Consider the following 144,179-nt stretch of genomic DNA (forward strand, 5'->3'; position numbering starts at 1 on the left):
TGCTGTTCTTAGGTGGATCCTTTGGCTTCAAACTGATCTCAGAATTTAGCATAAGTTCAACAAGCATGATGTTGACTTACAGAGCACCAAAAAACATTTCCCAGTTATATTCATCAGACTCTAGGGTTTTCAGTTGGACCAAAATGACCCAATTGTTACCCAGTTATTATAAAGCTGATCTTGGGGTAGTGAAGCCTAGCCATGGCTTCTGTTTGAGAAGAGGTATGTCATGTGATAGGTAGATATCCCCAAAATGAAGGTCCAGCAGAGGTGGTGAAGCCTCCCAACCTCACATCTATTTCTAAGACGGAGCTGATGTCAGGCCGTGTCACCCAATGGCTCAAACTGTGGTCTGGCTGGAGCTTCCTCCTAGGAATGACTGAGGAGAGTGAAACGAGAGAGGAAGTCTGCTTCTCCCAGCCAGACACATGGACACAGAGCAGACAGTTTCCCATGCAGTAACTTCCCAGACTCAACCATTCACAGGCATGTTGGCTATGACCCCTTACTGAAACTTTGCAAAACAATCTATGGGACCCCTTCACTCCTGGTGATTCTGAGAATCACTCTCTAAAGTGCCCATAAATTAATGGCTTAGTGGGGAATAGCTAGCAAGTTATGGAAGGCAAAGCAGGGATTCGGCGGAAAGGTTTAGGGCCAAGCACGAAAGGGCACAATGACAGCGGGGAGGTAAAGTGCCCTCAAACATTCACATCACTGGTTCAAAAGCAAGTCATCCAGCTGGTGCATATGCCATGAGTCTAGTGAAGGACAACAGGAAATACAGTTGCTATTTTTTAAAATTTTTATTTATTGACTTTTTTAGAGAGAGAGGGGAAGGTGGAAAGAGAGTTGTTGTTTCACTTATTCACTTATTTCTGCATTCATTGGTTACTTCTTAAATGTGCCCTGACCAAAGATCAAGCCCAGAGGATGATGCTCTAACCGACTGAGCTACCCGTCCAGGGCTGCTTTTTGACGGAAAAATTTTAAAACTCATTAACTGATAAACACAAGTATCGGATGCTTGCATGACCTCCTCTCCCTCCAGCATGAGTGAGCGTGTGAGCACACACATGCACACGTGGCTTTCTCCGTGTCAGCCAAGTGTGCTCACTCTGCACCAATTACCAAGAAGATTGTTTTCTCTACAGAGGCCAAGTGTTATAACTATTTATGTATTTGTCTGGCTATCTACTTGTTTCTTGTCATGTTCCAGAAAATATGTTAAATGGCTTATTTGGACATGCAATGTGACAAGAATTTAAAGTAAAAGGAAGGTGGGAAAAAACACAAACCAAAGATGAAATGACAGGAGTCAGGAAAAGGATTCGAGAGTATAACATAATGATCTATCCACCTGTTCCCTGCGAGCCATAAATTTGCCCCCTAAGCTTTCCAGTGGCCAAGTTGCCAGTGAGGAGAAACCTAGTCAATTATATAATTCTCATTTCTAAGAGGAATTCCCAGACTTTTGTGTGCACTTGAACCACCTGAAGAGCTTATAAAACTAGCCTCACTCAGGCCCACCAACAGAATTTCAAATTCTGTAAGTTGGGGGTTAGATCCTGGAATTTAGAATTTTATCACATTCTCCTTGATTCCCTCAGATAAAAGAGAAACTAAGTTCTCAGAACAAGAACAGTTATTTTTGGTGTTAAGATCATATAGGACTTTCTTTCAGGGAGGAAGGAGAGGGAGGGGAATAGAAGGGAGTACATCCTTCTTATGGAAATTGATCTTTCTGAAGAAGGCCTGTTTTCAGTGGACGCAAGTTATCTTAAGTTGTTAATGTGGAGTTCTCAATACTTATGTGAACTGTGTGATCGTGTAAAGTTTCGTTCATTTCAATTCTGTAGCAAAAGAGACATAACTTTTATTATATTTTTCACATCTCACATCTTGTCACTTTGAAGCTGAAGTGAATCTCAAAGACTTTGAGGGTGCATCATTCATGTTTTATTTTTAAATAAATCAAGGACTAGATGAGATAGTCTTTTGTTTTCCTAGGAAAGGGATAATTTGGGCTGCTTTTAGACAATTTCTTATTTTCCGGTGTGCATAAACTGCTCTCAAACTGGGTAGAAAAAGGCATAAGAGGGTGGGGCAATTAGGTACTGAGACCTCCTTCACATGTCCATTAACTTTCTGTAGAGAGCTTGGTATTTGATGAGAATACAGGAATAGGCAGACTGCCTCTGTGGTATGTGCAAACAAGAGGTGATCTAATGTAATGTGGTAAGTAGGCTGAGTAAGGACATGCAGAACACTCAAGGGAGACAACAAAGCCATCCCTGGTGGCCAGGGAAGGCTTCTTGGAAGATGTTACATGTAAGCTAAGACCTAATATTTAGGTAGAAATTAAACATGAAGGCAGGTTAAACGTGGGTTGGAATGGGCTTCAAAATGGAAGTTGGGAGAGAATGTTACAAAATAAACATACAAATGAACAAAGAACCCACCCAGCCTGTTGTGAATATCCATTCCTGAGACAGAAGGAGGTATGTTGCTAAAGCTGAAAGAAATCCAGGCTGACCTCGCATGCTGTTGTGGGACAGGTGTGAAAATGGTGAGATGAGAAGAGGTGTTTGCATGTTTGTGATTGTAATCCTTGTTAAAGCTACAGATTAAGGACCCTTGTAATCTATATTAAGGAACTTAGACTAACCCATGAGAGCTGGGGAGCCCTTAAGCTAGAAATCATTTATTTGCATTTAGAAAGATTATTGGGACCCTTAATCTCTCCGATCATCTCTGATCATATCTTTCATCACAGGTAAGTTCAGATAAGGGACATGAATTATTTAGCACTTGAAAACCTAAGGGAGTGAAAGAATGAAGCCCATTGCTTCAGGGAGTAGCCCAAGCAGCTCCACAGATGAGCCCCGTCATGGCCACCCCAGGTATGACAGCTTGGAGGTACTGGACCAACTGCTGCCACCTGGAAATGAAGGTACTTTGCTGGTGGTACCCTAAATCAATGATCGCATTCATATATGTCTCTTATTTTTTCCCCCTCATATTTCTCACCACCATTCCTCCATTATCCCAGCAACTAGTTTCCAAGAAAAAGGAAAATCAGGCATATAATACTAACTACACACCCCTGCCTTGCAGGGCTGGAGATACAACCAGCTCCCTGAGAAAGGTAAACAGGACATCAGTAAATACTAAGAACGGGTCAATTATTTGGACAGGGACATGGAATCTGTTGGTAGAAAGGTGTTCTCAAGTATGTTTATGACAAATATTTTTGTCATAAAGATAAAATGTTTTATTTATGTTTATGATTAATAAACCCCTTTTTAAAGCTAAAGCTGGAAGATGACTTAACTCTAGGCCACAGTGTACAAAGGGTATCTATGGCTCTGCTAGAGGGAACATGAGTTGACTCACAATCCAGATTAATTCAATTTATGAGAAAACTACCCTGGTTTTAATACTAGAGCATTAAACTGGAGTACTGACTAATGAGGTTATTTGAAGGAAAAATAATGTTCTGAGATAAAACTCCTAAGATGATTCCCATGTGTAGTTTGCCATCTAGTGGTCATTTGTGGAAATAAAATAGGTTAGTACAGTAGTTTTCAAATGAGGCTCATTGGCAAACGGATGACTCAAAATCACATTTCAATTTTAAGACACCAAAATATATGGTGAAACCCTCTGAGGTCTGTGTTGGTGGGCAAAGGGGTGGATGGGTGAGTAGGGCATTTGTAAGAAATCAGGTGCTTCTGGGAAGCAGTACAGTGTAAGCGAATGGTTCTCAAACCTAGCTATCCACAAAATCACCTGGAACACCTTATAAAAGTACAGATGGCCAGGCCACACGGCAGACTGCATAAATTAGATTCCCTCAGGTGGGACACAGTAAATGGATGTTCAAAAGCCTCAGGTGAATCCCTTATGCAGCCAAGGTGAGGACCACTGTGTGGTGGGTTAAGACTGTGGATTCCAGCTGTCTCTCTTTCTATATGAGTTCCACCGCTATTTGTTACCTTAAGCAGGGAAAGTGGACTCATTAAATAACATCTATGTGCCTCATAAAATGAGGATGATAACCTCTCCTGTGGTTACTGTGGGGGTTAAACATGATCATGGGCATCAAGTGCTCAGTATAATGCCTGGTATTGTGCTCAACAACTGCTAAATGTTTAATGACACTTTTTATCAAAGGAAATGTTTTATAAGTTAATAAAAAGAATAAACAAAAAAGTAATTTAAACTATAAATCTTAATGAAAATTTCAATTATACTTTTTATTTAAAATGTGATTCAGGATTGTCTTAAGTAAAATATATTCGATTACAAAAACAACCGGTCTTAGAATACAGTATGAGATGCTTTAGTACACAGGACCAACAACACAAATGCATAGCTGTAATACTGAAATCTTAATATCATACACATTTAATGTATCAGAAGTACACAATAGAAAGATAACCCCTTCCTTAAAATCTTTATAGAAGCACTGAGACGTTTCCTCAAAGACAAGGTTCACGTAAGTCGATAACAAAACCTAACAGTCTGTTCACATGCCAAGGACAATAAATTAATCTTTAAAAGTATCTCTGAGCCAGAAAAATTCTCTTTTTGAGTTTGATACGTCAAAGACTAGTGAGGAACATTTAGAAGCTGAACAGAAACTGGTGACAAAGATGTGAAACAAGGAGTTTGAGAAGAAACAAACAGTTCAGTATTATCACTTTCATGTATCTGCCAAGTTCTAGGTTTCTTGGGCTCAACCAATCGCTGAACACAGTGACTGTAAAGGAATCCACATAAATACCAAAGCGCAGCGTCCTGGAGAATACACTCGCTGCAGAAATGCCCACAGTAATGAACGCCACCTGGTGGTAAGGTAATGAAATGGTATGGAATAAAATGTCAAATGGTAATGTGAAATATAAAAAGTATGTCTAGATAATGTTTACTTCAAAACCTGAAGTAAAAATACAGAATGGTGAGCTCTTTACTTTGTGTATCTGTTATAAACTTGGAATTGCTACCCTCAAAATACTCATGGTTTCAATGCCGACCATCTGACGGGTCCTGTGCTTGGCGCTCCCTGCACACTGATGCAAAAAACAAAGTTCTCTGAGAAGAAAGAAACCCAGGTCAAGGAAGTACTCATCATACTTTTTAAAAATTCAATGTTTTGTCTTCTGAATCTAAAGAGAATTTTTTCCAGAAAGATGATTTTTCTAATTAAGAATGTTTATGTACATAAACAGCAAGTCAGAATTTCAGAAGCTCACAGACTCAGAAACTCTAAATTATTCATTGACTATGTCAGTGGATGTGATGCCCGCATCTCATCACCTGCCGGTGTGTTTCTCCCAAAGTACATTCTTACACATGGAATTTTAAAACAGACATCAAAAACAATTTAAACCAATCAGATTATAGGACTGAAATGATGTCCTAAATTTTGTGACGCCATCGGTGTGGCAGTAAATTTGGGGAGAGGCAGCAACCATGGCTGAGCACGTGAGGGTGTTAGAATCAATCTTCATCGTCTCTTTGAAAAGGCACTACCTGAATTTCTCTGGCTATTCTCTCTGCTAAGGTTTTACTGCTTGCAGCAATTATTCTCCGTGACATCAGGTCAAACGGTCCACCTGAAATCAACCAAACATGGACAATAGTTACACTCTGTATTAAAACTATTCCTATAGAACTCAAACAGCCAATAGACACTATGGTCAATCATAACATGGTGGTTATCTTTTCAAAAAGCTACCCTTTCACATAACCATAATTTTTAAGCTTTGGCAACATTCTAGGCATCTTTTTTTAAAAACCAGTTAGGGGTGAGTCTCAATCATACCGGTCTGAAAAATGTCATTTTTCTGTTTTCCCTTTGTACACTTTTATTACTCTGATGACCTCCGTAATGTTTGGGAGTCTGTAAACAGGAAATACGGGCAGGGTGTTTTCATACTTCTCTCCTCCCATTTCCTGACTTCTTTGTCACTCTTCCCCAGACACTGGTGAATTTTTAACCCAGGTTCTCCTGACTTTTAAAAATGGCACCACCAGTTTGAAGCATTTAACCTCTGCAGGCCTGAGGCAGAAAGTGACCGAGCAGAGGTCAGTCATCAGCTATCACCCGGTCACCACTGGGAGTTGTTGGTACAATCTTCAGGTTCATTGACCTTCTAGACTTTTTCTACAGCCTGTCCAGAGCTCTTGCTACTCACAATTGAAGAGGCTTAGCCATTTGTCATTAGGAATCCCACATTACCCTTAGCATCTTATACTTGTCTGTACCCTAAAATGTTTATTTCGATTTTGGAGAAAACCACATCTTGTTTTGTCCTTAAGAGTATAACACATATCCAAACATTGAAAGACAAGAGCCACATGTGGAGGAAAGTCCAACAGAAGAGAGAAGAAATGCTTCACTACCACATCACGCTACCTGTCACATCCATCAGTACCCCACCGGCTTCGGTGACAATGATGCCAGCTCCGGCCATGTCCCAGCAGTGAATACCCATCTCGTAATACGCATCGGCAGCTCCACTGGCCACAAGGCACATATTGACAGCTGCCGTTCCGACACCTCGGATCCTAACAAATAGCATTTAAAAACAAGATTGGAAAAAAGAATTCTTTCAAATAAGTATTCCTCCTTAATGTCAGTTCATTTTAAGTGTTGACTGAGATCATCTGAACACATCTAGAGGATGCACATAAAAAAAGGTCATTTCTAACTTTAAAATGAAAATACATAAAATCTAATAATCATGGTGTACTATATGACAAAATTAATCCTCACAAAATGATTTCATAAGATAAACATTAAAATAATGATATTTTCAGGGGAGAAAAGCTGAAAAAAGACCTAAATTCTACTATCTTGGCATGCATGTATATATAATCATGTTTGTCAAAACAATGTAAAAAGGACTATCTTTCGTATTACAAAGATTTGAGTTTGCTCCCTGCTCAGCTGTTTAAAAGCTGTAATTTGGAAAAAACTTTATTCTTCAAATTGTAGCTTTTTGTCATCAAAATGGGGATATCACCTGCCTTGGTTCACTGTTGTAATGATTATAAATTATGTAAAGCACCTAGCAGAGTGCCTAATATAATATCTATTGGGTTGGCTGAAAAGCCTGAATGTTTTTGTCAGTAAAATAAAAGACACATATTTCATTTTCACCAATAAATTTATTGAACTGGATATTTTTAGTATGTTGGCTAGCTCCTGCGTGGTAGGACATTGATTATTCTCATTTAATGTCTCGATTTGATTGCTATCAACTTCAACTGGTCTACCCGACCGTGGAGCATTGTCCAGCTAGAAATCTCCAGCATGCAACTTCACAAACCACTTTTGACATGTTCTATCTATCACAGCACCTTCTCCACACACTGCACACATCCTTTTTGGCATTTCAGTTGTGTTTTTACTTTTCTTGAACTAATAAAGCACAGTGTGCTGAGAATGCTGTGCATCTTCTTCCATCTTCAATGTTAAAATGGCTGCACAAAAATTCACCAATTTTGATGTTTTATTTTTAAAATGAATGCTGATATGACAGCTGCCACAGTACAATCTTAACAAAATTGCTTTGAATGAAGTTCCAGACAACTAAGCACTACTAGAGCTATTGCATGGGAAAAAAACAAACAAACTTTTTGGCCAACCCAATAAAAGGCCCTCAGTAGAGAGGAAGCTATGGTTCTGGTGAAATTATTCCCTAAACCACGATACCAGAAAATATTACATAAGAAAACAGACACAGTGCATTTCACCTATGCCGAGTCCCCAGAACTTAAAAGGAAATGGACCCATAATGATCTACTTTGCCTCATAAATGTCCTTCCCTAACTTGGAAACTAATAGACTATTTCTACTTATTTTAAGGCATTCATTCAAAAATCATAACTCTCTTGATTTTTTTTTTGGTTATAATTAATGCTTCTCAGTTCACATTGAAAAACTAGAGAATCAGCTGAATGTGGAAGTTCATAGAAAGAAATCAGTACATCTGTACTTCTCCTTGGTAATACTTTCCCAGTTATACTTTTGAGAAAATCCCAGAAATAAAAGGTCACTGTTCCTGTTTTACTTCTGGCAATGGAACAATGAAAAGTTAAAGGTATGAAGCACTGGCAGCTCTTTCCTGCTCAGCATAAGCGTTCCACAGCCCACCGTTAAGTCCTGCTTCAGTTGGCGCCCTGGCTCAGGCTTCCGGAACCTCCCTCTGGACCTCCTTCTGGGAGGTTCCATAGCTACCTGACAGCCACCCTCTCACTTCCCTGCATACTGCGTAGATCACAGATTCACAGCCTAGAATCAGAGTCCGCACAGTGGCCATGCTATACACTGACTGTACGAACTCCTAAGAGAGAAACTTAATATTGGAAAAAGAGAAATGGCCCAGAAGCCAGGTCCTAGCCACATCTCCATCCGGCTGTGTGTTCCTGGGCAGTCACTTTACCTCCCTGAACCTTGGTCAACTCACCTACAAATAAGGCTGGATTATTAGAGGTTTTTTAATCAGATCAAAGAGTCTTACAACTCAGTGGTGATTTTTTCAGAAAAAACAGAATTGGTAGTAAATTAAAATCACAAAAATCTGTGGTTATTCAACAGCTTTATTATTATTATTATTTTTCAAGCAGACAACTACAGTAAATGTCAGAGAAATGATATTTAATGTAGCCATTAACTATATTAAAGTTAATGACCTGCAACCTCTAGTTTTCTTGAAAATTTAAGCATAAATGTATATAAGTGTTTACTATTGGTTTTTAATTTCTTTGCTTACAAAACTTTCAAGCAAACTTATAGAACAACTCTGAATCTGAAGAATAACAGTGTCATTATGATGTTAAAACCTTTACTACCTTCCCCCAAATAAAAATAAAATAAAACCCTGACCAGGTGGCTCAGTTGGTTGGAGCATCATCTGGTAAACTGAAAGGTCAATTCCCAATCAAGGCGCATGCCTAGGTTCTGTGTTTCTCCTGGGTAGGGGTGCATAAGAGAGGCAACCAACTGATGTTTCTCTCTCACATCGATGTTTCTCTCCCTCTCTATCTCCCTTCCTTCCCCTCTCTCTAAAATCAATAGGCATGTCCTTGGGTGAGGATGAAAAATTAAAATTAAAAAAAAAATCAACGAGGACAAATAAAACCCCTAAGACCCATTCCTTCAGTGAGTCTAGCAATCAGAAAACATGAATTCTCAAACCACTTCTGATAGAGGGAAAACAAGGAAGAGGACTCTAACATAGCACTGCCAGCCTGCAGGTACAGAAAGCTGGGGACAGCAGACGGGAGCAGCAGACGTAGGGGGAATGCACAAACCAGCCTATAAAAGAGAAAGTGGGACAGTGGACACAGACCAGTATCTCGTACTTCACAGCCCAGCTACAGCAACAAAGGGGCTGGGAAACACCCAGAGACTGACGTGGCAGCGCAGGGATGCTATGCTTCTCCAGGAGAGTCAGGTCGGACAGCAGAGGTTATTCCACCTATGTGTGTATATGGGAAACCAAAAAAACCACACCAAGCTCACAGAAACAGAGAATGGAGAGATGGTCGCCAGAGGCAGGAGTGGAGGGTAGGTGAAATGGTGAAGGAAGTCAAAGGTACAAATTTCCAGTTATAAAATAAATAAATCCTGGAGATGTGATGTACGGCACTGTGACTATAGTTAACAATACTATGCTGCATACTTGAAAGTTGAGTAAATCTTAAAAAGTTCTTATCACAAGAAAAATATTTTGTAAGTATGTGTAATGATGGATGTTAACTAGACTTATTGGGGTGATTATTTTGCAATATATACAAATATCAAATCATTACATGGTACACCTGAGACTGATATAATGCTATATGTCAATTATACCTCAGTAAAAGAGGTGGTACCTCTTGGAAACAAAGAAGTAAAGAAAAAGTAGGAACTAAGAAAGAGAAATTAAGAACCTTGCAGAAATGAAAAAGAAACAAGACATGCCAACAGCTCCCCCCAATAGATATTCATAAACGAAAATGCACAGCAGGGCAGAACGGACAGAATGAGGAAATCTGAAACCAGGAACCTGGTCCCATTATAAACAGAAATGTAAAACGGGAGGCCAAATCCACATAAAACTGCTACAAAACACTGGACATTGCTAATAAATGCTTTGGGCTTTTGCTGATAAAGTCTCCCCCAGAAAAATCAATAATAAAGTTGAAGAAAACTGAAGCTGAAATCAACCCAATCTGAATTAAATATCCCCAAACAAATAGGTGTGAATAAGGGTGGGGAGGGGGAAATGTTAAAATCAGAAATACAAGAACTAAACAGAGAGAGAGAGGGGAAAAAAATACAGGAAGAAATAAAATGAGATGAGATTGAACTCAGCAAAGAAAGTGGGGCACAAAGACAAAATGACATGAGGAATGAAGACTACATTTCATGACAGGCCCTAATAGCACTGGTACAAGTAAAAACCTAATAAAGGGCCATAAGGAAAAGAAAAAAAACAAGTCAAAAGAGTCAGAGAGAAAGTGGCTAAAATGGAAGACACAGAAGAGACTGAACTTGCCTCCTGGTGTCTCTGAAGAAGAAAATGAAAACAGGCTTGAACTAGTATTTAAAACTATAATTCAGGAAGACTTGAAAAAAAAAGACATGAATCTACATGTTCAAGGAGAAAACTATCTGAGAATGAGCAAATCCAAAATATATACTTGTAAAACAATGACATCAAAGATTAAAAGGAAAACCAATTCTCAGAGGTTCCATTAAATCATGAAATAATTTAAAAGCCAAGGACAAAATTTGATTGGCATCAGATTTCTCAAAAACAACATTCAAAGTGCCCCGACTGGTGTGGCTCAGTAGGTTAGGCATCGTCCCACAAACCAAACGGTCGCTAGTTCGAGTCTCAGTCAAGGGCACATGCCTGGGTTGCAGGCCAGGCTCCCCATTTGGGGTGTGCGAGAGGCAACTGATCAATGTTTTGCACATTGATGTTTTCTCCCTCTCTTTCTCCTTCCCTTCCCCTCTCTCTAAAAATAAATAAATAAAATCTTTTTAAAAAACTTACAAAGTAAAGGTGGCTAAAGAGATAGGATGGCTAAATGGCTGGAGCCTGGATCTTGCCTTGGAGGAAGGAAAACACTACGAAGGACGTTATTGAATCAATTGACCACAGTGAACTTGGATGGTAGATTAGAGAACAAGTTTATAAACTCAGTAGTGCACTGTGTGTGTGGAAGAGAATATCCCTGCTCTTAACAAGTAACAAACTGAAGTACTTAGGGATTAAGAACTATGGTGTAAGTAATTTACCTTAAGATAGTTCATGGAGGTAAAAGGTATGCATGGACACACGCACACACAGAGGGAAGAGTAAAAGTACAAACAAATGGGGTAAAATATTATTAATAGGTCAATCTGCGCAAAGGATATACTATTTTTTACATTATTTTTGAAAATTTTGTTCAATTTGAAATTATTTTCAAATTACATTAGAAAATTGGAATTACAGTACTGCTCCCATGTCAATTAATAAAAACTTTCACTTGTAAAAGAAAACTATTCCTTAATGTATTAAATTATCTGGAACTCTTGAGGGGAATGAATAGAGCTTACCCATGAATAGGGATGCAAAGAAGCTTTTCCATGTTAGAAAGAACTGTTCTTACAGTCTCTGGCGTTCTGCAAGAGCCCAACTCTGTGACCAGCAGTGACTTGGTAATATCTAAAAGAAAATGTTTCCAATAATCATTAGAGTTTAATGATAAGAATTCTGGTAAAAAAAAAAAAAAGAAATTGACACTTGTAATTCAGAATAAAACAGGACAATCTCATCTCACCGCTTCCTAGTTGTATCACATTTGTTTACTTCTAGGTCTTTAAATATTAAAATACTGATAAATTTATTATTTCTCAGTGGTCATTTTATAAGAGTCTAGCTTTTAAACCATCCCCAAAATATGCAGAATATAACTAATTTGCCTGCATACAGAATACCTTCAGTGAGAAATTAGCAAATACCTTAAATATTTAAAACACAGAATTTAGGAGTTAAATTCAATAAATAATTTATATATAGATTTGAAATTAAACAAGTTAGAAATGGAAGCTCTCTTATCTGCCCTGTTTACTAATTTCACAGATTGCCAAAGCTTGCCATTCCCTCTTTGAGACTGTCTGAATTCAGGACAACTCAACACCCGGTCACAGGCGAGCGGACCCCACACACCGTGCTCCAACAGCTGAGGAGTATGCTCATAGCTTGTTCTAAACATGTCTATCACAGCTGAATTTCTAATAATCATACAATTTTATTAAATATTATGGAAAGCAAAAGAATAATTATAAAAAGGGAAAGTTGTTTGTAGGACACAGTCCTTCAATTCTGAGATGCATATTTTTTCACATGTTAACATCTTGAAAATCAGGATGCATACTCCAATCTTTGGGGTCTTAGAGTTCCATGTAAAGAAAATGTGCCCTGACCAGTGCAGTGCAATGGATTGGGCGTCATCCTGCGAACTGAAAGGCCACTGGTTTGATTCCTAGTCAGAGCATGTGCCTGGGTTGTGGGCCAGGTCCCCAACGGCATGTGAGAGGCAACCCATCAATATTTCTCTTCCTCTCTTCCTCACTCCCTCTCCCTCTCTCTAAAAATGAATAAATAGAATCTTTTTTTAAAAAAGAAAATAAAAATATGTTCTCAGATTAAGTGTTTGAGGAGAAAAAAATATGATAGTATGGGAGGATTCTGAATTTAGATTATTTTGCAAGTATCTTTAAGTACCAGCTGCATTTAAAAGGATCTAATATACAAACTGGAAAACGTTGGACATGGTTTATGGAAGAAAGGTGATGACTCAAAAACTCAATCAGGTATCACACAGAAAGAAGACTTAAAATTTCCATCATCAAGCTCATACAAAAATGTATAGGCATCATTTTTAATTTTCCCAAATTTAACACATTTTTCCCTGATTTACTATCTAATAAGTAGTCTCGATGGCATCAGATCAGAGGGATTCTACAAAGAATTTTGGGATGCAGTGCCTGAAATAATAGGCAGGAACTCTCTGTCCCCCACCCTTGGCACCGATGCCCCAAGAGTGGTTCGCTCAACTCCACCAGCTTCCAGTCTAACACTACTACCTTCAAACTCCAGCTGGGGGAAAAAAAGCAAAGAGAAAATAAACACAATTTACGAATTACCTAACACTTGGAAAATCCCATAGGTTAACATTCAAAAACAACAAAATATGGGTACATAATATCAATCACACCCAAAATGAGAGGATAAACCTACCTTCCTGCTGTGAAACCTGCAGTTTCTGACCGTTGCAGAAGGCGCCTTTCCCCCTCCTGCCTGTGTACATCTTGTCCTCCACACAGCTGTAGACAACTCCAAATTCTATCTGCAGATGGAAAACCACTTTCCTTTACCAAACCTGGGTATTTTTCACTGTGAAATCAATACTTATTCTAAGAAAGTAACAAGAAAATCTGGTATACTGACAAACAATGTTTTCAAATGGCTACACAGTGGGATACTTAAAATACTAACTTCTAGATTAATCAGAGAAGTCATTAGACTTGAATTCCTGACTCTCATCCATTTATAAGCCTCGGAGCACCCACCTTGACCTCCTCCCTCTCACTCAGATGAGGACAGAACCTTCCTATTTTCTAGGGTGAATCCTTCCTCATGAGTACGATTCCTCCCCTCTCATACTTCTTGGAAAAGCTGCTTCCTACTGATATCTGGTCTCTGCAATATCGATTCTGACACCTTCTCAACAGACTCTCCCTCTCTTACAAAGTCTTCAAAATGTTATTTCTTTTCCCTTCACTGCCAAAGAGTAGTCCACACTTTGCATCTCCCTTTCTCCTTTAATCCACTACATTTTGGCTTCTGAAAGATTGCCAGTGATCACCAATGAACTCTTATGGGCCAAGTACCTTCTCTGAAGAACTGGAGACTGCCACCATCACCAAGGCTTCTTCCACATTTATTAATCCAGTAGCTCTGTGTCTCTGGCAGGACCCTCTGTCCCCCTACCTCACTCACTAACCTGTCTTGCTGTCAGTTGTTTTAGGACCTTCTTTTTCTGCTTAACCTTTAAAAGTTGTGCACCTTAGGATTTTTTATTTTTCCACTGCCCTTTAGCTCTCTATATGTAGTCCTCTAGGTTGGTTCTTTCCAGCCTACACATCAACTACCACCTGGAAGTGTGGGTCATCAACTCCATCATCACAGTGAAGAACCTCATCTCATAAAAACCTCAACCAAAGAGGTTATGCCTGGTCACGCCTAACTCCTTCCCCATTCTCCTCCTTCAAATTTTATCTTGAAAACACTTCCTGATTCTGGCATTTCCTCGGCGATTCTCACTGCAGCATCTCAGTTCAGAATCACCAGCCCCTCCAATATAATCACAACAAGGCTGGAAATACCTGTCACTGTGCACTTAAAAACCTCTACTGGTTTCCACTGCCTAAAAACAAAACTCAATGCTGTGGTGCAGACAGGCCACAATCTCACAACAGGACCACCACCAACTTCTCTCATTGCCCTGTTCCTGCCACTTGAGGGCCTCACTTGTGACAACCATCTCACCCCTTCCACACACCTCACGCTCTTCTCCAGGCTTTTCTTTGTGATTGAAATGTGTTCCTTTTCTTCTTTATTTGTGAAGCCCAAACCACACAATGGGGTTAATTCAACCCTTCTTTAGGAAAATCTCCCAAACTACTCATGGCGAACTGGTTCCACCCTCTTCTGCTCTCAGGGTTCGTTTTTCCTAGTCTACCACGTATGACTGTATCTGTTCACACATCTCACTTTTGCACTAACTGGGAGCTCAGTGGCAGGGACCACACACAGTGCCAGGCTGAGTATATGCTAAACGCTCACTTAGCTCCTTCGCACATTCTCACTGATGACCACAACCCACAGCTAATTTCATTTGCACTAATTTATGTTTCCATTTTCAGAGACTTCTTAACTCTCTTCTGTACACACTGATCAAATACATCACAAACTCCTTAAAGAAAAGTACATAAGATGATGGTAGACATCATTCATTGTTTGATCAATCAAATAGCCAAATAGCAAGGCAACGCAATAGCTACAAATTTTGTTCTACTGTGTTTACATACAGCAAGTATTTGGGCTCTTGAACACTCAGTATCTTCCACGTGTGCCCTGGCCCCTACCACTTCCTAGCCTTTCACTGACAACTGCTAAAGCATTCCTAGCTCAGATCTCACCTCTGCCATTAACCACCGTAGGTCATGTGCCAGCTCTTCATGCACCGGACTCTATCACATATATAACAGTGATTACATACAGACGTGTAGTTCAGTTCCTTCTGTGTATTTATTTCTTCCTTATAACTCTTGCTTCTCAAAAAAGCATTAACTTTTATTCAATGGAAAAGTATCATCATAATTTTAATACTCCTGTAGCTTATTTCAGAATAATGCAGCTGTATAAATTGAATATAGAGACAAATCTAAACTATTATGGAGATGTATTTACTTTTTCTCAGAAAATGACAGCAAGGCATTTTACCAACCATAAATTTAAACAGCATACCTTTTTATTGACAACAAAGCCGATTGAAACAGCAACAAAAGGAAATCTTAAAAAAAAAAAACACATACAAATTTACCAGGATAGGACTTATTTTCAATAAACGTGTTTTTTCCATGATATGATTGCTTATAAAATTTTTCATGTAAAGTCTCATCTCTTCTCCCCCAGAACAGTATGTACAGTATACAACCCTCTGTGTAAATGGCAGAGGTGGGGGAGTCGTACATGCGGGTCACACACAGGAAACTCACGTCTACAGGAAGCATCTCTGAGAGGTGTCACAAGAAACCTGAAACGCTTCTCACCTTCAGAGATGGGTCCTGAAAAATGGGACAGAAGTGGGAGGCCACTTCATACTGCACACCATTTTATATTTTTTGAGTGTCAAATACCACAAATATAGTAACAATGTAAAAAAAAATCTTTCTTCAAAAAATAAAACATTTTAAAAGAGATTTTTAATTGGTTAAAAAGTTTCTTTGCTTTGGTCATTTCTCCCCTAGCATGGACCTATAAACTTAGGCATGAATTATACAAAATAAATTGTTACTTTTCTTAACTCAAACACACAATGTGGAGCTTTGTATCTGAAAGGTAAACTGTTAGCCACAGGTATTGCCATGGCCGCATTACAGTTTGAAGACATAATTTCTGACTCAGAAGAGAATCAAGATAAAGAAAATAGACAAAATGGGTTCAATATAACTACTAAAAATAAAAATATTTAGAAATATTTAATAGTTTTCATTTTAACATACTATATGTATTGCATTGCAATCCTTTCTCTGTTACAAATGAGCATCCTTCCACGTTCTCATCCCTCACACAGAGTCTAGGCCCTCGCGTTAGAGACTCTGTCAATTCTGTGTCACTAAAGACATGCACAGCTACAGGGCAACTTCAAATACAACATCTGTGCAATCCCAGCAAACGAGGCTGGCGTTCGAACCCCCGCTGGCAATTCCAACAGGCTCTCTTCTATACACTTACCGTGCGCCAGCACTGTACTGTGTCCTTATGGAAACGCACTGCTCACTGAGTCCCCACAATGCTATTGGGCAGGTACCATGAATATGATCATTTTATAGATAACTAAAAAAAACAACTGAGGCTTAGAAAGATTAAGAAACTTGCCCCAGGTCGCAAAGCCTATAGACAAGCACCCAGATTCAGCCTAAGTCTTGCTATTAAAATTCAAGATCCTTTTAAGTTTTTTCTCCTGGAACGAACCTCCAGTATCAATCCCATGAACGCTATAACTGATCTCAAAGCAGCAATGGTGCTTGCTTATATTTTTGCCTGACTCCCACAGCGCGAAAAGAAAGATGGACAGGGCACTGCGTCTCATAAGCCGCAACAGCAATGTTCCATCACCACATCGGATGAAAATTCTCATCTTTTACTCTATAGAGCATCTTTTACTCTATAAATTACACATTTTTCTAAAGTATGTATGCTTGTGAACAGAGCACTCAAAAGATCCATTCAGTTCATATATACACAGTAATTACGACATAAAAATTTAAAAACGTACCTATGTACAAAGTTAGTTGTTCCATCAATAGGGTCAATGATCCACGTGGGGTTGTCAGTTAAGACACTTTTCTCCCCGGCGGCCACAGATTCCTCACCAATGAAACTAAAAGCAAGAGTGACTCCTTACACTGCTTTCAACGAGTTTCAAGCTCAACATTTCCTTAGCAGCAGTCTACTAGAAAACATAACGAAAGTCTACACACCACACTTTTCTGTCGTTGCTCTTTTTTCATTCATAATGATGAGTGTGGGAAGGCTATACCTTCCCCAGAGCAAAGTCATGGGAAAAGTAGAACTGAAAACCCTACAATGCGATGCACAGGCACAAGCGCACACACGCATGAACAGAGCGCTGGTGGTAGATGAGAACTTAGCAGGGAATGTGGTGGTTTTAAAAATATGCTCCTATTCCCAGCTAGTCCAGCTCAGTGGACTGAGTGCCAGCCTGGGAACCAAAAGGTCACAGGTTAGATTCCGGGTCAGGGCACTTGACTGCGTTGGGGGCGGGTGCCCAGTGGGGGTGTGCAAGAGGCAACCACACGTTGATGTTTCTCTCTCTCTCCCTCCCTTCCCCTCTTTCTGAAATAAATAAAATCTTTAAAATAAATGAATAAATAAAAATATGCCCCCAGTTCTCTCATCCTCTTCTCTTCCAGAGGTAGGGCTTAATGCTCCTGGCCTTGAGTGTGCACTTGAATATAGTGACTAATTTCTAAGCAACAGAACAAATCAGAAGTGTTGGTATGCAACCCTCAAGCCTCGTGCACAAACTCCTTCACAAACTGGCACCGTGGTTCATCTGCTCTCCTCTTTCCCCACTCCCTTTCCCATTCATGCCCTGGGGGAGACTGGCCACCCTGTTCTGAGCTGCTCTGAGGAGAGGCCCACATGGTGAGGAACTGAGGGAAGCTGCCAGCAGACCCCCCAGGAGCAGGTGGACGCACCAACCATCACCTAAGGGAACAGACCCTTCAGCCCCAGGGGAGACCTGAGATGGCTGCAGCCCAAACTGACAGTCTGCCTGTAACTTCACGAGACCTTGCGGCTCAGCTACTCTCATATTCCTGACCCTATAAAACACCGCGATAATAAATGTTTGTCTTCTAGAGCTGCTAAGGTTTAGGATAATTTGCTACGCAGCAACAGATAGAGAACATTAAAAAAGTGAACCAGAAGGCAAACAGCCCACCAAATTACTGTATCTACCTGTCTTCCTAAAACACACTATGTAATAAATGCTAGGTGAATTCTGGAAATGGTGTTTGATTTCAATGTTTTCTTTCCTTTCCTACTTTCATTTTTATATTTTTCCTTTTTTCAATAATGAACTGTCCTAACAATCATTATTATGATCTTTATCTCTTAGCCGTACACCTTTTTATTGAGAGGAAGTATATTTATTTAGCTAGAGCTTTCTTTTTTAATTTTATTTACTTTCAGAGAGGGGGAAGGAGGGAGAAACATCAATGTGTGATTGCCTCTCAAGTGCCCCTTACTGGGGACCTAGCCCACAACCTACGCATGTGCCCTGACTGGGAATTGAACCAGCGACTCTGTGGTTTGCAGTCTGGAGCTCAATCTACTGAGCCAGGGCTACTTAGCTAGAGCTTTAAAATGACCAGGAAGGGGTAGAGAATGACAATGCTGAAGCTTTAAAGTGATGCCAATACTTCTGCTCTACCTGTGCCTGTGAGAGAGCCCTGACTTCAGTGGTTTCTTTCAAATTCCCTAAAGTTACCATATAAAAAAGTTTGCAATACAGAGAATGAAGCTGAACTTCTAAATCATGCCTATGGCAGACATTTGTCACATCTGCTTCCCACCATCCAAACACTCTTCTTCATATGAGGGATGCTCAATATCCCCTCTTGGCTGCTCCCTGGCCGCTTGGGCAAAGGCAAATCACCCGAGTTCAGCAGGCGGTGTTCCTGGCCAGGATCTGTAATTGTGAGCTAACGAGGCATCACACTCAAGAGTGGGGTGACCAGTGGCGGTGCAGCCATGGCTCCTATACAGCGACTATGTCCAAGACCTTCCTCCCTGGTTCCTGCTCAACCTCCATTCTCAGGCTGCGGAGCCACCCCACCCCCTCCAAAGACATTCCTTTTCAGGTGAAGTCAACTCAAGTCAATTTCTTTATCTAGAATCAAAATTTTTATCTCATATATTGATTCTAACCAGGTTTCCTTTTTATCATTTGAAACTGAAACAAGAAATACCTGTGTGATGGGTACTTTTCCTTTATGAAAGAGAGAAGCATTTTTTCAACTTTTTGGTCAGTCACAGTTACCAAGTCAGCTGGAGAACTTTTAATCATAATGTTCACTTCATTTTTTAGAGCTTCACGAACCACCTAAAAAGAGGTTTTTTTGTAAAATAGAAAAAGCATAAGTAATTTGAAATCAAACTAAAAAGTGAGATACAGAAATGGTGTAAAACATTCAGTCTGTCTTAAACAATATTCTTACAAATCCCGTAGCACAAGTTTTATACAGTAAGCCTTCACTGGTTATGAAGCATAGAATCTTACACCCCATTTAGATTCACAACTGTCATAACAAAAAGTTAGTGACATAAAATTGGAGTATTCACTCCATTTACAGTGTTTAGTAAAATGAAAAGCAACAGGTATGTTTTATTTATCACAGCGGCCACCGGCTGCCCACAACTGCCGCAGTGGGTGACCAGATGGTAGTTCATACCTCTCCAGCTCGCCTTGCTAGAGTCACTGCATATTCCATGCATTCCTGCCAGGGATCAGCCATCTTTGAAACAGATTTAACACATATCAGAACACAGCAGTGACAAATCTCTAAAAGTCTTAATCACAGAAACATTAGTTCACAAAAACATCTCAATTAGCAAAATACTTTCATTTGGGATTCTCACCCCTTTCCTGAGTCTAGAGTTCAATTTTTTTTTTCAAGATTCACTGGTAGATCCAGTAAGAAACATTTCTACCTAAATTACTCCACTTTTACTGTAGAAACATTTTTCAGAACGAAAAAATACTCTACGAAAGTGTCTCCCAAAGTGCCCAAATCATATCACATTTAAAACAATGACATTGGCTTGGGGAATTGTAACAGGGTGCAGCCAAGAGGGGGGCCCCAAATAGGGATTTGTAATGGGGTCCAGAACTCAAGGTGTCCAGGAAATATTAGAAAAATATATATAGGATGTCCTCACCCCCACAAGTCTGAGCTGGGGGAAGGGACACATGGAGCAGAGCCACTGAGAGCTGTTTTGTACAGCAACAGCTTTGCAGCTAACCTCTGGCATGGTCCTTTAACATATATATTACCGTTAACTGGTTCATAGATATGTTAAGTAGCTGTAGCCAAGCTTTGAGCCAGGAAGATGGGAGTGACTTCCACCCAAGATGTAACAGGGAGGCAACTCCCCTGGTTACAGTGCCTGCGTGAGCTTGGAGATGATTGGCTCCACGCCATGGGGTCACAGCAGCCCAGACTTACTACAGCAGCCAGTAAACCTGGAAGAATATGGGAATGCTGGCAGGTGTAACTGATTATAGGAGTTGGAAATGGGGCTGCAGATGAAGATTGGCGCTGGGATTTAAACCCAGGCATGACTGCCATATGAGGGGAGGACCACGAGGCTTTGGCAGAGTAAGAGGGGATCCCCCGGCTTGGGGAGAGTCAGGACCACGTGGCTTTGAGTTGCTACTTTTGACTTTGAGTTGCTACTTTTTGCCCCGCAGCTTAGGAAGCAGAAGAGACTTTTCCGGGAAGGGGTGAAAGGACTCTTGCTGGTGGGCCATGAGAAGGTGCCACACGGCTTTGGATTAACTGGAGATGTGGCAGCAACACAGCTGATGGTGCCGGGAGCCTGAATCACGGACTTCTACTTCTTCTCCTGAGATAGGTACCTCAGACTAGGGCAGAGGGAGAGGGAAGGACTGTGTGCGTCTGTGGGTATTCTAAAGGACTTTAGTATTTTAATGAAGACATTAAGTCATTACTCTAAGTCTGTATAACTTTTAAATAAGTAACTCCTTCCCTTTTCACCAATCTCTGGAATCGAGAGACGTCTTTCCTCTGGCAGGGGGCAAAGTGGACCTAGTAGGTGGGGGGAACCCCCAGACAAAAAGGGGGGGTGTCCTTTTGGTAATAGTATATTGTTCACTCCCCCACCCTGGGTCTGTTCTGTAACGGAATGGCGAAGAAAGAACACAGAAATATTTTCAAGGTCAGGGACACCTAAAGTGGTTCCGAACAAGTCTCCCCTAAATGTGTCACTTTGGCATGTGGAGTATTTTGAGCCAAAGGCAATAAAGGCCCAGAAGACACATAAAAGGCAGAGCTTTTACTGCCCCCTCACCTGCCAGTTTTGTTTCTGTTTGAGAAGCAGCAGCACAGTTAAGCTCAGAAACTGATTTTTTCCTTTGGTACAGGTGTTGGGGGGGATTTCTCAAGCCAACTGCATACAGGATAATATCTCTTTACAAGCCAAGGAAAGAAATGACACTTCAAACAGATGACAGATTAACTTCTCTAGTGATCCTGGCCAGAGGAGATGAGAGGAATGAATTCCAAATTTTATCAGATGTGTATCTTTTTATACCAGAAGGAGGAGGCACTTGGCAGTTCTGGAAAGAAAATTTCAGGACTAAGAAAAAAAAATAATAATAAAGCAAAAATGAAATTTCTTTCCCTGAGTTTCAGAGAGGAAAAAAACCCAAAACATTTTGGTGTTCTGAGCTGTCCAGCTTTCCACTGACTGTTGAAGAGAAGACTAAAATAACTCCCCACTGGCGGGACCACATTCTAAAGCCTGTACCTAGGACAGTGAAGCTTCTGAAGTTGTCAGAGTCAGAAATGTGGCATCATTTATAAAGCTACCCAAATTATGACACCTTTATAACTGAAAATAGCTGGCAGAGCTTCACTTTGACTTGTCAGGAGGCCCCATCCCAGGTGCTCACAAGATAGGAAAAGGCAAATAGCAGACACACTGAGCTGCTTCTGCTAGCTGCTTTTTTCTTCCTGAAATAAATATTTTAAAACTTTACAAAGGAAGCCACTTTTTGAGTTACCTAAGTAACTCCTTAGGCCACTTCAAGAACTGCTTCCAAACTCTTTTGTCATTCTTATTTACTCCCATTCCTCTCCTGTAGGCTTAACAGAAGGAAAGCTTAACTCCAGCCACCACTCTCCCCACCTAACAGCACCAACAATGACCAGCATTCTTCCAGCCAGCTGCAAACCTGCCCTTTCTTCTGGGGATTCTCCCCCAGAAGTCAGCGTATTTTTCATCATGCAGAACTATTTGCTGAATATTGTATACTATGCACTACATCACAGTTGATACTGACTCTCTAGTGGGGACTCAGATATTGATCAAAACAATTGGACTACTTGCAAAATCACTGATGTGACAAAGGCTAAGGAGAAGTGCAATAAGTATGTAACAGGGAGCTCTGGCCAGCTCTAGGGTCTCAGATAAGGTTTCCCTGAGGATGCAAACAGACCAAGATCTGAAGGACAAATGAATAGGCATTAACTAACACAACTGCAGGACACCTGGAAGTGAAGGGGGACTGAGACCTCAGCAAGACAACTACGAAATCAAGGGAAACAGGAGGGAAAGGCTGGGGGAGAGCAGGGATCACCCTGCTGCAGCCTGGGAGGTAAGACTTGGTTGTGAGCTCCTGGAAGAATCTCTTCCTGGTGGGCACTGAGCATGGACTGGAGGGTGGAGGGGAGGTAGAGAGTGGGCAGATCAGTTCGAGGATTCAGGCTTACAACCCAGCAGTCCAAAGGACACCTGATAGTTGGCTTACACCTGTAGGGGCCGGGGTGGGGATGGAGTGCAGGAGGTATTTGCTTCAGGAGGTAAAGTTGGGAGCACTGGGTAACAGCCTGGATTGGGATTATGACGGGACCAGAAGAGCTTAATGATGCCCAGATTTCACATGTTGGCAGCTGAACATATAAAGGTGACATCTACCATAACAGGGAATGACAGAAAGCAGTTTACGATTTGGGTAGGAAGTGTGGTGAGCAAGTTTAATTAGTGGAGTACCAGGGGCCTTCGTGAAGCCAACCGGACATATCCATGAGGCAGCTCAACATGAGAGATCTTGAGCCTAGAGGAGGGGTGTGGCCTGCATATAGAATTTCAATCACCTGAGCAGGGGAACTGAGTTCTAAGTCTGAAGGATATTCCTTGATCAGAGACTCTGATACTCAGCGATACCCTCCTTACATTTCGGCCACGTATGTGCTTGCCTTGCCTTCCCACCCACATTTCTTGGTAGAAGGGGCCACATTTGATCCACCGTCCCTTTCCCAAAGGCCTGAAGCATTTCCAACTGATTCTGTCCTGGTCCCAGCCCTCCCGGCGGTGAGAGTCACGCACCTCCCTGTCACTTGTGTGTCCCCAAAGTGCGACTTCTCATCAAAGGGACCTACACGGTGCCTAGGTGACCCCAGACTGCGTCCAGTCCCTGAGTTCCCTCGGAATCTGTGAAATGAAAGCGGGGGCTCGTCCTACACAAGCTGCCACAAGGGTGCAGTGAGGTCGCTGGGGCAAAACAGCTACACAACATGGGTACTGATCCTGGGGTCACTCGTCGCAGTGACTCAGGACAACACAGGCCCCGGGTGCCGCCCCCTGCTCTGCTCCTCTCCTTGCCGCCTTCCCGCAGCACCGCCCACTACCCATCCCGCTGGGACCAACATGGGATCGCGGGATCGCGGGATCGCGGGATGGTAGGAACGCAGGTCTCACCTTAATCTACTGGGGGTCAGCCTCACAGGCTGCAGGAAGAACATGCAGCTCGCTCTTTCCAGAGACGTAGCGGGGACAGGAAGTCCCGCCCCACGCCCCGCCCACAGGGGTGTGGCTGCCACCACCCGAGCCGCAGGAGAGCCCCGCCCCGCCTCTAAATCCTAACTGGCGTGAGCCCTGCAATCTGCACGGGTCTTTTCTCATCCTTGGTTCTGTCTCAGGCCTGCACTTTCTTCTGTACAGTTTTTTTTTTAAATTCCTTTCCTCTTTATTCCGTGCATTCTTTCTTCCATGCCTTCCCATTTTCCCGTTTCTCTTTCTTTCTTCCTTTCTCTCATTTATTCCAGACTTCTCTCGACAAAAGACAAATTGCAAGTATACATCCGGTTTTACAACTTTTATTTGCTAAACCTATACTAGGTAGTAAATAAAAACATATAACAAATTATATATATAAACCATATACACTACATATATTTAATAGATAGGTAGCTTGATAAGTGATGCCCAGAATCAACTGTCCTGTCCCTATTCTCAATAATTCATTTGGTTACCATGTCTTGAGGACTTAACCATGCTTCAGACTACATTTTTATATGCATTATTCTACTTAAACCTTGACAATAGTTCTGTGACAATTTAGCTTCACCAAAGCGTTGAGGAAAATAAGTCCCAGAGAAGTTATTTGTCCTGAGGTCACATAGTATGGAACACCCTGAGTCTGAGTCCGTGCTCGGGGACTATATGGCACAGTGAGGCTACACTGTGTGAAATACAAGGACTAGTCTGTGATCCTTAGAGTTTTCTCATCTTGAAATAATAGCTCTGGCATCATGGGATATATAGTCTTACCATTACAATGCAAAAAGCATTGCACAGATCCAAGAGGTCCTAGACACGACAGGCCCAGGAAAGTGGGTTATTCGGCTCTTTGCTTGTGAAGAGACTGCTTCCCTTTATTTGACCAAAAGACAGGGTGTTGTCAGCAACACGTTGCAAATGAAGTAGTTCTCAGAGATGAATGAGAAATACTAGCTTTAACATATGCATTACTTACTAGGCTTATAACTGTTTACCTTAAACTAAAATTTTCCAACTCTTGAGTCCCCTATCACTTTAATAGTGTAGGAAAGGTTTTCAGGAACAGTGGTTGGTTTGGTTTTAAAAGCATGTTGACAAATTGTGTATTCAATTTTGTATGCAAATAAGATTTAAATTTTCTCTTTATAACATCTCAGAAACTGAGTCTCATTTAAGTAACTTGGTGGTCTTTGGTTATATTTCAGGTAGATTTTGTATTCTGGATTTACAGTTTTATTAAATACACAAAAATTTTGATGATAACTTTGCAAATATTTGTTAATCATTGAGTATGAGAATCTTTTTTAAAATAATACTTTACAGCCTAACTAAGTATAATGGAAATCACTATTTTAAGTCTAGGAAAGAGGGTAGCACATATATATACAAAAGATGAATAAGGTCTATCAAGTCGACAAGATTTTTGTTATTTTTCATTCATTGGAACTGTTTTGTATACTGTCTTAGTTCTGCTTGTTTTATTTTTGTGTTCTGCTTATGGTTTATTTTATATAAATTTTTATAATACTTTAAATTAAAACAAAGATTGATGATTTAAGTATCTGAATTGGATACCTTCATTTGTCTAGCAAAAAAAATGCTTTTGTGTTCTTGATGAAAAAAAAGAAGAAAAAAACTTCAGAAATTAGCTTTTTTGGTTTTCTGTTGTCAGTTATCTTAAACTCTTGACAACTACATAGTGACATGTTGATTCATAGGCAAATAAAATTTTCCAGGCATTTATAGAAATGTCATCAGAGTCCTCTTTACATCTTCTTAAATGAACATGGTCCTGTAACAGGGTGCAGCCAGGGCCCCCCTGCCCTCAAACGAAGGATTTGAAATGTGGTCCAGAACTCAGGATGTCCAGGAATTATAAAATATAGGGTATCCTCACCTCCACCAGTCTGAACTGTGGGGTGGGACACATGGAGCAGGACCATTGAGAGTTATTTTGCATACCAATAGTTGGTCAGCTTCATAGCTGATATCCAAAAACATCTTTTATTCAACATTTCTAAACAGCTGGGTAGTTTCATAAATATGTTAAGTAGCTGTGGCCATGCTTTGAGTCAGGGAGATGGGAGTGACTTCCACCCATGATATAACTGGGAGGAAACTCCCCCTGGTTACAACGCCTGTGTGAGAGCTTGGAGATGATTCACTCCATGCCACAGGACCATGCCTGCCCACACTAACTATGGTAGCCCAGAAAAACTGGAAAAATATGGAATGCTGGCAGGTGTGGCTGATTGTGGGCAGTCAGAAATAGGGATGCAGAGGAAGATTTGCGCCGGGGATTTAAACCCAGGCACGGCAGCCATGTGGTGTGGACCACGTGGTTGTGTGGCTCCCTTAACCACAGGGCTTAGGAAGCAGGAAAGCAAGAAGTAGGAGCCATGCAGCACTCTCTCTTAGCAGTTTGGAAGAACGCAGGAGAGACAATGTGGGAAGGAAAAGGGTGAAAGGACTTGCTGGTGGGCCATGAGAAGGTGCCACATGGTTTTGGATTAAGAACTGGAGATCATGGCAACACAGCTGATGGTGCTGGGGACTGCGGGAGACCTGCTATCCGAGCCATGCACCATTTTTCCTGAGATACGGTACCCAGGCTGGCCTGCCAGGGCAAAGGGGCAGGAAGGACTGTGTGTGTTTACGCAAGTGTTAAGGGACTTTGGTATTTTAATGAAGACGTTAAGTCATTACTCTAAGTCTATAACTTTTGAATAAATAGTTCCTTTACTTTTCACCAAACTCTGGCATTGAGAACCATAATTCTAATTCCTAAGGGTGATGGGCAAGGTGAACCTGGTGAAGAGAGACCCTGGGAGATAGGGGACCCATTCAGTAACAGCATCCTCCCCCCCCCCCCATGGGGCCATTCTGTAACAGTCCCACTCACAGATCAGGTATCTTATTCTCTCACATTAAAAACACTTAAAGATTCCTACCTCAAAAGAGCAGGAGGTCAAACATTTTTCTAGGGGCCTCAGCTGCTACCTCACATTGGTCTCAAGTAACTGAGTGTTTTCAGGCCAAAGAGGCCATTCTGCCCCCAAAACGCCCACTTAAACATGAAATGAAGAATCCTCTAATGCAGGGATCCCATTAGGAACATGGCTGCGGGCAAAGCTCACTTGAGTTCGGCCTCTTGTCCCTCCCCTTCGGCAGCTGGCCAGCGGAGGGTGCACACCTGACCACCTTACATGAAACTGGTCTCTGGTGCCAAAGAAGTTGGGGACTGCTGCCTAGCACACAGGATGGTCTACTGCTCAGCTCTGATTTGGTCTGCGTTGCAAACTGGTACCACCAAATCCAAATGATTTTTGTCTGTGAGTGATTCAGATGGCTGCAGCGCCCTCAGTACAGGTGCATTGCTCTTGGGTTCTCAATGGGGCATTTTTTAAAGCTACAGTAGCAGTCATTGTTCCCAATCACAAAGATCTACCAGGTCTAGGTGGCTGGGAGATAGGGAGGGGCCAGGTTCCAGCCTCAGCCACTCCTGGTGAAAACAAAACCTGCTCTTTGGTATGGGGAACAGGTCATAGTTCCCTTTTCACCAGCTGACTTCCATCCTGGAGAGAGGTTTTTATTATCCTAAACCTCAAAATGGAAGGGAGGGGAGATCTAAAGCCCCTGATATCTCCTAGACACCTGACTGTACTTGAAAGGGAGTTTCGGGAGTGATGGCCTTTATCAGGCTGTGGAGCACTTTTGTCAAGCTGTGCATATGGGGAATAGGTATTTGCATAATAAAGAGTGGGCACCTAGGTGATTCCTTTCACAGCAATCTTGGGTATCTCACTAACCCTACTTACTCCCCAGAGGTGACTGCTTGTAAATGGCAACTCCCTTTCACTAAAAAAAAAAAAAAAAAATTCAACTTCATATCACAAGATTTTCCTGTAGTGGACTTGGATTAAAAATAAAATTTACATGTGCAATATGCAAGTCCTCAGGTGGTGGAGCCTCCCAAATATCTAACAGGATTTTCATGTTTTAACATGAAATAGGTTGGAGCTGCAGATATTGGTTAAGCCACTGACATGCCCTGTAATGCCACCAGCTTTCTCAGATGATTGGAGGATCATCCTGTACACCAGAAGGTTGTGGGTTCGATTCCTGGTTAGGGCATATACCTAGGTTACGGGTGTATGTATGGGTGGCAACCAACTAATGTTTCTCACAGCGATGTCTCTTTCTCTCTCAGATCAATAAATAACCATAGAAATTGATGCTTGGACAATGTATCACAGAATCTAAACTCTTAAAAGTTAGAAACTTTTAAAAACTAGCCTAATACCTCTACCTCTAGATATTTTTCTAACCAATCACAGTTGTGTAAAATACTTGGTATGAACTCACCAACTGGATAGCATGTTTTATGCATCTCATTCTTAAAAAAAAAAAAAAAAAAAAAAAGAATAACTTAAGTAACTTTATCCCAATCCAAATTAGTCAAATTTTGTTATGTAAAAATCTGTTTTCCACAATACAACTGATAGATAAAATGTATTCCAAGACCCATCTATGCATTTTTAACTCCTTTTAACATGGAAGACCAATCAGATATGCAAAGAAACAGTAATGATGAGTTTACTGTGTGTTAGGCAGTGTTCTGAAAACCTTGCTCATATTAACTAATTTAATCCTCACAACAATAGCATGAGGTAGATAGGATCATTACCCACATTTTCCACATGAATTTAGGCAGACAGAGTAAGCAATTTGACCAATGTCATCCAGCTGGTAGATGACAGAGCTGAAATTGCAGACCCAGGCACAGTCTGGCTCTGCACCATATGATCTTGACCTTTATAGATATTGCTGATTAATTTATCCAATAAATGTTGAATGAGCATCTACTCTGTTTGAGACATTGTGCTAAACACTGTAGGGAATTCCAAGAATACGGGGCACCTGCACTCAAGAAGTTCATTGGGCCCCAGGCCATGTGGCTCAGTTGGTTGGAGCATAACTGAAAGGTTTGGGTTCAAATCCCAGTGAGGGCACATACCTAGGTTGTGGGTTTGATCCCCAATCTGGCATGTAAGATCCCTGGTCCTGGCACATATGGGAGGCAACCAATTCACACTTCTCTCTCTAAAAGCAATGATAAAATGTCCTCGGGTGAGGATAAAAAATTAAAAAAGAATTTTTTAAAAAATTTTGGTTGCTGCCCTAACTACAGCACTTGTGTGTGGTTACTCTCATCAGTCTGAACCTTCTTCACTTTGCCCCATCACCCTGCTCATGGTGCTAGGTCCTAGAATTTCATGCCAGAACCACAGACTTAAGAGTTGAGCAAGATCTTAAACCTCAGTTGAATTTCTTCATTTTACAGATGTAAAACTGAAGAACAGAGAAGTGTCTTGTTCAAGGTCACTAAGTTAATGAAAGGCAGATCTATCAGCTCCCAATCAGTAAAATATGTTCATGGAAATGCATATAAGTTAAATTTGTGCAAGCTTAATTATATTTTTGGTATCTAAGTGGACACTTCTGTGTAAAGGACTCAGTAGTAAAAGACTCCATGTAAACATTTATCACTTTATAAAGTGAATAATAACCAGCCACCACCATGCCGAAAAACATCTTTTATAAATCTTGGTATTCATATATTAAATTTTATGAAATTATAAAAAAAGAACTTTGGTTTTCTTATTGGCTGACAAACCAATTACCTAATATTATGAGAATTTACAACTTCTTCACGTAATATGCCTATTACGTGAACACTCCTTCCGTAAAAGGTTGGGATAGTCTCATAATCACTACAGGAGGTGTTTTTTAAATTGCTCTTTCCCGCATGCGAGACCATACTGAAGTACACATTCCAATCCAACTCTTAAAACATTTCCAACACAGCTACAAAGTGATCGCCTTCTTCTGAACTCCCATATGATAATGTACATATTCTGATAATGTATACTTCCCCGCCACTGTCAAGTTTGCACAGATCATAAGTGGGTTGAAAGCAGGCATTATTTTAGATATTCTTTGAATCTCCCATAGTACTTCATTCAGAGTAGGAATTGTCATGCTTTGATTGTTAGATGAGGGGAATTTTTTTCTTTTATATTCTATGATAAGGATACATCTTTTCTTCGCCTTGTAGAACAGGAGGATCAGTAACATTTCATATCCAGAACACATGGCCACTGTAACAGGAGCAACAGAAGCTAAGTCTGCCTTGGATTGGGAAAGAGAAAGCTTGATGACAGCCAGAGCTAAGGAGCTACTTAGCATCCCACTTTCAATAGCAACAGTTTTACATATAGGAAGGGGCAGCCTAGAGATTTTAGCAAAGGAGTACCCAAACAGAAAACCCAAAGCAGGAACTAAGATACCTAACAGAAGCACCTCTAAGTTAACTGTTATTAGAAACCTTAATCCCATTCTGAACATCAAATAAATTCCTACAGACACTAAAATAAAACTCAGAGGTCTAATGATTCTCTCTAGGACATTTGCTTTTTCAGGTATTCTACGCTTGATGACTATTCCAGCCGATATAGGAATAAGTATGAGGAGGAGTGGTGACATAATTATCAAAACAGGAATATGGAATGTACCAGATAACCCTAAAATCCTACTGCACAGGTAAGAATTGGCAGGTATCATTATAAGGGCCAAGACCACTGGCATGCACGTAATCAAAATAGCCAAAGTGGTACCTCTTTCTGGAAGCAGAGCAAAGAGATAACCCCACCCCTCCTGGGCATGTGCAGGTCATTACACATCTGAAAGCCTGTGCCTCAGGCAATGACAAAATCTGAGTCAAAAGAAATCCACAAAATGGCATAAGAAAAAACTGTGTAAATGTCCCCAAAATTATTGGCAAAGGTCTCTTCCATAGTGTTTGAAACACATGCAATCCAATCTTGCAACCAAATGCACATTTATTTAACAGTATCATTGGCAGAATATGTATTAGGATATTTCTATCTATGTGCACGGATGCCTGGAAAAGACTGTCTTGTCTTTGTTTGAGCACTTCGACTCTGACATTCTTTATTTCTTAATGAGTCTTTCTTGCCTACCTTCAGAATCTCCAGTTGAATGGCCAAATTTGTCTCCCCTTATTCCTCTGTCACTAGCTTTATGATAAAGTTTGTAGCATCCACGAAGGTCTTGGTCACGTTCACCACCTACAGCATTTTAGGATTTTCTAACTGCACAAAGAGGTCGCTGGAGTTGGGCCATTTATCTTTGTAACTTGATCGGACGACAACTGTTTCTTCTGTCTTTGGGAAGAATAGTATTTCAGTCTCCTCTATATTCAGAAAACTGAGAAATGATTTCCTTGGTTCTCCCAGAGTCACACATGACAAAAGCAATACAATAAAAAATTTTCTAATCATTTTGAAAGCTTAAATTAATCATATATGCAAAAGCATTAAAACCAACTAGAGAACATTCCTGATAAAGGTTGAGGCAAGAGTTGTTTTGCTGGATCAAAGTACGGAGGAAGAACTATGTACTTTCAAACAAATACCAAGATGCCTAGTAAGTGACACACCTGCCTAACCTGTAGTTATGAAAATGTACAAGCCACAGTATATTACAGCTTCAATTTATCACAGCAGAAACCTAATCTCTTCTTTCATTCCTTTTCTGCTAAAAAAAAAAAAAGAGGCTCCTATTCACCTGAATTTAAAAACTTAGGGTCATCATTTTTTGTTTTTCTTTCTCCCTAAGGAAAAGCTACACCGGAAACAGTCAGGATCTGAAATACTAAAATAGATATTGAGGAGGCCTGCAAGTGGGTGTTACTATTTTACTCACTCATGTCAAAATCAAGTTAAGTATTTACTGGTCCTGTTTGCTGGGGCCCTATGCCTAGAGCAGGTATCGCAGAGGAATCCAGCCCAATGCGTCTCCACATTCCAGCAGTTCTCCAGGGTAATCCCTTAGCTTGATGTAGAAAACCAGAGTCCATAAATCAGCCTTGCTATATCCTTAGGCAACTAATGATTTTCTACAAATCTAAAAAGTGTTTGCATCAATTAGGCAAAATCTGAAACTGTTTTGGGGATCCTTAAGTAGAACAACAATGTCCTAGTTACCAGAAAGGTTGGGAACCTGGGAAGCTGGTGGCCAGATCCATGGCCAAGGGATAGCCTGATTAAGGAACCGCTGCTGCCAGACACCACTGAGCCTGACAAATGGGGCAATGGAAGGTCACTGACACTAATTCTCTTTCTCCTCCCTTCACAGCTGAGGGCAAGGACATTCCACTGACCCAACTGAGGGTCATATGCCTGTGCCTTGGCTTCCAGGAAAAAGGAAAAGTATTGGGTTTTTTGGACTTCAACCCACATACTCCCATAATTATGTATTTCTCACACAAGAGAGGGAGTTCTGATACTACACAGAAAAAAGAAAACAATAAGAAAAAAATCAGCTCCAACCATCTTACTACTAAGCCTACAGATCTGGTAGTCTCTGAACAGATAACCACTTCAGCAGATCCTTCAGGGAGTCAAGACAGAATCTGTGTTAAATTGCCACAAGGACCGTTTGTAGTAAGTACTTTTAGATCATGATGTTTGCTCCTCAAAAATTGTTAAAGCAATTTTAGTGTACATTTTTTAAAGTTTTAAAAATTCTACTTATATAGGTTAATTTTTCAAAGGCAGTAGACTCTACACCTAAAATATTGAATGTCAACTGTAACTAAAAAATAAATGTTTTAAAAACTGCAACAGACCCTATAGTTCATAAATTGTATTTCCACATACCACATCAAGACATTGTCCCAATGCTGAAAATAGGGAATGTAACTGATGTTTCTATGATATCTCAGTTACATTTCTGGAGAACTTCCCTAAAGAAAAGACACTTCATAAAACCAAAGCCATCTTTATAGTATGTGACCAAATGTTTTAAATCACAATTTCTGTTGCCCAGCTAAAAAATGTAAGGAAGGTACATTTCATTTTGCTCAGATTCCTCTATCTGCAACCTAAACTCTATAGGGAATAAAACCTGACAAATCTGGAAAAAAATGAATAATTTATTTTTCACATGCCTTTACTGGCTGATTATATTTAAACTGAAGCTAATTTATATCATATTATTATTACAACTATTCATCTGAATTGAAAACTATTTGTGAGTTTTCTACTTATAATTCTAGTTGTCAGCAAGCACGTAGAAACATACTAAGGTGGCGCTGGGAACAGTCAAACTCTAAAATTTCACTGAGCATACTCAACCTAACAAAGTCTGAGAAAGCTGACTGATGTCAATAGTTTGGAAATGAGAAGCTGGGAGCTTTTCTCTTGCCTACAACCTGTCCTCTTTAGGAGACTGTTCATGCTGGGTCTGATCCCAGGAGGCTCTGAGGATACTGGTACTTGTGTCTTCTGGACAAGCTTGCCCCACTATCTGGCAATGAACCTAACCAAGGATGCCTATTGACACAGTCCTTTCCTCCATGACCCTGGTCTCCTTTCTGTCTAGTCATTGACAGGCCTGCTTCCACATTCTCCCACTGTAACTCAGTCTCTGCCAGCCTTATGTACCCTCTTCTCACTCTTCATTGGTACTTTCTCTGGTATATTTAGCTTTATATTCACGAGACATATGTTAACCCCTTACCATGTATAAATAATTATGACACATGCTGAGGTATTTGTTTTGTGTGTGGGGGGGGGAGCTCTGCCCGCAGAGCACCGCCCCCCCATCTGCCATGGATGAGAATAAGTCTACCAAGACATGATCTGCTTGGGGAGGAAAGGTGGCTGATCTCTCAAAGGAGAAGGGGGGCGGTGTTCCTCAGTAGGCTTTTATTGGATTTAGTTTGCATAGGAATACAGGGCGTGTGTGTGTGTGTGTGTGTGTGTGTGTGTGTACAGCTCATCAATCATTGTCAGCAGTGGTGATCAAACAGATAACATTCAAAGAACTCTGAGGGCTTATTCAAAGTCAGAGACAGATGGCTAAAGGGCCATAAAACTTTGGGGGAAACATACTCATTTCATGCTTGGACCCTTATCATTTAAATTGAGGGTATTAGCAAAACAGGTTTCACAGGATTTTATGCATTCTTTCTTAGGCCTGATCACCCCAGGGAACCCGCTCTCATTGGTACTTTCTCTGGTATATTTAGCTTTATATTCATGAGATGTATGTTAACCCTCTACCATGTACAAATAATTATGACACATGCTGAGGTATTTGTGTTAAAACTTCCTGGTATATTTAAGGATTATTTCTACTTCTGGTCATACAGTTTGTGATGAAAGAGATATTGGAACAGAGCTACGCTTATGATCCATCTGCTCATTTGGTACTTGCCACACACTAGAATCAAATCCTTAACTTAGTAGGTACCTGAATAACTATACTAATATAAATGAATGTATCATCAGCTAATGTAAGTCAGAAGCTATCTCCATTCTTTCCATTAAAATAGCACAAAGAAAAAAATTAAGAGAGAAAATGAACATTCCAAGTCTATTCCTTCAATTAAACCTAAAGCCACTGTACTTGTCCACGACAATTAAAAAAGGGACAAAGAAGAAATAAATCTTTTCTGCTCCTTCTATATAGCAGTCCTTTATTGAGTATGGAATACATCAGTCAGAGCATCAATTTGTCAGTAAAATGTGTCTACTTTTGGCATGTTTTTTCTTTGGTAGATATAGAGACTGCACTGCAAATGAGCTACCTCATTTTTCTTCTCATTTGTAATATCCTTCATCAGAGATATGCCCCAAAGCAATTAAATTACACCAAGAAAATCATTTCCCCTTCCTAGGCCAGAGATTTCTCATCCAAAACTTTGACAAGTGAATGAGACAGTCTCTCAGTTCCTCTGATTCATGTACCCACATGAATTTATACATCATGATGTAGCACAAGGTAAAGCTCTACTGCCTTGGCCATGGAACTTGCTTAAAGCAAAAGTGATACATGTACCCTCTAAGAGCCTCTTCTTTCCTCCTCTGCCAGAAGAATGGTAATGTCCCAAAAAGGACAGCTGAACGTCCAGTGAAGATGCAGAAGTCAACACCAACCCAGTGAGACATACAGCTTTGTTGTTGTTATTATAGCACATTCTACTAAAATCTAATGAAATACAACAATTTGCTAATAATTGAGTGTCAATTCATAAACTTTAAAACAATTTTAATTTATAGAAAACTGGTAACATTATAATATAATGGAAACAAATTTAAAGCAACTTTTAAAAATAAAAATATGAATAGTATTGATAGTAAAAAAATATGACTTCACATAGAGGTTAGCTCATTGAATCCTTAAATGACTATTCCAAGTAAGAATCAACATTTTTTAAAAAGTGTTCTTCCTCATTAAGATATTCCAAGATAATATTTCCACCATTATATAAAGGACAATCCTCCTTAGCAATCCACATTTCCAAAGTATGATCCAAGGGTAATGCTTCTCCTGAAGTCATGTGACATAACCTTAATTTCTGTTACAAGAGAAACAAAGCACACTGTAATAAACAAAGATGCCTGTGCAGCATATCCTAAAACTTCTAGGGAAAACTTATTATAACCAGTTGTTACCTTGGCTGTTAATCTGTTGTTGTTGTTTTTGAGACTGGCTAAAGAAGCTGCAAAGTCAATGACCTTCCCAATGCTCCATCGGCCGCAGAAGAACATTGGTTTGCTCTTCTCTTTGCTTTCCTTGGGTAAGAAAACCTGCAAGTAAATTCTTTCTGTCTGTAAAAATAAAAAAGTTAAAATACCGATTATGTACATGAACTAGTTATCCATTTTTGTCTGGTGACATGTCCTCCTCTCTTCTCCTGGTCAGAGGGATCACCCTCTAATGCGTAGCCCAGCATCCACCTGAATTCATGGGAACAGGACTCAAGACCCTGGCAGGGTGATTTGTGCAAAGACAGGTATGTGACCTAAGGCAGGCCAGTTAAGGCCTTTTCCTGGAATTTTACCTTCAAAAGCTGGGGGAGGGAAGGGAGAGCTCTTTTTCCCAAATTTTTTAGTCTTTGAATTAAACTTGGAATTGCCTGCAGCTATATCCCCCAGGAATCTCAGCTATTCCTGAAACAATGTGGAAAAAAAGTCTTCTGAAATGGGAAAGAATGAGTTCAATACAGACAGAGAAGTCAAGGGCACAATGGACTCATTCAACTGCATTTGATTCCTGGAATCCGGTCATCATTAGAGACTAGATCAAAGCCACTCCCCATCATATAAGGGAAAAAATTGTTTTGATTAAACTACTTGGTATCGAGTTTCTGTCACCTGCGATTGAAAGATCCCTGAAACATAAAACATGTCTTTTCATGTGAAAGACTTCACAACGTATTTAGAGACAACAGGGCTTTTGAGAATAAAGAAACTAAAGAAAGAAAAAAGAAGAGAACAGACAACTACTATATCAATAAAAGAGAAGGAATCATAGATTTGAATGGTTCCTCTAATATTCTATACCCTATATGCCTTCTTATGTTGTATTTTCTTGCTAAATTAATAAATTCAGGGAAAAAAAGGAATAAGAACAAAGGTGTTCCACCTTGGATCTTCCTTGATTCCTAAAAATAACTTTAAAAAGTGCTGGCTTTGTAAAGGGAGATCTGGCCAGATCACTGGGTACAGGTGAGGCACCCCAGAGAGGTGTCAGGAAGTGCTGAAGGTGGCAGGATTTAAGCCGCAGCCGCGTGTGACTTCATTTCCCTGGGTGAGGGTAAACAAACAAGTGTATGACACCCAGGCCCGGGCAGAGATGCTGTAACCCTGGGCGTATCTAGAAAATCTTTCCACCCACTTCTGGGGCATGGCAACTGGAGGAGGGGCAGAGATGCTGCACAGGCTGACATGTACCTGTCTAGCCCACAGGACTGGCTAGAAAAGTTGGATGCTCCTACAGCGAGTAGGATTTTGGGACATAAGATTTAACCAGAGGGCGCAGAGTCTTATTCCTTTTTGGGTTCCCCTAATAGGGGACTTAAGAGTTGGAAAATTTTAGTAGCTAATAAGCTTAGCAATCAATGCTTTTTACAAAAAGCATGTAAAAGCTTTTGTTCCAGGAACTGAAGGTATGACCCACCCTGACTCCAGGAGACCAGAAGCAGTTCCACCTTTGTCTGTCAGGAGGACTGCAAGCAGCTCAAGATGATATCTGAGCCACTGTACTCCAGGGTGAGATGACCACCGCCTGGGGCACAGCTTAAGACCACTGCCCAGAGCAAGAAAGTTTAAGTTGGTTTTTTTTAATCCAATTAACTTTTCCCTGAATTCCAAACCCCTTACCTACACTTTGTTCTCCTTATAAAAAGGGCCATTTTAAAATGGAATTTAAGATGGTCTATAGGGTATGAACCCGCCATCTTCTCAGATCACCAGCCATCTGAATAAAGCACCCATAAAGACTCAATCGCTGTCAGTGCTTATTGGGTTTGGTAGTGACAGGCAGCCCAAAATCTGGTGTCTTTTCCAGTTTTACCCTTGCTCACCCAGTCAGGGTGGGCCGGAGTGTTTGTGAGGCCCAGTGGATGTTGGACCTGCTTGTGGCTCTTGCCATGCCCTTCCACACCCAGTTGGGAGCAGGCCCACTGGGACACGTGCCTTGCTGGCAGCAGTCCTTGGGATGCTGCAGCTCCACATGACTTGGCACGGGTCCTGGACTGTACTCCCATTCTATTGCTCTGAGAGCACTGCACAGACACACAGGCTATGAACATTCACTGACCCCAGGGGTGCAAGTAGCCTTGGGGGCCGGGGCCCCACAGACAGAGCTGCTTACAAGACAGGCTACAAAGATCTCGCAGTGTGCCCCATCCTGGGACTGGGAGGAAGCTGCGGCAAGGCAATGGCGATGCTGGCCCCACAAGTGCACAAGTCGGAGAGAAAGAACCTGAAGCTGGAGAGCCAGAGGAGACCGGTTTACCCAACAGACTTAGGCTCCAGGAGGACAGATAAGAATGGAGTGGGTTGTCTGGACACTCACTTTGGTACTGGGGTGGCTGGCTTCTTCCTGTGTTTTGCAGAAGAGATTGGCTTGGAGCCAATACTTCCCCATATTGGGCAACCTTTTAATAAAAACCTTTTTGTTCCCCACCACTTTTGGTGTTATGCTTGTGTTCAGCGGCAGGCAGCTGAATCCTACTCTGTTCGGCAACAGTTTTACAGACCAATTATTGTCACAATAAAATTTTTGGCATAAGAGAAGCATCTATAAGTAGCAGAGGAAAGATTACAATTATTTTAAGAAATATCAGATTCAAGACAATGCCCATCCCAGCACTACAGAATATTGATTTGTTGAAGACCAGTGAAGTATATTATTACAGATAACAAATACTAAAAGAAAAAATAAGAAATCATTGGAAATTCAAGTTTTGGGGCTAACTCTATCACCTAGTAGTTCCTGCTCCAAAATCATACTAATAAGAGTATAAATATGAAAAGAGAACATTAAAAAGATATAGCCTCACCTAAAAAAAAAAGTCTGAAGACATAAAATGAAACAGAAAAGCAAAAGAGTAGGAACAGTGAGAGAGACATAGAAGAACCGATGTTCAACACAAACATGCACAATTTTTTAAACTGAAATTTCAAACCAAATCAAATATGAAAATAAGTAAACTTGAAAAAAGACATTTAAAAAAGTTATTTAGGGCCATGGCCGGGTAGCTCAGTTCACTGGAGCATCTTCTCAATATGCCAAAGTGGCACATTCAATCCCAGGTCAGGGCACATGCAAGACTAAACCAATGAATAACATAAATAAGTGGAACAACAAATCAATGTTTCTCTCTCAAAATTAATAAATAAAAAAATTGTTTAAGTTAGTTAGGATAGACAATGAGATATATTACAGGAATAATATCTGTGACAAAGGAACAAGAAGTTAAGAAACCAAAACAGGCAGAAGTGAAATAAGAAAGGCTATAAATATCTAATAAGAAATATAATCATTAATAAACAAAGTTTCTGAAATAAAAAACTCAAACAGGATAAATTTCTGTAATCTTCCATAAAAAGGCTTACTTGAGGAAGTTATCTAGGATACATAAAATACAGCACAAACTGGTATCAAGACAAATTTCAAATCCAAAAATACACCTATCTGAAATTAACAAGAATTTCAGAAGATAATAGATGATGGAGAAGTCCAGAAATGATGGTAAAGCAATAATCAAAGAAAAAAATGATTATAATTTTCCAAAAGCGAAGAGATAAGTCAAAATTTAAAACACCTCAAGGGCCAAGCTGGATGATTAAAATAAATCCATGCCTGAAACACTGCGCTGAAACTAGAAAATATCACAGGTAAACTCTTAAAAGCCACCAAAAGAAAACCACCCATAAGTAACAAGAATTGAGTGACAGTAAACATTTCCCCAACAGTAAAGAGGTGAGAGTCTATAATACACAATCCAGCTCAAGTGAAGGTAAAATTGGCTACTTTCAGACAAAAAAGCCTAAAAGAGTTTACCAACAAAGACTCTGAATGAATTACTAAAGGATGTACCTCAGCAAAATAAAGTCCTAAGGAAAGAAGAAACTCAAAAAATATAGTGATAAAAAATAATCTTCTGTGTGAACAAAGATAATGGGATAGGAGACATTCAAGTGAACAGGCATGCCAAGCTCCTTGTACTATTTGAGAGAATATAATAACAAGTGACTTTAGATTTTGAGAGAAAAAACAGTGTTTAAATATATATTATTAAAAATGTAAATATGGCTATTATCACCATTATTATAACACATTATATTGGAGATTCTAAAGACTGTAGTATAAGAAAATGAAATAACTAGTGTAATTATTAAAAAATAAAATTGCCATGCTGGTGTGGTTCAGTGCATTGAGAGCCGGCCTGTGAACCAAAGGATTGCCGGTTTGATTCCCAGTCTAGGGAACATGCCTGGGTTGTGGGCCAGGTCCCCAGCAGGGGGTGCATGAGAGGCAACCACACATTGATGTTTCTCTCCCCCTCTTCCCATCTCTAAAAATAAATAAATAAATAAAATCTTTTAAAAAAATGTCCTGCTTATGTTTTAAAAAATTAAATTAAAGCTACCCTTACTTGTGGTTGGGATGTGACTGTATATGTAGAAAATCAAAGGCACTAATGAGGAACAAACTTCTAAGATGAATAATAGAGTTTTAGGACATGGTTGAATCAGATGAATATACAAAAATCAAGACCTTTTTTCTCTACATTAGCAGTAAGTACCTAAAAATAGAGGTGAATGTAAATATTCTGTTCACGATAGAAATAAATCCAAAAGATAATTAGGAATGAAAATAAATATGGAATAGGATTAAAATGAAGAAATATATGTTACAGAAGGCAAGAAAACATGATCTGAATAATTGAAAATACACATAAGGTTCATAGACAGGAAGGTCATGTAATAAAAATGTCATTTCTCTCAAAACTGGTAAGTAACATATAATACAAATCCAATATGAATCCTTCAGGGTGTGTTTAATTTTTCTCTTTATACATTTTTTTAATAGTTACACTTTGTTAAAAGCATGTACTACTTTTGTGAATTTAAAAACATCAAAAAAATTTCAAAAAAAATACTAAGGGTAATCACTAAAAGAAGAAGACTACAATTAATGGTTTCTAAACCAGCAGGGTAAAAGAAAATGTAGAAAACTCAATCAATACAAAAGATGACATGAAAGAGAAATAAAGGAAAAGGATGATGAGCAAAAATCCTACGACAGAACAAATAATCCAAATGTACCAGTGATCACAATATATATAAATGGATTCAACTCACCTATAAAAGAGGGATACTATCAAACTGGATTAAAAAAACAAAGTCCAGCTATATGCTGCTTACAAGAGACATCCTAAAACAAGAGACATCCTAAAACAAAACAACACAGAAAAGTTGAATATAATGTGATGAAAAATGACATAATAGTTAAATATTAATCAAAAGAAAACTAGTAAAACAATGCTATTATAACTCAAAATAGCATTTAAGGTGCAATTCAGAAAGAAGATATAACCACGAAGAAATTTCACACACCTGGTAATAGACAACTCAGCAAAACCAGTAGAATTATAAGAAAAGAACCCGACAAAAACCACAGCTACATGAGATTTTTAAACATCTGTCTCAGAAACTGATAGATAAGCAGGCCAAAAATTAGTATGCACACACATACAAACACGGGCACAAATATGTAGACATACACACAGAGAGAGACTGCAAATGATAAAGCAAATAGAGCAAAATGTGAATGAGTGGTACATTTGGGTAAAGAATTATAGAAAAATTCTTTGCACTATTCTTGCAACTATTCTGTGTTTGAAACTGTACCAAATTCAAGTTACCTAAAAAACACTTTCAAACAATGTGTTAAAATTAGGTAAGTACATTATTGATTGCGAGAAGTTGAAAAAAGAACATCAGAGAAAATCTGAACAAGAAAAAGAAAAAAGAAAAAAAGGAAATCATAACATAAGAGTACAATTTAGAGAAAGAGAAACAAAGGAACAATACAGAGGTTAGTAAAACCAAAATATGGTTCTCTGAAAAGACTAACATATAAATTTAAAAAACCCACAAACTTTTAGGAAGAGTGTTCAAGGAGAAAACAAAGAAAAATACAAATGGAAAATGTTAAGAATGAAATGGAGTAACTAAAGACACAGAAGTGATTTTGGAATGTAAGAAAATAAATTGAATAACTGTAATAATAAATTGGAAAATCTACACTGGGAATTTTTAAGAAAAATATTATTTACCAAAACTTATTTCAGAAGCAATAGATTATCCAAATAAATTGAGAGCTATTTAATATTTGAAATAGTATTAAAAATTCTCCCCTCAAAAAGGAGGTAAATACAAAGGCTATACTAACTACTACCAAACCTTCTAGCACAAAGAATCCCCAACCTCTACAATTATTTCAAAGAATAGAAACGGGAAAGCTACTAACTGATTTTATAAGTATAATCTGGCTACTAATGTCACAAAATAACACTGAATAATGTATTAGAAAATAAAGTTAGCAGTTCATTTTAAAAGAATTATATATAGGAGTCAAGTGGTTTATCTTGGAGTATGTAAGTGATTCAACAACAGAAAAATTGATCAACATAATTTATCACAGTGGTAAGAAAAAAAAAACACCTCAACATGATCATCTTATTAGATGTAGGAAAAAAACTTATAGAAAAATTTAAGAGCTATTCATGATATAAATTCCTAGGAAACTAGGAACAGGAAAAAATATTGTTAACCTGATAAAGGCTACTATCAAAAACCTAGAGTAAAGATAATATTTAATGTTAAAACTTCAAAATCATTGGGATTAAAATAAAAAATGTGAAGATGCTATCACCCATACTATTCAATATTGTTCTGGAGAGCTCAACCAATGAATTAAAACAAATAATGATGAAAAGGAGGAGGAATAAGTGGAAATAAAATTTGAAAAAAAGAAAAAAAAACCCAAATACAAAACTCATTTGCAGAAAACATAACTGCACAGAAAACTTCCCAGAAAAATCTATAAACTATGGGAACAATTAGAGGTCTCTTTGCTGGAGAGAAGGACAATATTAAAAAAAACAGCAATAACCAACTAAGAAAACATTAATTTAAAAATTATTTACAGTGGCAGCAAAAATTATGAAGTACCTAAGAATATACCTAAGAAAAGATATTCATGGTAAGCACTACAGATATTGAAGACAGAAAAGAAGAACTAAAGAAAAATTGGAATGACAGACCATAAACATGGATGAGAAGAGTCAAAATTCTAGAGATAAACTTTTCTAATAAAAAATTCAGCACAATTCCTATCATGCACAATTTCACAGAACAGGATAAAGTGATACTAAAATTTTTACAAAAGAACAAATGGTCAAGAATAGACACAGCTGAAAGCAAAGAATAAAGTGTAGAGATTTGTCCTACTCATTATACAGCCATGATAATTAAGACAGGTTGATATTGATGCAAAGATAGAAAAAGAACTGAATTGAGAGTCCTACACCAGTCTCAAACGTAGGGAGCAAAATGGTGGGTGACAGACGTGTAATTACAAGGATGAACACTCAATACCTTATGTTATGACAATAGGTAATACATCCAGGTGTGTGTGTGTATTTCTATTTGTGGAAATCTTTACTTTTTAACAATTAATGTCTAAATGGAATAAAGAATTAAACAAAATAAAACTTTTAAAGGAAAATATAAGAAAATAAACAATTTATTTTGAAAAGTACAAATCTTAAGGAAATCACTAATAAATTTGAGTGTATTAAAATTTAAAATGTCTGGACTACTATAAGAGATCAAAAACAAAGTGAACACAAACCACAGACTAAGAGAAGCTATGTACAACACATTTAATCAAAAAGTTCAGAACATCTAAAGAATCTTATAAATATATTTTTTAAATGTACCAAACTAACCAACAGAAAAAGTGGGCAAAAGATATGAGCAAATAATTCACAGAAGTCAACGACCAATAAACTTATGCAATGTAGCTGAACCTCAGTTGTCAAAAGGGAAGTTTAACTTTAAACCTCAGTGAGATATGACTTCATATCTATCAGATTTGAAGCTACAATGAATAATACCCAGTGTTGGCAAGAAACACGGAAACTCTCAGACAAGGAGAAAAGTCAGTACAACCATTAACAGTACAAAGCTGACAATATCCAGGAAAGTGGAAGATGAGCAAATCCTGTGACCCAGATTTTCTATTTCTCGGTACATTTCCCAGAATAGCATTTTTCAATATGAGGGTTTCAATACTTCAGGGATTACAAAATCAATAATCTTTAAAATAAAATATGCCAGAGCATATAACATAGTTGTAAGGCTAAGTGAAATCATGTTAAGGTATGTATGTATGTATGCATGCATGCATGTGTATATGTACTGGGTTGTTGTATAAAATGTAATTGATATTATGAAATTTTGAAGGGACTGCCCTAGAGAAATGTTCCCATATACATACAAGGACATTCACTGTTGAACAACTTATAATAGCAAAAAAAAAAAAAAAAAACTTGGAAAAACTCTGAATATTGTTTATGAAGAGAATGAATAAACGTGGTAATTCATACCATGGGATATGCAGCTATCACAATGAACAAACTAGACTAAATGGCTCAACACAGATGAATGCTAAAATCATGACAAGTGGGAAAAAATGAATTGAAGAAGAATACATATGGTTACCTGCTATTTCTGTAAAGTAAAAAATCTCACAAAACTATGTATCATTTATTTATGTAGCAACACACCATGTAACACTAGGAATGATACACATCAGACTTAAGGTAGTAGTTACTAGGTCGGGGGGAGGAGTAGAGAGAGGCTTCAACTATATCTAAACATTTTTGTTTTTCAAAGTCTCTAAGACCAACCTGTGGCAATGACTTATCTCCTTCAGCATGCATCTTCAATTTCATCAACGCTACCTTTGCAGCTGTTGCACTATTTTTTGCACCCTTCCGTCGCTTAACTGCTGTCTCTCCTGTCTTGGAATCTAAGAAATAAGAATAAGCATATAAGCACATAAGAATGTTTACATTATTTTCCAGAGTTTTATTACTTATTACTTTATGGCTCTAAAATGTACACAAATTACACACAATGGAGATATAGAGAGACGACATTCATTGTGTCAATATTATATGTACATGCTCAATGGGAAAACACTGAGGTTGACCTAAGCAATCTCCACATCAAAAAACTCACTGTTATGTGCTTCTTTCCAGCTCAAGTCTATTTAATCTAATCAATAACACTTCTACAGAGAACTTTAAGATTTAGGTATAGAAAATTTTAATAAAAGTAGTATCCTTAACAGAGAATGAAAATTCTGCTGAATGAAAATACATTCTCTCCTGGTACCTCAAATTATCAGCAGCATTCCTAGGACAGGGGACTAGACTTAAAATTTAGTCTTGAGAGACTACAAACCACTACTTGAGCCTCATGAATACCATTTCTAGTCCTGACGGTTATCCATCTGATCTAAGTGGCCCAGCAAGAGAACATCCCGTAGGGAATTTCCACAGAATTTTCAAATTTTCTTTGGTCAGGCGGGCCTCATGTGAAATAGTGTTGCAAAAAATGTCATCGAAATCTGTTGCAAGTTGTAACACAGGGGCTCTTAACAACACCTTTCATACTGAAAAGCTGGCACGAGAAGAAGGAGCTTTGGAACTAATAAGAGTATATAGCAATAAGGGAAGCAATGAAGTAAGCTTTCTTGATACTTGCCAATAATGTCTTTAACGAGTTTCTGAGTGGTAGCCATCCGAGGCCTAGGGATTTCCAGGTTTTCACATTCGTGATCTGACTGATGACGGTGTCTGTGAATAACAGAAGAATGACACTAGTTATAGTATTTGCATACAAGTAAAACAGATACACAGAATTTTAATGATCTGAGCACCTCAGGCAAAAATTCTTCTCACAATAAGGACAGATAACTGGTACAAGCTCTTTTTCAACACACTCCTTGTATGAGCATGGATAAGATGCATGCGTATCTGACTTCAGTCTCTCCTTGATTACAGTTACCTGAAAATGTAGAAAAAAAGGGGGGGTGGTAATATTTCACATGGAAAGTAAATCAACAAATTTATTTTGGAAGGTTGCTTAAACTTATAAGAGCAACTTAGACACTCACACAAAACAGATTATAATAAATATTTGTGAGAAATGATTATTGTGTTGATTGTTCTACATTTTCATATTTTCCCTGCTGTGGTATACTTGTCTTCTAAGTCAAGTTAAAATGACTATTCAGTTACTCTTTATAATTTCAATCTTCTACTTTGTAACAGTCCAACACAAAGGTGCTTCCAATAATAATACACTCAGGTAATCACCTCATCATCCGCCCTCAAACAGCAAGTCATACCTACTTTCTACATCAACTTTAAGTAGTTAAATATATATGTGAATACGTAAGAATTATGTTTACCTATGATACAGAAGGTTAAAGACAATTTTCATAATGATATACTATATTCTTGATGGTTTAATATTGTATTGCCAGCAAATGTTACATCAGAGGAAGATAACAGTTTATAAGATCAGCCAGGCTATTTTGAGTACAGGTGACCCCCACTATTCAAAAGTAGCTCAGCATTCCTATGAAAACTTTCATAAGCCAAAATGGCTTAAAGCAAAGAAGCAATTGCCACTAATTTATATGGAAAATTTTTTGAGTGTTCCCAGACCACCAAATGGGTCTCCCAAATGCTCAGACTCAGTTCAAAGCTATGAGGGCTTAATGCTGAGATGCCAAGTGTGGTCCTTGGGGAAGGAGCTTGGTGGGACCACTCTCACGGCTTGGAGTGCGTGCTGCCTGTACAGTGAATGGCTCACTGCAAAACAAATGCTAAACACTACTTTCACTTTTTGTCTTTTATCATAAAAGTGCAAAAATCCTTTTTGGATTTCTTTCAGTTAGCAAAAACAGATACTAATGTGGTTTTTTCATAAAAGTGAATGAGCTTAAAGTGAACTTTCAAAAAATGGGGGGGTGGCAGGGGGAAACCTGTATTAAGTAACTGCTTCTAGAGTTTCATGAACTTAAGGAAATAACTGCTTGAAATATACAATCAAAGGACATCCTTCTATATCAATAATAGTTACATCTTGTTCAAACTGAATTAACTATTTTTCCAAATTTGTTCCAACAGTCTTAAGGTAAATGATTTTTTTTTTCACTAATTAAGGAGATCTAATTGAGAGACATTCTGTGAGACACATTCATAGGAAATCAAATAATACCCTAAGAAAAAGGAAAACGCAGCGCATTTACAAGCTATGTGAGAAACATCAGTATGTTTACTATAGGACTCTAAATGAGTATTCCCTTCCAATTAATCCCACGTAAGCCAGTATGTTCATTAACTTTTAGTTTCCTCAAATAAGTCACCTAAACTTCACAGGGCCAGATTTTGACTGACGCTCAGTTAAACTTCATTTTCTGTAATTGAGAGAACAGATGTAAAAACCCTCGGTAAAGTGCAAGGTAAATGGGGGCCAGGAATAAATGTCCGCTGCAAAGTGTGAGGCAAATGCTTCTTTCCAAACTGAGTGACGTCAGTTTTAACTTCCTGCCTCTCTCTGCCGCGAGGGAGCTAGGGCTGTCAAATTTGAGAAAACTACTTTAAGTGTGGTAGACTCAGCTTTCTCTTTTTTTGGTCTTTGAACTGAACTTATAAGTAAAGGAGGTGGCCTAAGCTGGCCCAGCACTGCTGTAACTGGGAGGCAATGGCTTTCCTTTGCAGATCTATTGGGCTCTCACTAAGCTTTCCCATTCACTTTATCTTTTATCAATAATAAGGATGATATTTTGGTTCCTATCTGCCAGACCTTTTGTTAATCTCTCCATTTGGTCAGAATTCGAATGGGATTTTATTGGACCATAGGTTTGTTCCTGGGTCTAAGGCTGACAGAGTTAGAACAATTTATTGCCACCAAATCCTAAAGACAGGCACCAGTAAAACTGAACACAAGAATAAAGAAAACTGGGAGGGATATATGATGAGGATGTTAATTCCATTTTAGATCTGTAAATATAGGGCCTAAAGCTGCAAGTAGGAAACCTCAACAGAAGTGTAGTATAAAGAAATAAAAATTATAAGAATAAAAATGTATAAATACCAAGTAGATCGACTTTTGTTTTAAACTGAGAAAAATAATATAAATGAAGCAAAAACCTCTTTCATAATGAGCTCAGTACGCCAAATTTTAGTCTGCTATACACTGATGGTTTGAAATCTCTTTAAAATCTGAGGAAAAGTACATAAATACAAACGTGTTATTAGAACTATTAACATACCTCAGGACAGTTGTGTGACTCTCTGCTTCTGTGTTCAAGGCTTAAATAATTTTAAAAAATAGCGTTTATTTAAATGCAATCAAATAATGTAAAGATAACTGCAATAATCTGAGATATTTCAATAGTTAGTATCCTTAAGATTAATTACACTTATACTACATTAAGAACTAACTCTACATATAAGGATAAACTGAGTACTAGATAAACATAGAGCAGCTACTGTCTCAAAAGTTTTAAAACACAACTATTCAACTTCCATGTGAATAAAAACAATTCATCACTTTAAATTTCCTTTACTCTGAGTGCTTTCAAGTGTGAAAAGACAATCTATTGATTCCTTTTATTTCTCAAAGGCCATCATTAATAAAAGGTCAAAGAAGAGCTTCTAGTTCTGATTTTAAAATATGCGTTACTTTACTTCTAATAAATCTTTCTGAATTATCTTTCTAAAAGAATTTATTCTTTCACTGCTTTGTTTAATAAATTAAATGCCTGATACATGAAAGTGTAGTTGCAAAGAAAATACATTTTCCAAAATCCTTGGTTAGTTCCCAGGTTTTTTACTTTGTATGTTATGTGTGGGCAAAGGCCATGTGATCCAATTTAAGACATGTACGGGTTGGGCTATTTTCATTTTATTAACTAAAATAAAGAGAAATAATCATAACTGGATTTTCCCTCCATATTCTTTATATTGTGGACATATTCTCTCCTGGTAATTAAAAGACACAAATACAAGTATTACATTTAAAAAAATCACACAGAAATAATGCCATCTGTGAAGTTAAAAGATTAGCCAACTATATGCACAAATAGTCAAGGCCTATGACTAGTCTGTTTTTTCCAAAGTGATTATCCTAATGAATATCAAATACCAATGGTTAAAGTAAGAACTGTTTGAAATCATTCTACTTTTCAGTAATAAACCTCATATTACCAGCACTAAAATTACTCTCAAGTCCCACATGAACAAGTAACTTACCAAAATATTCCTGAACAACCATCACATACAAATGGAAGAAAATCTAAAATAGAGGGAAAATGTTATATGTATTGGTCAGTGTTTGGTTTTGATTTAGTTTTCTTGAGCATACGGAATCTTCAACTCCAGAACTACCTCCATAGAAGAACTTTCAATTTTGACCAATATGCTAGTATAGCAAATAGTGGTTAAACAAAAGCCATCACAACCTCGATTACTTCTGGGAGAAAATAACCAGATTATCAGGAGATAAATGTTACTTGTAGTAGCATATTAAATCCAAAAAAAATTGTTTTTTGGTGTATTTGGTTTTGCTTCCTAGATTTAGTAGGTGTTGTTTTTGAGAGCTGAATACTGCAAAAATCCTGTAAGTGAAAAACCTGCATTTCAATTCTAATTTTGCTGCTTACTAATTTAGCAATGTTAGGCAAGTGACTTAATAGTACAGCTTTAGAGATTTTATATAGAAATATATTTTATAGTATAGTGTATTATGTATGTAAACACACACATATATATGCACAAAACCAAAGTTCTTATTAATTAGGTAATATAGGGATAAATATAGATATAAGTACACAGTGCCTGGGTATTTGTGTATGTATCTATGCTACATGCTGTATCTACTTCACAAAGTGATTAAGAAAACCAGATGATATACGTAAAAGGTATGAATAGGACAGTAACTATAATTTCAAAGATAATTACAACAATTAACATGCCTTGAATATATTCAATCAGAGAAAATATCCTGTGGTGACTTAGGAGATATTTTTAAAGAAATTCCAGAGATTCAATAGGTTGATCTGATACTGCAAAATTTAATCCTGAACTATGTTTTTCCTTGATGTTGGGGAACAACTAAGCTAGAACTGACTAACTAACTAACAACCAAGTAAGGAACAGAATTTTGGGAAAGTACAGGCAAGTATCCGTTCCCAGATGTGGCAACTGACTGCTAGTCACCAGACACAATCGGTTACTCTGAACTGTTTTCAATGTACTTCATATTATAGTTTACAGCCAAGTAAGGCGGGATATATACAATCACACCATTTTTACAAAGTGAAAACAAAAAAACACTGCACTGTAGAGAAAGCTGCGATTTTCCCCTCCAAAGACCTCATTCTACAGGTTATCTCGATAGGCAACAGAAAAAAGGGATCTTTTTATAACCGAAAGGGACCCCTGGGTAATTCTGTCTGTGGGACAAGAGGGCCCAAATACAGCTTCCTTCACCTAGGAACTGGGCTTAATGAACTGTTTCATTGTTGTTCTGACTACAGAATTCTGTGAGCATGTTTCATACCAAGAAAGTCTAGCAGGGATGCTGTCTTTTTGTCCACAGCCCATAGCAGGTATCTCTCATCAGTTGTGTCACTCCCACTAACCCCGGCTGAACCTCAGATTCCTTCTCAACAGAGAGACTCAGATACCTGCTGCCAATGACAGAAGAGGCCGCAAGGGGAGATGAAACCTATTTGCCACCCTCTTGCAGTGTGAGCCAAACGTGACAGTGCACGTAAGGACTGAAACCCAGGTACCAAGGACTGAGCTTGTTGTGTGCTTTATTTAGTTTTAGGAGCTTGCCTGCAGTAGACGTGTGAAATCCTTAAAGCCTGGGACACACTTCCCTGAACTGGCTATTGGATGGGCTCTGTGGATCCCGGGTCTCCCAGCTCAAGGGACAGAGATCACATTATTATTATTAATGCTCTAAAATGCAGCTTAACTACCAGCCTGAAAAAAGCCTTATGTAGTCCCAGCCCAAACTAGCTGCTCCGCAGATGTTTGCCGATTGGGTGACAATCAAAATGCAAGACTGCCAGAGCTGGGAGAGAGATAACCTGGCGGGATAGTCTGAGGATCAGCATCCCTTAGAGAATATGGTAAAAGCTAAGGGCCTTCGCACTATAAGCTTGTCTCTAGAGGCCCATAACCCAGGTTAAAACTGATCTCGCCTGCTGCCTCCACCAGACTATAAGTAACAGATTAAACAAGAAGTCTGGGGAAGAGAAGAGGCTTGCCCCAGCCCGCTGTGGCAGGGCCGGCGGAGCTCGAGCCTCCCCGCGTGAGACTTTTCGGTGAGCGCGCTCCACCACCCAGGTGCACGCCCAGGTGTGTTTCGAGGCGTCGCCGGGCTCCCTGCCGAGGAGACCTCGAGTCTCCCAGAAGCGCCAGCGAAGCTCGCTCCACACCCCGCAGGGCCCGCCGCCCAGGCCTCCCGTCTCCCGCCGCCACTGTCCGGGGGAGCAGAGCCGAAGCCGCCTCCGCTGTCACCTCGCTGCCTGCAGTGCTCCAACTGGCAGTGCAGCCCGACGTCCAAGTCCGCCATCTCCCAGCGCCACGAGGGGCGGGGCTGGAGGCAGGGGCGAGGCGTCCGAGCGCGCGGCGCTTGCTGGGAACCTGGAGAACCCGGGCGCCGACCCCGCGAGTGGGGCGGGGCCAGGGCCGGAAGCTGCAGAGCGCCGGGGAGTCTCTAGGAGAGCGGAGTGTTGGCGAGCGGGCGCCAAGTCCACCCAAAAGAAGGGCCTGACGTCCGTCTTTTTCCTACATGGGAAAAGTCCTCACGCCCAGCCCTTAAGGAAGTGCTCACCTCGCGTCCTGGAGGGTTGCTTGCTGCAACCAGAATCGCGGAAAGCCTCGCGAGGATCGTCTTTTGTTATTAGTATAACTCTAGGAACCAGCACAGTGCCCAGCACAGGTATTTATTTACAAGAGTCAAGTGAAGGAGAGCACTTGGATCGAGTGATTCGTGATTCGACTTACACTAGTGTTACTTGATTATATAGTTTAAAGTAAATACCCTTTGTGAGGAAGACGTTAGGCGTTTTTATGAATAAAGGTTTTAAACTTTTTTTCTTGCCTTTTAAATAATTTTTGGTAGAAAAAGTTCCCGCGTGCGTACTGAACCGCAGAGGGCTTGTTAGCCCAGACGCACACAACCACCTGAAGCAAGCTGACAGGGATTCCTTTGGGATGGAGGAGTTCCACATGCTTGATGAACCATTTCAAAGGAACTGAGGGAGGAGAGGCTCCTCTAGGGGAGGTACAAATGGATGCCATTCACCTGACGCGAGTCAGAGTGCTTAAGTGATAAAACTTATGACAGGAACTGGAAAAGTAGTCAGTACCTCCTGTATGCCCTTGGGTATTCCAGTGCCTGCTATATGACCTTTGGTTGTCCCAAGTCAATATTCACTGAAGAAGGGGGAAAGGTGGGCTTGGAAAACAGGTATCATTATTTAAGGTTTTGCACTTGAATAAATCTATGTAATAAATCCATCTCAGACTTGCTTGAATCTCTGAAGACATTAGATTTCAGAGCTGGAAGAAACCTAAGGTATTGTCTAGCTGTGTCAGCCTCCCTAGCTTCCCCCACCCCCCAACACACACACTTTGCTTTTAAAGAGAGGAAGGGGCTGGGGGAGAGACAGAGAGAGAGGGATAGAGAGAAACATCCATTGGTTGTCTTCTGTGCAGTCTGATGGGAATCGAACCCACAACCTGGGTGTGTGACCTGACTGGTAATCCAACCCGCAAATATTCAGTCTATAGGACATCTCTCCAATCCATTGAGCCACACCAGCCAGAGAAGCTTTTCTTTTTTAAGATGAGGAAGCAGGTTCATAGACATTAAATGACTTGTCCAAATTAGTGAAAGAGTCAGGACTAAAATCCAAGTGGCAAAGACTTCTGGCATTCTTGAATCCAAGAATTAGTGGCTTACCTAGATTTTGTATGTTTATTTTATCTGATTGTGTCAATCATTTTCAGGTTTTCTAGAATTGTACTGTTTTCTAGAATTCACTAAGTAAATTCTAATTTACTAGAATGGTCTAAGTAGGTGGCAAATATATATTTTATCAGTCCAATCATAATGGAAATACTTTTATTTTTTCAGTTCACTTAGACTGGGAATATAAGTATCAAATAATCAGAGTAGCCAAGACTGCAGTTGCTAGCTCTTTCATATTTACTTAGTTTCCTTTGCTGATTTCTCTCTAGGTGCTACTTGAACATGCCTATTTCCCCATAATTTTGTCTTTGGACCCTTTATCAGTTTACATCCTCATACAAGGGACATTCCTATGGTTCTGTGGTAGGCAGTTAGACATAAGCAAGGACAATATGCCAGGTACAGACGGTCACCAGGGTGGAAAGCCCTGGGTGCCGGTCATCGGCAAAAACGGGAAAACAAGGACTTCACTCCCAAGGTAACCTTTCCTCCCCTAGCATATCAGCTGGTCGTGCAGCTCAGACTCTCCCCGATATTTCCTCCCCTAGCATGTTGCTAGCATGTGAGTTAGACCCTCTTCAAGGGAGAATGAACAAGGGGGCCAGAGAGTAACCCTTAAGCATTAAGACTCCTGGACGATGAGGTTCTGACCCACATCCAAATATATCTACGCCTCAGTTGTGTTTCAGTTTCAAGGCCCCAAAAGGCAGCAAAACCAGACAACCGACACTGTGGCTGAAGTCAGGACCAGCTGCTCTGACTAATGACCCCCTGCCCTGGTGCAGACCAATCAGTGGAGACCACAACCCTGAAAGGACATACCTGCAAAAGCCAATGACTATTCTGTTGAGATCATCCTGTGGAACACTTCCCTAAAATCTCCGCCCTTAAAAGCTTTTAGGATGAAGGACCCAGAATGCTCGCCCTGCCAGGAGGAGCGTGCCCTGTCTTTTCCTACCCCTCTTCTTCCCACCAGGCACATTATCATAATCTTCCTCTCTCCTAAGATTCAAGGCCCTTCTTTTGTCCCTGAAACTTGTTTCCTGAGCCCATTTCTTCTACCACTCACTTCTTCTACCTCTGTGACTTTCTAAATAAACTTTCTTTTACAGTTTGAGTCTTGGCTCTGAATCTTTTCCTAGCCAGAACTCAAGTACCAAGTGTGCTGAACCAAGGTCCAGTCTGCCCCAACTGGTCTAATACCTGGTGCTGTTCTTGCAGCCGCCAACAGTTCCAGGGACCCCATACCCATATTCTCAGCCCAAAGAACTTTCTCCCAAGCTGGAGTTCTCTGTTTCCTTCTGTTGGTTAGACATAGTCACTTGATATCATTTGTCATGTAAAACTCCAGTCTAAAATGGAATGCTTTCCTACCATATCATCCTCCCCCTAAGGAAGTCAGTCTACCACCTTGCCTTTCTTACTTCTCCCAGAGAAGTAGCTATTAAACTATCAGTTGTGCCACAGAAATGTCTCTCAAACCTGTACTCTTCAAGTTTCCTATTTCCTCCCCCAAAACTCACTTCCTTCCGCCATTGGCCCTCCATTATTCACAAGATTCCCTAGCTTAGTGAAGAACAGCTTTATTGATAATGTTTTCGCAGTTTCGAGCATTGGACTTTCCATTCTCAACCATTTCCTGAATACACCTTCGGGCTCTCATTTGTCCATACTTTTGTGCATGCATTTTCTTTTCTCTGAGTGTTCTCTTTACCGGAGTTTCCTAAACTTTCTTGAAAATGAGAGTCAGGTAGAGTGCTAATTAATAAATACAGCTGCCTATACCCCACTCTGGGTCTAATTTAGAGGGTCTTGTATGGGTCCTGGCAAACTGTGTTTAAAAACTCAACTTTAAATTCATTCTTATCATCAGACCAGCTTAGAAAACAGATTTCTCTTTTATCCCTTTATAATGGGATTTCTCTCTTACCCTTTCGTAGTATGATTTTGTCATCCTTTCATCTGGAAAGTCCTGAATGCATCAGCAAAATTCAGTCCTTTAGGACATCATGCACCTACCTGGCAGCACTTCCTATGTACTTGTCTTACCGGCACTAACCAGATAGTATAATTTACCTGACCAAGTGGCTTATATTAGCTCTATAATAACATCTGCACTCAAACACGTCAGCAAGTGTTTTGGTCTTCTATCCCTTATCAGATACTATTCTAGGTTTGATACAGATTGAACAAGACCTGATCCCTGACCTCAAGGAGATTACGTAGTCTACAGCGCAATACCTCAGCCTGGCATTTAAATGCTTTCAGCTCTTGGCCCAACCTACCTGTCTCTCATTCACTGTCTCTCACATGCCTCTTCCTACTGTGTGCTCCCTATGGCCACGGGCCATTTACACCTGTTGTTTCTTCCACTTAGAGTGCCCTTCTCCCCATTTGCTCTAATTTGTTTCTACTTTCCTTTAGCTGTCGCCTCAAGTATCTTTCCTTAGGAAATTCTTTGTTCTCCATTATTAGGACACATCCTGCTCTTATTACATTCATTTCATATCTCCTTCAAAGCATTTATCCCAGACTTGACTTGGTATTTGTTTGTATGATTATTTAAGTTTGTCTCCCCCTCCAAGATGTAAGTTCCATGAGGACCGCGACCATGTCTGTTTTGGCTGTCTGTTGTAGTTTAATTGCCCCGAGTCTACTTTTAGATATAAAATAAATTTTTATTGGATAAATGAATGATTTTTCTTAATTCTTCTATGCATGAGCAAAATTGAATTATTACAGGTTTCTTGTGCATGCCCTTGGCTTCCTCACCTCTGGGTCTTGTGCTGCCTTCTCTGCCACAGAATGCCCTTTGTCCTATCTATACAAATCAAATTCCTACCCAGGCTTGAGGGCCAAATTCAAATTTCATCTCCTATCCAAGACTTTCCTTTATTCCTTCCACTGCAAAGGAGTCACTACTTCTTTTGGATTCTTATTATGTTCTATTAATACTTCTTTATTAAACATAGTTATTTCTAAATGTTATTATAATTGTTCTTATGTATATCTTCTCCCTTACAGGCTGTAACCTTACAGGCTATAACCACTTTGATGGCTGGCCTGATGTTTCATTTATCATCATAATTCTTTCAATCGGCTATGATGCCATTCTATCTGGTCCCAGAATGAAGACACATGGAATAGACCTCAACCCAGCCCACAACATGGAGCCAAGCTCAGTGAACCCACAGTGTGAAGAAGAGCTACCCAGACGATCCCTTCCTAGCCCAGCCAAATTTCAATAGACCTGAAGATCTGTGAGCTTCAGTACAAATGCTTATGGTTATAACTCCTGGAGTTTTAGTATGTTTTATAAAGCATCCTCATGGTAATATCTCACTAATATACAGAAAATAAATAAAACAAATAAAAGGCAAGATATTCCACAATTCACATAACAAATAATTTCTCCTCTCTGTTTTTCAGTTTATCTTGTACACCATGTTCTAAATCAAAGCTTCACCATGAATGAACAAAATGGGTGTACGAGTCAGCGTTCCAGGCAGAAGAGCAGTAAGAATGTACCTCGTGAATTTGAGCGAGGGTGGGCAGACCAGAGTGGGCAGACCAGACTGGCTGGAGCAGAGTGGACCAGTAGGAGAGGAGAGATTGGACAGGGGGACTGGTGCTGTGAGGGTAAGGGTTGGTAGCACTTCATGGAGGGTCTTGAAGACATTTGTGAAGACCTTAGCTTTAAGTCTGGAATGAAGTGGGAAGTCAATGGAGGGTTTGACTCTGGCTCACTCTGCAGGGAGTCAGCAAAAAGGTCAAGGTGATCCTAAGGGAGGTCAGTTGGAAATCCCCTGTGATACGTAGCAGACAGCCTAGAGTGGGTTGGAACAGGATGTTAGCAGTGGTGGTGGTGGTGAGGGGTCAGTTTTGTAGTAATGAGAGCACATAGGGCCTGCTGATGTTTTGGATGTGGGGTATGAGAGAAAGAGAAGGGACAAGGATGACTACAAGGTTTTTGTTTTGAGCAAAAGGAAAACTATCCTTATTAACTCAGAGATAATCTGTGTGTTCCTTGACTAGGTCCAATATCTCATGGGATTATATTCGGGTATAACAAAATTCTAGAGGGAAAAGAAGGTGTAAGAATCAACTTTGGGTGGGTTATGCAATACGGATAATACTGAGGTAGAGGGTTATGTCTCATTTTACATTCACTAAGTGGTTGGGGTAGAAAACATTTTACAGCCAAATCTAATAATCCTTTGATTCTGTCATTTTTTTTTTCTGGTCAGGGATAAACGGAGAAAAGAAAAAAAACATGAATGAAAAGCTATGCAGGCAAAACTCAGTCACAGGCACCATATATCTTCATTATGAATTAGGGCAATACAACTTTTATTTCTGAAATATTATTATTTTTCATAATGGCTACTTTTGTACTCATTATTGTGATACGATGAATATTTGGTTCTGAAACAGAATTGCTGATGAAAAGGATGTGTACATGCTGTTGAGCTGCTTAATAAATAACTATTTGATGATGATTCTGCTGTGTGTTTAAAGGGCAATTCTTCTTCTGTTGCTTCAGAGAGTTCATTTGGCATTCTAAAAATGGATGTGATTCTAAGGGGTGGCCAAAATGTATCAATTAGCCTGACATCTAGGTCTTTTTAACAGATCTATAAATTTCCAATTTCCTTCACCATCTTACCCATGGTAAATCATCCTGAACAAGACCATTCTTTTGAATAACAGCCTCCTTATTAGCTGAGACCAATTGAGATTAGAAAATGGAAAATACACAAGATGCCGAGAACTCTTCATGAAATCACATTTGTAGGATGAGTATTGAATGAAGATTAATGTGTTATTTTTCAGCTTCTACATCATTGATTTAAAAATTTATTCTCTATATTTTATTGCTAGATTAAGCACTAATATATATTTGGATTGTTTGCTTGCTTGCTTGCAAGTATTATCTTTTCTATTGAGAAAAGATAATACTTCTTATGTATTAATGGAAGGGAATGATTTTTAATTCAATTATTTCTTGCTTTGCATACCACATGTATTTCTGAAAGTACTACACATTAAGTTGGGTAAAACTAATTCCTTTTTCTGTTGAATTATAAATTAATGATTAATTTTTTTCTTCAAATTTCTGATTGACTTTAATTTTCTCTTCAGATAAAATGCAAGATCTTTCTTAGCACCTCCTGTGGACCCCAGACTCTATCTACCTTTACAATCTGACAGCACTCTCCTCTTGTTTCCAAGCCCCAGCTATTCTGGTCTTCCTTCAAATTCTAGGATTTCAGATTCAAGATTTTGGCACATGTTGTCTAAAATTTTAATTCTCTAACACTCTGTGCTTAATTTCCCCCCACATAGCACATATAAGACATTACTTTATTAATTCATTGTCTGCCGTCCCTCAACTAGAAAGTTGGGTCAAAAAATGCACGCATTTCAGGATTTTCTTGATGCTGAATCTCTAGCATCTAGAACGGTGTTGAGCTTATAGTATTATAGTATGCACCCAGGAAATGATGTTACTGCTATCACTGAAAGGTAAGCTTTTTTAGAGTAGACTACACTTGTATTCCCGACACCTTATAGACAGATACATTCGGTAAAGTTGGCTAAACTGACCAGCAATAAGAACTGGAGCAGAATACATGCTGTTTCTCAACTCTTGGGGGGCTTACAATCTAACCCAGAAAATATGTTCCAAAACAGATTCACAAAATATTCAGACAATAATAAAATATAGTACTTATTACAGTTTACAATACAGAGAAGATTAGAGCAAAATATGTGTTACAGATCTTAGGTGTTTTGGATGGCCAGGCAAGGAGATGACAAGAAGTGATTGGCTGTGATTCCTGGGAAATGATAAGTTCATATGTTTGTGTGTGTAACAGGTAAACCAATAAGAATCCTATGAAAATGTCCAATTCCTTTGGCAAAATTTGATGCTGGCTATTCCAGTGTTGGGTAAAATGGACCAACCTGCTGCTTCTCTGTTAGTATAATGACAGACAAATTAGGTTATTGATCTTGGGTATCAGGGTGTATTTGTCATAGTAATGTATGCTTTTTTCCTCCTTTAACTATCAGTGGTTAGCTAACGATCACAAATAAGTTCTGATGATGTTGGGTAATTGCTCAAATAGGGCTGAATTATGTGGGGTACATACAGCTCTTGAAAACCAGAACACAGACTCAAGTCCACATTCCACTTCTTGGTGGCATGCTCAGTGTCAGCTGTACTCATTACATATTGGTGTCCTTTAAGCTTACCAAACTCTGCAGGTGGGACTGAGATAGTGAGCCCGAACAAAAGAATGTTTCTTTTCTCTGGGACATTTGCTCCTTTTATTATTTAGGTGTCTGTAAAGGCATCTGATGTAGAGCCAAACAGTCCCCCATTAGAAGTGTTTGCTACACTAACCATCATGCGGAATGCTTCCGTTTCCTAATTACAGAATTGAATGGAACAACCAAACTCACCCAGAAGTCCTGACATTGGTGAAAGAGATGACCACCATCTTTCAGCCACTTCAGACTATGTAAGGATGATGTAGAAATGGCCCGTGCAGACAGCAACCAGGCACACAGGGACCTGCCCAGATTTCTCATCTGCAGACAAGTCCCACAGACCAGCTGCTCCTAGATGAGCCTCCTACCACACACCTGCATCGTAGTAGCAGAACCCTCCACACACTCATACCCACAGGACACACACCTACACTGTCATGTTCTTATTCACAAGGACAGAGACTGGTGTACAGAACACTGTGCACACACACTCACAAACAAAAACACACAGCACATGTGTGGAATAAAACACTTTATTTGGGTGTCACATCACACACACACACACACACACACACACACACACACACACACTAGCGCTCGCGCGCTTTCAGGCCCCGCACAAGACCCCTGGGACGTGGGTTTGCTCTCCTTCACCTTGGGGCGTCCCCAGCGTGGACAAAGCCACAACTGCTGCACAACTCCGCTGCAGTCCTGCCGGAGTTTTGCACTTTTTCCGAGCTGTCCCGGAGCTCCCCATTCCAGTGGCGCCGGCGGCCAAGTTGGACTACAAGAGCCCTCCCCTCCCGGCCCGGCAGAGGGCGGGGCGCTGGCGCCAGGAAATACCCAGGAGTGTGTGTCACCTGCCCCGAACCCTTGTTGATTCCCAGGAGCGCCGCCTTTGAGGTCGGAACCCGAGACGGACTACGATTTTTCCTGGGCCCTAGATCCCCAGACATGAGCAAGTTGGGCAAGTTCTTTAAAGGGGGAGGCTCTTCTAAGAGCCGAGCGGCTCCCAGCCCCCAGGAAGCCCTGGCCCGACTTCGGGAGACTGAGGAGATGCTGGGCAAGAAACAGGAGTACCTGGAAAACCGCATCCAGAGAGAACTCGTGCTGGCCAAGAAGCACGGCACGCACAATAAGCGAGGTAGGTTCAGGCTGCCCCAGGCGTGGGCTCCCACCCACCTAGTTCTGGCCCACAACACCTGCCCCCCTGGCGGCCAGGTGTGCTCCCTCAGCTTTTCTAGGAATTGACACTGACCCTCCAGGGCTGGGACTGCAGGGAGCTGAACCAGGCACGGTTCTGGAGGGCAAGGTGATCAAGAGGAATAATAGGCAATATTTTAAAAACTCAAAATGAATGCAAAAAATCCACGATGAACGAAATATCAAAATTTTAAATAAAGACAGGATCGGTATTATTGATTTTATTCCCTCTTGATTCTTACGTGTAGTGCACAACACTTATTTAAAATTCTTTTTTAAAAAATGTGCTGTTTTTTTCAACATGGATTTTGCCATTCATTTGTTTTAAATATATGGCATGAAAATATTATTTATCTTGATTACTGATTTTTTTTGGTGCTCCCTGAAACATTGTAACTGGCTGGTCTCACCGCAGTCCAGCCCTGCTGACCTCAACACTAAATATTAGGTTTTCTACTGTGTGTTTGCATGCTGAACCACACATTTCAATTTGCGTGGAAATCGCCAGTGAAGTACATTCTACTACATTCTGGTGCCTCAGCTGTTGAAAACTTCAGTTGGCTGAGTGAAGGTGAGTGAGACATTATAACAACAACAACAAAACAAAACAAAAAAGTCAGGGAATTAATTATTGAAGTTCCTATCACTGGTTTTTACCAACCACCCTCAAGGAACTTTGAGTCAGTAATGAAACTTAGTGTTCTATTGTACCTTGAACCCTTTATTCTTTGCCAGAGTTAATTGGTTTCTTCAGTGTACAGCTCTCTATAGAGAATAAAACAGCAGCAGGGGAACATACAAAATCCGGCAAGAAGTTGAAGGGATTTGCTCTTGTAACTGGAGGTCAATGGCAGACCCAGAAATAGAAGTGGCCATACAGGACTCTGCACTGCCAAATCTTGAATGCCTCCTTAAGTCATAATGACCCTTGGGAGACTGAGGTCCCTCCAAGTGATGCCATCATTGTTAAACACAGGAAAGGAATAATGGAGTTGACCTTGAAACCCTGTGGCTCTCATAAAAATGCTCCCGAAACATTTGTACCCACTTATTACCAGCAATAAGAAGGTCAAGTTTTATTTTTTTTCTGCCACTGTGTGTAACTTTTGACCATATTATAGTCTGTTTTCGAGTTAAATGCTGGTTTCTATTTTTGCTTTATGTCTGAAAATATTTTGGCAATTTCTACAGGGAAACTATGCTGCTGTGGCTTGCCAAAAAAAGCATCAGTCATTCTGTTCCTCCATCTCCCTCTCCGATGTGATATGCACTCTGACATTTGCTTAGTGTCTGTCAAGGGTTTTCTTTTCTTTTTTGTTTTGTCATCCATTTGGATCTGTTTAAAGCTCTCTCTACAGTGGTTGCTCAGTAAATAGTGGTTTAAAAAACCTGAAAAATTGAACATCTCCTTCTAGAAAGTGGTAAAAATATAGATTTACTTTCAGAAGACAAAAATGTAAAATAAATATAGAAATGTTCTAAAATCGGCAATGCACTAAAGTGTATACCAGTAAACTTTGTAAAGACACCAAAAAATACTAAAGACAAAACTAAGAACATCAACCTACTTTCCTTAAATCAGGGAAGTTACATACAAATGCCACTATCAAGTGCAATTTATCCATTGGTGTCAGAAAGCCATTTACTTTGTGTCATTTATCCTTGGGAACTTCATTGATGTTAGCCCAACCCTGGTTCTACAGTGGCTTTGGGATTAGAGAGGCTGGTTAGCAAGAGGTCATCTATAAGCTGAATTACGGAAAGAATTCAGTTAGACCATTCTTTGGAAACATTGTTAATAATCATTATCACCAAATAAACTAGGTAACTTCATATATACATAGGTACTGACTTCCATCAGCCACCAGGAAATATTTTCACCCACGTCATAAAGACCAATATACATGGTACTAAATGGACCTTGTGTTTCTCATTGTTGGTACAAGAATGGCCGTAATTTACGTGATGAGCAGAGTTACTTCTAGAGGTGGTTGGCCACCTAACATGTCAAGAATACTAGTTGAGTGGCCAGCTAGCATTGTGTCAGAAAGGACCATACACCTGGCCTGTACAAATTCTTTAGTGATCTATTTCTCTACAATAACAGGAGTCTTTTTTAAAAAATTATTTATTTATTTATTTATTTTTAGGGAGAGGGAAGGGAAGGAGAAAGAGAGGGAGAGAAAACATCGATTGGTTGCCTCTCGCACACCCCCAACTGGGGAGCTGGCCCAAAACCCAGGCATGTGCCATGGCCAGTAACCAGTGGCCAGTGGCCTTTAGGTTTGTGGGATGATGCCCAACCCACTGAGCCACACCAGTCAGGGCAACAACAACAGAAATCTTGACAGCATTCTGTATGTCAAAAATGGGTTTTATTGGTAAAATGAGTAATTCATATTAGTATAATAAATGTGAAATGGGGTCTCACTGGTGAAGTTGTGGGTATTCTAAACACATGGGCTGGCTAAAGTAGTTTAAAACCCTTCCCTGCTCCCTAAGTAAGAATGGATGGTAGAAATTTGCTGGGTGTATAATTAACTCAACATTAGGGTGGTACCTGAGTCTCAACTTCAACTCAGTGCCTTGTCCAGTCCTTGGTTCAGGCGGCTCTCTGACCGCATGCACCTCCCACAGGGCACAGCACTGTGCCAGGGAGTGTCACTGTGTCTCCAGTGAACTTTTCAGTCACGGTGTATTGAACCTAAAGAGACAGAGAGTTGGGACTTCACTGAGCTCGTGGAACAGGTTGGCAAACTGCTTTTTGCCTGCTTGGCCAATGTGTGTTTGTTTAATAAGTATATCTGCAAAACTTAGCGTGAGACCTGCCTTCACCATAACTCATAGCAAGTAGCAAGGTTGTGCAGTGGCAGCTAATTCTTCCTGCTTCGAACCTCCTTGGCAGTTACCATAGTCTACCAGAACGGCCCTCACTGTGCATCACCAAACTGGCTCTGCAACAGGCATGATATTTGAGGCCCTGCTGATCTAAAAGAGTAACATTTGGAGCAAGACATAATTTGGTTAAAAACTTTGGGAGGTCAGACGTCTTCAATGCAGTTTTTTTAGAGACTGTAGATTTCCTACACTATAATAATCTGCTTGTGGAAAAGCAAACTTTTTATATATCACTTAAATTTTTTCTCCTCCTGCTGACCACCATTATCTAGAACAGTTTTCAGTCCTTTCTGTATATTAAAGTCCCCTTGATGCCGGGGTCCCAGCCCTGTAGATTCTGGTATAATAGGCTGGGGTGTGGCTTGGGAACCAGATGATTCTTTCCAGTGTCTTAGGCTAAGGATTAGGACACTAAATCCATAGTAATGTTAATGAGGCAGAGATACAAGTCCTCTTAGTCTTCCATTGCTTCCTCCCCTTTTTCATATCATGGCTCCAGGGGCACTGATGATATTTGTATGCTTCACTGGCTGGTGGCCTCAGGAGCTGATGGAACACTGTGGTCCCTTCCTGCCACAATGGATTGATGGTATAGCTTAGGGGTCACTGTTCTAACCCCCTTATGAATGTGTATATATATATATATATGTGTATATATATATATATGTATATATATATATACTTATCTATATATATGACCAAGAAATGGTCATAGGGATCTCACTTAAATATAATATTCTGATCCAATTTTTTCACATTTGATAGAAAGTGATTTAGTGTTACAGTAGAGAGCCAGGGCGTCAAAGCAGACAGCCCTGAGGCCCAGCCAGGCCCTGCCATTTAGAAACTGGGTAACTTTAGACCACTTTCTTGGCCTAATTCTCAGTTTCCTTATCTGCATAATGGTGATGATAAGGTTGATTCCAGAGCTATGAGGATTAATGACTTTGTGTGTAGCCCTTAATTCAGTATTTTATAAATATCAGCTAATGTAGCGATAGCTCTTTTTTTTTTTTTAAGCTGAAACTGGCTTCCTATTAAGTTCCATTTATTGGCCCAAATTGTGTCTTTTGGAATAACAGGGAATAAATCTTCTCCATCTGTGTGACATAAAGAGGTTTTTTCTACATATTTAAGGACAGGAGTCACTTCTCTGAGTCTCAAACTCAACAAACCTCAGTGGCTTTCTCAGTTTCCCCTCCTAGACTGAACTTGCCTCACCAGGGCTGGGTCCAGGGCGAGGCCAGGGAGACCCCCTAAGACACACTTGTGTGACCTGTGGGTGAAAGCCCCTTAAATTCCCACCCTAGGTACCCTCTTTCTCCCTCACACTAAGCCTGGCTCTGTTGCTTACCTTGTCCCAGGAAAAGCAACAAATCCAAATGTTATTATGTGAAAAAGGATGTCCAGTCTGGAGGATTGTGGGCCTCAGGCTGTTGGTCTGTTAGAGAAGAAAGGCTGAGACAGACAGGAGGCAAATTGAGCCCAAATCCCTATCATTGCATGTAATTCCAGTGAGAACCTGGTGCTGAGGCTACTTCACCTCTTCATCAGGTGTCTGGTGAATGAGACCCCAAGGCAGAGTCTTGAGTAAGAAGCTACTTTGCAGCCTGAGCATTTTTTGACGAGGGTAAATTTGCTTTCAGAGTCATGGTTCAGATGTGGATGTCCTCAGAGCTGGTGTGTACACAGTCCTGCTGGCTTAGCTCAATGTTGGAACCTCTTTGGGCTCTTGAATTGCTTTTTATTATCATTGTCATGGAGCTGAATTCTGCAATTGCAGACACTGGGGACCAGAGGACTTCTGTGTGAAGAGAACCATGTCTGTGTCAGCTAGTTCGGTGCAGTGTTGCAGGGGCAGAAGCGTGGCGGAGGTGTAATAAGACAGACCAACTACAGGTCCCAGAGGACAGAAGTCCCCCTGGGAGAGATCCCTTACATGGTGACCTCCTTTCTTAAGAGTTTCTCAAAATGTGCTCCTTAGGTAACCTGCATTGGAAGTCCTGGAATGTGTCTGTTAAAACGTACAGTCACAAGTACCCCCTTAAACTTCTGATTTAATAGGTCGAGTGTAGGGTCCATAAACTGAATTTTGAACAAGTGACTCCGTGGTTCTGATGTGCACACACTACAGTGTGAGGACCTGACGTGTTTTCTTCCCTCATCACTCCTATTCCTCCCTCCTTCATCCTCACTGGGATACCTGGATGAAGAATATCTCTGCTGCCCCTCTGTTCATCAGTGAGGGACCATTTGCAGAGTTTCTGATGGGTCCTCCTTAGCTGCCTGAACCAGTTTCCTTTAGGGAGGTTCACGTGTACTGTGATCCCCAACCCTCATGAAGGGCCTCAGCATTCTCCAGGGTTCAAATGACAACCAAGCATCACAATCAAGTGTTCTGTGTGCCTCCGGTTACCCGATCACTTTGTACCATACTCTGTACTCTAGGGGCTGGGCGGAGAGTGAGTTGTATTCTTAGGGCAATAACAACAACCAGTGTCTGGGCATTCTCTCTTCTGGAAAACACAGATCAGTGGAAATAAGACCCTCCTTCAGTCCCCTTCCCCATTTTCTCCCCAACCTTAGAGCTCCCCAGGCTCCCACTCCGTGGTGGGGGGCCCCAACACACCTGAACCAGCCTCTGAGCCCTATCACTTTCACTGTAGTTTAAAATTTCTCACTTTCCTCCTAACTCCCTCTCCCCTGGGAGCCTTGGAGAGAATCCTAGCACTTACTGTCTCTCACACACTTAGGTACCCATCAGTCCAAGGGCCCTGCTATCTCTTCGTTCTGTTAAACAGCCTTGTTTGCCTGTGCTTTTTCAGATGCTATATCATGTCCTTCTCCATTGAATTTGGAAAGAGTTAAAACTCCCAGCCAGATTGACCTTCTCCCCTTTATTAAATCAATATATTAAACTGTCATTTGTGATTTTACATATATTTATATTAAATATCATTTTATTTTCAGTTGTCTTAAAATTACGATTTCTAAGAGCTGTTTCTTTTAGTTGAATCAGACACAAATTTAATCAGCAGCCTTTTTGTGGCTATCAAAATCCTTGCTACATATATTTAATAAGACAGAACTGAGGGTAGAGCCTCGTGACATGCCACTAGAGACCTCAGTCCCGGACAAGCTCTGAGTGATAGCAGTGGTGTTTAATATAAGATTCAGCAAGGGCATGATGACCAGTGTGACAAATCAACACTGAATGAGTTATTTATCTAGTGATGAATACAACTGACCTGCATTTGTAGCCCCATATCAGCTTAATTTTCCAAACTTTCCTCTTTTCTCTGACAATGCCGCAATATACCTTGTGAATTATTTTCCTAAAACCAGACTACATTCACACACTTCTGGTTCACAAATCCTGGTTTATGTGCTGACAGTGTGATCTTGTCATCCTATCACCTGGAGAGCTTTTTAAAATTTTGTTTCAAGAGATCTGGAATAAGATTCAGAATTGTGTTACTCACAGCTTTCTGAATGATTCTGATGTGAGCAGGTTAAAGGGACAGTGGTAGGCTTGGTTTTTCCTTAAGTCAGCTTCCAGGAACCTAAAGTAAAGACAGCAATGAGATTAGTTGGGTATTTGTTTTTTATTGTTGTGAACTCATACTGTCTTCTTCTTTTTTTTTTCCATCATAAACTAGAGGGTAGAGTATTTCTATTCTAGAAGCATTCTTTCAATTCTCTGTGGCACCAATTTTGACAGTTTGCCGACGTGTTCTAGCTATTTCTAGAACAGTAATTGGTACTGTTTCTTGTGTTATGTAACCTTACTTCTAGTTTGCTTTTTTCCTTCATGAATTTGAAGCAGTTATTATAAATATTGGAACATTCATTCTTCTTCTTCATGTAAATTCCACAAAGCTGGATAATAGAGCACCACATTTGGGGAAATACTTACATAAATCAAAGAATAGAAATTTCCTTGATTGATGCTATTTTGCTTATGGAAATATTTGGACTTAGTCCAGAGTTTATATGGTCCTGCTTTAAAGCAGTCAGAGCTCCTAAACCTGGACCAATGGCTGTTTCAGTTCACGGCTAAGCCCTTTACCCAGGTATTTCTCACTTGTGGGTGTTTGCAGGGAGGGAATGAGGGGTAGTCAGAAATGCCCTCACCCACCCACCCTGGGCCATCTCCATCAACCTTTCCTCAGTCTAGCAATCTAGTGACTCTAATACCAACACGGTCATTGCTGCCATCAAAGTAAAGCAAGCCCCTCAAAAGCAAGCAAACAAGAATGGTGTTTTTAAAATTACAGGAAAGGGAAAGCTGATTATTCTCTATTAAAAGTCAGAAAACCTTACATTAGAAGTTAAATTCTTTATTTAAAAATTAAAGTTTAATGTAAACCATCTAACTTAAATAAAACGATCTAACTTAAGTAAAATAAAGACTAAATTTTATATTTGGCTTACATATAAATGTAGAGGAACAAAATTATGCAACCAAATATTTGACAGGCACTTAGGGCATTTATTTTCTATTTTCACATGAATTTCTAGTGACTCTTTTGGTCTTTTCGCATTGGGTTGTGTGCTCCCCAGTCATAATGGGTGTGTCTTATTTGCTGCGGTAGGAACATTGTTCAACAGGCCTTTTTCAGTGAGCAGCGCTATTTACATGAGCAATGCTTTCCATATCTTTTATACCTATAAAATGAAAATAAATATAGCTTTGGAGCCTGAGCAGAGATAGCATTCTAACTCAAAATTTCTAAAAAACTGCAGCAAGAAAAATTATGATTATGTTAAATCAATATATGCATATTTTAAAGGTCACATGTACAAGACCCTATAATTTTGTGAGCAGTTTGAAAAACTTTATGTAAACTCTCTTGATTTACTAGATATTGTTCTCCTATTTATATTTGAGAATTTCAAGAATATTATAGTTCATCACCAAGTGCGAGGAAATCTCTTTTTAAAGAATTTCAAATAGTAATAGTCATCGTGAGGACAGAGCCTATGTATTTCTCAAGATTTGATGGTAATAGTATCGCAAAGGAGTAATCATACAGTTACAGACAGTGAGAGCCAAGAGGGGCCACAGGCTTATAGTTTGTTGGTTCTCAGGAGTCCCTGTAAGCCATAGGCACAGTGGTGGTGAATATTACTGCATCATAGAACAGGAAATACTTTTTTACAAGTAGAATATAAAAACATATTCTAGAACACACACACGTACAAACATACATACATATACACACACATATATAACATACACACAATATAAAATTACATCAATAGGTACATGCGTCTATTCTGTAGAATTAAGCAAAATCACTACTTCTGAATTTTTCTGTTTAATATTGCTGGGTTTAATATTGCTATTCATACTCTTTTCTCCTATATTCTAGGCAGTAGCAGGCCTACAGAGTTACCGATTTGTGAGCTTACAAAAATGTTAGTAGTGAGTAAAAAAACTCATTCAAGTAGTTATTTATTCTGCCTGATGTCCAACATTATTCTTTGTCCAACAAAGAATATCAAGTAGATTTTAATTAATACATTGGTATATTGTTCCAATAACAGATTAATTCTATTTGCTTGGCAATTGACCAAGGAAGCAATTGTTTATAAGAAATAAGAATTTCAGCATTTATTTCAAATGTCTTCTACGCAAGCATTTCTTCCTTTTATAATAACTCATGGTGGATAGCACTTGGAGGCCATGATCTTCCCCTCTGTGATCCACCTGCTGTGATCATCCGTGTGTGATGTCCTGGTGGTAAGAACTGCCTCCTCTCCAACGAGGACGAGAGCATTGTTTCTGTTGGAAAATAACCTTAGTTTCCTTTGTCCATTTGTGTCTTTCTGGAGATGGGAGAGGGCACTGATCACTCTCCTTCTAATCTTTTATATTTTATAATATTAGTAACCACCATTTTTTTCCATTTTTTCTCTTCACAGAATTCAGCTCCACATTACCGGCTTGCTTACATCAATAGTTGTATTCCAAATGCCCGTTCCTAACAATGCCCCTCATTCACTCTCTGCAATCTCATTCTGTCACCATTCTCCCGGGCATCTGCTCTGTCTCTGTCTAATCATACATCATTGCTATGTCTTTCTTTAGCTTGCAGTTTCCCTTTCTGTGACATTTACTATTGGTGAGACCTCTGACAATACAGAGCTGGCAAGCTGCAGGGATCAGCTCAGTTCTGATGTTTACAGTCTCTGATTCCTAGTGGATCTCAGCCAGGAACTTGGCATGGTTCAGTAGGGAGGGTGGGGAGAGGGTCGAGGCTGGAAGGAATCCTCTGTGCAATGCCTTTTGTCACACATGTTCCCTAGTGAGCAGTGCTTGGCTAAATGTGTGGGCAGGCACCTGCTTTGTCATGGCCCCCTCTACGGAGCCTCCCCTCACTCTCCAGAGTGAGCTTACACATTCCTCTGTGTATCCACTGAGACTGTTACGCTTCTCTGCCTCCTCTACTACTTGAGGTGAAGGATGTGACTTATGTATGTTAGGATCCCCGGGCACAGTTCCTGAATCATACTAGGTGCTTAGTAAATGCTCGCTGAATGATGAATGAGGCTGAATGCCCATTTCCTCTGAGACTGTAGCCTCTGTCTTTGTCCCTGCAGAGGCCCACATGGTGCATGGCACATGGGAGATCCTCAGTGTGTCCTTGTCCCATGACAAATGAATGGATAAGGAATAGTTTATAAAAGTGATGAAGGCCAGGGGATTCATAACGGGGTAGCACTGGCCAAATAAGGTCAGAATTTTCTAGTAGGCCCCCCACCCCACCCAGTTGTTTCATGACTTTGAACTGAAACATTTTGGGTTTTATTCCATTTGTGGGATGCTAGTGATAATGCTTATCAGATTGTGTTTTTTGAGAACTAAAATGAGCTGCCACAAACAGAAAGTATTGTTTAGTTAAGTGATTTGTTTGTAAGAACAGGACTTACATTAAAGTTTCTTACATAAAACAACATGATTGTGAGACTTCCCAGTAAGAACAAAAGACAATGTAACCAATTATGTGTGACGTCTGTATCTTAAGCACTTTCTGGGGTTCCTCTTCCAAGCTTTACCTCTTAGTCCTCCTGTAGAGAGCATCCCTTTCCAGGAGAGGGGAGAGCTGTTATAACACAGTCTCGTATTTCACAGCCAGAATTGTCTGCAGTCATGGAGATGATGTTTCCTAAAAGGTTCTTCTTTTTTGCTAACTAATAGATTAACAATGCACACATGTGTACACCCTGAATGTGTAAAGAGCAACAGGTTCACCTTCAAAACCCAGGTGCTGTACTCATTATATGAGCAATGAAACTGCCACTCTTTTCTGCTATTTTGTTATTTTTCATAGATGACTGAAGCCTTCCTCTGGCAGCAAAGTAAAGTTGCATAGGGTTGGATTTCATCAAAGGGGTAATTTTTAAGTTTCAGTCCCAGTTGAGGGGACTAGAGTGAGGGTTCTTCATGGCTCCCCCAGGAGCAGAACACAAGGGACATTGTTCTGTGACTCCATTGCTGAGGGGCTGTGTCACTGTTAGGCGAGGAGACAAAATTTCCACCCCTGGCTGTTTCTCTACCACAAAGGAACACAGTAAATTCCTCTGTTTTAGGAAGGATGTTATCCAGGTTTCAGCAGGTGCTTTAATGCACACGCAGGAGCTTGGAAGATTAAATTGCAGCTTCTCCACAGGTTAAGTGGTACGGCTCTAAACATGTCCTTTTTTGCCAAATCACAAGCAATGCTTGATTTGCAGAATTTGTTGCATGTCTTTGAAAAAGTAGGGCTGTTACTTTCCCCAATTGTTTATTAAGAAACAAAGTCAGAGCCTGTCCAACTCATGGTTGGCCTGTGGCATCATCATTTCATGTGAGAAGCAGCTCACAGGGAGACTGCTCCCGGACACCTCTTGGCTCTTTGGAACAAAAAACCTCTTGTCTTCATGTTTGTGAGAAAGCTTACTGTGCCTGGCAGATGTCGAAAGACGGGTCAGGTGTCCTGGGGCCAGATCCAGTCATGCAGGAATCATCAGTTTTGCTCACACAGGTTTTTTTGAAAATTGTAAGTCAGCTTTTAAATGTGGGGATTTTGCATGCAAATCCAGATTTCTTGCTTCTTTGACTGGTGGAAGCCATGATCTAGACCTGAGTGTTTTGCCTCCATGAGCTCAGGCTTTTTTATGTTCTGCAGTCACCAGACATCCATTTTTCCTGTGGAATCCCTGATACAGGGCCTGTGTCACTGCCATTTATTGTCACGTTGGCAGCATCTTCTATTGTTGTAGCAGAGAAATGCTCCTCTATCTCCTCCTCTTTCACAGGTGAGCAGACACAGATGGCCATTCCCCTAATCTCTCTCTAATTCCCTGACCCTCATTACCTGCCAGGCACCCTCTGAGTTGAGGACTTCGGGGCAGGCCAGTCTGTAGTTTGTGGTGTGGTAATTGTATTGTGGTGAGATCTCGACTCTGGGTGAATGTTCTAATTTCAGCAAAAACATTTTGAAGAGGAAAAACCATACATTAACATAGGCATTTATGTGTTCAACCAGATTTGATCATTATCAATAACAAACATTCGTAAATTTGGGCATTATACAGGGTGGCTCCCGCCGTAGAGCTCTGACAAACTTGTGAAGGAGATGAGGGTAATCACAGAGTCCCTGATATTTAGTAAATACTCACTATGTGCTGAGCACTGCACTGAATACTTTTCACGTTATTTCATTTAATCCCCTACAACTGAGTGACTTACATCTGCACTTTCCAATAAGTGACTCATAGAAGGCCACAGCACTACGGATAGATGGAGCCTGGATTTGAAAGTAGGCAACTTCTCTTCAGAGTACAGGGTTCTGTTGTAATTTTCTAGACATGATTGTTGCTTTGTTGTTGTTATCATTCATATGGGAGAACATCACTTAAGAAGAGTCATTCACCAAGGTTTTATGGATAGTTATTAATTGGTAGGGGCAGGATTGAAATGTGAATTTGGTGACACCAAAGCCTCATCTTTTATACCAAATTGTGTTTCTTGATTTTCAGGAAAGTAATCTAAAATTAGTTCTTATTAGGAAACATGGTGTACTTTTTAGTGGAGAACTTAACATTTTTCTAAAAAAAAAGAAGATGCTTTTGGGTCCAAATAAGTGTAGCCGCTAAACCAGCCTGGCAAGATTGGGAGGAGACCCACTTCGAACATTCTGCTTCCGGGTATGGTGGTGGGTGGAGATGCGTATTTGGGGTATAGCTTCTTAGGACACTTTGCTGAAGAGCATTATGTTTTGCACCTACTGAAATGTGGAACTGATTTGTAAAATTATATTCCTTTCAGGATGAGTTGTGGTGAAATAAATGGGTAAGTTATTGCTCAGTAGCCTCAGAAATGATACACAATTTCATTAATGAGTGTTATATAAATCACTATTATTAATACTAATATCTAGTTGCTAAGACTCTATCATGCACAGGGACTATATAAAGTATTTTCTGTAAATTATCATTAATTATTAAAAATCATCCAGCCTTATGGGGATTACATTCCCATTTCCAGAACAGCAAACTGAAGCCTAAAGAAGTGAAATGACCTAGCCAAGAACATACACCGACCAAGTCATGGGAGAAGGATCAACACTCGTCCCTCAAGGCCATAATTTTTCTATTAAACCATGTTGTCATTATACTATGTGCATGAAGTTACCAGATTTATCCATTTAATGTTCATGCATTTCATTCTCTGTAAAATGGGCCAATAATTACGTCTACTCCTGGAGTCTGTGAGGGTTGGTGACTGAAACCCCGTGAGGGTGATGCACATAAAGCACGTCAGCTTGGCATGCAGCCGAGACTCAGTCAGTGCTGGTTTTTGTTATGTTTCTTGTTGGCCGTGTGCTAGGGGCTGGGGGAATGGGGGAAAAGAATCTTGCATCCAAGGGTTTGTAGTTAGTGTAGGGGAGGAGGAGTGGAATAGATTTTACAAATAATTATAATACAGTTGGATAAATGCAGCAGTAGCTGCAGGCCCGTAGGCAGGGTGTTAGCATAGGGTGGCGGGAGGCCCATTGGCCATTCACCCTCACACAACTCTGGTCATTAATGTAATGAGCCTCTCTGCAGAGTGAGATTGTTGGAAGGCCTTTATGCCAGATAACTTTAAAAAGATTGTTTTTGTTCTTTCCTAAAGGACAGATTACTAAACAAATAGAACTGTTCTATAAATAAAGTGTAAGTGCTGTTCAGCAAGAACTTAATTGTGGTGTTGCATCTGGAGAGAGAAGCAGAACAGAGCCTCCATAGTCTACAGGGAAGGCAGGGATGTGGAAGAAAGTACCACTCAGAAGAGTATCCATCATCCAAATTAAAACCTTTCTTTGGCACTGTAGGACCCCCCAGCTTGTCTAATTCCCCACCCAGTACAGGCAGCCTGCCTCCTGGCATGCCGCACTCACTTCTTCAGAGCTGTGGGCAGCCTTCACTTTCAAGAGACAGGCCCCATGGGGAACACACTTAGGTAATTACAAGAGGCACATCTACTCACACTAACTATTCTAGTCTTTTATTTATACATATAAACCTGTAATACAAGATCAGAAGAATTTTGAGGAAAGGTAATTGCATGAAAGAGAAGCATCGAAATATGCAAGCAAAAGAGCTAATGTAAGAAATAAACAAATATTGAGAACATAACTTGTATTAGTATCTTCAGGGAGGTTGCAGAGGCTATTGCCTTGTAAGACAAGAATGGTTATCATATAAATGAACAGCTAGAAGAAAAAGTTCTTAGAAATTAAAAATATAGTTAAAAACAAATAGGGCAAAGAAAGAATAAATAGAGATGAAGACTAGTTAGTGATATGAAATATAAAGTTAAGGAATTCTCCGAGAACACAGAACAAAAAGACAGATACATTGATAGACTCAGGACAGACCCAAGGAATTCAACATTCATTGTGTAGGGATTTCAAAGAAGAGAAAAATAGATAGAATGGTTTGGGCAGGGTCACAGTATAGATAATAATATAAAAATGAGTAGGGATTTCAGAAGAAAGACAGAAATAATGGAGAGAAAAGAAGTAACAAAAAATTAAAGAATACAATTTCCTTAAGATGAAGGAAGATTTGACTCTTGAGAATAAAAATACGTGAATATTTTTACTTAAGAAAAAAAAGGCATGTGCCTAAACCTATACTCATAAAATGTCCTAATTCCAAAGTAAAAAAGATCTTAAACATTTTCAGAGATGAAACAAGCAACCATATTATCTACAAGGGGAAGAGAAGAGTATTATTATTATTATCAAACTTTTGAAGTATTGGCTACCCAATGACAATAGAATAGTGTCTTAAAATTCTAAAAATATTCTGAACCTAGAATTCTGTAAAAATTCCAATTATCATTCAACTTTGAAACAAAATAAAGACATTTTCAGACCTGTAGGAGTTCAGAGACTTTATATCTATGTTACTTTTCTGAAAAAAAAAATTCAAGATTTATTTCGGTAAAAAAAAATCCAAGAAAGGATGATTAGGTTACCAAAGCAATAGTAAGAAAATAAGCCAGCAAACACTATAGTTGAGTGCAAATAACTGTTGAGATCGTGTCTGTCAAGTTTAATGCAATTGCTAAGAAAAGTTTCCTTAAGAATTAAAAAGATAATTAAAAACAACTAGTAATCATCTGGAATTGATAATACAATTGCAGATTACTTTAGTCAAACATTAGAAGGTTTGGGGTAGGAAAGGAATCTTTTTGGGAACAATACATTACAGATACTAATTAATTTTCAACATGGATAGAAAGTTAAGTTTAATTATATGTGTATATTTAAATGCAAGGGTATTCATTAGGAGAATAAATTTAGTATAAGTAACTGTCCAACAAATTAAAGGGGGAAAATATACAAGGAATATTTGATCAATCTACATAAAGACAAAAGAAACTGTACATATGTATGTATATATACAAAAGAAAACAAAAGGATGACAGTAAAAAGATCACATTATATAACATCAGTTATCACAATAAAGAAGAATAAGTTAAAGTCTTACATTAAAAGATAGAAACTATCTGACTGGGTTAAAAACAATCACACAAATATCCAGCTGTATGCTGTCATAATAAGTTTACCAAAAAAGAGCAAATATAAGACACTCTTGAAGTACAGGCTCCCGTAAAGTTATTATAGGCAAATTGTAACAGAAAGAAAGCAAAAATGTTAATTTAAATATAAAACAAAATGGAATTTAAGGCAAAAAAAGATTAATGGGACAGAGAGTAAATATTTCATATTGATCACCAATAAAACTGAACAAGAAAGTATAATGATTATGAGTTTCTGTGCATCAAACAAAAAGCACTGGAATAAATAAACCAAACATGTTGAAATTACAAGAAAAAATTGACCAAAACTGAGTTAGAAAAGAACCTTCTCTCAGAAATCTGTTGCAATAACTTGCATGTTTCACTTTGAAACCATTAACCTATTTGAGTTGTTTTGCCAGTTCCATTTAATTATCTTCTTAGTAACTTTCTTCTGCTGCTCTTTCCCTGCACTCTCCCTAAAAGCCTTATCACAACTCACATTTTAGTGCCTGTTTTGGGGTTCCTTCCAAGGTGCCATAGTCAAAAGAACTCTGTTGGTTTTGTGATTTCTGAGAGAAGCTGATAAGCTTATTTTGTTAAAATGCTAATAGCTGGGAATTTAGATATCTTTCTCTGAAGGCAACACTCTTCTCTCACCAGCTAATCCTTGCATGTGACTCTAGCAGCTTGCTTTCCCGGCCACTCAGGGAAAGATGTACCGTGTTTTTTGGACTATAAGACGCACCCCCCAAATTTGGGAGGAAAATGGGGGGTGCATCTTATAGTCTGAATGTAACTTACATTTACATTGGTGAAATATTATGTTATTTATGTTATTAAATATTTTACCACATTTTTTGCTTCAAATTTTTTCCCCTATTTTCCTCCTCTAAAACCTAGGTGCATCTCATGGTCCAAAAAATACGGTAACTGGCCATCTCATAATCCTTTCAGATCAAGACTTGCAGCTGGCTTCCTGGGTTTCAGACAGCCACTCACTGTTTACCTTCTAGCAAGTCATGTAATTTCTCCAGGTCTTGATTAACTTGTCTTTGAAATGAGGAAGCAGGGGTAGAATAAACAGTCATTAAAGTTCTTTTTTCCTCTAAAGGTTTATTTTCTTGTTACATTTTTATTCATATTTTTATACCTATTGTTTTTTAAAATCCAATTTCTGTGGTATATTTTATGGAATGTGGAAATGTAGTTTTCATTTGACACTTGCCAGAACTTTGGAAGAAAAGAATGCCATTGAAAATGTTTGAGGGCGTAGCACTTGGTCCGGCTCTCACCCTGGAGTTCCTCTGCTCCATCTGGTCTCCTCTTTGTCTGTAGGTGCCAACAATGCCAACTGTCACCAGTTGGTGCTGAACGAATGTCTCTCGACATTCGTGATTGGGATCTCTCCTTATAAATGTGGCTTCTCCCTTATTTAGCTGCGTTGCAGGCACTGAAGAGAAAGAAGAGGTTTGAGAAGCAGCTCACTCAGATTGATGGCACACTGTCCACGATCGAGTTCCAGAGAGAAGCCCTAGAGAACTCACACACCAATGCTGAGGTGCTGAGGAACATGGGCTTGGCGGCCAAGGCAATGAGAGCAGTTCATGAAAACATGTGAGTGACCTTCCTTCCCTCTGTCGTAAGTGCCCTCTCAGTTGGAAGAGCCGTTTGATGATTTCAGCAGGAATGGGCTTATCCTGTTGAGGCTCTTTGATATGTCAGAATGGAATGGTCCCTCAGAGAAAGCTTAGAAGTGATAGTGGCAGAAAACAAAATAAAAAACATGCAAACATGAAGGACATTTATTTTGCCCTTGAGGTTTACCAGTAACCTGACAATTATCTGACACTCCATCTTTTTAAAAAGGCTTACATGTCAGCATCTGGAACGTGTATCACCAAATCACAGGTGGTTTATCAACATCATCTCATTGTGCTCCTTTTGAGAAAAATTCACCCCAGGCCCAAACTTTAACTTCACCTTTCCTATACCCCCTTTAAAAAATAAATTCCTTATATATTTGTTTTAAATATGAGAATTGGGGTGGTTAGAGAATGGTAAGAAGTGTTCTTTTTCATTACTACATGAAAATATGTCAAAGTACTCAGCTTTTTCCACATACAGAAACTTTCTATAAGACTTACTCCATTGAGAATCAAAATTTCTGTGTTTAAGTTGCCTAATAAAGGGAAAACTTGTCACTTTTCTGGTACCCAATCCCTCCAGCTCTGGCCTAGTTTCAGAGCTGGAGGGATGGTTCAGAGACAGGGTCCTAGAGACGCAGTCCAGATCCTGTCATTCAGACCCTGGCAGCTTAGGCTGTTGGTTAAGGGCCGCTCAGGTGCTAGAAACTGCCTTTGAAGAAGCTGTCCAGATTCCTTTGCTGACATTGCTGATTCTTCTGACGGCTTCCTAGGCCTAATCCTGCCCTCACCTGTCATCTCCAAGGACAGCAGCAGGCCTGGGGTGGTCCTCAGGGAGTGAGGACCTTAGAGCAACTAGGCATTCTGGAAAATTGTCCTCTTGCTCCAGAACTCAGCTTCTATGAAAGGCTGCTGTCAGGTGGCAGCTGTGGAAAGCTGTCCTGGCTTATCTTAGCCACTGTGGTCCTCAGGGTTCCACAGCACCATTTCCTGCAGAGTCCATACGTAGTAGCATATATTTAAATTTTCCAAATGCCCTGACAGACAGAATTTCAAAAGGAGCCTATAAATATTGTAAATTATAAGATAAGTTGCTCTTTAGTGACTCCCAAATGTAGCAGTTGTTTAATACTTAGTGTATAGATGCCTGTACAGGATCATTCTTTTTTTTAATGTAAATTATTTTTAAAGTTAATAAATGTTATCATCGGGAATTTTTGTTATCCTATGGAAATAACTAAGAGTTTATATTAAATTGACTCATTCTTTCATATGGGAGTATATCTAAATTCGTAATTTTAAAGTAAAATTCTAAAATATTTTAACAAAATGTTTCCCAGGGATCTGAACAAAATAGATGATTTGATGCAAGAGATCACAGAGCAACAGGATGTTGCCCAAGAAATCTCCGAAGCATTTTCTCAGCGGGTTGGATTTGGTGATGACTTTGATGAGGTGGGTAACGTGGTATGAAGAATGGAGTGTTACGGCTGCTAAAAAAGACAGCTTCCCACCATCTACAGCAGAGAAGGCGCCTCAGTATTTCCTAAAGTACCATAAAAGAATAAATGATACTTGCTAGAAACATACTTAAGAGGGAAATTAAGTGTCGGTAGCTCTGATTTAAAGGAAAGATTAATACGGTTTGGCAAACAGCCTCCTAATTAAGCTTCTAGCTATTAAGAAAAGCAGTCTGTGATTATATAAAGTTAGTGACTTTTAATGGTGGAACCCTAATCAGCCCATTACAAGGAGGAATCGCTGCTTGCACATCTGCACAGAACAAAACAGACTGTCACTCTGCGAGAAACAGACGTATCATGCTCTGTGGTTGTTAAATTAGAGGTTAGGCTGTCTCCGTTCATTACTCAGGCTATGGAACAAAATAAATGTGGATGGGCATTATTAACACACACATTCCATTTGGATTCATCAGTCCAATAAAACAGACTCTCTTTAGAATGGTATCTGGGCTGTGAATTTCAATTGTTCTGTTCAAAGCACCCATACTCATACAGATACTCAAAGCCCAGATGTTCGTAACATTTAGAAATGTTTCCAGTTCTTAGGGTAGCATGGTGAAGACTCTGACTTCCTACACCTACCTGGTATTAAAAACAAAGCTTCTAATGAGGAAGACCTGGTTCTACAGAACCCTAGAAGATGAGAATTGGGTGTCAAGAACTTTAAAAAATGGTGTAGCTCAGCATTCAGGCCACACCCTATGGCCTGTTTTTGTGTGACCTGTCGAGGATGCTTTTTACACATTTAAAGGGTTGTAGAAGACAACAACACCAGTAACAATTGCAATAGAGAAGACTGACAGAGACCATGTGTGGTGAAACCTAAATTAGCGCTGTGTGGCTTTTTGGAGACAGTTTGCCCACCCTGGTTAGACTACCAGGCATCATAGGGCTCCAGGCTTATGACATCTGGGTTCTGACATTTATTATTAAACTTTGTGTAAGTCCCTTTACTTTTCTGGCCCTTCATTTTTCTCATCTATAAAATGAGAATTACTGGCTCATTACCTTATCTCTAAAATTTCTTAAATTCTAAAATCCCTTTATCAGTGAATAAATAAGTGGTTGGTACCTAGAGTCTGAAAACGAGGGAGGAGAGGATTATTCTGTCATGCTATTTGCTAAAGAAAATATCAGTATTTTTTTGGTGGTGTTGATCACTACTGCACACTAGGGAACTCTGGGTGCACGCTCAGTGTAGCACAGTGTGTTCTGCTGTTACTACATTTGCTGCATTTGTTCCTGATTGTTTTGTGAGCAAAAATAAGACATCAGAGTATTGATTCTGAAGGCACTCCATTTAGATAGCCTGTGGACAACCACAGAGCACACAACTACACTGACCACACTATTTCACATGCATTTCGTGTTTTTTTCCCCTTTTCATGAGGTAGATAGAACAGTGGTCAATCATTTAGTTCGCTGCCTAATGCCCATTGACTTCATGAAATGTGGTTGGCTTAAATATCTCCTCTCTTGGTCCCTAGTATTATTACTCTCATTTTAATACAGGATAAATATTTGTTTATGTGCCTTTCTCCTACATTCAGTAATAAGCTCCTTCCAGGTAGGGACTGTTGGTTGAACTTTGCTTCCCTGGTTCAAGTTCTGTACCTGGCCAGGAGTGAGCTCTCAATCAGTTTGTTCAATCATGAATGAATAGATGAAGACTTTCCTTGAACAAATATAAGAGTGTCTTAGGTCATTTGTAATGGGGACAACCTCAAAATTCTAATGATGACAAATTTAGCTTAGACTCTGGGCCTCTCTCAGTGGTTGAACTCTACCTGAGGACACATGGAGCCAGGTAGATCTGGACTACCACAAGTCATCACCTACCTGTCATAAGGTGACTTACATTCTTAAAGTCCCCAACTAGTCTTGTGTGTCTAAGGTTCTCGGGATAGAGAGTAGCTTAGGATTAAACCAGACCCTCTGAGATTGTTGCTAAAAGAAAGGAATACAGTGTACCTACCTTGGGTTGAAATTTACATAACCCAAACACATATTGGCTTGGGTAATTTAACAAAGAAATCATAGTATCTTTGATTCTTTTTACTTTCTGTACATTATAAATTTTGCTATACCTGTTGCTTATTTTTAATAACATTAACCCAAATGAAAATATAACCTCCAGTTAAGGTTTCACAGCTTCTTAATTTTTAACAGTAGAAAAGAAAAGATGCATTGGAAAAGGGATGGGCAAGCTGTAGATTTCCTGGGAACTGTGGAAGTTTTCTATTCAGTTAGCACAAATTATTTGAATAACTATTTACTGAAGTATTTATAAGATTAGCTATGACAAATTTGCACAACCCCAAATATTCATTTTTTAATCATTGCTCAGTGTTGCAAAAAAGACTTAGTCTTAACATAAATATTCCATTTGACTGGGTTCTCACATATCAATTGGGTAGCAGATGTTCTTGTTATTGTGTCTGAGGAAACCTACTGCTTGAAACACTAACTCTGTAATTCTTTCTTCTGTGATCAGGATGAGTTGATGGCAGAACTGGAAGAATTGGAGCAGGAAGAATTAAATAAGAAGATGACAAATATTCGACTTCCAGATGTGCCTTCCTCCTCCCTCCCAGCACAGCCGGACAGAATGCCAGGTAGAATGAGGGGCGCGTCATCCACTGCACAGAGGTCCCAAGCAGGTATGTCCCCACCTCCACTACCTGTGGTCACATAGTTGCCTACAATGATAGCCTGATCTGTATCTCTGTTAGCACTTGTATTTTATATTCCATAAATATACAAGAGGGCCCCCCAAAATGGAATTTATTTATAAAAATTGTGTATTTATTCTTACATGTTTAAACTTCCATCACCTTCAAAGTATTCTCCATTTGATGCAATATACCTACTGACACTTTTTTCCACTGCCCAAAACAGTTTTTGAAGTTGTCAATTCTGATGCCTTTTAGTGCTTCTGCCGTTTTTTGTTTCACCTCTTTCATATTGGCAAAACATTTACTTTTGAGGACTTTTTTCATCTGGGGAAACAAAAAAGTCCCTTGGGGTGAGACTGAGTGAATAAGGAGGGTGGGGAACAGGGGTCATGCTGTTTTTGGTCAAAAACTGCTAAACACTCATTGCAGTGTGGGCAGGTGTGCTTGTAACTCACCCACCATGAAATGGGCGAAAACATTGAAAGAGTCAAAAAAATTCACTGAAGCTGAATGCAGCCTCTCACAACAATGCCAGCTGGTGTGGGGGGCTCTGTCCCACAGAGATCCCACAGCCACCACGGATGAGAATAAGTCTACCAAGACATGATCTGCTTGGGGAGGAAAGGCTGACCAGTCTCTCAGAGGAGAAAAGTCTTGAGCCTCTCTTTCAATGGGCTTTTATTGAGTTTAGCTTGCATAGTGATGCATATCAAAGAAAGGAGGTATGGTTTACAAATAATATTTCCGGGGTCATGGGTGTCCTTTTGTGTCAGGGTCTGGTAGACAGGGTGATGCCAGTTGGCTGTAAGAGCTTGGGAAACAAACTTATTTTGTGCCTGGACCCTTAACATTTAAATTGAAGACATTCTTAGCAAAGCAGGTTTCACAGGACTTTATGGATTCTTTCTTAGGCCTGATCGTCCCCCACCAGGAACCGCCCTTTCTGGCACAAGACTGCATGCACCTTCCTTTGGCATTGCTTCAGGCTTGAATCAGGCAGGGAAAGCCAGGCAGCCAAGAGATTAGGAGACTTTTTACAGATAGAATGAGGACTCAGGCTATGATAAAGCCGAGGGGTGAGGATCTTTTGTCCCTCCTCCACAATCCCCTAAGTCCTTCCCTGATGTCCCCTTCTCGACTATGCCTGTCTTAGGTTGTTCTTCCCTTGAGGAATCTTACCCATCATGGACAATCCAGCCATCCTCCAGGGGCCAAGCAGGGTGAAGTAAAGGGGGCAGAGGCTGTATCCCTGCTGGGAGGATAAGTTTTGTCTCCTTAGTAGCTTATGGTCCCAAGGTCTCCTAGCTGTGGGGCCTTTTTGCCTGTCGGCGATTTACAGCTCCTGAAACCAGGCAGGATAGCTCCCAACAAGCTGGTACACTGATGCAGATGGGTTCCTAGAACACTCACCTAGTGGGGGAAGCCTGTACTACAAGGGACCCACCCTCCAGGACGTAATTCCATTTTGGGGGGGTATCCCCTTATACACCTTTGTAGACATAATTCATACCTGTTTTTAATGCTAAAGTATGAATGTCACCAATTACTTATTTTTATACATTTTATGTTCCAGTCTCTTCTAGGAGGGCAGAAGAAGAGGAGGATGACATCAAACACTTGGCAGCTTGGGCTACTTAAAAGGGAAATGGAATTTTTTGAGACCTAAATTAATGACCTCCATATAGGACATAAAAAATATTTTTGCCAAGTTCAGAAGTTAACAGAGACCCTGTTTCACATTTACACTGGATGAGTAATTGTGTTTTAAGCCTCATAAGTAAAAGTTAAAGAAAGGAGTCATACCAGACAGAAGCAGGGATGGAAAGGGACTACTGGTGGCATCTTGGAGGACCTCTCTGCAAGGATGGGAGGGGCCCATGCCTTGCTCACTACTGAATTCCTGTCCTGGAACATAGGTGGTGCTCTCTCTGTTGACAAGAAACTGACATCTGTTCACATATAAAACATATAATCGTTTAGAAGCCATTGAAGAGTGATGTGTCTGTGATAGCTGGAACAATGACTTTCTATTCTATGCAAGTGCAAGTGGGCTGTGTTTCCATGTCAGTGGATATGGTACCCACAGTAGATGGAAATACACAGTGTCTCTAGTAGAAGAGATGTCATGTGGGGCAGTCCTGTGCCAGTCTATACATAGTTTCACTTTAGTTTTGTAATTTGAAATCTTAAAGGATTTTAAATTGACATTTATTATGCCAATTAAGCTTGGAATGGGGCAGTGTGCATTTCCCAGAATGTCTGAAAGCGCTAGGAACTCACGCCACTGAGCGTGGATCTCCTGAGTGTCATTCAGCGGCTTAGGAAGCTGTGTGACAGCCTGGGGCCATTATGATGCTGCTTCAGTGGCTGAATGTGTAAATGTTCATGCTTTCCGTCCTATGCTCTCTTGTTCTTTAATTTACACTTTGCAGCCTATTTCTTGTAAATACATTAAAATATAGGCCCTTAAAAGTATATCTTGAATGACATTTTGGCTATAATTATTATTATTATTATTTTTTTACTGTGTCAAATCTTTTTATTTCCAGCAATCAAAACATTGCCTTTTCTTTTTTCCTTTCTAAGTAGACATTATTTTTTAGAGCAGTTTTAGGTTCACAGCAAAATAGAGCAGGAAGTACAGAGTTCCCATATATCCCTGCCCCCACACACATAGCCTCTTCCACTGTCAACATCCTGTACCAGCAAATTGGTTAATTTCGAGTTGACTGATGCCCTTAACTTTTGGGAAAATAAGCAGTTTGATATAGCCTGACATCATTCTGAAATTTGTTTTATAACATTTCTCTCACTTTAGAAATTATTATATAATTATTTTTAAATGGAAGTATATTACAAAGTTATGTATTGCCCAAAATATGTCGTGAAGCATAAAATGACAATGTCATTACATAAAATGTTCTAGTGTTCCCTACATTTGCTTAGCAACATAGTGAAATGGAGAGAACACTGGATGTGGAGAGAGGGTCCTGATTCCGGCCCCTGCCCTGCCACTTACACAGTAAGGAAGAGGCATGAACTCCAAGCCTTTTTGTCTTTATTGGGGAAGCTAAGGGTTGGACTTGATCTCTAATGGACCGATCTTGCCACAGGCCTTTTGCATATTGCTGTTCTTCTTAGTAGTCTTCTTACCCTCCACAACACAGGTACCAAATCTTATTTCCTAAGTCTTAGTTAAAATGTTCATTATCTTGGGAAACTTTTCTAAATGCACAGACAAAATTGGGTCTCCCTGTTAAATGAGTCCATAGCACACTGCTTTCTCTCCTGTCACGGTTCACTTTGTGTATTTACTTGAATTATTACTCAATTATCACTGTTCTTCCCTGTTGGTCTGTGGTGATCTTAAGGGTGTGAGCTGTATCTCTTTCAGTTCAATAGGGTACCCCCAGCACCCTGCATAGTTCCTTGTACACAGTAGGCATTCGGGAAATATTTGATAAATAAATGGAGATTAAGTTTTTACATCTTTTGGGCCATCACAGGAACTTGATTGACCTTCTATCTTCAAAAATGGACAAAATACATGAAACAACAGTTTCTAGACATTGGACAACAGACAGCCCTAGACTGATTCCTGAGAAAGAAACCAATAAAGTGAGTCCTCACTGCCCCAGCTCACTGCCTTCACAGGGGAGGGAACTCAAAGAGAGCCTGGTGGTCTTAGAGGGGGAGGAGAGAGAGAGAGAGTGTGTGTGCACGCTCTGGAGATCAGATCAGCAGAGGGGTCCCTGCAGTCTGGCTGAGCGCTGATCTGCGTACATGTGTTACAAATTTACTGAGGCCCAGAAGAAACACTGGGGAGAAGTAGGCAGATCAATCCCAGAGCTCACGCAGGGCCAGGAACAGTTTGTGTTCCCACTAGCCATTGTGGAAAGGCCTGATACAGGGGGCATCAGACTGAGTCCTCAGAAGGGCATTGCCTCAGTAGTGAGGTCAAATTTTGCCTCAACTAAAGGATGTCTGGATCCACCCTGAAAAACTTAAAGGTAAACTTCAAAAGAATGAAATGATACTGAGTCACCTAACTGCATCCTGGGTCAAAACCCCCTAATACTTAAAGGAATATAAAAGCTAACAAGTAACAACAGAGCAACTAAAATAAAACCGTGGCCCTGACTGGTGTGGCTCATTTTGTTGGGCATTGCTCCATGAGGCTAAAGATCACAGTTTCGATTCCAGGTCAGGGCACATGCCTGGGTTGTGGGTTCAGTCCCCGGTTGGGGTGTAGGAGACGCAACAGATCTATAGTTTCTCTATAAATAAGTAAATAAATACATAATCTTTAAAATAAAATGAAATAAAACCCTGACACCCAAATCTTTTAATTTCAAAGATTTAGTATAAAAGGAACGTAGAATGTCTCATTAATACTTTTATATTGATTTCATGTTGAAATATTATTTTAGATGTATTGGGTTAAATAAAATACATTATTAAAATTTATTTCACCTGTTTCTTTTTACCCTTTTGAAATTTGGCTGCTTGTAAATTTAAAATTGCATATATGGCTCACACTATATTTCTATTGGTTGGTCTTGGGCAAGAAGATCATTATTAATTAATGCTCAGATAATTTAAAGTACTAAAATGGCAAATTGTTAAAAAGAAATTTTTCAGAAAGTTCCATCTTACTTTGAAAAGAAAAATGCTTTGAAAGGAAATCATAATCCTGCATCTCTGTTGACAGTAAAGAGAATGAAACACGAGAGAAAAGGTGTAAAAACGCAAATCGTCCTTGGATTGAAGAAGGTATTACAAAGAATAAGGGTATTAATCAGACATCTAAAGGTGTTTCCAGCAAGACCTCGTTAGAATGGGAAGGCTTTTGTTGGAAGTTGTAAATTCTGGGATGTTTGCTAAAGATTGGTCTCAGTACAGTACATGGTACCTCGGGGGGAGGGGGGGACAGTCGTTTGGGTAATACAGAATAGCTACTCTGTTGGGTTTTGTATTTTTAAGTAAAATGTTTTCCAATATATCAGTTAGGTTTTTTCCTTCATTTTTGCCATAAGATACATATTCAAGATAACTTAAAAGATAAACTTGGATTTCTTAGAAGAGATTTGGAAATGCTTAAAATGCAAAAATCAGGAAGATCAGAGACCAGAGAGGCTCTGGAGCTCATGGCAGCCAGATCTGAGAGACTCTGCCTTCTGAGTAGCCAGCCAGTTGTCAGGAAAATTGAGCAAGCTGTTTTTCTGCTCAAGAGTCAAATTCCAGAGCCAGAATATTTGATTGGACAAGGTTGACTCATGGAACTACCTCTGGAGTCAGCCATCAGGACCCTCCTGAATGAGAAGTGGCTGGAGGTGGGGGGAAGAGGTGTGCTAAAGCTTAATCCAGGTGCTCCTACCCGAAGAAGTGGGGATGGATGTTGGCCACCTCAAACCTGAAAACACTGCCTCAAACAGTAGATGTCCACTCCACAACTGAGAATAATTAAATCTGAACTGCAGCATGTTCTCATTCTTGGCAAACATGGAGTCTGAACACTGATTTACTTAGGAGAAATTAGAGCAGCAAATAGCTCGTACAATACAATGGTAAATGTCTTGCAAAAACAAATAGGATAATGTGTCAAAGTTAGCAATACAAACTAGAAGAAAGAAAAAAAAAAAAGGAAAAACCCAGAGAAGCTAAGACTAATAAGGATATCTTGGTACCACTATATTACAGCTCTAGGGAACAAATTGATGAAATATTAGTCAATTTAATTTCATCTCCTCACTTCCTTCTTTCCTTTTAATTTAAGACAGGTATTAATGTTTCTGCTGGAGAAAGCATTTCTTAAAAGAGCTAAATATCCTCTTCCAACTTCCAATTCACTTTGCATGATTTGTTTCTTGGCTTACTGGGAGTTTTATTGCACTATATACAAGACATCGGGGCTATTTTTCAGCAGACAGTGACTTAATATACATTGAGGGAGCACAGCTAGGGCAAAGCAGTAATGTTGTTATTTAGAAGAGAGATGTACCTCTAATTATGAATGATTCTCCTGAAAATTTCTAGTAGTCATAAACCGTTGAAGGTTATGTATACACTTATTTAGGATATCAGGAAGATTACATGTTCCCTTTCAGCAACCAAAAAGCACTCCTTCTCTGAAAGGATGACATGCATGTGGTTAATTGTTTTTACATATGTAATATAACTATAAATATATAAAATGTATGTTTATAGCTCTGGCCAGCGTGGCTCAGTTGATTGGAGCATTGTCCTGTATATCAGAAGTTTGCAGGTTGACTCCTGGTCAGGGCACACATCTAGGTTGTGGGTTTGATCCCTAGTGGGGAGTGTATGGGGCCAAGGGTGGGGCAAGGGCAGCCAATTGATGTCTCTCTCTCTCATCAGTGTTTCTCTCTCCCTTCCTCTCTCTATAAAAGAAAAGAAAAAATGTCCTTGGGTGGGGATAAAAAATAAAAATAAATGTGTGTATGTAGATTACATATGCTTTTGTATAAATTACATATAGTCTCTATATTAATACAGTGTGTCATATACTCTTTGAAAGTCTGCTACTCATTGTCCTCCACTACATTCCTGTATTTCCATTTTCCATAATCCTAACTCTTGCTTTTCTTTCTTTTCGGATGACTCAGTCTTCTTGACTCGCAAAGTGACTCTTTTCCACATTTTCCATAATTTAGCTATTTGTTCTCTCTTACTTGTATATTCCTTACAGATCTCATTTTAAATTATAGCTTCAACTGTCACTTTATTTGGAATGACTTAGAGCTCATATGTGAATTTACTCATTTAGTCAATCAGTATCTACTAAATATTATACCCTGAGCTCTGACCTAGGGTGGGGATTGAAGTTTAATAAAAAATGGTATATTTCTATACATGACCTCTATCCCAAGCTCCAGTCAACTGGAAGTTAGAGGGCAGCAGAGAGTAAGTACTTCAAAGTGTGGAATTAGACTTCCTTTCTCTACTGGTATCTCCCCTAGGGTATTTTATTTTATTTTATTATTTTTTTATTGTTATTCAGTTACAATTGTCTGCATTTTCTTCCCATCCCTCCATCCCATCCCAGCCAATCCCACCTCCCTCCCCCACCTTTCCCTTCCCCTTTGATTTTGTCCTTGTGTCCTTTATAGTAGCTCCTGTAAACCCCTCTCCCCACTATCCCCTCCCCACTCCCCTGTGGCTATTGTTACATCGTTCTTAATTTCAATGACTCTGGTTATATTTTGTTTGCTTTTTTCTTTTGTTGATTATGTTCCAGTTAAAGGTGAGATCATATGGTATTTGTCCCTCCCCGCCTTTATTTCACTTAGCATAATGCTCTCCAGTTCCATCCAAGCTGTTGCAAAGGGTATTTGGACAATGCAAAATTGCATAGGCCTAAAACTGTGTAATGAGCACCTGGGAAACTCAGCCAGATTGACAGGGTTTTATTATTATTTTTATTCATTATTCATTTATTTATCTGACACAATTTTTCTTCTCTTTTTTAAAAAATAACATTCCTCCTTTTTGCAGAGAAAGAAAGCAAACCTGAGCCAAAAAATTACACCAATAACAATTCACCTGTGGTAAAGAATACTCTCCTCAATCCCTATTTGAAAAGTTAGCCCTTTTGTAGATTAGTTCTTAGTCAGAATAGAAGAGTTCAAGACCATATTTTACAGTTAAGGTTTAAAGAAAATTGAGCTGTTTTTATTATGAGTCCTCTCCCCTGTAGATGTTCGTTGGCAGCTCTAGAGCGCTCTGCCATATATGGCTCAAGGCCTTAGGTGGCAGGAGGGCTTGGTCACCCAGGGCAGATGTTACCGTGCAGGGAAGCTGACCTTGTGCCTGAACACTGCCTGTACTCCCAGGATAATTATTCTCTTGTGAGCTCCTTCTCTCTCCTTCTCCTAAAACATTTTGCTTTTAATGATGCTTTTTATGTTATTTAGTAAAATAATGTTAAGACTTGGGTCAAGCTTGTGTTTTAGGAGTAAAAATATAATTGCTAAAACTTTAAGTTTCTAAATGTATTGATAAATGAAACAAAGTCCAAAATCAGAGTATGTCTGTGTACTGAAAGTTTAAAGTACCATTTATTGACTTGGTCCTAAAATCATGAACTTTAGAATATAATTTGCATGACCCTTCAGGCAACAGACTAGGTTGTAAGGTTCTTTAGGGTGAAAGTGGTAAATGCATGACCATGACCATGAAATTAAAAAAAAAAAACAGGTTAAAAGGTGAACTGACAAATACTTATTGAGTGCCTTTGCTTAGTACCAGGGATACAAAGGTAAGCACGGCTTGTTCATCGTAGGAAGGTGCGCGATCTAGTGGGTCAAGTCCAAACCCAGTATTTCCACCATGAAGATCTTAGATAATTGTTTAACTGTTGGCCCTTCCTTTCTTCATTTGTAAAATAAGTATTTAAAAATATCTTTATAGGGTCAACAGGAGGATTAAATCTAACAATATTTGGAATCATCAAATTGCAGCTGTACAGAAAGAGCGTGGCTGATGTCTACTTAGTGGAAATTGCAACTGTGGAAGAGGAGTAGGATAAACAATAGAAAATCCAGGAGGTTTTCTAGCTTCTGTGACGTGTTTGACAGTATGGGCAAATGTCCCATTTCCATCCAGTCAGGCAGCAGCTTTCCTAAATGATTTCCAAAGCTGCTTCTCTCAGAATATCAAAGTTCCCTTTGAAACGAAGATACGGAATAAAGCGGAAGCATTTTATTTTTTTCAAAATAAGGTGAAAAAAATTATTAAACCTACCACTTTTAGGGAATAGCTGAAACAAAAAAAATGCAGTTAAAGAATAAACTTTTTGTAGAGGAACACAGAGGATGTGGGTATATGAAAAGGGTAATATAGGGAGCAGTCACCTTTCAATGCTGTGTACTTGGCTTCCTAGTGAAACATAGGTAAAAATAATAGAAACAAATAAATTGAAAAGTTTATTACAACACAAAAATAGATGATAATGGCATTTAGCATTTTAGATATAAACATGGGTCAGGCACGGGTCAATTTCATGTTCCTGCCTTATGAAGGTAAAGAGAAAAATGTACCAAAAATAGAGTAAATTAATTACACACCTGTTTGGGCTATTTGAGAGCTACCCTGATTCAGCTGGAATACTTTCTTAGAGGAGATAGTCACTCAAGATAAATCTCTTTGGAATATATCTCCTTTATATCTGAAAAGCCTGTAAAACAGCAGCCCATTTTCTTAGACCTTGGGATTTTCAATTTGTGGCATTCTCGACATCCCCCCATGCTTTTTCCCAGCACCGTCATCAAGTGCTAACACACATCTCAACCACTATGGGCACTCCAAGCTCGTTGTAAATGTAAGTCCATGTGTCCCTAAAATTTGCCAAAACAGTTTGGATAATATTAATTGAAATTTTAAAATAGAAAATGATTCTTTATAAACCAGGCCATATGGTTTAGTGGAGCCTGAAAGTTAGCCATCTTTGCAATCCTTGCTTTTGATTTATTTCACTCTCTGGGGCATCTTGTGAGGCTGCCTGTGAAAATATCAGGGTTGCAGTGACACCTGTTTGGCCCCGCCTTCCTTGAGTACAGATGGCTGTCCTGGGACTGTGGTAACTGAGAGAGGCCTTGGTCTACTGGGAAGCCTACAACTATTTATCAAGGGATGTATAGGACCCAACAATATTGCTTGGCCTCTCATATGCAACAAATTATTGAGCCCATGGTGTGTCTGTCCAACACTATGAACTAAGCAGTGTAGGATTGCTGAGAGTCCATGTGGTGGATGCACTTACAGCAAATCAGTACAACCTACATTGTAAGAACTCCACTAGAGTAGTCATTTTCAACCTTTCTTATCTCATGGCAAACAAGCGAATTATTAAAATTTTGTGACACACCAAAAATATATTTTTTGCCATTCTGACAAAAAAGGTATAATTTTGATGCATTTATTTCAGATGGTTATTGTTTTATTGACTGTTGTCTTTTTTTAATTTGACAGTCTAATAGAAAAGAAGTCAGTGTCCTTAACTAAATTCAGGTTTTGCAAGTTTATAAATTCTTGAGGCATACTCTTGGAAATCACAGGTCCAGAGGAATGTACATGGTGCTATGGGTCTAACTTTCTAGGCATTCCAGTGGGAATACCACACCCAGAGCTGGGACAGAGCATATCTAGAGCTTGGGGCTCGGTCATGAAGGCCCTTGTTTGTAGCAGCACCTGTCAAACACGTTCCCTACCACTGAGAGATGGCCAATGTTTGCAGACTGAATGCCTGATGAATACAGATGACAAAGTGTTGTCATTGAAAGTGATGCCTCAGATTTCTGAACTCTTTCTGTAGCCGGGACAGACTATGTTTTTGTTGCTTTATTTTTCCAGAAACTTCATGGACATGGGCAGGAATCTCAGCGTGTAACAGTATGTTGATTGAATTTAAAGAAATTCTTATTTCCATAACTCAAAATGCAATTTTCTAAGAGTATATCTCCTTCTATTACTGAAGAAGCTTGTGAAAAAATAATGGAATAAAGTTACTCAAATAATATTTACCTTCAAACATTTCTAAGTTTAAAACTCCCTGTGTAATTGAATAAGGAACAAACCAAGGAATGGGGCACAGCCTATATTTAGTCAAAATGAAAATAAATTTAGGAAGTGACTTCCATATCATTTTTTTATAGCTTGACAGCACAATAAATCAATTATTATTCCTTTGACATATTTGAAAGGTGAGATTGAGTTAAAAGAAAAATACTTCCAAGAATAAGTTTAAAGAAATTCTATATCTGACCACATGTAGATCAACTTCCTTAATTTCCCTGTATCTTTGTGCCTTTAAACAACATGCTTATTTGAAGCACAGATAGTTACAATCAAGATGAACTGAAGAGGCCTACACAAAGACACCACAATTAAAATGGCAAAGGTTGAAGACTAAGTGAGAATCTCAAAGACAGCAAGAGAGAAACAATTAATTACCTATAAGGGAGCTCTAATAGGGCTGTCAGCTGATTTCTCATCAGAAACACTACAGGCCAGAAGGGACTGGCAAGAAATATTCAAGGTGATGAAAAGGACCTGAAACCAGGATACTCTATCCAGCAAGTCTCTCATTTAAAATGGAAGGTGAAATAAAGAGCTTCCTAGACACCCACCCCCCACACCCAAAAAAAGGCTGGAGTACATTTCCAATAAACAAGCACCATGATTCTTCTTTTTAAGTTTAAATTTTAATTTAATTTAATTTTATTACTGTTGTTCAAGTACAGTTGTCTCCATTTTCCCACCACCACTCCCCCTGTCCCACCTATCCCCAACTTCCACCCTCACTCCTACCCCCCTTTGGCTTTGTCCATGGGTCCTTTATAAATATTCCTTGATGACCCCAAAGAGACTTCTTTAAGAAGAAGAAGCAATATAGAGAGAAAGGAACACAGGAACAAAGGGAAAAATGGAAATGAATAAATACATATCAATAATAATCTTCAAAGTAAATGGATTAAATGTTCCAATCAAAAGATATAGGGTAGCTAAATGGATAAGAAAACATGACCTGCATATATGTTGTTTATATGAGGACTGACCTCAAATAAAAGACCTACACAAACTGAAAGTGAAGGGATGGAAAAAAATATTCCATGCAAATGGAGGTGAAAGGAAAGCTGGGTAGCAATACTTCTATTAGAGAAAATAGACTTCAAAACAAAGACCATAATAAGAGACAGAAAACATCACTACATAATAGTTAAGGGGTCAGTCCAACGAGAGGATATAATCATATGTGCACCTAATATAGGAGTACCTAAATATATAAAGAAAATCTTGGAGGACTTTAAGGAAGAGATTGACAGCAATAGCAATTGTAGGGGATTTTAACACCTCACTGTTAATAATGGACAGATCTTTCAGACAAAAAATCAACAAGGATAGAGCAGCAATCCCGAATGATAATCCCAAAGAAGCAAAATACACATTCTTCTCAAATGTACATAGAACGTTCTCAAAGCTAGACTACACAGTAGGACACAAAATAAGCCTTAACAATTCAGAAACTTGAAGTCATATCAAGCATTTTCTCAGTTCACAATGGCTTGAACCTAGAAATCAACCTCAGAAAAAAACTCGAAAACATTCCAATACATGTAGGCTAAATAGCATGCTAAATAATGAATGTGTTAACAATGAGATCAAGAAAGAAATAAAAAAGTACCTGAAAACAAATGAAAATAAACACACAACCCAAAACCTATGGGACACAGAGAAGGCAGTCCTGAGAAGAAAGTTCTTGGTTACATGCTTATCTAAAGAAGATAAAAAAATTTTAAATAACCAACCTAATCTTACAACCAAAAGAACTCGAAAAACAACAAACAAAGCCAAGAATGAGTAGAAAAAAGGAAATAATCAAGGTAACAGCAGAAATAAATGACATAGAGACTAAAAAAGAAAATTCAAAGGATCAATGAATGCAGGAGCTGGTTCTTTGAAACATAAGCAAAATTGACAAGCGTTTAACCAGACTCATCAAGAAAAAAAAGAGGATCCAAATAAATAAAATTAGAAATGAAAGAAGAGAACTAACAACATCCCACAGAAATACAAAGGATTATAAGAAATTACTATGAACAACTATATGCCAAGAAATTGGGACAACCTGGGCAAAATGGATAATTTTCTAGAAACATACAATCTTCCAAAACTGAATGAAGAAAAAGCAGAAAACATGAACAGACCAATAACAACTAGTGAAATTGAAGCAGTAATAAAAAAATCCCTCCTGGTACACAAAAGCCCTGGACCAGATGGCCTTGCAGGAGAATTGTAACAAACATTCAAAGAAGAACTAACACTATCATACTTAAACTATTCCAAAAAATTCAACAAGAGGGAAAACTTCAGAACTCATTTTATGAGGCTAGTATTACCCTAATTCCAAATCAAGTAAAGTCACAACAAAGAAAGAAAATTATAGGCCAATATCTCTAATGAATATAGATGCCAAAATCCTGAACCAAATATTAGCAAACTGAGTCCAGCAACACATTAAAAAGATCATATACCCTGATCAAGTGGGATTTATTCTAGAGATACAAGGCTGATACAATATTTGCAAATCAATAAATGTGATACACACATAAACAAGATGAAAGACAAATGACACATGATCATATCAACAGATGTTGAAAAATCATTTGATGAAATCTAGCACCCATTTATGATAAAAACACCAGAGTGGGAGTAGAGGGAGCATATTTCAACATAATAAAGACCATAGACAAAAACCTACTGCCAACATCTATTCAATGGGCAAAAACTAAAAGCATTTCCCTTAAGGTCAGGAATAAGATAGGGGTGTCCCCTTTCACCTCTCTTATTCAATATAGTACTGGAACTCCTAGCCACAGCAATCCAAAAGAAGAATGAAAAGGCAACAGAATTGGAAAACAGGAAGTAAAGCTGTCATTATTCACAGATGATATGATATTGTACATAGAAAACCCTATAGACTCCACCAAAAAATTACTCTACCTAATGAATGAATTTGGCAAAGTAGAAGGATATGTCAATATTTAGAAATCAATGGCATTTTTATACACCAATAGTGGACTATCAAAAAGAGAAACTAAGAAAAAAGACTCATGTGCTATTGCAACAACTACAAAAATAAAGTATTTAGGAGTAAATTTAACCAAGAAGGCAAAAGACCTGTTTCAGAAAACTATAGGACAGTAAAGAAAGAAACTGAAGAAAATACAAATAAGTGGAAGCATATCCCTTGTTCATGGATTGGAAGAATTAAAATCATTAAAATGTCCATATTACCCAAAGCAATCTATAGGTTCAACACAATTGCTATTAAGATACCAATTGCATGTATCACAGATCTAGAACAAATATTTCAAAAATTTATATGGAACCAAAACAACCCCAAATAGCCTCAGCAATCTTGAGAAAGAAGAACAAAATAGGAAGGATCACAATACTGGATATCAAACCATACTACAAGCCCACTGTAACCAAAACATGCTGGTACTGGCATAAGAACAGTCATGTAGATCAATGGGACAGAATAGAAAGCCCAGAAGTTAACCCATGTCTTTAAGGTCAATTAATATTTTACAAAGGAGGCAAGACTAAAATGGAGTAAAGACATTCTCTTCAATAAATGGTGTTGGGAGAACTGGTCTGGTACATGCAAGAAAAGAAAGAAACTAGACCACCCACTCACACCGTACACCAGAAGAAACTCAAAATAGATAAAAGACTTAAATATATGTTGTGATACCATAAAAATCTTAGAGGATATCATAGGCAGTATAATTTGAGATATCTCACATAGCAGTATTTTTGCTAATATATCTCCTAAGGCAAGGGAAATAAAGGAAAAAAGAAATGGGACTATATCAAATTAAAAAGCCTCTGCAGAGTTAAACAAACCATTATCAACAAAAAGAGGGAACAACTGTGTGGGAAAACATATTTGCCAATGATACATTGGGCAAGGGTTTAATCTCCAAAATATATAAAAAACTCATGACTCAACACCAGGTAGACAAACAACCTAATTAAAAAATTGGCAAAGGACCTGAACAGACACATCTCTAAAGAGGACATACAGATGGTTTATAGGTATATGAAAAAATGCCCAACATCCCTAGCCATTGGAGAGATGCAAATTAAAACCACAATGAAATAGCATCTCAGACCTGTCAGAATAGCTATCATTAACAAATCAACAAACAACTAGGGCTGGTGAGAAAAGGGAACCCTAGTACACTGTTGGCAGTAATGCAGACTGGTGCAGCCACTGTGGAAAACTGTATGGAATTTCTTCAAAAAACTAAAAATGGAACTGCATTTTGATCAAGTGATTCCACTGCTGGGAACATACCAGAAGATTCCTGAAACACCGATTCAAAAGAATTTATGCACCCCAATGTTCATAGCAGCACTATTTACAATAGCCAATTGTTGAAAACAGCCTAAATACCCATCAGTAGATGAATGGATAAAATAAACTGTGGTACATCTACACAATGGAATACTACACAGCAGAAAGAATTCCACCTTTTTGCGACAGCGTGGATGCAACTGGAGACTATTACGTTAAGCGAAATAAGCCAGTCAATTAAAGACAAATAGCACATGATCTCATGTATAAAAGGAATCTAATGAACAAAATAAATGAATGAGCAAAACAGAATCAGAAGTAGAATCATGGAGCAGACTGAGAGCTGTAAGTGGGGATTGAAAGAAGGTGAAGGGATTAGTCAAAGAACATATACGAAGGACCCATGGACATGGACATCAATGTGGGGACTGATTACAGGAGTGAGGGAGCAGGATACGTGGAGGAGGGCCAAGGGGGAAAAAGTAGGACAACCGTAATAGCATAAACAATAAAATAACATAAAATAAATAAATAACATGCCTATTTGTTTCATGCATTTACACTGGAAGTTTTATTTTAACTCTCAGTGTTATAAAAATTTGCAGGCATCATTAATGAAACAATACTTATTGGAAGTATTGCAGAAGCAGGATGTTGAGATTTCCTTATGTTTGGCTTTGTTCTTCTGTTGACAGAAAATGCAGGGGAAATGTAGATTTGAGGTGGGAAAGTGTCTAGAACAGTCAATAAACTGAAAAAAGACTAGTATGGCTAGTGAATAACAAGAGAAGTGAGTGATGGATGCAGTTGAAGAGTTGAGCTCCAATTTATGGTCACTCTGAGTGCACTAAAAATGTATTTCTATGAAAATATTCAAACAGATTCCACAGTCACTGAGACTACAAAAGAACATGGATAGTTCAGTATTACAGGTAGCTCTTTTTTCTTTTCTTGAGTCTCCTGACTGTTACCTTTTTAGAACAGAGTGTGGTGGGCACTGACTGGCACACACATGTTTGCATGTGCACAGAGTTGCACATGGCCTCACAGTGCACCCTCACACCCATGCTGACCTGTGGCTGTGATGCTATTTCCAGGTCACAAGAGGTGCCAAATCCTCTGCTAAGCACCTCACTTGTCCTTTCTCATGCATTCCTGTCAATGAACCACATTTGTGAGCACTATTACTAACCCTATCTCAAATGAGCACCAAGGCACAGAGAGGCTACATGACTTCCCCATTAGGTACAAAGCAGAGCCTAAACTCAGACTTAGGTTTGTTCAATTTAAAAGTATATTCTCAAATAGAATCGGATTAAGAGGCAAGTGAGCCTGGAAAGTTCTGAGGTTCCAAAAATTGGAGAATGTTAGGAAATAGACAGGGGCTATGGCAGAGATAGGAGGCAGACAACCTTAACAGACTCTCAGAATGGAAATAAGGCCATGTGGGCTGGCACCATGGAGGGCAGCTGGCAGTGTGAAATCATGGTGGGGGGCCATGGAAGGAAGTCTGAATTTTGTAATGCTAAACAACATGGGAAAACGTTGAAATGTTAAAAAAAAAAATTTGTTGTTGTTGTTCAAATACAGTTGTCTCTATTTCCCCACCACCACTCGCCCTGCCCCACCCATCCCCAACTTCCAACCTCAATCCTACCCCACTTTGGCTTTGTCCATGTGTCCTCTATACAAGTTCCTTGGCGATCCTTCCCCTTCTTTCCCTTATTATCCTCCTCCCACCTCCCCTCTAGTTACTGCCAATTTCTTCTTTATTTTAATGTCTTTGGTTATATTTTGCTTACTTATTTGTTTCATTGATTAGGTTCCACTTATAGGTGAGATCATATGGTATTTGTCTTTCACCGCCTGGCTTATTTCACTTAGCATAATGCTCTCCAGATCCACCCATGCTGTCTCAAAGGGTAGGAGCTCCTTCTTTCTTCCTGCTGCGTAGTATTCCATTGTGTGAATGTACCATAGTTTTTTGATCCACTCATTTACTGATAGGCACTCGGGTTTCCTCCAACACTTGACTATTGTAAATTGTGCTATGAACATTGGGGTGCATAGGTGCTTTTTAAGTAGAGAATAAATGTGATATGATTTCAATTTTTCAAAAAGAACACAATGGCTATCATGGGAGATGTAAGAGATGGAACATAGTGGGGCAAAGTGGGAACAGAGATATCAGTCAAACTATTTCAGTACCTCACTGGAGAGACTTGGTGATTTGGACCAGGATGATGGCGATGACAATGAAGAGAACTGGACAGAATCAATGTATAAGGAAAGTCATCTTCTAGCCTCCCAACCTCAGAATACACACTTAACTGACCTGCCACAGTTTTCTATCTCTTCTGTAAAATGCACTCACTGACACCCATGGCACATGAATAATCCTGTCTGGTTGGTCCTGCTTAGAACACCTGCAACACTCCTGTCTCCCCATGCCCCGCCACCAAGAGAGCTGTATGGGTACCCATCACCTGTCTTATTTCTGAACTTGTGTATGCTAGCTGTATTGAAATTAATTCTTTTTTTTGAGAAATATAAATGTTATTATCTTATTATTTGAAAAGTTGGACATGACAGTTAGCAAGGTAGCTGTTAGATTCGTGCTCTATTCCCATACACAGGTTGCTTTGGTTTCTTGGTTTGTAAGCTATTTTGTTGTTTTTTAAAATTAATTCTTAAATTTAGTGGTAGCATATAAAACAATGACATAAGAGAACAAGTGATCATTTCTAGGGAAAACTAAGTCAGATAATTTGGAAAGACTTGGTAAGAAGCAAGATAGCAGTGCATGAAGACATGAAAAAAAATAGTAAAGGCTGCTTTCTGTTACAGATTCCTTCATACATATCTCATGTCTTCACGGTACAGAAACCAAAGCTAGGGATCAGAAAATGCATTAGGGGTTTGGATTAGTAAGGGACACACAGAACTTCTCATCAGTGAAACAGCACTGAAGAAAGACCTCGAACTTCTATCAAAATATTGGCAAATGAATCTACACATTGAGCATTAAATTACAGTAAACATTTGAGGTGAATCTCATGGTTGTGTGGAGTCCACTGTACTTTGGATCTGGAGCTGATACAGTGGGTGAGAGGAAAAGAACCAGGGACAGTAACACTTGTTACTTACAGAGGTGGGAGCTGACTCTCCTGTTCAGCGTGCCCATCTAGTCCACTTTTAAGAAGCAGCTTAAGCAGTAGACTTCCACTTCTTGCCAATCTTTGCCTCCTTTTCAGCTCTCTTGTCTCCATAATTGATGCGGAGCCCGGCTAGAGGGATCCATGTGTTGTGGCAGCAATGGACAAATACACACGGACTACAGAAATCCTGTGGAGAAAAAGGGACGGCATGGCCACTCTCTAAGTGAGGGAGAGGGCGAGAGGGCCAGAGAGAGCCCAAGAGCCTGACCTCTGCCTGGACAGGCTTTTATTGTTTTTCTGGGCACATTAAATTGAAGTGGTCTGTGGGGAACCATTGCAAGTGTGGGAAATGTGGCTCAGCCCCCACTCGGAAAAGCCAGTGGGGAGTGAGGTTGGTGAGCAGGACCCATGTCCATGGATAGGTTCTCCCATGGGGAATCAGGCGTGCATTGTACCTAGACTGCTATGAGACTTGCTCTTGCTAAAACTCCCTCACCCTGAATTGAGGCAGCAAATGTTTACTGAGTATCTTTATCTTCCTAAAATCTGTGCTAAACCTCCCAAGTATGGAGTGTGACCAGTTTCCCCCTTGAGCTGTAACATCCTTCCCTTTGAAGTAATTAGCAGTAGTCTGTCCTTTGTTGTCCCTAAAAGGTAATCACCTGTGGTGAACCTGTGCATAGTAAACGAGGACCATCCTCAATGTAATGTGCCCAGAAAAGCAATAAAAGCCTGTCCAGGCAGGGATCGGCTCTCTCTTGGGCTCTCTCTAGCTCTCTCGCCCTCTCTCACTTAGAGTGGCCATGCCATCCCTTTTTCTCTGCAGGATTTCTGTGTGTAGTTGTATATTGCAGCCACAACACCGGATCCTGTGGGCCAGGATCCACGTCAATAGTCCTCCTTTACTATGCACAGGTTCACTGTAGGTGATTACATTTTACAGACAAGCAAGGAAAGAATGCTGCTAATTACTTCAAAGAGAAGGAGGTTACAGCTCAAGGGGGAAAGTGGTTGAACTGGTTACACTCCATACTTGGGAGGTTTAGCACAGACTTTAGGAAGTTAAAGATACTCAGTAAACATTTGCTGCCTCAATTCAGGGTGAGGGAGTTTTAGCAAGAGCAAGTCTCATAGCAGTCAAGGTACAACGCAGGCCTGATTCCCCACGGAAGAGCCTGTCCTTGGGCGTGTGTCCTACCTGCCGAACCTCGCTCCCACTGGCTTTTCAGAGTGGGAGCTGGGCTACATTTCCCATGCGTGGAATAGCTCCCTATACATAATCCATCCTGAATGCCTATTACATTTCCCACAGTGGTGTACACTGTGCATTGACCAGCCTGTATAGAAAGCCACACCATCCTAAACTCCTTGAAGGGATCACATATTTCTCAATAACTTTTATAACCCAGAGCAACACACAGTGGATATTCAATGTTTGTTGAATGAACAACTGAATGAATAGGCTATTTAATTTTCTGAGAAATATCTTTGTAAACATTTAATGATGTTACATCCATCCTTTACTTTATACACTGAATGTTCGTGTTCTCCCAAATTCATATGTAGAATCCCTAAGCCCCCAACGTATTTGGAAATGGGGCCTCTAAGAACTAATTGAGGGTAAATGAGCTCATAAGGGTGGGGCAGTGATCCAAGAGGACTGATATCCTTATGAGCTTGCTCTGCCCAAATGCACTGGAGAAAGGCCTTGTGACACACAAAAGGTCAGTGTCTGTACCTCAAAGGAAAGCCGTCCTGGCACCAGGTCTGCTGGTGCCTTCATCTTGGACTTCCAGCCTCCAGAGCTGTAAATGTTCATTGTTTGAGCCACCCAGTTGATGGTATCTTGTTATAGCAGCCCAAGCAGACTAACACATATATGTAGAATAGATTTTCTCTTTCACATCTGGTTTGCCAAAACAAGGCTCACAAGTAAGCACCCTCTGGTTTGTCCAACAGATGTTTATCTGCCCTTAATTTCAAGAAAAAGAAATTTCTCCTGTAATTTTTTTTTGCTAACAAAATACACATTATCACCACAGGAGGAAAAGCCTTTTTTTTTTCTTCTTTTTAAAAATTTATTTATTTTTATTGTTGTTCAAGTATAGTTGTCTCCATTCCCCCCCGTCCCCCACTCCCTCCCGCCCTACACATCCCCACCTTGGGGTAATGGAAAAGGGGAAGGGTTGTCAAGGAACATGTATAAAAGACACATGGACAAAGCCAAAAGTGGGGTAGGATCAAGGGTGAGAGAAAAGCCTCCCCTACCCAGCTTACAATCTACAACCCAAATTGAAGATCACTTTTGTGTTGGCACAGCTAGTAAAACGTTACAATTTATAGGGCTTAACAAGAGGCTGGCCATCTCTGTGATTCTCATTCTTCCCTCACTTGTGACACCTTTTTGCCAAGTGGCTTCCACAGCACTACTGGGCAACATCAGAAATCAAAACAAGAGGGGAAGTCTCACAGCAGCGTATCTACCTTCTTAAAGGAAAAACAAGCTATTCCAGAAGTTTATAGTAGACTTCATTTGTCTCATGTCACAGATTCAACTCCAGCTGCAAGGAGCTGAGAAGTGCAGTTAACCTTGAACAATATGGGTTTGAACTGCACAGGTACACTTACATGTGGGTTTCTGTCAACAGCGGGCCCTTCCTAACCATGTGTTCCGCATGTGCAGATTCAACCACCATGGACTGAAAACAGTATTTTCTGTTTGGCCTTGTAAATCTACAGGTGGGAAGGCAAAAATACTTTCGATTCTTGGTTGTTTGAAACCACAGATGTGAAGGGCTGGCTACAGACTCAAGAGTTATGTGTGGATTTTTGACTGATTGGGTTTGGCACCCCTAACCCCCACATTGTTCAAGGGTTAACTGTACTTAGTTCATCCAATTCTGATTTTGGGGGCAATGCAAACATCTGTTGGGTTAGTCCTTGTATGGTGTTTGCTGAGCAGGATCTGGAAGACCAGATGTACAAATGGGCTAATTCTAGAGGGTCCTCCAGTTTAACCTTGGTTCCCCCAAGGTGGGCTTGCATTTTACACTTTAGCAAAGGACTTGAGCCGTCATCTAACACTAATACATCTTTCACTGCAGTTAGCGAGCCTGCAAACATTACATGAGGGTACTGAAAATCATACCTATCCGTGCCTGTATCTATTATAATAAAATCCTACCTTTCATCTGAAAAGATATTGGCTGTACTGTTTTTCATTGTTTGTTTTGTGTGGGGACAATGACATTGTTCCACTTTGTCAGTAAGCAAGTGGCAAGTGGGGTCTGTTCTGATTTGAGGCTATGGTGAAAACCACCATCTGAGTTTCTCAATATTGTGCTCTAGCGAAGAACCTACCCAGAGCTTCCCACTAGCCAGCACTTCTAAGCCTGAGTTACACAGGCTGATTGATCTCACTTAAAGGCATCTTTTAAAGAAAAAAAACAACTGAGCTTTGTGTGATTATTGGCATCACTTAATGGTGCAGTTAGGTGTGTTAGTACAGGCTATAACAAGTTCTTACCACACGTAGTCTAAAATATTCAAATATGGGGCTTTATCAGAACAAAAATTCATATTTTGTAATAGAACTTAAACAGGGAGGGAAAATTGGAGGTAAGAGAAAATAGGGTAGGAAAATAAAGTCATGTTTACTACGAAAAGCTGTAACTCATGAGGTTCCATAAAGAAGGCTACAGGTGACTACAATTGGACTCAGAACTGCCCAAAAAACACAAGAAGAAAAGACAGTAACAGAGTCTATCGCATTTAAAAGAAAAGTAGTCAACTGTTAAGGGGAAGCACAGGTTTACTGGAGCTGAGACCTGAGAGATCTTCTTCCCATGTAGTACAGCTATCAGTTTTAGAAACACATTACTGAAAATACAAGCTTTGATGACTGTTTTTACTAATAGAAGCAGACAACATAGAAAAAAAGTACAATGTAAAAAAAGGTAATTCTGTGAAGAGTCAAAATGTTGATCAGATGTGAAACTCTGTGGAAATATCCCAGAGGATAAGAGTTAGATTTCTTGTATTTCCTAGTTGGGAATACAAACTTGTTTTAACACGATCCAAAAACTAAGTTACAAAATCCATTTCCAAACCAAATTATTCTTAGACCTAAGGCCACACTATTCCTATAATGTCACAGACAATTGAAGTAGACTCCATAGATGATTTATCTGAGGAACATGGTTTTCTAAATAAATGTGCTTTCAATAGCTAACATCCATATGGCAGATAGATAATAGAGTTTAAAATGCTACATTTTATGGTTGTACTACCTATTTGTAAACTTCATTTTTCAAAGGTTAAAAGATTACCCACAAAAGTTCTGTTTCAGTTATGTTCAATTTTTTAATTAACATTGGTTACATTTGAAGTATATTGCACCTTTTCACGAAAACTTAATATAAAGTGTAAACTTAAAAACTCATTACACATGTGTGAAGAGTTGTAGCAGTTAACGACACATTGTAGCAGTTAACTACAACTGTTACAATAATTGTAGGGATGGGAAAAAGAATGTAGAAACTGGAGGGGATGGTGTTTAATATCTGAGTAACACAGCTATTGTTGTACTGAAAAAATAATTTATTAAATATAATACTGGGAATAAAATGCATTATAAAAGTAAAAAAGTAAATTCTAAATATAAATAATAGTGTCTTACCTAATTAACAAGAATTTTTCTTCACTCATCTCAAACTTTAATACAATCTTATGAAAGACCAGATTTTGAAACTGTATGGTTTACTTTAAAACAGACATGTGGTGTTATAGTATCTGGAATTTAGCATAGATAATCATGTTTTATTAAAAATTATATTAACTTAAATGATTGTTCTTTTTAAACCTAAAATAATATTTTGAAAGATACAAGTAGACCAGTGTGTTATGTTCATTCTTTCTCCCAGGCTAGTAAACACATTTCTGGTACACTTTGTGGAAAATACTCTGAGACAGCGCATACCTGGGGGACTTTGACATAGACTTTTAAAATTTTTGGTATTTTGGTAAAAAGTAGTCTCCTTTTTAGATCAAATATGAAAAACAGCCATTGGATCTGTTAATCTATGTGAGTGGAATTTAAAATAATGACATCTTAATACATTCATCAAGATACTGACACACTTTTAGATAGTGAAGAAAAAAAAAATGAAGCTTGTTATTTTATTTCCCCAGCAAGTTCCCCTCAGTTTTTAGAAAGCATATGGAGTTCAATAGACCAACTAGGATCTTAAAATGCTAGCATGATTATGATGCTTACTAACAGCAATATGCAAAACAGTAGAAATAGAAAATGAATAACTTCACACTATAAAAACAAAATAAGGCACTTTTGACAACTGTACATAAAACAGAAATGAACATTTTTTTGTAAGGCTAAATAAGCAGACCCCAGGAGACTTTTGTAAAAAGTGAAGTACCAAAGGCCCTAACTCTACTCACTAAAGAAATTCACCAATTCAACTTGGCACAAAAGACTTTAATTACCATAAAGTGCATCACTTGGCTAAATATATTAAAAAGAAAATCGCCAAGAATAGAATATATAGCAACATATTTACACATATAGACATGCAATGCCAGGAGTCTACATAGTGAGGAACTGTGTGTGTGTGTGTGTGTGTGTGTGTGGCTTTTTATTTGTATTTTTTTTTAATAATTCCTTATTTACTTAGAATCCATAATATATTTTCAAAAGAGTATGCCTCGATTAGCAAAAAGAGGTAGTGTTCTCAAAGAGGCAAACTCACTGAATTCTATAGGTAGAGATTTAAGATAAAGATTATGTGGAAAATAAGTAAGTAAAACAATAAACTAGGACACATAGTATTTTGATATTAATGAATTAACTCTTAAAATCAAGGCTATTTTAGCACTTTACCTATATTATCACAGCTCTTTCAAATAGTTTTCCTTTGGTACTAGAAAGTTTTCTACTTTTATAGTAGCATTCTAAATAAGCAGTTTTTATTTAGAGATGGTAAACATTTCAATATTTAAAACTTAGTTCTTTACCAACTAAATCATGGCAGATACACGAAGAAGTATATCTCAACCAGACAGTGAGAGCAACATGCAGTAAATTTCCATTTAACTAATGAAACTGGTAACATAAACACACATTGGTGTTTTGGAGCAATATACTGACAAAAAAACCCAAAATAATTTATGCACAGTATTTAAGAACATGGGTCTTGATAACAGAACTCTAACTAGAATTTTTTTTAGTGTGTTAAATCCAAAGGTTGAATAAAAGACAATTTAAAGCATCAGTGAATATATACTTCTTATCCCCATAACTTAAAAAACTTTTCTTTATGTAAACTTTATACATGTGCATTCTTGCTATTTTCAGTGAATAATCTAGAGCTGCTGAGATGTAGAAAGGGAAGGAATGGCTACGACGGATTAGTCGTCTTCTGCATTATAAGCCACTTCTGCTACTTCCACCTCTGACACTGGAATTTCAGGTTCACTAAAACTTAAGCATGACTTGTCATCAGCTCTGCAAAGAAAGAGAAACACATCACTGTCAAGGCTGGATGCATGCTATTACCTTTAAAAACCTTTTATGTAAAGAATATTTAAATATTTAATGAAAAAATATAATATAATGTATTATTTTTCACTAGTCACTGCCAAAGAACTTTTGGGGATATATTTTTAATTCTATCAGCTCTCCCAACAACCATTTATCAATAAAAATCTAGCTTGTGATTACCCTTACAAACATGAAATTTATTGTCATAATTATAGCTTAACAATTACTGCTAAAGTATTAGCTTGGATGTATACGCAATAAAAATTCTATGGGCTTTTGAAAATACTATTTTTGTCATTCCTATCATGTTGGCAGGGTAGTGGCTATTATAGTGTCCCACATTTTGAATGGAAAAAGACTGACATTGTGGGAGATTAATTTGTCAAAATTTACAAAATTATTTAACTGACTCACAGCCCAGTTAATTCAGACATAGCTTCAAATTAGGTATTTTTATAAAAAATCTTAGATCCTACCTGCCAAAGTTCAATGTTAATGGGCAGCCTAGAATATCTACAGTCTTTCTCTGTGTTCTCAGCAGACTCATGATACAATGATAAATGACTGTGTAAAAGATACTCTATTGAGTATTGTAACAATTTCCCTCCAGTAATTCAGACGATTAGGCTACAATAAACTAAACATTATATACCTGGATTCTTCATCCAAGAATTCTTGATCAGCCGGAAGTACAGGGGCATCCACCTTTGGGATCTGTTCACCTTCTGTACCTGACAAGCGCAGTGACTCCTCAGGTTCTAAACACAATGCTCTACAAGTACATTACAGTAAGTTATTTTCCTATCAAATGTCTTCTTGAAAAAATTATGTTTTTTTGTGAATATATGTAGCTTTCATTGTCTTCAGCTGTTAAGTCTTAATATAGTCATATGGCTAATAAATTGCTGACTGGGAGTGAACAAAAACATTATTATTTATGATTAATTTAAAATGATTTCAGCATCAATTCAATGGATGCTAATGAAAAAGCAAACTAAAACTTTTGTATGTGAAAATTTGGCATAAATGCCTAGAAACAAAGCTGTCATTTAAATAGGTTAAAATGAATAATGTTTATCCTGTTGAACAGCTAGAGGCTTAGTATCCTGAAGTTTCCCATCCTTCAAATGTTCAGTCTCCTAAATAAATAAAACAAATTTTCTCAATCTACAAGGAAGGACATGAAGAGTCTATGACTTTTAAGTTAGAAATTTCCTAAAGCATATTAAATACAAAGGGTATTTATCCCAGAGTAGAGAGTTAGACTAGAAATGCAGGTATTGAAACACACCTGATCCTTTTCTCCAGCATCTCTATACGTAGCTGCTTTTCACTAAGCAGTTTCTTCAGTGACTCCACCTCTTTCTGCTTTTCAAGTAATTCTTTCTGAAAACGGTAGTTTGTCTCCTCTAAAGTTTCACAGAAAGCCTTAAAAACAAACAGACAAAAATCTTATGCAGGAAAAGAGTAAAATTAATTATGTATACAGTATCTTTCATTACGGAGGAGACGAGGAACATGAACAATCAAGATAATATGTTTGCAACCTAAATGATTTGTCCTGTACCTTTTCTGGTCTCTGCCATCTTAGCAATTTGTCCCTGCCCACCACCAGTGTGTCTGAGGTGAATATGTGATATATCCCTCCAGGGTAAAATGGAAAATTACTAACAACCATTATATGAGGTTATATTCTACTTAGCCTATTTCTAATCAGTCTGAAATGATTACATGTAAAAAAACAGGCTATTGATCCCATTTGTATTAGCTCAGTGATAGTAAACAGAAATAGTAAATGCAAAACAACATATCAACTAATAAAAGATTTCAATACGGATGTGACATATAAAATAAATATGCAAAAATCAATAATAAAAGAGTAATAAATTAGAATATAATAAAAATATCAGTTATGATGATAAATCCTACAGCTTTCCTTAGAAGGTTAAGGAAAAAATTTAAAACTTTACTGAAGGCCTTTAAATAAAGAGCTAAGTAAGCAAAGATCTCATAAAGATTCATTACTGTAAAGAAGTACTCTACAAAATCAATTAATCAATTTATTATAATTCCCCCCAAAATGCCAGTAGGATTTTCCATAAAACTCACATGTTAATTAAATAATCCATATAGAAGAGTATATAGCAAACTTAAAGAAGAACAAGGCAGGGAATACTTATACTGCCATATACAAAGATTATAACGCCAAGTATAATAATTAACAAATTATAAACTCAACAAATTGGAACATTTCACATCATAACCAATGCACAAAACCTAAAAGCTTTTCCCTTAAGATCAGGAACAATACAGGGGTGTCCGCTTTCACCACTCTTATTCAACACAGTACTGAAAGTTCCAGCCCCAGTGATCAGCAAGAAAAAGAAATAAAAGGCATCCTATTGGAAAGGACAAAGTAAAACTGTCATTATTTGCAGATGACATTATAGTGTACATAGGAAACCCTAGCAGGGGTGTCTAACTTGCGATCCGCAGGCTACATGCAGCCCAACACAAAATTGTGAATTTACTTAGAACAGTATGAGATTTTTTTTTTTTGTGAGTACATGTGGCAATGTATTTAATGTGTGGCCCAAGGCAACTCTTCTTCTTCCAGTGTGGTGCAGAGATGCCAAAAGGTTGGACACCCCTACTATAGTCTCCAACAAAGAAGTACTCGACCTAATAAGTGAATTTGGCAAAATAGAGGACACAAAGTCGCTATTCAGAAATTGATGGAATTTCTGTACAGCAAAAATGAACTATCAGAAAGAGAAATTAAGGAAAAAAATCCCATTTACTCTAACAACAAAAAAATGAAGTACCTAGAAATAAATTTAACCAAGGAGGTTAAAGACCTGTACTTGGAAAACTATAGAACACTGAAGAAAGAAATTGAGGAAGATACAAATAAATGGAAAGATATACCGTGTTCGTGGATTACAAGAATTAACTTCATTAAAATGTCCATACTACCAAAAGCAATTTACAGATTCAATGCAATTCCTATTAAAATACCAATGGCATATTTCACAGACTTACAACAAATATTTCAAAAATTTATATAGAACAAAAATGACCCTGAATAGCCTCAGCAATCTTGACAAAGAACATAGCTGGAGGGATCACAATACCTGGTATCAAACTATACTACAGGGCCACTCTAATCAAAACAGATGGGACTGGCATAAGAACAGACACATATATTAATGGAACAGATAAGAGAGCCCAGAATGAAATCCATGTATTTATGGTCAACTAATATTTGACATAGGGGGCATGACAGCCTCTTCAATAAATAGTGTTGGGAGACTGGAACAGTACATGCAAAAAAATGAAACTAGACCACCAACTTACACCATACACTGGACAAAACTCAAAATGGACAAAATACTTAAATATAAATGGTGATACCATAAAGTCCTAGAGGAAAACATAGGCAGTAAAATTTCAGATATCTCCCATAGCAATCTTTTTGCTGATACATCTCCTAGGGAAGGCAAATAAGGGGAAAAAAACCCAAAACAAATGGGACTATATCAAATTAAAAAGCTTCTGCAGAGCTAAAGAAAACATAATCAAAATAAAAAGGGAACCAACTATATGGGAGAACTTTTACCAATGATATACTGAACAACGGTTTAACCTCCAAAATATATAAAAAACAAATATGACTCAACACCGGGAAGACAAACAATCCAATTAAAAATGGTCAAAGTACCTGAATGGAGACTTTTCCAAGGAGGACATACAGAGGGCCATAGACATATCAAAAAATATTCAACATCACCAGTTATCAGAGATGCAAATTAAAACCTCTACGAGATACCACCTCACACCTGCCAAAATGGTTATCATTAATAAATCAACAAAAACAAGTGCTAGTGAGAATGTGAAGAATAGGGAGCACTGTTGATGGGAATGCAGACTGGTGCAGCCACTGTGGAAAACAGTATGAAATATCCTCAAAAAAATAAAAATGGAACTGCCTTTTGATCCAGCAATTCCACTGCTGGGAATACACCTTAAGAATCCCAAAACACCAATTCAAAAGAACTTATGCCCCCTAATGTTTATAGTAGCGCTGTTTACAATAGTCAAGTGTTGGAAACAGCCCATTAGTAGATAAGTGGATTAAAAAAGTGTGGTACATTTACACAATGAAATACTACACATCAGAAAGAAGGAATTGCTACCTTTTGAGACAGCATGGTTGGAACTGGAGACTATTATGCTAGTGAAATAAGCCAGTTGGTAAAAGAAAAAATACCATATGATCTCACTTGTAAAAGGAATCTAATGAACAAAATAAATTAACAAGCAAAACAGAACCAGAGTCGTGGAATCATGAGCAGACGGATAGCTGCCAGAGGGGAATGTGGAGACAGAGATGGTGTGCATAAGTGGAAGGGATTAGTCAAAAACATGTGTGAAAGACCCATGGATACAGACAAGGACAATGGTGTGGGGAATGACTGTTGGAGCGAGGACTGTGAGGGGCAGAGGAGGGTAAAGTGGGGAAAATTGGGCCAATTGTAATAGAATAAACAAGAATAATAAAAAAACAAATAGAGAATCTCAATAAGCAAGTTACAGAATGACAAAAAATAAAGATGAGAAATTATGGATTTGAAAAGTACAATTAAAATGAAAAATTAACAAGAGGGGCTCAACAGCAGATGGAGATGTCAGAAAAATGAATCAGTGAGCTTGTAGATAGATCAAGATAGACTCTCTCCAACTTGAAAAAGAGAAATAAATGACTGAAGAAAAATAAACAGCACTGTAGAAACATGTCGTACAATATAAAGTATACAAACATACAGGTAATAGAAATCCTACCAAAGGAAGTATGAAACAAAATAGGACTGAAAAATTATTTGAACAGATAATGGCCAACACATTCCTAGGTCTGATGTTGAGCATTAATCTGCCAAAATTAAGAAGCTCAATGATCCAAAGTATGACAAACACAAAGAGATCTATGAGGTTGGTCCAGAAAGTACCCAGCCATGTATTATGAAAAATAGACACATTTATTGAAGAAGATACAAAATATAAGAAACATTGTACACAGGACAATGATGCCTCAGTCCCTTTCCAAGTAGGCACCTGGGGACCTCACATCGATCTTCTAATCATCATTAGCTGTCCTGTCTTATTTTCCTGAATCTCATCGACAGTCTGAAATCTCTTCCTTTTCATAGGTGATTTTTGTTTTGGGAAAAGCCAGAAGTTGCAGGGTGCCAAATCTGGGCTGTAGCAGGGCTGATTGTAGCAGGGCTGATTGTAGCAGGGCATCAAACCAGCTGGGTGATTTGATGTTTCACCAAAAAACTGCAAGAGACGTGATGCATGAGCAGGCACGTTTTTGTGATGAAGCTGCCAATCACCAGTTGTCCTTAACTGCAGCCTTCTGAATCATCCAAACAGTTTCCATGGAGGAACGTTGAAGGCTGATGCAAAATCTGATGCAGATTCGTTGCTCTACTTGCTTAGTCATTTTTGAATGTGACAGATACATAGTGCAAAGGGTCACTCAGTGGCATCTATTGCCCCACTGACTAGTATAGTGAAGTCATCTTTGTTCATGCATATGCATTCCAGTTCACTCTCCTTGGCTGCCAGGTTATATAATGTTGTGCAAACCATTCTTGTTATTTTAACAATGGCTGGACTTTTTCTGGACAGACCTCTTATGTATTCATTTACTTTAAAAACAGTCTCATTGTGAATGACACATGACACTATTTAGTATATTCATTATTGCTACTTTTTTTGATTTACATAACCTTTTTTTCTTTTAAAAAATCACCAGAGAAGATCTCAGATTTTTACACTTCTCCTTTCTTTAAGGAGAATGATTCAAGTATATGACCCCAAACACAGATAAAGTTAACATGCCCCTCCAGTATGTCCCATTATCAGTTGAAGGTTTGCGCTTCCTATTTCACAATGCTAACATGGTTGTCTTTTTTGAGTTCACTGCATGAACTAAGCTCAAGCTCTTCCTCCACGAATATGTAAGAGAGTACATTCAATGGCAGTTGCTGGTGAAGGGCAAGATGGTGAGCGTGGCCATTCCAACATCCCTTTAGCTCTATCCCAGAGTCACTGCAGGTACCCAGAGATAGTGTAGGATTATTTTGAGAAGCGCAACACAGGACCTCTATGCAGCATAGTTTAACTACCATGAAGGCCTCAAAATTGGAGGCTGTAGATACCCAGTAAGGGGCCCAGGCTTCATCACATGGCCCTGACTCTGCTGACCTTCCTGGTCCTTAGTTTCCACTTTTGCAAAAGAGGAAAATAAAATAATTACTACATGAGGTCACTCTGAGGATTAATGTATACCTCCATTTGGAAAGTACCAAAGCCATAATGACTCACCGTGAACAATAATATAATTAAAGGCTGACTTTTCACCAGAAACAATGGAGTCCAGAAGACAATGGAATGGCACAAAATAGTGAAAGAAAAAAACCTGTCAACTAAACTATGCTTTAAAAATTGACATTCTAAGCCCTGGCCAGTATGGCTTGGTTGGAGCATTGTCCTGTGCACTGAAGGTTGTGGGATCGATTCCTGGTCAGGCCACATACCCAGGTTGTGGATTTGATCCCCAGTCGGGGAGCCTATGAGAGTTAACCAATTGATGTTTCTCTGTTACATCAATATTTATGCCCCCTCCTCTCTCCCTAAAAGCAATGAAAAAATGTCCTCAGGTGAGGATAAAAGAAAAAAACACATTCTCAGAAAACCAAAGACTGAGAACTTGTTCCCAGCAGACCTGCCTTACAAGAGATACTACATAAAAGCTGAAAGGATGTGAAAGTAGACAGTAACACCAATCCACAGGAATAAAATAGTGAATATATGAATAAATATAAAAGAATGTATAAAACGTTTTCTCATTCTCTTAAGTTGTTTAAAAGACAAAAGGTTGTAGAAGGAAATAATTGCTACACTGTATTGTTATAGTCATAACATACATAGATATAAAATATATAATAACAGCAACACGGTGGGGGGGAAGAGGATATGTTGGAGCCAAGTGTATAATTTATTGGAATTAAGTTTTATTCTGAAGTAGTGTTAAGATGCAAACTATAATACCTTGGGCGACCACTAAAAAGTTTCTATAGAGGAATCAAAATAGCATACTTATTTATTTCACACAATGTTAGGCAGTTAAGCAGAAAGAAGACCCAAACAGATGAGAGAGAGAGAAAACATAGTACAGATGAGAGAGAGAGAAAACATAGTAAAAGGCAGACATGTCAGACTGAATAAAAGACCAACACCCAACTATATGCTATGTATAATAGATAGACTTTAGATTGAAAGATACAAACAAATTGAAAGCAAAGGATGGAAAAAGATATACCAATTAAACAGGAGCCACGAGAGGGCAATAGTAAATAGGACCGTGTGGTGTTGCTATGAGGATAGGAAGTAGATCAATGAAGAAAATAAAAGTCCAGAAGCCATCCCTTCTATTGATAAAGGTGTCAACACAAATCAATAAAGGGTAGTGACACAATTATATACCTATAGGAACTCGAGGCTCTTTTCTCACACCTTACAAAGAAATTAGCTTGGGATGGGTCACAGACCTAAATGTAGCAGCTTCAACTCTAAAACTTCTAGGAAAAAAGCAGGAAAAAAATCTTTGCGACCCTGTATTAGGCAAAAAGTTCTTATGATATAGCACCAAAAGCATAAGCCATAAAGTGATAAAATGAACTTCACTGAAATTAAAAACATTAGCACTTCAAAAGACCATTAACAAGATGAAAAGACATGTACAGACTGGGAGAAAATATTATAAATCATGCATCTGATAAGGGACTTGTATCCAAAATAAAAAGCTCTTACAACTCAATAAGACAAAGAGCCCAAATTTTAAAAAATGAGCAAAAGGCTTAACCAGAAAATTCAAAGAAAATCTGAATGGTTAAAAAGCCCATGAAAAATTGATCAACATAAAAAAAATCATTAGCAAAATGCAAATTAAAACTATAATGAAATACCACCACATACCCCATGACAATGGATATAATTCAAAAGATAGATACTATTATATTATTATATCAGTGCTCTGGTTGGTGCTCTAGGTCATCCAGATCATGATCTAGCCTCACTCCTCATTCTGCAGACTCATCTTCCACTACTCCCTGCATATACGTGGTGTAGGCCAAGTGTTGCACAACAGGTAGTGGTGGGGATCGGATAATGCTTGCTCTATTGAAAAGGGCAGAGTTCAACAGAGCCCTGAGTTCAATAGACTGAGTTCATCTTGAGACACTTGTAGCATATAGGAAGGGAGATTCAGTGACGCAGCTCTATCAATCTTTAAAGAGGAACTAGAATGTAAATTTTAAATGTAAAATAACCCCAATTCTAAAGCCTAGAAGAAAAGAAAGAAAAAACATTTGTGAGTGAACTGGAACTCTCATACACTCCTGGTGGGAATATAAAATGGTATAGGCATTTTAGAAAACAGTCTGTAAGTTTCTTTAAAAAGTTAAACATGATCTTTGCAATATAACCAAATATTCCACTCCTAGGGATCAAACCAAGAGAAATGAAATCAAGTCCACACAAAGCCCTCTATGAGACTGTTCACAACAGCATTATTTATAACAGCACAAAACTGGAAACAATCCCAAACAAAATGTAGTATATGTATACAAAAACTATTCAGTAACAAAAAGTACTAACACGTTGATAGAGACTATACCATGGATGACCCTCAAAAACATTATGCTAAGATCCAAGATAGCAGAGGAGTAAGTGGAAGCTACACTAACCTCCTCCCAGGACCAATCTGGAATTACAACTAAATTGTAGAGAAATCATCCAGAATAACTAACTGAACAATAGCTGGAGAGAAGCCTCATAGCCACGGACAGACAGGAGAAACCACTTCACGAGAAGAAGACTGGTATTGAGTGTGGAGGAGACATGAGAGGGCTGGCTGGGCTCCCACACGTGGCAGCTGAAGTGCCAGAGGGAAATTTCAGTGGCTAGGGTTTCCCACTGAGGAGTGTGGGGTCTAAACTCCAAGCTGGGCCTCCTAGTCTACAGCACCAGAGTTGGAATGGAGCCCAGGTAACATCCAGCTGTGAAAAGTGGTGGAGTTTCTGTCTGCCAGGGAGAGATGGCTGGAGACACAGAAAGCCTCTTAAGAGGCCAATACAGAAAATTTCATTACAGCCACTTAACCTGGGCTCCAGCAAAAGTGGGGCAGAATGGACTAGAGAAGCTTGAGGAGAGTATGGGGATGGTGATTTGGGGGAGAGAACTGAGGTGCAGCCACCAGGATCCCTGTGCTGAGTCATTCCCCATACTGCAGGGGCCATCTTGCTCAGGCAGAGCAGACCCCCTCCAAGTGGCATCAGCCTGAGGGGAAGCAATAGCCTCACTTGCAGTAATTACTCTGCCCCACCTTGTGGTGCTTAAGCCTGACTAGTGATTACAGGTTGACTAGATTAACAACAGAAGAGGGCAGCCTCAGACTGTGGATCGCTGGCAGCCTTAAACACACTGCCTAGGGCCACACTGGGACACCATCTGACATCACCAGTGGTGGATCCAGAAATAAAAAACAGTGGTAAACACTACATTCTACTTAGAGAATTTCACTGTGGTCTTATTCGTATTTTTGTGTTATTTTCTTTCCTGCATAGCTTTTACACATTCATTTTTTATCCTTCAAGTTTGGGCCCACCTAGGGCACTATGTTTCACATTATAGTTTATTTCAGACCTCATATTTTGCTCCTCCCATCTCTTATTCCATTTTACCTTGTTTCCTCTTATTTTTGTTTTAAATTTTATTTTCTCTCTTGTTATGACTTGCTTCCTTTTGGCGCTCTTACTAATTCTACCTCCTCCAGCCACTCAAACCCATTTTTCTTGTCATTAGTCATCTCACATTCTTTTTCCTGTTCTTAAAATATTCTCTCTCCACCTTTATCAATTTTTGTTCATTGGTTGTGCATGTGGTGGTTGTTACTTCATTTCTTCATCTTTATTACTAGATCTTCACTACTTTTCTATTTCAAATCTCAAATTTTACTGTTCCTCACTCCTACTCCATGTTGCCTTCCTCCTGGCCCTTTTTCTTTGTTTTAAATTTTAATTTTCCCCTGTCTTAGCCTCAAGGTTTTCATTCCTCAGTCTTAGTATTCCCTCTCCCTCTATCCTCTCGATATCATTACTCTTTCCTCTAGACATCTCTTAGGCTTTTCTTTCTTTTTTCCATTTTATTCCCAACCCAGCTATATTAATCTTTGCTAATTTCTTGTTGTTAACACTGTGGTGGATCTATTTTCTCCGATTTTATTCCTATTTTTTCCTCTCACTATATTTAAAAAAAAATTCTGTTAAAACCTAATACTATATGCTTCCAAACTCTTACTCCATTCCAACTTCTTCCCTTCCTTTTTTAACTTATGATATAAACTTTACTTTTTTTCTCTCTTCACCTTGTATTTATTCCCTACTCTTAGTATTGCTCCTCCCTCAGCACTCTCAAAATCTTTTTCATTCAATTAGTCATCTCATACTCATTTTTCCTTTCTTATAATAGCCTTTATCTCTTTGCACCTTAATCAATATTGGCTCACTTGCTATTGATAGTGTGTTGTTGTAGGTAGGGGATATTTTTGCAGGTGTGGGTTTGTTTCCTGGGGTGTTTGGTATTGTCCTGGCAGCAACTGTACAACAACATACAAGATGTGATGGGCAAAGTGACTCTCAGCCAGCCAGCCAGAGAAAAGGACCCACTAAAGAATGACCCAATAACAATGAAAACCCAATTATAACCAGAGAGCCCACATAAATAGCATAAAGGGCATCTGAAGAGCATTAAGTTCAGGAGACCAAGGGAATAGCACCACTGAAGCCCACAAGTCTCCTACCACATAAAGTCACACCATGAAGACAATGAGTCAAAGCAGATCAATCTAACATGTGGAAACAAACAAGAAGAGTCACCTAAAATGGGGAGAAAAGAAACACCCCCCACAATCGAAAGTAAATACTTAAGGCAAAGGAAAGGAGAGATCCCCAGGAAGAATGCTAAATGAAATAGAGGCAAGCAAACTATCAGACACTGCGTTCAAAATAATGGTTCTAAGGATGCTCAATGAGCTGTGTGAGAACTACCAAGAACTGTAGGGAAGCTATAAGGAACTTACTGAGAACTACACTAGCATAAAAAAGGACACAGAAACTATCAATAAGAGCCAGGAAAAAATGGAGAATACAATATCTGAAAAGAAGAACACAGTAGAAGGAATCAAAATCAGGTTAGATGAGGCAGAGGACTGAATCAGTGAGCTGGATAGCAATGTAGGAAAAAATTCTAAGACAAAGGAGAATCTTAAAAACAGCAGGGAGAAACAGTTAGTAACATACAAGGGAGATCCGATAAGGCCATCAGCTGATAATTCAACAGAAACACTAAGGCCTGAAGGGAATGCAAGAAATATTCCAAGTACTGAACAGCAAAGAACTGCAACCAAGACTACTCTACCCAGCAAGGCTCTTATTTAAAATGGTAGGTAAAATAAGGATATTCTGAGACAAAAAAGGCTAGAAGAACACATTTCCACCAAACCAGCATTGCAAGAGATGCTAAAGGGACTGCATTCAGAAGATGAAGAAAGAGTGAGAGAGAATGGAACACAAGAATAAAGGTAACAAATGGCAATGGATAAGTACCTATCAATAATAACTTTAAATGTAAATGATTTAAATGCTCTAATCAAAAGACAAAGGGTAGTTGAGTAGATAAGAAAACATGACCTACATATACACTACCTACAAGAGACCTGCCTCAAAACAAAAGACCTACACAGACTGAAAGTGAAGGGTTGGAAAATATATTGCAAGCAAATGGACAGGGAAAAAAAAAAGCTGGGGTAGCAATACTTATATATAAGACAAAATAAACTTCAAAACAAAGGCCATAAAAAGAGACACAGAGGGACACTTCATAATACTTAAGGGAAGAATCCATCAAGAAGACATAAACATTATAATCACATATGCACCCAACATAGGAGAATCTAAATGTAAAAGGAAAATCTTGGAGGACTTCAAGAAAGGTATCGACAGCAACACACTTATAGTAGGGGATATTAACACCCCACTGCCAACAATGGAATAGACATTCCAAGCAAAGAATCAGTAAGTACATTGTGGCACTGAACAACACTCCAGTTCAAATGCACGTAATTGATATGTACAGAACCTTTTACTCCAAAGCAAAATATTCATTCTTTTCAAAAGCTAATGGAACATTCTCAAAGATAGACCACATAGTAGGACCAAACATGCCTCCACAACAAATTCAATAAAAGTGAAATCATATCAAGCATCTTTTTGGATCACAATGGCTTAAAACTAGAAACCCACCTCAAGGAAAGAACTCAAAAATATTGAAATTCATGGACACTGAATAACATGCTATTAAACAATGAATGGGTTAACAAATGAGATCAAGGAAGAAATAAAAAAGTTTCTGGAAACAAATGAAAATGAACACAAAACAGCCCAGAACCTATAGGACACAGAGAAGGCAAGTTCTCTTGAGAGGGAAGAGAACTTGAGAGGGAAGAACTTGAGAACATGAGAGGGAAGTTCATAGCAACACAAGTCTACCTAACATGATAGAAACATTTCAAATAAACAACCGAACCCTACATCTACAAGAACTGGAGGGACAACAACAAACAAACCCAGAGCAAGTAGAAGGAAGGACACAATCAAGATCAGAGCAGAATTAAATGATATAGAGATGAAAAGAATAATTCTTAAGGATCAATGAATCCAGGAGCTGGTTCTTTGAAAATAAACAAAATTGACAAGCCTTTAAGCAGACTCATCAAGAAAAAAAGAGAGAGGGCCCAAATAAACACAATCAGAAATGAAAGAGGAGAGATTACAACTGATATCACAGATAAAAAAGGGTGGTAAGAAATTACTACGAACAACTATATGGAAGAAATTTGAAAACCTGGGCGAAATGGAGAAATTTCTAGAAACCTATAATCTTCCAAAACTGAATCAAGAAGAAGCAGGAAGTCTGAATAGACCGACAAGAACTAGTGAAATTGAGGCAGTAATCAAAAAACTCCTGGCACAAAAAATCCCTGGACTGGATGGTTTCACAGGGAAAATTTACCAAACACTTAGGGAAGAGCTAACTTCTACCCTGAGACTACTGTATTTTGCTGTGTACAATGTGCATGTTGTTGCTCAAATTTCTGAGGGAAAAATAAGGATGCACATAATACACAAGAACTAATAAATCCTTTTTATAGAAAATGTTAATTCTTTTATGTTTACACATTAAAAGTGTAACACTAGAAAGTAACACAGATATTTGTATGCAATATAATACCCTGGATTATGATAATTGGTTTTGTTTCTAAATATAAAAAAATTAAAAATTGAATTAAAACTTAAAATGATAGATGTTTTTTCCTGAAAGTTTGGTCCAAAAACATGGGTGTGCACTACACACAGCAATGTGACATACGGTATTCCAAAAAATTCAGGAACAAGGAAGACACCCAAAGTCTTTATGAAGCCAGTATTATCTTAATCCCCAAATCAGGTAAAGACATAACAAAGAAAGAAAACTATAGGCCAATATCTCTGATGAACATAAATGCTAAAATCCTCAACAAAATATTGGCAAACTACATCCAGCAATACATTAAAAAGATCATACACCATGATCAAGTGGGATTCATCCTAAGGATGCAAGGATGGTACAATATTCACAAATCAAAAACATAATATGCCACATAAATCAAAGGAAAGACAAAAATCACATCATGACATCAACAGATGCTGAAAAAGTATTTGATAAAGTACAGCACCTACTTTTGATAAAAATGCTCAGCAAAGTAGTAATGGAGGGAGAATACATCAACATAATAAAGGCTGTTATGAGAAACCTACAGCCAACATCATACTCAATGGGTAAAATTGAAAGGCTTTCCCCTAAGATAAAGCACAAGACAGGGGCGTCCACTTTTACCACTTTTATTCAACACAGTATATTGGAAGTTTTAGCCACAGGATTCAGGAAGAAAAGTAAATAAAAGGAATCTAAATTGGAAAGGAGAAGTAAAACTGTATTATTTGCAGATACCATGATAATGTACCTAGAAAACTCTATAGGCTCCACCAAAAAACTTGACCTAGTAAGTGAATTTGGTAAAATAGTGAGATACAAAGTCAATATTCAGAAATCAAAGGCACTTTGTACACCAACAATGAAATATCAGAAATAGAAACTAGGAAAAACATCCAATCTTCTATAGCAACAAGAAAAATAAAGTACCTAGGAATAAATTTAACCAAGGAGGTAAAAGACCTGTACTTGGAAAACTACAGAACACTGAAGACAGAAATTAAGGGAGATACAAATAAATGGAAGCATATACTGTGTTCATTGACTGCAAGAATTAATGTCATTAAAATGTCCATACTACCCAAAGCAATCTATAGATTCAATGCAATCCCTATAAAAATACCAATGACATATTTCACAGATTTATAACAAATATTTCAAAAATTTATATGGAACCAAAAGTGACCCCAAATAGCCTCAGCAATTTTGAGAAAGAACAAGGTAGGAGGGACCACAGGACTTGACATCAAATTATATTACAAGGCCACTGTAATCAAAAGATTTTGGTACTGGTGTAAGAACAGACACATAGATCAATGGGACAGAAGAGAGAACCGAGAAATAAACCCATGTCTCTATGGTCAACTACTATTTGACAAAGGGTCCAGGAGCATAAAATGGAATAAAAATAGCCTCTTCAACAAATGGTACTGGGAGAACTGGAATGGTACATGCAAAAAATATATATATAAATAAACTAGACCACCAACTTAACACCAGAATAAATAAACTCAAAATGGATAAAAGAGTTAAACATAAGCCATGACACCATAGAAGTCCTAGAGGAAAACTTAGGCATAAAACTTTAGCTATCCCATGTAGCAATATTTTCACTGATATATCCCTAAGGCAGCAGCATCAAACTCATTTTCACCAGGGGCCACATCAGCCTCATGGTTGCCTTCAAAGGGCTGAATGTAATTTCAACGCCTTAACAATTAAGGAGCAGTTACATTTATACAGTTCGAAAATTATTTTGGCCCTTTGAAGGCATCCATGAGGCTGATGTGGCCCCTGGTGAAAATGAGTTTGCCACCCCTGCTCTAAGGCAAGGGAAGTAAAGGACAGAATAAACAAATGGGACTACATCAAATTAAAATCTTCTGCATGGTTAAAGAAAACATCAGCAAAATGGAAAGGGCATCAATTGTATGGGAAAACATATTTGACAATGATATCTTGGACAAGGATTTGATCTCCAAAGTATCTGAAGAACTTCATGACCAACACCAGGAAGACAAACAATCCAATTAAGAAATGGGCAAAGGACGTGAACAGACACTTCTCCAAAGAGGTCATACAGAGGGCCCATAGGCATATGAAAGGATGCTCAACATCACTAGCCATCAAGAGTGTTGCAAATTAAAACCACAATGGATACCACCTCACAGTGGTCCGAATGGCCATCAGTAACATATCAACAACCAAGTGCTAGTGAGGATGTCGAGAAAAGGGAACCCTAGGGCACTCTTGCTGAAGACTGCTGCAGCCACTGTGGAAAACAGTATGGGATTTCCTCAAAAAACTAAAAATGGAACTGCCTTTTGATCCAGTGTTTCTATTGCTGGGATTAAACCCTAAATATCCTGAAACACCAATTCAAAAGAATCTATGCATCCCTATGTTCTAGCATCATTATTTACTATTGCCAAATGGTGGAAACAACCTAAATGCCCATAAGTAAATGAGTGGATCAAAAAACTGTGGTACATTTACACAATGGAATACTATGCAGCAGAAAGAAAGAAGGAACTCCTACCTTTTGCGACAGCATGTATAGAATTGGAGAATGTTATGCTAAGTGAAATAAGCCAGGCGGTGAAAGACAAACATCATATGATCTCACCTACACCATGAACCTAATGAACAAAACAAACAAACGAGCAAAATAGAACCAGAGGCATGGAAGTAAGACTAACAGTGACCAGAGGGGAGGGGAGATGGGGATAAGGGGGCAAAGAAAGGGAAGGGTTTATCAAGGAACAGTTACAAATACCTGTAGCATGGACAACAGTGTGGGGATCAACTGTGGGAACAGGAGGTGGGCAGGGCAGGGGAGGGGAGAGCTATGGTGAACAATTGGGACAACTGTAATAGAACAACAACAATAGAAAAGACTACAGATAAGTGAGGCAACTAAAACTAAGTAAGGAGTATATGAAATAGCCAAAATAATAATCAGACCATTACCAAACTCATTATACTTTTTAGGTTGTATTAATAGAAACTAATGTAAGTTTAGTATAAGAATCATGGTTTCAATTGTGCAATGAATCATCTGGAATTATGTGATTTAATGCTCCAGGAATATCTTAAGTATAAATAATGCTCCAGGAATATCTTAAGTGTTACAGGGAACTGAAGAAAACTTCTTGTTCTGTCAAAAAAAAATTATTCTAATGAAAGAAAATAGATAAAAATTATGTTTTATATATACAAAGACTACATATAGTTATAAATCTGTACATATAAAAATTATATAATTGAATACTGATTCATATAGGCATACATACACATTGTGATTGTGTTTATATGAAATATCCAGAAAAGGCAAATTTGCAGAGTGAAAGCAGACCAGTAGTTAGGGGCTGGGACTGTAGATTGCAAAATGGCTTGTAGGAATTTTTTCCGAGGCAACGGGAATTTCTAGAACTAGAATATGGCACAGCTTTACAAATTTACTAAAATTATTGAACTGTACATTTACCATAGAATAGCGAATAACAAATTTTATGGATAAAGATTTTACTTCAGTAAAGCTGATTTTACTTCAAAAAAGCTATGGTATTCACTCTAATACAAAGAACTGATTTAGTTTAACTGAAAACAGTACAAACCTACTAATTAAATCTGTTCCATTTAAACATTTGGGGAAAAAACTTACAAAAAATCCTAGCTAATCTATTATTACCAATCTGTTTTGATAATCTTGCCAATTGCTTCAAGAAATAGGCCACTTTAACACGTCAATTAGTGTAATTTGAGCAGCATCAGGCTTGAGCTGAACTGATAACAAGACAGTAACTTTGATCTCTGAAAATAAGTTTTCAATTTTATTTTAACTGTAGGTTCCTGACTTTGATACTTAGATGGAAGAATACTTTAACGTACAAATAGTACTATTAGATGTAGTAAAATAAATTTGCAAGTAATTTTCTATTTTTTTTGAGACAGTAAAAATAAAGAGAATAAAATGCAGGATTTAATTTTAGAGCTTCACTGACTACATGACATCCATGAGTGTTTATTTTTTCACTGAACTAGGTACATGCATTTCATTGAAAAAAACCTTTGACTCAAATATTAAAATCTTCCTGTGCAAAACTACCATGGTTTGAAATTATAACATTTTGCTGTTTGCTACTCCATTCAAGGAACAATGTAGTTATTCTACTGAATTATTTGTTCCCCTTTCCATGTGATATATAATACAGCACTCACCCTGCTTTCTTCTAGGCTATCAAATGGACCTGGTGGATCATCCAGACAAAGAAATTCTCTCACTGCCAGGCTTTTCAAAGGAAAAAAAAAATTAGCTGGGGTACAAATAAGTTTACAAAAGATTGCAAGAAGCAAAAGTTATTTTGAAGATACACAGTCTTAAGCAAGTTGATTGCTAATATACCAAAAGAAACAAGTTGATTTATGTGGATTCATATGAGCAACCAAATACCATAAAATATACAGAAGATACAAAGATTTTAAACTATTTTTAAAGATATTATGAACGTAAGAGATGGAGAATTTGTTATTTAAAAACTACAAGACATAAAACATAATTCAGAATAATGGTACAGAGACCAATCTAAACGGTGAATACATACTTTATCTCTTTCAAAGAAGTGTTAGTTTGAACAAGTCTAAAAATGTCTATCTTGTTATGAACAAATACTATTTCTAACTTACACTTCATCTGTTTCTTCTTTGGGGGATTCATCTTAAGTAATTTAACCGAAAAGTACTTACTCTGAAAAAAGTTAAAGATTTTTCTTGCAATTTTTTTATTATATAAGTTTACTTAAATATTTTGCCTAGAAAGTTCAAGGGAAAAATTCTCACCATCCCATTTCTGAATTACCATAAATTGTGAAATAATGCAATATAGTATTGCTATTTATACTTTGCAGTTATCAAAAATAGGTTAATAACTTAGGAAATTAAATTCTCTTTTTACAAAAATACTCCACTCTATAAAAGCAATTTTGGACAGAGATAACTGTATGTATATGTTAAAACAAAAATGTGGATATTTAATTTATTGAGGCATAAGAGGACAGAAATATAATTTCTTAATGTATTACATAAAGGAGAGCTCAACCTATGCTGAAAAGGGAATGGGACTTTGGGTTCAATTGGGCCACATAGGTTGACGATGTCAGGGATGTTCATAGAGAGAAAAATGGGGGTTTTAGTGAAATCTTCCCCTCCCCAAAATATGAATTAATATAGAACAATGGCAATAATAAAAAAATTGAGAATTAATATAGATAAGTGGTGTGAAGAAGCAATCCAGAAGATCCCAAAGAGGAGCAAATTTCTGGTCTTTAATAGCTTGACAATGTATATAAAAAAGGACACATTCAAGGAGGAAAAAACTTGAGTATTTACAATCAGGGAATTAGAGATGGAAGGTATCTTAATGTGGTCAAGTGGAACCATCCATAGCATATTTTACCCCTTTAACATGTTTGGCCAAGAGAATAACTAAATACCTCCAAAAATAGGGAATATTCCATCCTATGCTTGAACAACTGAAATTTAGAAAATTATTTCCTTCACTGAGCTGGGACTTTTCTCCTGGCAGCTTCAATTCATGAGTCTTAGTTGTGCTTTTGGGACCATTCAAGATAAATGTAAGCCCTTTTTCACAAGATAATCCTAAAATATGTCAACAATGTTATATTTCCTTTAATTTCATCTCTCCAAGAAGTAGTAATAATACATTAACATTTTCTTTCTTTTTTTCATGTCACAAAATTAATTTAGTATTTAAAGCCTTACAGTCTCTACATTCATAAAGCCAACATTTTTTCCCTGCTTTATTGAGGTATAATTGACAATTACAAATTGTACACATTGAAAATGTATAACTTGATTTGATATATGCATACACTGTGAAACATGAACTGCAATCAAGCTAATTAACATATCCATCACCTCATGTTTTCTGACATTTTCAAAGTATGTTGTACACACAGGGCAACATATCCTATTTTATTTAATCTTCACAACTATCATGTAAAGTAAGAATAGGCATTATTTTACCATTTTACAAATGATACCAAAGTTCAGAGAGATAAAATGACTCACTCAAGGTCACACAGTGCACATGGTAGAGGCAGCTCTTAAATTTCTTCTGAGTGTAAACATGTACCTTTTTCTACCCTTAAAATCTTTTCTCTTATATTTTGGTTTATTTGGATTCTTTCCCCTTGCCAGTCACTTCATTCTCACCCCATTCAACCCTGGTCTGTTTCCCTCTTTAATAAAGGTTTCTAAGAATACTACAGTTGGTCTAAGAGCACAAAGAACAGGACTACCATATATATAAAATATATATATATTTTAAATTTAGATATTATACCTTCCACCCACCTATTATGTACATTGGAAAAACCATCTATTAGGCAAAAATGCACTACAGGAAATAAATTATCTTGATATTGAGAAGTCAAAAGTTTGGATGAAACCCTGAGATAATGGCCTTTAAGACTAAAAAGGAAAGTCCTAAGAAGATAATGATCTTTTTTAAATACTTTCAGTGTATGACAACCCACTGTGAGACATTTTCTTATGGGTTTATACCCAGATGCCTTCATTCTTTAGTAATATTTTTATGTTCACAAATTACTCTAATTATTGGCATGATGCTGCTGCTCAGAAAGAAAAAGTACGAGAGGGAATTCATGTATTTCTTTTTACGCCTTTGTTTTATAGTAGAAATTCAGCCCAAGATCAACAGTGACGTTGACAATGTACCCAGCTGTAGTAATCTTTTTTTGGATGAAATCCAATGGATTCCCTAAGTTCTTTTCAATATAGTTCTGAGGTTATAATCTATTTCCTGCTTTCTTTAATCTGCAGCATTAAGAATGGAATTTAAAACTGGTTTTACAACTTTGATCGACAAAACATTTTTTCAGTGGCTCACGATATATTTCTTCTGTTTCAAAAGGACTCAACTGGAAAAGAAAAGTCAGTACTCTCCAGCTGTATTCTCATCCAAGGAGAGGGTCACAAAAGAATCTCTGGGAGACAGTGTTTGGGAAAAGAATTTCTTTCTCAAAAATTCTATACCCTTTACCCCCCAGAAAAGGAAGCACATATCCCTACTTGAGAATAATTGACTAGAGAACCTTTTTTAGATTTGATAAATATTTTACTGCCTATGTGTGCCATGGTTCTGCTCTGTAATTTCCTATATACTCTCAATGTGTGACATAAATAAATCAAGTGAATTCAAATCAAATGTACTCAAGAGTCTATATTATTAAATAGTCTATAATTACAATAGAAGTGATTAAAAAAGTTCTTATTCTTTTTCTTAAAACTTGTTCACTGATAGGTTCAATACAGCCCCTAATCTCTCATCTGTATTCAATCCTTTATACTTTGCTTCCATTTGACCAGGATAATAAAGGTAAGTATAACATCTGGATAGGAAAGAAGTACCTGACTAAGGGAACATCCAACAGTCTGGAATTAAAGGTAAGGTAAGGCTCTTTCTATTCTTTTTATATGTTACCTAGAGTACTGATTTAGTGTTTGGGAAAACTCTTCTATAAAATTAAGATCAGTCGTTGACTTACCTGGCCTGAAGAAATGTATCAGTTTACATTTCACATTTTTTTTAAATGACCAGTAGTTTAATAGCTAAATGTGCTGTTTATCAAAAACCACCCCCAAAACTAATGCTGACAATTCATTAAGAGGTCAATTAAGAATTAAGTAGAAAATTATACTAAAAATACTAGATATCAATTGTCAGAACAAAATTAGGCACAATGATCACTGCATGAAAATATTACTGAGAGATTTCAGGTAGAAATGTATCAGTTAATATTTCTCTTTATTATTCCTCACTAGTTAAAAGAAAATATAAAAAAATGGCATTAAACACCACCTTGAGGATAGGGCATTGTGGATCAAGGTTGGTGACAGTGAGGGTCACACTGGCTTGTGGGTACAGAGGTCATGTTTGGCTTGCTATGGGGTCATAGTTTAGATCTTGACTGTCTCTCTCCTACTTGCTCTTAGCTCACTTGTGTCCATATGTTCAGGCTTATTCCTTCTAATCCAGAACAGTACTTCAAAAACCAATGTTTTATTTTCAACCTAGCTTAAAATCCATCTAGCTTCCTCTAGCAAGAAGGATCAAAGCCAAGTTCTTGGTGTTGGCATAAAGCACTAGCAGGCAATCAGGAAAGACAGTTACCTAAGGAAGTTAAGTTTTTATTGAAAGCTGAAGGAAATATGGGAGTTATCTAGGCTAAGGCAGCAGTATGAAACATTGCTTCTCAGGATATTTGAAGGCCCTAAGGGACAACGGAGCAAGGCAACTTTGGGAAATATTGATAAAAAGACCAATAAAGCTGATGTACAGAGGATGACAATGAAACATGAAGTCAGAAAGACAGGCAGGTAGACAAGAAGCGGAATGAGTTAAAGTGCATTTCTAAAGATCACTGTACCCACAATACCCTAAGAATCCAGAAACACCAATTCAAAAGAATTTATGCACCCCAATGTTCAGAGCAGCATTATTTCCAATAGCCAAGTGTTGGAAACAGCCTAAGTGCCATCAGTAGATGAATGGATTAAAAACTGCAGTACATTTACACAATGGAGTACTACAGAAAGAAAGAAAGAACTCCTACCTTTTGTGATGGCATGGATGGAACTGGAGACTATTATGCTAAATGAAACAAGCCAAATGGCAAAAGACAAATACCAAATGATATCACTTATAAGAGGAACTTAATGAACAAAATAAACTAATGAGCAAAACAGAACCAGAGACATGGAAACAAGGAATAGACTGACAGCTGCCAGAGCAAAGTGGGCTAGGGGGAAGGATGGAAAGAATGGGAAAGGAACAGTCACAGATCATATATGAATGACCCATGGACATAGAGACACAGGGGTGGGGGTGGACTGTGGGAACAGGGGACGGAACAGAGGAGGGCAAAGGGGAAAATCTGGGACAATTGTAGTAGAATAAACAAGAACAAAATAAAATTAAATAAAAAAAAGATCACTGTGCCTCCGATGGGCTACAGAAATCAGGGTGGATGAGGTAGGCCAGCGGGAAAGCTTCTGCAATAATCAAGGTGAGATAACTGCTTAGACTAGGTTTATGGCAGGCATGGAGAAAAGCAGACAGATTTGAGTGAAATTTAAAATGTAAAGGAAGGAATAGCGGTTCCAGGTAGATAATGCTGTTGAATTTTTTTGGCAAGTCTGGAGACTAAGCTTTTAAGTCTGTTTTAGGTTTAAGGTCACACTGACATACCAGAAAGAGATGTTAAGGAGGTAACTGCGTATATGAATGTGAAGCTAAGAGAAGAGGTCTGGGTCATAGTTCATTTCATAGAGGAAAATGAGGATCGTGGGCAGAGGTCTCAAGCAGCCATCAAACTTAGGCAGCACACATTAAGAACCAAGATGTATATGCAAAGCATGTGTTATGTATAACATAGGAGATATACAGAAAAACACTGAGAATAAAGGGCAGATAAAGTGAGACAGGTTGGTTTTCTTCTTTTCCATCCTTATGTGAAAAACTGCTAAAGATAGTTACAGACATAGGTATCGAGATATGCTATTGCTGCCTTGCAAATGGCTCTATAATTTTTCAAAATATAGATTTATTTGATAAAGTTCCTAAATTAGGTATTCAGCTGATATTAAATCATAAAGCAATTTTCTTATAAATATATTCAGAAGCAAAAAAGCCACATAGATCCCTCCCCTCCCTTTTTTACATTTACCATATTTTTTTTACTGTTATTCAATTACAACTGTCTGCATTTTCTTCCCATCCCTCCACTCCACCCCAGCCAATCCCACCTCCCTCCCCCACCTCTACCCCCACCTTGATTTTGTCCTTGTGTTCTTTATGGTAGCTCCTGTAAACCCCTCTCTCCACCATCCCCTCCCCACTCCCCCTTGGCTATTGTTACATTGTTCTTAATTTCAATGTCTCTGGTTATATTTTGTTTGCTTTTTTCTTTTGTTGATTATGTTCCAGTTAAAGGTGAGATCACACGGTATTTGTCCCTCACTGCCTGGCTTATTTCACTTAGCATAATGCTCTCCAGTTCCATCCATGCTGTTGGTGGGAATGCAGACTGGTGAGGCCATTGTAGAAAACAGTATGGAATTTCCTCAGAAAACTAAAAATGGAACTGCCCTTTGACCCAGCAATTCCGCTGCTGGGATTATACCCTAAGAACCCTGAAACACCAATCCAAAAGAACCTATGCACCCCAATGTTCATAGCAGCACAATTTACAATAGCCAAGTACTGGAAGCAACCTAAGTGCCCATCAGCAAATGAGTGGATAAAAAAAACTATAGTACATTTACATAATGGAATTCTATGCAGCAGAGAGAAAGAAGGAGCTTATATCCTTCCTCTTTTTAATGATTTTTTGTATTTTCACTTTACCGTCTATATAAATTAACTCAACTCTGTAATTTTCATATTTTTGCATTACTTTGAAAAAATATTACCCTCAAAATTATGTAGGGTTGTATTAACCAAAAATCTAATATGAGGGCCACTTGTTTAAATGATTGCTAAAAAATTAAAACCTGAAATCAAGTTAACATTTGAATGGTTTGAATATGGTACACTAAATTTTTAACTTTGCTGGCTTTTTTAAGTGTTAATCAAAATCAAAGACCAAATAAAGTTCTTAATGAAAAAAGGAAAGAAAATTCCATGCAGTGTTTGTTAGAGGACAAATAATTATAATTTTTTTATAGTTTTTGTTCACCTTGAATAACTACTGTCCTAGATTTATTCGTTGGTTTTAACTAGTTGTTGAAATGTATTTATAATCTCTTATTTCAACTTGTTACATACCAGTGAGCAATGTCCTTGTGAGCTACTAAATTTTGAAGAAATGCTTGTAATCCTAATTGTCTATCTTCTAAAAAGTCGGCGTTGTAATTATCTTTAAACCAGCGTTTTGGTGGAAGTGCTAATCGAAAGCCGGGAAACATCTCTTTTAACTGAAAAAGAACAAGAATACACATTATTAAACTCCATTATATTAATTCTACAAAATCTATCCTGTTGACTGGCTACAATATTCATGAAATAAGCTTAAAATAAAACTTAATCCAGCTAAGCTTTTTATGCCTTTACTTCTTGACTTCTCCCAGCTGTGTATACATAGGAGTAACAGTTGCTCCTCCTCCTTGCCAACACTTGCATTGTCAGCCTTTTTAATGTTAGCCATTGTAGTGGGTGTGTAGTAGTGTTTTACTGTGGCTTTAATTTGCATGTCTCTGTTGACCCAATGGTATTAAGTATCTTCTTATGTGCTTATTTGGATCTGCTTCTTTGGTAAATTATCTATTCAAATCTTCTGACCTCTCATATTTTAGAAAAAAACTGAGTTGTGTTTTTATTAAGTTGTGAGAGTTCTTTATATACTCCAGATAGATATCTTTTGTTAGATATACATATGACAAATACTTTCTCCCAGACTGTGGCCTGACTTTTAACAGTCTTAGCAGAACATGTATTTGAAATTTTAATATTATCTAATTTTCATCCATTTTCGTCTTTTATGGGGTGTGTTTCTTTAGATCCTATCTAAGAAATCTTTGTGCCCTCCAAAGTTGTAAGGATATTCTTCTATTTTTTTTCTCTTATAGTTTTAGCTTTTACATTTTGCTTTATGATCTGCTTTGCATGTTTGGCTTAAATTTTACTTTCTTAGGGAGAGACTTTTCCAAACTGCTGAGTTGGATTTGCCTTTATACACTCTGTTCAAGTGACTCATATAACAAGTTACCTCAAAACTCAGTGACTTGAACAACCATTTACTAGGCCATGGACTCTGTGGGCATAGTGACGATGGCTTATCTCTGTTCCACAATGAGCTAGGAACTCAGCTGGAAGATTTGAAGGTGGAAGCTGGAATCATCTGAAGTTCACTCCTACATACTTGTAAAGAATGATGATGGTTGCTGGCTGAGACCTTAGCTGAGTGTCAGCCATAATCTTAACATGGAGTGTATTGGACTTTCTTACAGCATAGAGGCTGTTTCAAGGGGGAGCCTCCAAGAGAGAAAGTCAGGATGAAGCTGTGTATTTTGTATGACCCAGCCTAGTAATGCAGCATTATTTCCTCTGTCTTTTTCTGGTTGACTTCTCCCAGCTCAACCAGGTTCAAAGGGGAGGGGAAACAGATTCAATCTCTTACTGGTCAGTGGCAAGATTCTGGAAGAGTGTATGGGACTAAAAAGATAGTTGTGAACATTTTTAGAAAAGACAATCTATCACAAATTCTCAAATCATTAATTATTTCTAAATGACATTTATTGCAATATAAATAATGTTTATTTAATTTTGGATTCTCTTACTGGACCAGTGATTCTAAACCTTGGCTATACATTGGAATCACTCAAGGAACTTTAAAAGACATTAATGTCTATATCCTACCTCTGACAGATTTTGATTTAATTAATTGGGGTATGGACTGGTCATTGCAATTTTTAAAATGCCTTCCAGGTAAGTCCAAAGTATAGCTGAGATTGAAAAACATTTCACTACACAGTGATGATTCTGCCTTATTCATAGCTGCATCCCTGTCTAGCACGGTGCCTATTATGTTATAAACAGTCGATAGTCTAAGTTCTGTAGGTGGGTGAATGAAATAACACCATGTACATTCACATTTCTGTTCTTAAATGTAAAACTAAATATCACAAGGTAATGAAAGACTGACATAAGGGAAAAATTCACAGGATAAAATGCTAAGTAAAAATATAATGTTTTGTCTTTATTTCTATAAATATGTGAAGATAAACAAGACAAAAACTAGAAAACAACTTGGATAATCAGGGAAAACCCTGATTTAACTTCAAGATGTAATTAGATATTTTTGGCCTTGGAATTTTGTTATTTAATGTGTTTGCAGTCAGAGTAAGAAAAGCCATGAAAAGGAAATAAGTTTTTTTTAATTAATTTTGCACATTAAAATCTAAATATCCCATATACCCACATGCATAATTAGACATTCTCCCACCCAACCCCCACAATTAACTCTTCTTTAAGTGTTCATGTTATGGGTACTTCATATTATGGATTATAGGTAATCAATAACTTTAATTTGAACAAAGTGCAATTAGGAAACTATACATTTGCTTAAAATAACTCTAAAAAAAACTAGTTTTCTTATTATATTAAAACATTACATTTCCTGCAAAAAATGACATCATAATAGGCATTTGATGTTTCTATAAATAAGCCTCCAAAAAGATGACCCCGTGACCTCTGCTCCTGGTATCCTTTGTGTGATTTCCTTTCCTTTCACAGCATAAGGCATTCTGCAGATATAACTAGGGTTACTACTGGCTGACCTTAAGATAGGGAGATTATCTGTGTGAGCCCAATCTTATCACAGGAGCATTTTAAAGTACAGCTTCCTTGTGGCTGATAGCAGAAGAGAAAGTCAGAGATTCCAAGCTCAAGGACTGGACTTGCTGTTAGTGTCTTTGAAGATGGACGAGCCCCATGCAAGGACTGTAGAGCAGGCTCCTCGCTCGAGCTAAGAACCTCTGGTTGACAAGCAGCAAGGACACAGGGACATTGGTATTACAACCAAGAGAAAGCAAACTTTGCCAACAACCTGAATGAGCCTGGAAGCTGCTTCTTTCCCAGAGCCTCTAGATAAGAGCCCAGTGGAGCCAACAGTTTAATACTGACTATGTCTGACCCTAAGCAGCAAATCCAGCTGAACCTACCCAAATCACACTAGATAATAAACAGAATTATATTGTTTCAATAATTTTAAGGTTGTCACATATCTTTTGTTTTCAAAAAAAGAAAGTTATGTGTAAAGATGGGATTTCAGACCACTAAAGTGAAATGAAATAGTGTATTTTCTTAGGAACTAGCAAACATTTGACTTCATATAAATAATTAACAAGGAAGAAAAAGCACAAATGTAAGAGCAGAATTGTTAGGAACAGATAACAATTCAAAACTGAAAAGTCAGTTTTAGATTTATTAAAGTACTTACTTTATCATTAAGCCTAGAGAAGTCAGTGTATCTTCTGAAAACTACCCAACTTTCTTCTGGGTTTTTCTTTACTAGAATTTTATATACCTGTGAGGGGGGAAGGTTAAAAAAATATATGTAAAGATATTTAAAAATTCAAATCAAATATTTTAAAAACTTCTACTTGACAATCTAGAGCATAACAATTATTATGTGAAAAATATTAGAGATCATTTAGACCATGAAATGTACAAATAATCAGTGTAGGCACCAAAAGCAAGATTTTTTTTCTTAAGACACAAGACTATGACAAATTTGAGCCGAAATGCTTTTTTTGGTACACAGGAACAATAAATGAACTCATCAGCTTCCAAAACATATTTTATGCCACATATTTTAGAATTGATAAAAGAATCATTCATGCTTAAAAAAGCTATGAAAAATAGCCACTTGTGTCCTATACAATCGATTTAATTTTTAAACTCAATACTACAAAGCAGTTTTGAAGTAAATTTGATGACTTAATCTTCTAGGCTGAAATACAAGCTAAAAAATACCCACATTAGATAAAAGTTTACATTTCTATAATTATGCACAATTATGTAGGCTATGAAACAAAAAACCCTGTTTGAATCATGTCACTATTTTAAAAAGTTTATAAGGAAAAAACTAAATTTTATTTTTGTAAGTATAATTTTAGAATTTATTAAGAGGAAGTATTATTTGTAACAGATCTGCAAAGCAAAACTGGTAGTTTCTGGTATAGCATTTTGGGCTAAGCTAAATACATGGCACTTATGAAGCACCTAACAATATCTGCTAAATGAGTGAAACTCTTGAAGAGCAACTTGCTTTCTTGAAGTCAGCTGTGCAATAACTTTCAAGAGCTGCAGGCCAGCCCCACGTGGCTACTAAACATCTGAAATGTGACTAGTCCAAAGGCAGGTGTGCTGTGACTTAGGGACTGTAGGCTATCCTTACCATTAGATTTGATTTTTCTCCCTTATAGACTTCTCTTTCAGCTTTTAAGGGGGAGAATTATTAGGAGTTAAGCATGAATCCATGTAACATATAAAAGTGAGGAAGATCATTTGGATACCCTCTAAAATATCCAGAAAGTCCTGATCTAAGATAATCATGAGGGGGATTAAAGATACTAGTGTCTGACACATAATAGGTACTCAAATGTTAAATTAATGAATAAACAAGCACAACGAATCTCATATCTGTTGTCTACCTCCTCCTCTATGATGTCTTAAAAGACTTTATATACTACTGCCTTAAATTTACCTATGAACTTGCATTTTCACATATACCACCTTGATGAATACTCATTCCTTCATAGGAAGATAGGTCAATGCAAGGAAATGTGCCACTAGTGTGTTATTTTGAAAATCACTCTTAAGAAATGTCAGGTTCATTCAGATTTCTTAACACATCATCACTCTTATGATAATTTAATGGTAAAGACTGTCTCTTCATAAATTTTCTAAGTAATTTTTTACTTGGACACCCTTCCATACTGTCCTAAGTGTGCAGCATGAAATGGCACAGACATATAAACTTGACGTCAAGAAAACACAAGAGAAAGAATGAACTATTTCAACTAATAAGTGAATTTAGCAAAATTGCTAGATACATAAACATACAAGCCTGATATATATAAACTAGCAAAGAACAGAAAAAAGATATTAAGAACATGAAACATCTATACCTATACATAAATCTAAGCAAAAGATGTAAGACCTATGCCCTGAAAATTACATTGCATCATTATAAAAAGCAGATGACTTAAGTATACAAACTAAGTTCACAGATTCAAACTCAGTTTTGTAAAGATTAGTCTGCGTTCAATATAATCCCAATGCAAAGGGTCAAGAGCAGCCAAGACAATCCTGAAAAGTAAAATTAGAGTACATAGGCTGCCAGATATTAACACCTATCAAGAAGCTTTAATGATTAAGACTATAGAATTGATAAAGGAGGGAAAAATGGAACTCAGAAACAGACCCATATATTTACGGTCATCTGATTTATGTCATAGGCAACAGCGCAAATGCAGAGGAGAAGTGTGGTCATCTCAATAAAAATCTGATCACTTGTGTGAAAATGTGCCTTGACTGTTACCTCATACCATGGATAAAAAATTCCAGATGGTTTACAGATCTAAATATGAAAGGTACAGCAATAAAGATTTTAGGAGAAAACAGAACATTTTTCAGTGGGAGTAGGCAGATTTTAAAAAGTACCGACCATATAAGAAAAAGTTAGCACGTACAAAGGACACATGGACAAAGTCAAAGAGGTGTAGGATTGAGGGTGGGAGGTGGGGGTGGAGGGAGCGGTGGGAGGAAAATGGAGACAACTGTACTTGAATAATAACAAAAAAAAGGAAAAAAGTTAATAAATTAGACTATATTAAAATTAAGAACCTTTTTTTTTTTTTTATCAAATGCATCATTAAGGGAGTGAAAAGGCAAACCAGAGAATCAGAGAATAGAGTCACGATACATGTCCTAAAAGAAGACTTACTTCCAAATGCATAGAAAACTGCAAATTAAAGTGTAAAAGGCTTGCTCATAGGAAAATTGATGGATCTTGAACAGACTCTTCACAAGAGATTATCCAAATGGCCAAAAATGTCTTCAATTTATTAATCATTAAGAAATGCAAATTAAGACCACAATGTGACATCACTCTACCTACCAGAATAACCAAAATGAAAAAGACGGAAAAATACCATATATTGGGAATATGTGGAGTAACTGGAACTCTCTTACACTGCTCACAAGAGTATAAATTAGTACAACCACTGTGGTACATTGTTCGTATCTTATAAGCTGGGTATATGATCCAGTAATTTTATTCCCAGACAGGTATCAACAGAAATGTGTCCACGTGTTTACTGAGTGGCAAGTACTAAAAGGTTCATAGTGGCAGTATTTGTAAAAGCCCCAAACCGGAAATTATCCAAGTGTTCATCAACAGGAAAATGGTAAATATTCACGTAAAGGAATAGTATCAGTAATAAAAATGAGCTACCTACAATCACATGCAAGGTCAAGGAATCGTCTTACAAACAAATGCTTAAGAAAAGAGACCATACTCCATGACTCCATTTATGTAAAATACAAACATCGGCAAAATTAACGTAGGCTATCAGGAAAGCAGGTACTGACTGAAGGAGAGCATGGTGGCAGTCGTGGATGCCAGTTATATAGGTTCTTGATCTGCGTACTAGTTTCCTAAGTATGTCTGGTTTGTGACAATTCATTCACGTAAAACAGAAGTTTACTACAATGGCAGAATTTAGAGTGTAAAAACCACTTGAATTCTATCTTCAAGAAATTACAAGTACATGCTAACATTAATCCATTTAACACCGGTGTAGAACACAGCTGAGTCAGTCTTTCACTTTCTAATGGTGCGCAGCAAAAGTCAATACTCACAGTAAATTTAGCTCTTTCTTCCATCACCTCATAACCTAAAATAGTAGGTGTAGAAGGCCTATCTTCCAAATTCACTGTTTCAGAATTTTGTTCTTCACTTTCTCTTGGTCTAGTAGAATACTCAATGGAAGAATTTGCATTTGTAAATTTAGTCCTAATGAGGGGACTGCTATCCATTTGATCAGGTACAATTGCCTGTTTTAAGTTTCCGATATTTGAGTCTTCTAACTGGCCTTTGGAAGAGTTTGAATTTGTTGAAATACTCCCAAAAGAAGAACTTCTTTGGTTTCTGTTGGTTGTAAAGCTGGAAGAAGAGTTCCCTATGGGCATGGGAACTGGCACATAAGGGGTTGCCATCTTCTTTGGGGCTTTGCAACAATCCCGCACACTGCTGTGTCCAAACACTTAGAGAACAACTGATGTGCAATCCATTATTTTCTTCTTGGGAATTTGCTATCTAAAAATGAGAAGAACATATTGAAAGACTGGTCTTTAATCTGAAGCATTACCCAAAAGAAAATATAATGTTCATATCCATTTCTTTTAATTTTATGATACCCTATTCTTTTATCTGAAATGAAAACATGCCTCAAATCTTTCTTTAATTGCAAAATCTCTAAGGACTCTCATTTGCAAGGTAAAGAGAGCAGAACTACACACCTTTTTTCTTGACACTCTTCCCTTCCCCCTCTATTTTTTTGTGATAATTTCTGTAATGTTCATTTCAACCTTCCTGAGGTTTTATTTTCTGTTTATAGTCCTGACTCTATACAGCACAGGGAGGGAAGGAGGGAAGGGCAGGGAAATTATTCACATCACCTTTTGATTCAATTAGTTAAAGTCTAAAGAATCAACCAAAGGAAAAACTGAACCAGAAGCTTAGACGCTACAAAGGGCAAGTGCATTTGGAAAAAAAAAAACCCTCAAAACGTCCAAATTAAATTAATCAAATAAAACCTAATGGACTTTAAACTTATCTCCAACAAGACATAATGATTAAAAGTTTAAGTGTTCTTCACAGTTTCCAGATACTCACTGATTCTGCTACACCATAAACTGAGGGTACTTAACAACTTTGTAACTTTTTACTCATAACTTCTGTTGTCAACAAGGCTAGTTTATCTTATCTCAAAATAATTTCATAACAATACGAAGAAGAAAAGGTTTACCAATAAGTTGTTAATAAACTAAGAAGTCATATTAACTACAGACCAGTGACATGACAACAATGGGTCTGCTTATCCAACTACATCTATGTAATTGCACGGGTGAGAAAAGTAGGAAATGAGCAGCTTGCACTTGCAAAGATGCTGAAATAAGAGTTTTACCACAGCACGTTGCTCTGGGCAGCCTTCCCCATCCTCAAAGCCTCAAAACACACGATTCAGCAGCATTCTTCGGTTCTGTCTGAAGGCCTGCCCTCCCCCCTCCGAACAAACTAGCTCGAGGTCTGATGTCTCAGCCTCCCCCAGGGCAAGCGGGAAGCCCAGCCCTCCGCCAAGCGGTTACCTGAGGTCGCCAGGCTGGACGAGGATGCACCTCCCGCAGTGCGACCGCAAAGGGGCGCTACACAACTTACGGACACAGAGGCTCAACGGCAGCGTCTGCGTTTAAGCCTCTGCGCCCTGACCAACCCCGGAAACCCTCCGGCAGGTGCGGGAGCCGCGACAACACGCTGGACAACACGCTGGACGACAGAAGTGGGCGACTAGAGAAAAGCAGGGATGCCAGGCGCAGCCTGCCCACACCAGTGTCCCATCGCTGGCTTAGCAGGCCGTGGGACTTGGGTTTAGCGAGCGGTAGAGCACCGCTCCCGGGGTCCCTACAGCCCCACGACAGTCGCACCCCTGCGGCCTGGTACCCCGCGAAGCGTCAGCGGTGGCCCGGGGACTTCACAGCGCAGCTCCGACCAACCGCTAGCGGTCAGCCGGATGCGGGATGCAGGTGTCACCGCTTGAGCGCCCGGGACAGAGCTCGCTGCCCTGCCCCTACCTGCGCCCCCTCCGCCGTCCAGCTCCAGCACGCTTCCAGTGAAGGTTAACTCCGACCCACTTTCCCGTTGCTCTCAGTCCCCACCCGCACCTCCCAGCGGTCTCACGTGTCCCGACGCACTGACAGCGGCCGCTCCACGCCCCGGCGGGGCTCGGGCACTCGCAGACCCTAGATCCCCGCGCTGCGGGCAGAGGTTGGGCGGGGCGAGCAGCTCCGGGAAGTGACGGCACGCGAGGGCGCCGCCCCTGAGGCGTTAGCAGGACTTGGGCCAGGGCTCTCTGGCGGCTGGCTTGAACTTAGTGTCGTGGTAAGAATTATTCTTTCTCTGCCTCAGCTTTATTTGTATAAATTTTGAGAAACTCAGGCTACGGTACCTAGTTTTCCCGACAGGTGGTGAGGAGGTGAAAATTCCCAGGAGGCTAAGGCCAAGAGAGGTCAGGGTACCTGCTTTGCATCATGGGACTTGTAGTGTTCATCAGCTTGGGCTGGTTCTAATAGGTTATAGATGGTTTTCCAGAATTAACGCTTTAAGGGAGGACAATCGATTCTAGGAGTAGGAAATGATAACTGCACTGCAACCTATTTGTCCTACATAATTCACACGTTTTCCTGGGCAGATAATTGAAATTCTTGGCTGTTCGCTTGTTTGTTTTACAATCAGGAGCAATTTCATTCCAAATAATACAGCGTTAGGCTTGTTTGACAGACACATTTGAAAAACTGTAAGGCTTTTGGGAGAATCGTTCTTTGATATTCAGATATCAAAATCCATACCACTTTTAACAGGTCTGTTTATCAATAGAAATGTGCAATTCGATATACATTTCATCTCATGATCTTCAAGACTTTGTAATATTCCCAAGCCTGGAAAAAATGGATAGTTATTTTACAATGAACATAGGAAGCTAATCTGGCTTGTGACATAATAATGGTTTTGGTTGATAATATTGTTCTTCCAGTGTGAATGAGACATAAAAAGAGAATTCTATAGAACCAGTTGACTAAAACATGAGGTAGTTTTCAGGATAGACTTGGCAGCCTTGCCCCTGAGGTGGCAGTTATGTCCCTGAGTTCTGTAAGTGAATAAGGAGAGAAAAAGAAAAAGAGAAAACGAGTCTTGGAACATATCCATCAGTTGTGGACAGGGCTGTAGGTGGTAGCAAAAATGCCTGTGATGAGGAAAACCCAATAGTCCAAGGAAGTCAAGGAAGACTAAAGTTCCAAGAAGTAAAGGTGTACAGTTACCACAGGAGGAAGATAACAATCTAGGAAAGGTCATTGAAATTGTCCAAGAAGAACTTTCTTCTCAGATTATTGAGAGGAACATACTATATGTATTCTTTATCTTCCAGAATATCTGCTTTTAACAAATGTCTAGATTTTACTTTCAGAAAATGAACTGAACATTGTTCTTTAAAAATTAAAATTGTTTTGAAAGTTGTGGTATAACTGACATATAACATTATATTAGTTTCAGGTGTACAACATAATGATTCTATGTTTGCATGTATTGGGAAATGATCACAATAGTTCTAGTTAACAGTCATCATCACACGTAGTTACAGACAATTTTTTTTCTTGTGATGAAGATTTAAAATTTACTCAGCAACTTTCAAGTATGCAATGCAGTATTACTAACTATAGTCACTGTGCTGCTTGCGTATTACACCCTCAGGACTTACTTATCTTCTAACTGGAAGTTGTACCTTGACCCCCTTCATTCATTTTATTCACCTTCTATACCTTGCCTCTGGCAACCAGCAATCTATTGTCTGTTTCTATGAGTGTAGTGTTTGGTTTTGTTTTTTAAATTACAAATATAAATGAGGTCATGCAGCATTTGTCTTTCTAGGCCTGACTTATTTCACTCAGCATAATGCCCTCAAGGTTCATTCATGTTGTTGCAAATGGCTAGCTTTCATTCTTTTTAAAAAAATATATTTTATTGGTTATGCCATTACAATTGACCCATCTTTTTTCTCCCCTTTATTCCCCTCTTCCCTGCACCCTTCTTCCCACCTGCCCACCCCCTTAATTCATGTCCATGGGTCGTACATATAAGTTCTTTGGCTTTTCCATTTCCCATACTATTCTTAACCTCCCCTTATCTATTTTGTACCTACCATTTATGCTACTTATTCCCTGTACCTTTTCCCCCACTCTCCCCCCACCCCCTCCCCACTGATAACCCTCCATGTGATCTCCATTTCTCTGGTTCTGTTCCTGTTCCAGTTGTTTGCTTAGTTCGTTTTTGCTTTCATTTTTTTAGGTTTGGTTGTTGATAGTTGTGAGTTTGTTGTCATTTTACTGTTCATAGTTTTGATCTTCTTTTTCTTAGATAAGTCCCTTTAACATTTCATATAATAAAGGCTTGGTGATGATGCACTCCTTTAACTTGACCTAACCTGGGAAGCACTTTATCTGCCCTTCCATTATAAATGATAGCTTTGCTGGATAGAGCAATCTTGGATGTAGGTCCTTGCCTTTCATGACTTTTAATATTTCTTTCCATCCCCTTCTTGCCTGCAAAATTTCTTTTGAGAAATCAGGTAATGGTCTTATGGAAACTCCTTTGTAGGTAACTGTGTCCTTTTCTCTTGCTGCTTTTAAGATTCTCTCCTTCTTTTTAATCTTGACTAAGGTAATGATAATGTGCCTTGGTGTGTTCCTCCTTGGGTCCAACTTGTTTGGGACTCTCTAAGCTTCCTGGACTTCCTGGAATTTTATTTCCTTTGCCAGATTGGGAAAGTTGTCCTTCATTATTTGTTCAAATAAGTTTTCAATTTCTTGTTCTTCCTCTCCTCCTTCTGGCATCCCTATGATTCGGATGTTGGAACTTTTAAAGTTGTCCTGGAGGTTCCCAAGCTTCTCATTTTTTTTTGAATTCTTGTTTCTTCATTCTTTTCTGGTTGAATGTTTATTTCTTTCTCCTGGTCCAAACCATTGATAGGCTTCCCGGTTTACTTCCCTTCACTGTTGGTTCCTTGTATATTTTCCTTTATTTCACTTTCCATAGCCTTCACTTTTTCCTCTAGTTTTCAACCATACTTAACCATTTCTGTGAGCTTTCTGATTACCAGTGTTTTGAACTCTGCGTCTGATAGATTGGCTATCTCCTTGTAGCTTAGTCCTTTTTTTTTTGAGTTTTGATGTGTTCTTTCATTTGGGCCATATTTCTTTGTCTGGGCACACCTGTCATGTTGTAAAGGCAGAGCCTTAGGAATTCAACAGGGTAGACAACCCACCTTGCTGTGTTGTGGTGCTGTATGTGGGTTAGGGGCTTGAGAGGGAACAATGCTGCTTGCCTGGCTCTCGGCCAGCTTTCAGTCACTTCTCCACTATCCATAAGCAAGTTGGGCCCTTCTGGTGCTGATTCCTGGGTGAGTGGTTTTGTGTATGTTCTAGGACCCTGTGAGGCTGGGAGTTTCTCTTGCCACCACAATCCCCATAGGTTTTTTCAGTCAGAGGTTTTGAGGCTTTATTTCCCTGTACTGGAACCCTGGGTTTCACAGTCTATCTTGCTCCCCAGTTGTTCCTCCCGGTGTATATACACGCAAATATGGGACCTCATGCTCCACCAGCCACAGCCTTACCTGCCTAGGTGCTTCAGCTACCTTCTTGCTGAGCATCCTCTCTGCCCCATTTGTCTGTCTCTACCCCTCCTACCGGTCTGGTTGAATGTTTCTTTAACTCCTTGATTGTTGGACTTCCATAGTTTGATTTTCTGGCAGTTCTGGTTGTTTTTTGTTTTTAAACTTGTTGTTGTCCTTCTTTTTTGTTGTGTGAGGAGGCACCCATGCCTCCCTAGCTTTCATTGTTTTTATGGCTGCATAGTATTTCATTGTGAGTGTGTGTATCACAATTCCTTTATCCATTTTTCTGCCCTTGGGCACTTAGGTTGTTTCCATATCTTTTCAGTTTATTGACTATTATAAATAGTGCTGCAGTGAACATGGGGTACATATATCTTTTCAAATTCATGTTTTTCTTTTCTTTGGATACATACACAGAAGGAGAACTGTTGGATCACATGTAGTTATATATTTAATTTTTTGAGGAACCTTCATACTGTTTTCCATAGTGGCTCCACCCATTTAAAATCTTACCAGGAGTGCACAAACAAGGGTTTTCTTTTCTCTGTGTCCTCACCAACACTTACTATATCTTGTCTTTATGATAATAGCCATTCTAACAGAGATGAGGAGATAGCTTATTGTGGTTTTGATTTGCATTTCCATGATGATTAATGACGTTGAACATCTTTTCACATATTTGTTGGCCATCTGTATGTCTCCTTTGGAGAAATATCTATTTAGATCCTTCATCTGTTTTTTTTAATTTAGTTTTTTTTCCTACTGGGTTTTATATAGTTTGGATATTAATCCCTTATCACATGATTTGCAAATTTTTTTCCTCTTTAGTAGGTTGCCTTTTCATTTGTGGATGATTTTCTTTGCTGTGTGGTAGCTTTTTAGTTTGATGTAGTCCCACATGTTTATTTTTCTTTTGTTTCCTTTGCTTTTGAAGTCAGATTCAAAATTCATTGCCAAGACCTATGTCAAGGAGCCTAACCCCAATGTTTTCTTCTAGGAGTTTTATGGTTTCAGATCTTAAATCCATTTTGAGTCAGTTTTTAGTATGGTGTAAGATTGTAATGTAGTTTCATTCTTTTGCATGTGGCTGTCCAGTTTTCAGAACACTATTTATTGAATAGACTGTCCTTTCCCCATTGTATATTCCTGTTTTTATTTTTTTTGTGATAAATTTATTGACCAAATAGGTGTGGGTTTATTTCTGGGCTCCTGAACATCTTAATAATCAAGAAGAAGTATCCTGTGGCTGTCAGAGTAAAAGTAACATTATCACAGCCGATATCTAATGGTTAGTCTCTATGTATGCAATATGTATATATGTGTGTTTGTGTGTATATATATAGGTATATATAGTTAATTTATATATATGTATACATATATACATATGTATACATTTTACATATATATAAAATTAAATGTAATATAAAATTAAAATGTAATATATACATTTTACATATATATAAAATTTGGGCATTTTAAAAAAATCTCTCTCAAGTATGTTTATTGATTTGAGAGAGATGGGGCAGAGGGAGAGAGAGAAAACATTGATGTGAGAGAGAGAAACATTGATAGGTAGCCTCCTATACACACCCCGACCAGGGATCCAACATGTAACCTTTTGATGTATAGGACAATGCTTCAACCAACTGACCCACCTGGCCAGGGCTATGTATGGAATATTTTAGTTAAGCTTGGATATCTCTATGCAGTGCACAGATATTGAATTATATACATTTTAATTTGTGAAGTAACATAAGATTTTTCTGCCCTTTCATTATTTTAATTTTGCATAAAATTTATACACCTAGCAGGACACTTTAAGCCCACTCATGGTGTAATTTTATACAATGATATATAGATATTGTGCGGGGAGGGGATTTTAGGAGAAGAAAGAAGGGTAAAAAAAAGCCACAGCAGAAAAAAGTACATGCAATAGGCAGGCATCTCCTCTGGTGGCTTCCTAGATCCCAACATGTCCCCTTCCATAGAATTGGTCCCTTTTCTATAAGGCAGGACTCCTGGTGGCCATGTTTGTCATATGTTACTCTTGTAACACATTTTTTTTTTTTTTTTTTGGTCATAGTTGATTGTGTCTAAGGAGGACCTTTGACCCATGTTGTGTCCAAAGGATACTCTCTTCTTGGAATTAAAACTGGGGTTAGGTCGGGGGAGAAACAAGCTGGAAGTCCCAGGAGCTAGAGTCAGACTGAAGAAATTCTGTGGTGAGAAGTTCCATGAAGTCCCACTGCTGAGGTCTCTGGAGTTTATTTGCTTCTTCCCCGTTTTTGACCTTTTTTTTGAGTTCATGAGATACTCTAGTG

General features: G+C 38.6%; 5 protein-coding genes across 12 annotated transcripts; 1 reads left to right on the forward strand and 4 right to left on the reverse strand.

The window, feature by feature from the left end:
* Positions 1–4,238: 4,238 nt before the first annotated feature.
* Positions 4,239–23,965, reverse strand: IMPA1 (inositol monophosphatase 1). Of its 2 annotated transcripts, none has more exons than XM_024578317.3 (9): positions 23,877–23,965; positions 19,826–19,888; positions 19,343–19,476; positions 17,122–17,226; positions 15,588–15,633; positions 13,296–13,404; positions 11,609–11,717; positions 6,425–6,576; positions 4,239–5,621 (listed from the first exon to the last, which is right to left on the reverse strand). In XM_024578317.3, exons 2-9 carry the CDS (start codon positions 19,886–19,888, stop codon positions 5,506–5,508), a joined length of 834 nt encoding a protein of 277 aa, XP_024434085.1. In that variant the 5' UTR covers positions 23,877–23,965; the 3' UTR covers positions 4,239–5,505. The 2 variants fall into 2 exon arrangements, with proteins under 2 accessions (XP_024434085.1, XP_045042075.1); XM_045186140.3 differs by lacking the exon at positions 23,877–23,965 and adding an exon at positions 23,505–23,524.
* Positions 23,966–28,486: 4,521 nt separating this feature from the next.
* SLC10A5 (solute carrier family 10 member 5) lies at positions 28,487–34,383 on the reverse strand. Its single transcript, XM_045186122.2, is given in 4 exon segments — positions 28,487–30,672; positions 30,674–30,980; positions 30,983–31,012; positions 31,015–34,383. Coding segments are annotated over 4 exon segments (1,491 nt in total). The 5' UTR covers positions 31,322–34,383; the 3' UTR covers positions 28,487–29,825.
* Positions 34,384–34,494: 111 nt separating this feature from the next.
* Positions 34,495–51,138, reverse strand: ZFAND1 (zinc finger AN1-type containing 1). 2 transcript variants are annotated; one of them, XM_045186123.3, is made up of 8 exons: positions 51,028–51,138; positions 48,748–48,790; positions 47,766–47,805; positions 45,360–45,487; positions 45,185–45,276; positions 44,323–44,444; positions 35,504–35,638; positions 34,495–35,406 (listed from the first exon to the last, which is right to left on the reverse strand). In XM_045186123.3, exons 1-8 carry the CDS (start codon positions 51,080–51,082, stop codon positions 35,236–35,238), a joined length of 786 nt encoding a protein of 261 aa, XP_045042058.1. In that variant the 5' UTR covers positions 51,083–51,138; the 3' UTR covers positions 34,495–35,235. The 2 variants fall into 2 exon arrangements, with proteins under 2 accessions (XP_045042058.1, XP_024434063.1); XM_024578295.4 differs by having other exon boundaries at positions 35,504–35,659; positions 51,028–51,111.
* An 8,467-nt stretch (positions 51,139–59,605) lies between these two features.
* CHMP4C (charged multivesicular body protein 4C) lies at positions 59,606–85,235 on the forward strand. The gene is made up of 5 exons (XM_024578328.4): positions 59,606–59,906; positions 76,364–76,541; positions 77,911–78,025; positions 80,588–80,753; positions 82,342–85,235. Exons 1-5 carry the CDS (start codon positions 59,717–59,719, stop codon positions 82,404–82,406), a joined length of 714 nt encoding a protein of 237 aa, XP_024434096.1. The 5' UTR covers positions 59,606–59,716; the 3' UTR covers positions 82,407–85,235.
* Positions 85,236–103,974: 18,739 nt separating this feature from the next.
* SNX16 (sorting nexin 16) lies at positions 103,975–138,491 on the reverse strand. 6 transcript variants are annotated; one of them, XM_045186139.2, is made up of 8 exons: positions 138,390–138,491; positions 136,274–136,730; positions 132,846–132,932; positions 129,674–129,822; positions 123,025–123,094; positions 106,658–106,794; positions 106,019–106,138; positions 103,975–105,330 (listed from the first exon to the last, which is right to left on the reverse strand). In XM_045186139.2, exons 2-8 carry the CDS (start codon positions 136,628–136,630, stop codon positions 105,234–105,236), a joined length of 1,017 nt encoding a protein of 338 aa, XP_045042074.1. In that variant the 5' UTR covers positions 136,631–136,730; positions 138,390–138,491; the 3' UTR covers positions 103,975–105,233. The 6 variants fall into 6 exon arrangements, with proteins under 6 accessions (XP_045042074.1, XP_045042071.1, XP_045042073.1 ...); XM_045186136.2 differs by having other exon boundaries at positions 138,356–138,474; XM_045186138.2 differs by having other exon boundaries at positions 138,386–138,461.
* Positions 138,492–144,179: the final 5,688 nt, after the last annotated feature.

This window comes from Desmodus rotundus, chromosome 8, assembly GCF_022682495.2.
Source record: "Desmodus rotundus isolate HL8 chromosome 8, HLdesRot8A.1, whole genome shotgun sequence".
NCBI classification, from domain to species: Eukaryota; Metazoa; Chordata; class Mammalia; order Chiroptera; family Phyllostomidae; genus Desmodus; species Desmodus rotundus.

Excerpts from the sequence above, each read along its gene's own strand:
- SNX16 (XM_045186139.2), bottom strand. The coding sequence starts at position 136,630 with ATGGCAACCCCTTATGTGCCAGTTCCCATGCCCATAGGGAACTCTTCT. Across the intron at positions 106,139-106,657 it reads ATGCTGGAGAAAAGGATCAG|AGCATTGTGTTTAGAACCTG; the intron begins GTGTGTTTCAAT and ends ATGTACTTGTAG. Across the intron at positions 105,331-106,018 it reads TTCTTGGATGAAGAATCCAG|AGCTGATGACAAGTCATGCT; the intron begins GTATATAATGTT and ends CTTTCTTTGCAG.
- CHMP4C (XM_024578328.4), top strand. The coding sequence starts at position 59,717 with ATGAGCAAGTTGGGCAAGTTCTTTAAAGGGGGAGGCTCTTCTAAGAGC. Across the intron at positions 78,026-80,587 it reads TTGGTGATGACTTTGATGAG|GATGAGTTGATGGCAGAACT; the intron begins GTGGGTAACGTG and ends TTCTGTGATCAG. Across the intron at positions 80,754-82,341 it reads TGCACAGAGGTCCCAAGCAG|TCTCTTCTAGGAGGGCAGAA; the intron begins GTATGTCCCCAC and ends TTTATGTTCCAG.
- ZFAND1 (XM_024578295.4), bottom strand. The coding sequence starts at position 51,082 with ATGGCGGACTTGGACGTCGGGCTGCACTGCCAGTTGGAGCACTGCAGG. Across the intron at positions 47,806-48,747 it reads GGTTGTTCAGGAATATTTTG|CCTTGAACACAGAAGCAGAG; the intron begins GTAAGTTACTTG and ends AAATTATTTAAG. Across the intron at positions 35,407-35,503 it reads ACAACAGATTAACAGCCAAG|AAATTAAGGTTATGTCACAT; the intron begins GTAACAACTGGT and ends CTCTTGTAACAG.
- IMPA1 (XM_024578317.3), bottom strand. The coding sequence starts at position 19,888 with ATGGCTGATCCCTGGCAGGAATGCATGGAATATGCAGTGACTCTAGCA. Across the intron at positions 11,718-13,295 it reads GCAGGTTTCACAGCAGGAAG|ATATTACCAAGTCACTGCTG; the intron begins GTAGGTTTATCC and ends ATTTTCTTTTAG. Across the intron at positions 6,577-11,608 it reads CTTTGCATCCCTATTCATGG|GATCCGAGGTGTCGGAACGG; the intron begins GTAAGCTCTATT and ends GCTATTTGTTAG.